The following is a 144,179-nucleotide window of genomic DNA, read 5'->3' as shown; positions in this document are numbered from 1 at the left end:
AACTGTTAAGCTTCACACCTGCTATCTGCATTGCCCTCCAGGAAACCTGGTTCTCGGCAATGCGGACCCCTGCCCTCTGCAGCTATAAGGGATATTATAGGAACCGTAGTGACTATAATCGAGTGTTAGGTGGAGTTTGTGTTCATGTATTAAACTCGGTCTGTAGTGAACATGTGCCCCTTCAAACCCCTCTTGAAGCTGTGACTATCAGAATAAGAACGACACAGGAAATAACTGTCTGCAATGTATATCTCCCTCCAGATGGTGCAGTACTCCTGAATGTATTATGCTGCAGTACCCCTGAATGTATTAGCTGGGCTGATCGACCAGCTCCTTAAACCTTTCCTACTTCTGGGAGATTTTAATGCCCATAACCCTTTTGTGGGTTGGTACCATGCTTACTGGCCAAGGCAGAGATGTTTAAACTTTACTGTGTCAGTTCGACCTCTGCCTCTTAAATACTGGGTCTGCCACACATTTCACTGTGGCCCATGGTAGTTATTTGGTCACTGATTTATCAATTTGAAGACAAGGACCTATCCCATCTATCCACTGGAGAGCACATGACGATCTGTGTGGTAGTGACCACTTCCCCATCTTCCTTCACTGCCCCAGCGTCAGGCCCACGGAAAACAGTATCGAGAAGGTACTGTCTCATATGCCAATTGAAAAAGCAGGCAGTACCACACCTCCAGAAACTCAGAGTTTGTCACCTCCTATCAATGCTGATTTAACTGGTGACCCATTGTTGGTCAGCCCAGTTTGGTTGCAGACTTAAAAAACATCAGTACTGAGTATTAGAAAGACAATACTTTGCCTGCATTCTGTGAATAGTAATAGATTGTCAGTTTACTTGCACATAGGAGGCACAAGAAGTTAAATAATAGTTCTCTTTTTTGTAGAAATAAAGTGTTATATTAATCTTAAAGTGTTTTGTTGATGATTTTGGATTCCTGCAACCTACCTTCGCTGTACTCTGCTCTGTCGCAGCATGGGACTAATATGTCAGGCCCACAGACACCTACCCAGATGGGCTTTAAACAAGGTGGACTGGGAGACTCACCTCTGCTGTCACTGCTGAATCTCCCCCACATGGTAACATCGATGTGATGGTTGAGCAGGTGACTACAACAATTGTTTCTGCGGCAGAATACGCGATCCCCTGCTCTTTAGGGTGCCCAAGGTGTAAGACAGTCCCTTGGTGGTCACCGGAAGTCACTGAAGCAATTAAGGAGTGTCAGCGAGCTCTACAGTGGCATAAGCAGCACCCTTCCCTGGAGCACCTCATAGCCTTTAACCAGTTATGTGCCCATGTTCGTTACCTTATCAAATGATGGAAGAGGGGGTGTTGGGAGAGATACGTCTCAACCATTGGGTGCCATATGTCACCTTCCCAAGTCTGGGCAAAGATCAAACGTCTTTTCGTGTACCCGTCCCAACAAGTGTCCCCAGTGTTACCATAAATGGTGTGTTATCTACCACTGCAAACGCGATTGCCGAGCACTTTGCTGAACTCCTTGCTCGAGGCTCTGTGTCAGAGAATTACCCCCCCCCCCCCCCCCTCCAGCATTTCGCACACTCAAACGACGGCTGGAAGGGAACGTCCTCTCATTCACTATACATCACAGTGAATCCTATAACGCCCCATTTACAGAGTGGGAACTCCTCAGTGCCCTTGCACATTGCTCCGACACAGCTCCTGGACCTGATCGGATCCACATCCAGATGATTAAACATCTCTCATCTGACTACAAGCGACATCTCCTCATCATCTTCAACCAGATCTGGTGCAATGGCGTCTTTCCATCCCAATGGCAGGAGAGCACCATCAACCCGGTGCTCAAACCTGGTAAAAATCCGCTTGATGTGGATAGCTATTGGCCCATCAGCCTCACCAACGTTCTTTGTAAGCTGCTGGAATGTATCGTATGTCAGCAGTTGGGTTGGGTCCTGGATTCACGTGGCCTGCTGGCTCCATGTCAGGGCTGCTTCCGCCAGGGTCGCTCTACCACTGATGATTTTGTGTCCATCGAGTCTGCCATCCAAACAACTTTTTCCAGACAGCAACACCTTGTTGCCGTCTTTTTTCACTTACATAAAGCGTATGACACTATCTGGCGACATCATATCCTTGCCACATTGTATGAGTGGCCTGCTCCCGATTTTTATCCAAAACTTCCTGTCGCTCCATACTTTCCGTGTCCAAGTTGGTGCCTCCCATAGTTCCATCCATATCCAGGACAATACAGTCCCGCAGGGCTCTGTATTAAGTGTCTCTCCATTTTTAGAGGCCATTAACGGTCTAGCAGCAACCGTTGGGCCCTCCGTCTCACCTTCTCTAATGCAGACGACTTCTGCATTTCGTACTGCTGCTCCAGTATTGGTGTTACTGAGCGGCACCTACAGGGAGCAATCCACAAGGCGGAGTCATGGCTCTAGCCCACAGCTTTAAGCTTTTCGGCTGCAAAGTCGTGTGTAATGCACTTTACCTTAATGTCGATCCACTCACTGTAGTGGCGACATATTGTCTCCTAGGACTCGTTTTCGATGCTCGATTGACTTGGGTCCCTCATCTTCGTCAGTTTAAGCAGAAGTGCTGGCAGCACCTCAATGCCCTCCGTTGCCTGAGCAACACCAAGTGGGGTCCAGATCGCTCTACGCTGCTGCAGCTCTACAGAGCCCTTGCCCAATCCCGAATTGACTATGAGAGTGTGGTTTACGGTTCGGCAGCGCATTCAGCATTGCATTTACTCAAGCCTGTGCACCACTGTGGGGTTCAACAAGCGACAGGAGCTTTTAGGACGAGTCCGGTGACCAGCATACTGGTGGAGACTGGTGTCCCTCCATTGCAGATCAGATGTGCACAACTGCTCGCCAGTTACACACCATACATTCGTAGTTCCCCTGAGCATCTGAAGTACTGTCTCCTGTTCCCACCCGCGGCAGTCCATCTGCCACATTGGCGGCCCAGGTCGGGGATAACGACTGCAGTTCGCGTGTGGTCCCTTCTCTCCAAACTGGAGTCCTTCCCTTTACCACCACTACTTGGGGTCCATTCACGTACGCGTCCATGGTGTACGCCTCGGCCACAGCTCCGTCTGGACCTTCACGTGGCCCTATGGATTCCATTAACACTGCAGCTTTCCACTGTCACTTCCTCTCGATTCTTGATGTGTTCTGGGGCTGTGAAGTGGTTTACACCGACAGCTCAATGGCTGATGGTCGCGTTGGCTTTGCCTACATTCACGGCGGCGTATTGAACAGCATTCCTTACCCGACAACTGCAGTGTATTCACTGCAGAGCTGGTGGCCATTTCTTGTGCACTTCAGTATCTCCTTTAACGCCCTGGGGAGTCTTTTCTTTTATGTATGGACTCCTTGAGCAGCCTGAAAACTATCGACCAATGCTACCTTTGTCGTCCTTTGGTAGCGTCTATCGATGCCCTGGAACGATCCAGTCGTTCATTGGTGTTCGTCTGGACCCCTGGTCATGTCGGAATCCCAGGAAATGAACCTGCTGGCAGGCTGGCCAAACAGGCTACATGGAAACCACTTCTGGAGATGGGCATCCCCCCCCCCCCCCCCCCCCCAAATTGACCTGCATTCGTTATTACACTGTAAGGTTTTTCAGCTTTGGGAGATGGAATGGCAAAATCTCAGTACCACAACAAACTGTGAGCCCTTAACAGGACCACAAATGTGTGGAAGTCCTTGATGAGGGCATCTCACAGGGAGTCTGTGGTTCTCTGCAGGCTCCACGTTGACCCATGGCTACCTCCTGCGCCGTGAAGACCCACCTCAGTGTTGGTGCGGTTGACAGTGGCCCATATTCTTCTGCTGTGTCCTTCTTTGGGTGCCCTGCGACTTCATCTTTGGTTGCCAGACTCGTTATCATTTATTTTAGCAGACAACGCCTCATCGGCTGATTTGGTTTTACGTTTCATCCGTGAGGATGCGTTTTATCATTCGATCTGAGTTTTAGCGCCTGTCCTTCGTCCCTCTGTGTCCTCCACCCTAGTGCTTTTAGGGTGAAGGTTTTGATGTGTTGCAGGGTGGCTGGCGTTTCCTTTTTATTTTCGTGGTCGGCTAGCCACTGTAATCTGCTTCCTTGTTTTACTCTCTTTTAACTGTTTCTTGAATCTCTCTGTTGTTCTCTTGCCCTCTTTTGTTCCTTTTAGTATTCGTTGCCTTTCCTTTGTTCTTGTAGTCTTTCCGTTTTATATTGTATATCTCATCTATTTTATTCTCACACTCTTGGCATTGATTTGTTACGAACAAAGGACCAATGACCTCGTAGTTTGGTCCATTTCCCCCCTCTTTTAAAGCAACCAACCAACCAAAATAAGAAAACACACGAATACTGAAGGAATAAAATGATAGCTGTCTGCCTTAATATGCTTCATGAGTTGAAATATTAGGAAGTGTAAGATTCTTCTGATAATTCACACAGATTGCTTTTATTAATCGCAATTTTTTTGGACGTTTAATCTCGTAAGACTTGTCTACTTTCCTGTTACGTAGTTTCTGCTTATTCGACATTTGTATCTGAGGTGCATATTTCTCGGTGTCCATCTGAAGTCGCCTCTAAATTTGTCACACACTGAACATGTGTAAGTTCTGGGGTACGCAAAACTTAAGTTGTTGTTCATCACGATAATCAATCGATATTTACATTTGATGCAAAGTTTAGAGGATTTTTCTCTGAATATAACTTGCAACTTCTGAATGTTAAGTTCTTCTGCTAAACATAACCATTGGCCATCGGGAATGGTACAATGTAATTTGCAATCTCTCACTGGCTGTACATGTTGTCACACCTTAGGTACGGTTTCTCCTCTAAGTTTGTTTGGTCTAGTGCTATGTCTTCCTCTGGTCTCAACATGTGCTTCCCTTGTAGTTGTCAATGCCTTTTTAAGAGTAGTAAGACATGTTCGTGATGGCATGCAATGTCAAGAATGCTTGTTGACATGCCTGAACATCCTGTATTTGTCCATCTCTGTTAATACGCTCGTTATAGACATAGCAAAAATATATAGCTTCATCTGGACTTTCCTTTGGCCTGTTTTGCATCACAGGCTTTACACTCATAAGAGCAATCAGGTGAGATTTGTATATCATAGGAAGTCCAGTGACTGTATTCCTTTATTAATCTACTTCTTTCTGTAAATGGCACATCTCAACCATAAGCACTTACAGTTGTCACCTGTCACATGGCTCAGGGCCTGTTATCTTTTTGAAGAATGAGAAGTATGGTCCAACACTTTTCTTTTCCTTGTACTTGTATTCTACGCGGGACAGGAATGTTCATTCCCTGACATTTCTGCTGCCTTCATTTCACTTAAGAAATAACTTCATGCACAATCTCTGTAACAGATGGGTGTTTCTGCTCAACTTACTGAAGAAAACTACTTTCCAACCTCTTCAGATGCACATTGTGGCGCAATGTTATGTCCACTATTGCTTTATTACTAAACAATGTAACAATTCGAACTTCGTATACAATGTGTGAGTGACTGCAAGTATTGTCGAAAAGCCAGTAACTTGAAGCTACAGCATTATAAGATGAAACGTAAAAGGAGGAGAAAAGATCTCTAAGTAGGAAATGGATCTTAGTCGTTCTTCCTCAGCACTGAGTAGATCTTGGTTGTTTTTCTCAAGTATATGACAACATAAGCGTAGATTTTCGGGCACCTTGATCGCTTTTACCAAAAACAAACCTTACCACATGATGCTTCTTCCATTCCTCTATAAGAAGGCCTTATATTTCAAATTTTGATGGACCTTGATCGTTATTCCGTGTGTTGTTGTGGTCTTCAGTCCTGAGACTGGGCCGGCCGGTGTGGCCGTGCGGTTAAAGGCGCTTCAGTCTGGAACCGCGTGACCGCTACAGTCGCAGGTTCGAATCCTGCCTCAGGCATGGATGTGTGTGATGTCCTTAGGTTAGTTAGGTTTAATTAGTTCTAAGTTGTAGGCGACTGATGACCTCAGAAGTTAAGTTGCATAGTGCTCAGAGCCATTTGAACCTGAGACTGGTTTGATGCAGCTCTCCATGCTACCCTATCCTGTGCAAGCTTCTTCATCTCCCAGTACTTACTGCGACCCACATCCTTCTGAATCTGCTTAGTGTATTCATCTCTTGGTCTCCCTCTATGATTTTTACCCTCCACGCTGCCCTCCAATGATAAATTTGTGATCCCTTGATGCCTCAGAACATGTCCTACTAACCGGTCCCTCCTTTTTGTCAAGTTGTGCCACATACTCCTCTTCTCCCCAATTCTATTCAATACCTCCTCATTAGTTATGTGATCTACCCATCTAATCATCAGCATTCTTCTGTAGCACCACATTTAGAAAGCTTCTATTCTCTTCTTGTCTAAACTATTTATCGTCCATGTTTCACTTTCATACATGGCTACACGCCATACAAAGACTTTCAGAAACGACTTCCTGACACGTAAATCTATACTCGATGTTAACAAATTTCTCTTCTTCAGAAACGCTTTCCTTGCCATTGCCAATCTACATTTTATATCCTCTCTACTTCGACCATCATCAGTTATTTTGCTCCCCAAATAGTAAAACTCCTTTACTACTTTAAGTGTCTCATTTCCTAATCTAATTCCCTCAGCATCACCTGACTTAATTTGACTACATTCCATTATCCTCGTTTTGCTTTTGTTGATGTTCATCTTATACACTCCTTTCAAGACACTGTCCATTCCGTTCAACTGCTCTTCCAAGTCCTTTGCTGTCTCTGACAGAATTACAATGTCATCGGCGAACCTCAAAGTTTTTATTTCTTCTCCATGGATTTTAATACCTACTCCAAACTTTTCTTTTGTTTCCTTTATTGCTTGCTCAATATACAGATTGAATAACATTGGGGAGAGGCTACAACCCTGTCTCACTCTCTTCCCAATGACTGCTTCCCTTTCATACCCTTCGACTCTTATAATTGCCATTTGGTTTCTGTACAAATTGTAAATAGCCTTTCGCTCGCTGTATTTTACCCCTGCCACCTTCAGAATTTGAAAGAGAGTATTCCAATCAGCATTGTCAAAAGCTTTCTCTAAGTCTACAAATGCTAGAAACGTTGGTTTGTCTTTCCTTGATCTTTCTTCTAAGATAAGTCGTAGGGTCAGTATTCCCTCACGTGATCCAACATTTCTACGGAATCCAAACTGATCTTCCCCGAGGTTGGCTTCTATCAGTTTTTCCATTTGTCTGTAGAGAATTCGCGTTAGTATTTTGCAGCTGTGACTTATTAAACTGATAGTTCGGCAATTTTCACACCTGTCAACACCTGCTTTCTTTGGGAAAGCCACCTACGTGTGGCGAAATTCTGGCAAGCTGTATAAAATTAGTTTCTGTAAACTGCAAGTTTTTTCACAACCAGAGTTTGTGGGCATACTACAATGGCGTAGCTACTAGCCTTTTTACAATATTAAGCAGAGATTAATTAAACATATGTTATTGTAGATAGTGTATGGAAAGATGTATACGGATATTCAGGCTTGGTTTAGAACATTTAGTGAGCAACTGACTAATGATAGAAAAGAGTTAACTGCCACACTGAACAAACATACATGACATTCGAGAGGAAATAAAAACTTTAAGCACAACACTCAAGAAGATAAACTCAATACCAGATCAGTGTAACTCAGAGATGTGGACGAAGATTTGAAACAATTAAAAGAATTAACTGAGCAGAAATTTAACATAATACATGATCAAATTTAAGGCATGTAACAAAGCAAAGATTCGGATGTAGCTGCTATCTCACGCTCTACATTTGCTAGTTGGAGGAGCATGTAGTTTGATTTAGTCGATAACAAAGTACAAGAAAAGACTGAGTCGTCGATAGATACACCTCAATGTAAGGCAGACAGAATAGAGAGTGGCCTACAGAAAATTGTGGATGAATCAACTAAGACTAACAAATAACTCTGTGCGAATGTAATAATCTAAGCGTTGATGTCACAGATAGGTAAGTTGAGGTTGCTGCTGCTACTATAACACACCACCCACACCAGATGATTTTAAGTAAAAGACAGTTACAACATAAGGAAACTGGAAGAGTTTGGCAGCATTGTGGAGTGTTTCCAAATTGCTGTCCGAAGGTGATTGACATCCTCTATGTTTAAACTCCTCTGTCACAGTGACGGAATAGCTGATGTCTCTGCGTTCTGTTCCAACTGATTCCACATATTGTAGTGTTTAGGTGCTAGCAGTCCCTGGAAGGTGCTGCCCCTCCAACTAAACTCCTTCTCCATCTCAAACAAGCGATGTCAGTCAATCATTATGTGGTAACCAACACTGTACCTGTGGACTGATGAGACAGAAAAGACGCCGTCAATATACTGTAATAATAATGTGAACAATTTTAGTAATTTTACAGTAATTTCAACACCGACCAATGATGCGACAGCAGGTTTCCCAATTTCGGTATCATCGCTAAATCGCCCCTTCTCTACTTTGCGAGTATCATTGCGAATATAGATAGATGACTGTGCAGTATGTCCATTCATTGTTAGTTCTCGAGCATATACATCATAAGTGTATACCAGACAGCACTCTACATATTTCTAGCATCTCAAACATAGTGCATAATTTACGATCTATCTCTATGAGGATGGGAGTCACAGGGCATTCTCGCAGTCTTAGGATAAAATTAGAGACTGAAAGACCCCTTTGCACTGTCTTTGGCCAACCTGCCCTGCAGCACAGTTACCAATTTAATCTGCAGCTGACACGAAGTAGACCGCCACATTGAGCGTCCCATGAAAGAATGGAGCTTGCCGAGTACTCGCGCATCCAAGTGTACAAGATTTCTCCAGGCATGCCCATGTCGAGGAGGTTAGCACCCCTTATCATTGTATGGTAATAGATTTGAAAGTGTCGTGATGTAATAGTGGACGATTAAGAAGAACAAGAAAAGAGTGGTTTTGTGCAGGATGGAGCTCCAGGTGGATGGAGTTCGAAGCATGTTACATAAATCAACCACGCTATTGTTCTAGTGTCTAGGACCAGTACCAGGAGGGTATTGGTAAGAGAAAACATAAACACACACAATCCGAAGGCTACACAGCTCTGAACTTAAAACAGGCTATAATGTGAGATCGCTTCAGTTTTCAACATATCAGTCATGTGGAATGCAGCGTTGTTAATATTACAATGTAAGAAGTACATTTCCAGCGCATGAAGTACATCCTTCTTGCAGATTTCTCTACGATAAACTGTGGTAACAAACTGTAAAATGAAAAAACTACTTCCCTAAAATATAGATTCTGTGTGATACGTGCACAATACAGCTTTCTAGAGATGTATAGCATCCACTGTTTACATCCGATCATGGTTCAGAAATTGTACTATGCCTGCATCAGTCCTATATAAAATCATCGTTACTAACGGAGTATACCTCTTACAAGGAAACAGTTAAGCGCTTAGCAGCGACGTCCTACATGTGAAATTACACGTCTTTTCGCCACTAACTCTGTAAACAGTGCATCTGTCAAGCAGATGTATACACGGGGATTGCAGTGTCTCACAAACACCTATCGCTAACTTGGAATCATCTGAATTATGAAACGGAAGTCTCGATTTTATACCCAAGATGCGACAAGGGAATGGAGTATAACGCATAAATCTTCGTTCATTTAGAGGAATGTGTCGAAACAGGATGGTCACGTTTCATCACACATGAGATGGAAGTCCTCTGATGACCGGGAGGTTTACTGTTAATGATCACAAGTTGACAGTGCTCTGAGTCACATACAGAGCATGTGGCTGTATATGAGTCGACTGTGTCACACGACTGATGCATCCTGACAGAAGAGCGGTAAAATGGTCAAATGACCTGCAGCAACATCTCCCTCCCTCTCTAAAATGCATACTAGGTCTGCCATTAAATCGTACCTCGTTACAGCTTCATCTCAATCGATCACTCCGTCCGCTCTCTCTTATCCTTTAAGACAGATGCATATAAGTTTAGAGGCAGATGGTTCTCTGTTTTCCTGAAAAGTGTCAAATACAATAGTCAACTAGCTTGTATCACTGTTATCTCAATAGACATACGGTAGAATACTGCCTCGGCGGAAAAAAAGTGACTGCTTCCGTGGCTCCCTTCACTTCCATGTTCACGTTTCCTCGGATTCCTCTCGCTGTCGCATACTTCTTCCCATGTACAAATTATTCTGCGCCAACCAGAAGACACGCAAGTACTTCATCAATTTCCCCACATATCGGTGTATATTCCCTCAATTTATACGTATTTTCCGTCATTTTTGCAATTTTATTGATTTTACATCATTTCTACCCGTGCGATCCTGACATAACCTCTAGTTCCGTGTTCTAAAATTGCTTGTAAATGTAATACAGCTGCCAACACCTAGCGCAAATCCACTAATTTCTGATTGGGAGGCATAGTATAGCACTGTACTTGATTGCATACAGTCGCCTCCACCCACATATTCCACATTTGCAGTGCATTTTCTCTGTTTACAGAGTTAGTGGCGGCATGACATGTAATTTCACGTGCTGGACGTCGCTGCTATGTGTTTATCTGTTTCCTTGTAAGAGGTATTCTCCGTTACTAACGACCATTTTATATAGGACTGATACAGGCATAGTATAATTTCTGAACTGTGATCAGATGTGAATAGTGGACGCTATACATCTCTGGAAAGCTACATTTTAAGGAAGTAGTTTTTTCAGTTTACAGTTTCAAATCTTCTACTATACACCGATAGGGGATGCTAACCTCCTCGACATGGGTGCATGTGGGGAAATCTTATGCACTTGGATGGGTGAGGACTTGGCAAGCTCTATTCATTCACGAGACACAGAATCTAGCGGTCTACTTCTTGTCAGCTGCGGATTTAAATCGGTAACGGTGCTGCAGGGCAGGTTGGTCAAAGAGAATGCGAGGGGGTCTTTCAGTCTCTAATTTTATCCTAAGACTGCGAGAATGCCCTGTGACTCCCATCCACACAGACGTAGATCGTAAATTATGCACTATGCTCGAGGTGCTAGAAATATGTAGAGTGATATCTGGCATATGTACTTGTTCGAGAATTAACAATGAATGGCCGTACTGCATGGTCATGTATATACATTCGCAATGATACTCGCAAAGTATGGAAGGGGCGGTTTAGCGATGATAATGAAATTGGGAAACATGCTGTCGCATCATTGGTCGGTGTTCAAATTACTGTAAAATTGCTAAAATTATTCACACTATCAACTGTGACGCTTATTATTACAGTACATCGATGATATCTCTTCCATCCTATCCATCCTCTGGTACACTGTTGATTGCCACATAATGACTGACTGACCACCCTTGTTTGAGATGGAGGAAGAGTCTTGGTGTAGGGGTAACACATTCTGGGGGGCGGCTAATACCGAAACAGTCATGACGTACATGGCTGCAATACGAGGAATCAATCGAAACGGTACACAGAGTCATCTGCTATCCTGTCACTGTGATAGCTGAGTTTAGATGTAGAGGTCGTCATTCACCTTCAGACAGCTTTTTGGAAATGCTCCACAACACTGCAAAACTCTTCCAGTTTCCTTATGTTGTGACTGTCTTTTCTTAAAAATCATCTAGTGTGTGGTGTGTTATGGCAGCAGCAGCAACAACAACATGATTTACACCGTTTTCTGTGAGTGGCAATGGATAAGAATGTGTTAATGTTCATGATTCAACGCAATAAATACAGTGCTCATACCATCCTCAATGTGCCAATATTATTGAATGGAAAGTAACTCTGTCTTAAATGTTTCCATGACTAAACCACTCAACTGATTTTGAAGAAATTTGTTATGGAGGTGGGTTGAACTGAGGAAGAAAATTGGCTACTTTACAAAATAAAAAATAGCGTCCCCTAAGAGGATGAAATAGGGAATTAAACACCTTTTTCTATGCTGTCACTGATCATCAAATAGCTAATAATATATGAAGAGCAGCTATGGGTACAGCTTGTTAAATTACAAAATTGTACAATAAAATTTTATAAAATTAAATAATAATCCCTAAATGGTGCACTATGGACTTCTACATCCAAAATGGAACGAAAGTGCTATTTTTTCTGATTTGTTATGGTAATGAAACTTCCTAACAGATTCAAGTTGAAGTACTTTGACATTAGGCGATGTTGATGGGAGAAGAGGTGTTCTTCAGAGCAGGTGGGATTGAAGAGAAGAGAGAACAGTTGGGGGCATTAATTGAGGAGATACTTCTGTTTTCTGCCATCGGAGAGTACGTAAGAGTGGTGTGATTTTATTTATGTGGAGACACCTTGAATTGGATATGGCTCTCATGGCAGGCACTAAGAATGCGGATGAAGGAATTTACGTATTGAATGCACGTCACCGCCTGGTCTTAATGGAGAATCTGTCGTCTTTCATGTCATAATAGATAATTCAAGGGCGATTGATGTAATTCAATAATTAACTCAATTTACGTATAAAACTTCCGGTAGGACCGCCATTCAATAGGAGTTTGGACCTCACTGAATAAGCCATCCGTTCTTAAAAGTTAAGTCTGCAGTGTTGCCTATGTTTATTACAAATGTTTCCCCATTTGTTTATGTTTATTAATTAATAATTTGCATAATTTGTGTAATCTCAATCATTCGACTGCAGGATCACGTTCTGGCAAATTATTTTGCTAATACAGCAACAGCCTGTAAAGCCGACGGTGTATGGTTTGTTCCTAAGACTTTCACACGCCAATCTTTATTCACGCACATTTTCCCCTCTGTCACATTTAATGAATAGCAGTGACGCAGCAAGTTTAAGCCAAGGATGGAAAACCATATGATTATGTGTTTGTGGTTTTTTCTGTCTTTTGTATCATTATCACCTTGCATCTTTTTCCAAGCTTCTAGTATAGTTCCTTCCTGTAGACAGAAGGAGGATGAGGATTATTGATTAAAATGGTATTTTCCTCTTGTGGAAGTTTTCTCTTGCTTATGAGTTTTTCCCTGCCATGATTGATTCTTCTGTTTCGTCTTCTATTATATGTTTGCTAAGTTCATCGTCTTCCTGAATGTCAGCTTCTTACATGCTAAGGGATTGTTTTAGATTTTTTACTGTTTCTTGGAGATAACTTTCATTGGAACTAGGACCTTCAGAGTATAAAGAAATCAGAAATGCTTGTGATACCAAGTACTGATCCAATGGGACTCAATGGAAGCAGATTTAAAGTGCCTGCACCCGGAAAGTGCAAAACTGGAAAGAAACAGGAGTAAAACTTACCGGGATCTGGTTTACAACATAGATGATGGGGTGTCGCAGTTTTTCCATGGAGTGAAAGCAGCAGTTGTGACAGCTATCAAAAGTGTTGCGCTTAAAAAGGATTTAAAAAGTAAGAAAGCTCTCTATGTCTATTGATGTACGAAGTCTATTAGAAATAAAATCCAACCTTTTTTGTGAACATCTGGTGGATTTGACTCCAGTGCACTTGCGTGAGCTGTCCTTGAACCTTAATGTGCATGAGTGATTATTTTCCCGCTTGTCGATAGCGTCAGTTGCTGCCACGTGGCAATCCAGTGAGGTTGTGTGTAGTGCTCACGTCGGTTTTTCATTGCAAGGGAAATGACGAAATTGCCAGAAACTGGGCGACAGCCAGGTGCAAACCATTCAGAAGAGTCAGACGGTTTACAGTGATGATTCTATGAGCATCACACAGATTAAGAAGTTGAACAACTGGTTTAAAGATGACTGTACATCAGTGGCGTGTGAGCCACACTCCAGTCGCCCGCCAACGTGCCGAAATATTCAGCTCACTGCCCAAGTGAATGCTGTAGTGGGTAGGATATCAGAGAGCTGCAGAGGAGGTGATCATTAGCACTTTTTCAGCCCACTCCATTGTGACCAAAGATTCGTGCCAAAGCTGCAGGAAGTGTAGTAAAAGCAACTTCGTGTTGAAGTCACACAGGACAAGCTGGACTTCACAAACAGTGACCCTGACTTCGTGAACAAGATAATCACTGTAATCACTGGTGACAAGTCATGGATACATGGGTACAACCTGGAAACCAAATCACAGTCGTCACAAAGGAAGCATCCCTCGTCACCAAGGCCAAAGAAAGCTCGCTAAGTGTGCAGCAACGTCAAAATGAAGCTGACTGCTTTCTTTGCCTCCCACGGTGTGGTACACATCCCAGGGTCAAACAGTCACCAAGAAGTACTACAAGTGCAGCGCAACATACCGGATTTGGGGTCAACAGGAGATCAGCGCCTCCATCAAACAATGCTCCAGCACATTCCTCCCACCTTTACTCAGACTTTTTTGGGAAAGAAACAGGTTCCTGTTCTTCAAAATAATCGTTACTCTCCTGATATTGCCCCCTGCGACTCCTGGCTGTTCCTCAGACTGAAGCGACCATGAAAAGGAATGCAATTTCAGACAAGAGATGACATGACGACAGCAATGACAGCTGAGCTAAACTCGGGTCCGAAAGAGGCTTTTTCGGCACGCTTCCAACAATGGTAGGACCGCTGGGAGAAGTGTGTGGAGTCCCAAGGGACTGTTTGGAACTGACTGCTGTGCTGGAGGGAACTGACTCCATAAATCCTGCAGGGCTGTTATTAAGTCCGTAAGAGTACGAGGGAGTGGAGATCTCTTCTGAACAGTACATTCCAAGACATCCCAGATATGCTCAATAACGTTCATGACTGGGGAGTTCGGTGGCCAGCGGAATTGTTTAAACTCAGAAGACTGTTCCTGGAGCCACTCTGTAGCAATTCTGGATGTGTAGGGTGTCGGATTGTCCTGCTGGAATTGTCCAAGTCCGTCGGAATGCACAAGAGGAATGGATGCAGGTGATCGGACAGGATGCTTATGTGTGTGTCACCTGTCAGAGTGGTATCTAGACGTATCATGGGTCCCATATCACTCCAACTGCTCACACTCCACACCATTACAGAGCTTTGACTAGCTTGAACAGTCCCCTCCTGATATGCAGTGTTCATGGATTCATGGGGTTGTCTCCTGACCTGTACACATCCATCTGGTAGTCATCAAGGGTACAGGAGTGTGTCTTCGGCACCAAAAGCCCCTATCGATGATGTTTCGTTGAATGGTTCGCTTACTGACACTTATTAGTGGCCCAGCACTGAAATCTGCAGCAATTTGCGGAAGGGTTGCACTTCTCTCATGTTGAACGATGCTCTTCGGTCGTCGTTGGTTCCATTTTTGCAGAATCTTTTTCCGGCCGCAGCCTTGTCGGAGATTTGATGTTTTACCGGATTCCTGATATTACGGTACTCTCGTGAAATGGTCGTACGGGAAAATCCCCACCTCATCGCGACCTTGGAGATGCTGTGTCCCATCGCCCGTCCGTCGACTGTAAAACCACGTTCAAACTCACTCACTTGACCACATGCCATTGTAGCAGCAGTAACCGATCTAACAACTGCGTCAGACACTTGTTGTCTTATGTAGCCATTGCCGACGGCAGTGCCATATGCTGCATGTGTACATATCTCTACGTTTGAATACACTTGCCTGTACTAGTTTCTTTAGCACTTCAGTGTATGTGTAGAAGCATTTCGTGTTGAGGTTAGCAGTGTTATTATTATTATAAGAGCGGGGCACATCCTGACAAGTAAACTGATTTTAGCAGTTGTAGCGTGCATCAGCAAACTCCCTCGGCAGCGACGGGCCTCGCATGTCTCGTCATGCAGTGCACGTGACATGGGCTACACATTCAAGTCTCACCTGCACGTGTTCCATGGACCTGTATTGGTAAGGTGAGGATAGAGCGTTCGTGTGCATTGTATCCGATAGTTGTGTTATTGTCTAGATCTTGTGTAAGCTGAGTGTAGTGAGAATGATTACTATTGCAGAGCGAGCGTTTGTAGCGGAAGAGGATTTCTGTATAAGAGGAAACTTTACAGAGCATATGAGGTGGCAATTTAGATTGCGTTTTCCTGCTTCGATGTGTCCACATTATGAAACTGTAAGTGATTTAATTGGTAAACTGCAGACAACAGGTTCAGTTCTTGATGCACCATAAAGTGGTAGGCTTACAATTTGAATAGTTTAGAAGCTTGACGACATTTCGGACTTCATGTTGCGGAGTCCAACAAAATCAGTGAGGAATATCAAGAGGCTGAAGTCTCCTGAACAACAGCACATAAGGCCATAACCAAACAACTAGGGGTGTACCCGTATAAAATTATTGCTGTTCAACAAATACATTGTATGGACCGTACGAAACGAATAGCGTATTGTGAATGGTTTTTGTAATTTGTTAACCGACATGGACTTGGTTTTTTTTAGATCGAACCGTTTTCGCTGGTGAGGCTTAGTTTCACCTATCTAGCTACATTAATTGCCAAAATTTACGAATTTAGTCATCAGAAAATACACATACATTAAGAGAAACCCCATTGAACGCTCAGAAAATCGGTGTGTGGGTTGCCATAACGCGAGTGCGAATTAGAGGGCCGACCTTTTTCGATATCAACTTCACATCCGAGTTCTTTTGCTTCCAGATAATTTTTGCCAAACGTCTCTGGCCCCTGCGCTCACCAGCTCTGCCTCCACCTGACTCTTTCCTCTGGGGTGCAGCCAAATCATTTGTGTATCAAAATAACCCAAAGACAAAAGATGAACTGAAGACAACAATGACTGATTATCTGCATTTGATTACATGTGAAACACTGGTGAAGGTAATCGCAAACAACTATGTTTTCAAGAAAGAGCAAAACATTTTCAGCACTTGTTATGATATTGGTGAGTCCAGAGTATTTAACTGTAATTAATGTAATTAAATAATTTCACGGTTTAAATTGTAATAATGTTGAATCCCAACTCCCACCAAACTACAGCTACTAGTAATGAATCCCAACACCTAGCTTATACAGCGCCATGAATGAGCTGCCAACTTTGGCGCCCCACAAAGCAAGGTAAACGGAGCTCGCCGTTGTGAAGAGACTTTGGGGATGCACTGTATCTTGTTGCTGCCGTTACTTGAAAATCGCACACGCTACAAAACTGTGATTGTGTAATAAGGAAACTGTGTAACAGACCAGGTGGCAAAGGTGACCAAAAGGGGGAGGAAACAAGAGGGAGAATTTGACCCTCCTCCCCCACCTTCCACCATGAATTTGGAGTACAGCTTTTATTCATTACAGAGTTCTCATATAATTGTAGAAGTGATTCTGCTAACGCTCTCGTTTATCCTATTCTAGAATTACATGGCTGGTTACTTAGATGCAGACAGACAATACAATGGATTTAGAAATTGCTGTAGAAAATGGCAGCTTTAGCGTCTTGTCTCCTGCAACCTGAATAGTGGCTGCGGATGCCTACACTAGGTGAAATATGTTTGTCCCATAGTTTTAGCCCAGCCTGAAGAGAACATCTTTGTTGTGAATCTCTTGGGTTTGATGAACAGTTGATACATGGTGTGGCTCGCTACTGAGTCAAGTAATTTTCTTAGTGGTGTATGAGTACTGTTAGGAAAGTATCTGACCTTTGGCCACGAAAAATAATTGGTTTTCCTGCAGCATAGTGACCCTCAAAACAGTCCCTTGGGAGTCCATACACACACTTCTCCCAGCAGTGCCGCCATTGTTGGAAGCATACCGAAAAAAGCCTCTTTCAGAACTGAGTTTAGCTCACAAGGGGAAGGCCTCAGACACGGCCAACCGATTCGACTCAAATTAGGCAGGTCGCTTGTGTACAACGTAAAACGAAGGAATCTAAGATATTTTGGGTCAACACCCCCGCGTTTTTGAGAAAATCACCCCTAAAGGTTATGACGAGCAATCAGCTCAAAATTGGAGGGATCGATAGATAATTGTAAATAGAGCATTTCTCTTCATCAGGTATGGGGTCCGAAAACGCAAACTTGTCCAGAAATCGAGGTAAGAAACTTTTACAACTGCCGCTTCTGTACCCACATGATAAACGCTTTTCGCTGATAGCGCAAAGGCCAAGGTAACTGGTTCGGAATCGGAAAACGCGGGTTTGAATCTCGAAGAAACCTAGCGGATGTTATTCTTGTCTTTTGTATTTTTCCATATCTCTATTGATAGGGGAGGGTTAATAAGGGAAGTAAATCAATAAGTAATGATAATAATAAGGTAGGCAAACTAATTTCCCAAACGCCGTGAGTTAGTAAAGTATTAAACTTTTAACGCTTGTCACATGAAAACAACTCCGAGTAAGAGTGCTGCGAATTCCTCACGAGGGATCACAGATAGCCAACCGCGCGACGCTTGTTGACAGGGAGGCTCGGGACGGAATGCACGCGGGGAGAGTTATGTTATACCGGTTGCCTCTTCGTCATATCATACTTGTGAACCTGGAAGAGTGAAGGTATCCAGCACGAGCCTTATAGAAGTCAATCGGAAAGAGTTGTTTTCCGTGATTAGGCTGCCGCGAACCTCGCCGATACATGTAGTGATTTTTCCATCGTTAATGAGCCGAATGAAATACGTTTTGTGTATGAATACAGTGTTCTTTCGTAAGTAACATATGACCAGTACAGTATGTAGTTTGTAGTAATTAGCTCATCTGTTTATGCCGTAGTAACGAGCTATTGTTTGTTGTGTCATACCTTTCAGGTGCATAATCTGAATAATGGAGGATGTACACCCTTCGACTGGCGCTGTAATATGTAATTGGGAGCCAGTCACAGGCGATGGCAAGCAGGAATTTACCGACGCTGTGTCTTGGTTTGTAAAAGTGTTGCAAGACAGATGCATTATCAATGCACTACCGGAAGCAGGCAGTTCTGATTCTTGGCGTTCCAGATTGATAGGAGCGGCTATCGTCGAGCGATTTTTGGAGCTGACGAACGAAATGACTTTAGTTGATAATGAAGTACTATACCATGAAGACGAAGCAGAAGGTGATTCAGTGAAGACATCCCGACTAGTGAATTGCAAAATGGTCATAACACTTTGGAAATCTCCACGTCACTGGGAATATGTGCTTCATCTTTTCCCGATGAGTATTACGAACCGGTTACTAAACGATTGAACTACGACGCTATACCCCTTGAAGTAAAACTAAAGGCGGTAGCGCTAGCCAGGAATAATCCAAATTGGAACTTAAAAACACTGCAAACGAATGGAGCAACAACAGCGCTGAAAGGGAAGAAGGACTTGAAATTGTGGGAAAGTGATATCGTTAAAGGATGGACAAGATACGACAAATACCAGGCGATAAATAAGTGGACATACGACCGATTTCTCGAATCTCGTCGACGTAACGAGAATGTAACAACGAGAATACCTCAGGAGAGGACTGCAGGTGCAGCGCTTCAATATGCGGCCAACAAGGATTTTACGTTTGCTGCATCATTATCTTGGGCAAGATATTTCAAATCGGAGCATAAAATTCGTCAACGGCACGTCACTAAATACTTGTCTCATAAGGATGTACAAAATATAGAAGATATACAGATAGTGGCGGCTCTTTTCAGCATGCAAACGGCGTCACTTGTGACCAGTTTTAATCGTGATTACGTGATCAACACCGATCAAACAGGATGCGAGTATCGGGTGAACATTCGACGCACGTTATCGCATAAGGGAGAAAAACGAACCCTTGTCGTAGCTGGTAGTAAAAACAAACTAACACATTCGTACATGCCATCACAGCCTCTGGAAAAGTGTTGCCTAAGGTTTTCCTGTGTTTACAAGAAACGAATGTTACATTTGGTCCTCGGGTTATAGAAGAGGTCAATCGTTTAACCGACTCGTTGAAAAATGTGTACATTACCTGCTCCAAATCCGGGAAACTGACGAATGCGATTTACAGAACATTTCTTGAGAATGTTTTAAAACCATACGTTTCTGATAACAAGTTTTGTCGAATATTGAATTCTTGCAGTGGACAAATTAATACTACAACATATGACACAATGTTTATAGATGGCGAGGGTCAGCCGACGTGCACAGTAAAATGGTTCAAATGGCTCTGAGCACTATGGGACTCAACTGTAGAACTACTTAAACCTAACTAACCTAAGAACATCACACACATCCATGCCCGAGGCAGGATTCGAACCTGCGACCGTAGCGGTCGTGCGGTTCCAGACTGTAGCGCCTTTAACCGCTCGGCCACTCCGGCCGGCCCGTGCACAGTAAAATACCGCCAAACTGCACACCTGTGTGCGAGCCGTATGATGTTTATTTCTATCGCCAGGTTAAAAACTTTATTTCCAGGCTTCAGAATTGCAGTGTGCTTCTGGAATCCTAGCGAGAATTGCACAATAGCACGGATGCAATAACTATTCACAGCATAATTCATAACCAAATTTCAGCACCACTTTTCAGACAATGATATCGTATGCGTGGTGCGCACCAAAATTAATTCCCGAAAAAGACATTTTTTAAATGTAAACCAAGTTTGTTTTCCGCCTACTCTTCGGAAGGAGCAGTGTAGCAGTCGAAAGATCGCAATCATTAGATGTTCTTGGTGCCGTGAGTACATTTGTTGCGAATGTTTATATGACAGGTGTCATCCATCTATTTGTTTGAAGAAAAGTGAGGGCATGAAACAGTGACTGGAAGAGCCATTGTAAAGTGGCCTGGAGTAACATTTTAGTTATTTACTATCCCAAGAGGTTTGAGAAATTTATTTGCCCACTTTATTACTATCATTCCTTATTGATGTACTTAGCTTATCAATCCTCCTATCCCTATCAACTGGGATATGGAAAAATACAAAAGAAGAGAAGAACATCCGCTAGGTTTCTTCGAGATTCGAACACGGGTTCCCCGATTCCCAGCCAGTTACCTTAGCCGTTGTGGTATCGGCGAAAAGCGTTTATCATGTGGGTACAGAAGCAGCAGTTGTAAAAGCCTCTTACCTCGATTTCTGGAAAAGTATGTGTTTTCGGATCTCATACCTATGATGAAAAATGCTCTACTTACAATTATCTATCGATCCCGCCAGTTTTGAGTCGATTGCTCGTCATAACCTTTAGGGGTGATTTTCTCAAAAACGCGGGGATGTTGACCCAAAATATCTTAGATTCCTTCGTTTTAGGTCGTACACAAGCGACCTGCCAAACTTGAGCCGAATCGGTTGGCCGTGTCTGAGGCCTTCCCCTTGTCAGCTGTCAGTCTGGGGAACAGACAGAAGTCGCAGGGGGGCATATCAGGAGGGTAACGATTATTTTGAAGAACAGGAACCTGTTTTTTGCCAAAAAAAAGTCTGTGTAAACTGGGAGGAATGTGCTGGAGCATTGTCTGATGGAGGCGCTAACCTCCTATTGACTGCAAGTCTGGTATCTTGCCCTGCACAGCATCACATAGCTGGTGGAAGACATACCAGTAATACTCTTTGGTGATTGTTTGACCCTGTGGTGTGTACTCCTGTACCACACTGTGGGAGGCAAAGAAAGCAGTCAGCTTCATTTTGACGTTGCTGCACACTTAGCGAGCTTTCTATGTCCTTGGTGCCGAGGACTGCTTCCTTTGTGACGACTGTGATTTGGTTCCCAGGTTGTAACCATGTATGCATGACTTGTCGCCAGTGATTACAGTGATTATCTTGTTCACGAAGTCAGCGTCGCTGTTTGTGGAGTCCAGCTTGTCCTGTGTGACTTCAACACGAAGTTGCTTTTACTCCGCTCTCTGCAACTTTGGCACGAATTTCGCCGACACTGTCTTCATGGCCAAATCTTTGGTCACAATGGAGTGGGCTGAAAAAGTACTAATGATCATCTCCTTTGCAACTGTCTGATATCCTACCCACTATAGCATTCACTTTGGCAATAACCTGAATATTTCGGCACGTTGGTGGCCGACTGGAGCGTGGCTCACACGCCACTGATGTACAGTCATCTTTAAACCAGTTCTATCACTTCTTAATCTGTATGATGCTCATAGCATCATTACTGTAACTCGTCTGACTCTTCTGAATGGTTTGCACCTGGCTGTCGCCTCAGTTTCTGGCAATTGCGTCCTGTCCCTTGCGATGAAAAACCGACGCGAGCACTACACACTACCTCACTCAAATGCCACTTGGCAGCAACTGACGCCATCGACAGGCAGGAAGAAAATCACTTATGCACATGAAGGTTCAAGGCCAGCTCACGCAAGTGCGCTGGATTCAGATCTACCAGATGTTCCCAAAAAAAGGTTGGATTTTTTCTAATATACGTCGTACATCAATAGACACAGAGAGCTTTCTTATTTTTTGAATCCTTTTAAAGCGCAACATGTTTGATAGCTGTCACCACTGTGTGTGTGTGTGTGTGTGTGTGTGTGTGTGTGTATGTGTCTGAGTGTGTAGTGAGTGAAGTATTAAGAAACAATGTTCGTATTGTATGTGCAGTGACAGTGAGATACTAGTGAACAGTGTGGCATTACATTATTTAATAAGTTATTTGTAGAAAAAAATATTGTTTACCAGGAGTAAATCTAATGAAGGTCTCTAACTAGAAGTCTGTAAATATATGTGTATACGAATTAGCTTATTAAAATAAGCTAATTGGTCTAAACTTCTAAATACTTTGACATGTCCTATATCCTTGTAAAAAGAGATCTATGGGTGAAAAAAGCTACTACTACTACTACTACTACTACTGCTGCTGCTGCAGCAAATTGGGACAGCCCAGCATCTGTGCTGTAAGCCAGATACCACTTAGTTTTACAACTGTTTCTTTCCAGTTTTTCACTTTCCGGGTGCAGGCACTTTAAATCTGCTTCCTTTGAGTCCCATTGGATCAGTACTCGGTATCGCAAGCACTTCTGTTTTCTTTATAATCTGAAGGCCCTAGTTCCAATGAAAGTTATCTCCAAGAAACAGTACAAAACCTAAAATAATTCCTTAGCATGTAAGAAGCTGACATTCAGGAAGGTGATGAACTTAGCAAACATATAATAGAGGACGAAATAGAAGAATCAATCATGGCAGGGAAAAACTCAGAACCAAGAGAAAACTTCCACATGAGGAAAATACCATCTGAAGTAATAATCCCGATCCTCCTTCTGTCTACAGGAAGGAAGTGTACTAGAAGCTTGGTAAAGATGCAGGGTGATAATGATACAAAAGTCGGAAAAACCCACAAACCCATAATCATATGGTTTTCCATCCTCGGCTTAAACTTGCATCGTCACTGCTCTGCATTAAATGTGACAGAGGGGAAAATGTGCGTGAATAAAGATTGGCTTGTAAAAGTCTTAGGAACAAACCATACACCATCGGCTTTACAGCCTGTTGCTGTATTAGCAAAATAATTTACCAGAACCTGATCCAGCAGTCGAATGATTGAGATTAGACAAATTATGCAAATTACTAATTAATGAACATAAACAAATGGGGAAACATGTGTAATAAACATAGGCAACACTGCAGACTTAACTTTTAAGAACGGATGGCTTATTCAGTGAGGTCCAAACTCCTACTGAATGGTGGTCCTACCAGAAGTTTTATACGTAAATAGAGTTAATTATTGAATTACATCAATCGCCTTTGAATTATCTATTATGACACAAAAGATGACAGAATCTCCATTAAGACCAAGCTGCGATGTGCACTCAACACGTAAATTCCTTCATCTGCATTCTTAGTGCCTGCCATGAGTGCCGATATCCGACCAAGGTGTCTCTACATAAATAAAATCATACCACTCTACTGTACTCTCCGATGGCAGAAAACAGAAGTATCTCCTCGATTGACGTACCCAACTGTTCTCTCTTCTCTTCAATCCCGCCTGCTCTGCAGAGCACTTCTTCTCCCACCAACGTCACCCAATGTCTAAGTACTTCAACTTGAATCTGGTATGAAGTTTCATTACCATAACAAATCAGAAAAAAATAGCAGTTTGGATAAACACAGCTCATAATGTGCATGTGTGTGTGTGTGTGTGTGTGTGTGTGTGTGTGTGTAGAGGGGCGTGGCTAGGAGCGCACATCTATGTATAGTGCGATTGAAATGGCTATACTAGATGGTTTTTGTTCATTGACGTAGAAAAAGATGTTTAATTCCGTATTTCATCCTCTTAGAGGACGATATTTTTTTGTTTTGTAAAGTAGCCAATTTTCTTCCTCAGTTCAAGCTACCTCCACAACAAATTTCTTCAATGTCGGTTGATGGTTTAATCATGGAAACAGACAGAGTTACTTTCCCATTCAATAATATTGGCATGGAAGTATTGATTTAAATGTTGAGTATGGTAAGTGCATTGTACGTACTGCGTTGAATCATGTTATATAGGATGTATCAACCCATATGGTAAAGCTCATCACTTAATGAGGAAACAGATTTTTCAAAGAGTAAATATATTTCCCTAATATCCGTTATATTCCATACATCTGTCACCAAGTAAAAAAAACTGATAGCGCCATTTAACGAACCTCTGGTGTACTATGAAGCTAACAGTGCCATCTATCCGCTGTTTAGTGTACTTAACCATGATGATCATGTCACATGTGTAAACACGTGAACTACTATGCTGAGCAGATGATTTTAGATAAAATTTTAAATTACAATATCTTTTTTTCCATGTTCCGATTTCGATGGAACAAACCCTATATGTTGCCACAAGATACGCTCAGGTTATCTGTAAATGTAACTGTTGCATTTAATGTAGATATTTTGAAAGTTACTGCCTTACTCTAACTTAAAATGAATAATTTTTATGTGTTTTATGAAATACAAACACATAACTCTTGTGTAAATTTCTACCGTACTTGTTTTTTAAGGTTCAAATGGTTCAAATGGCTCTGAGCACCATGGGTCTCAACATCTGAGATCATCAGTCCCCTAGAACTCAGAACTACTTAAACCTAACTAACCTAAGGACATCACACACATCCATGCCCGAGGCGGGATTCGAACCTGCGACCATAGCGGTCGTTTTTTGAGGCTGTAACAATTCCAGCAGGGATTTCTAAGACATCACCTACATCTGCAAATACTGAAAATATTTGCTGGAAATTACTTTCGATTGTGACTGGAATTCATCACTCAAAATAATATAGTTTGCTGTATAAAATGGGTGCCACATTCATTTTTAAGAAATGTCTATTGTTTGGATTTTTACATGTATCACAAAAAATTTCGTATGTTGTACCAGTTTTTGAAAAAGAAGACAAAATATCACCCAATATTATCGCGCAGTCTCAATAGTTTCAGTAATTTCCAAAATATTTGAAACTCTCATATACAACCAACTATGTGATTAAACAGTTTATGAGAACTTCAGCAACTGCTGATATTTTAGCAGCTTGTCATTTTGAAGGCACATATATAACGAAAAAGCATTGTATAAGGAAATTTAAACACTTGGTAGGCAGGGCTACTCCATCCTCTACCATAACACAGCACATGCAGAAAGAAAACACATATACAAATATACACTCAAATGCTATGCACCGTTAGCACCACCAAATAACCTAAAATGATCATTATAATAAGTTATCCATAGTAAATATTAATTACCAATAGTCAAGCAACTGGCATTAGCTCTAACTCTTTGTTATTTGGTCAGGCAGCAGGATTCCAAGCAGAATTTAAGAAAAAACCTCCACATCTATATTTTAAAAGATCAAGTGTAAACTGTATCTCAAGTATTTTCTTAATAAAAACTCAAAAACTAAACTCCACCCAAACAGGCCATGGCGGGGCAACGGTATCGACCAGCTGCTGTGTCATCATCAGCCCACTGGCATCACTGGATGCGGATATGGAGGGGCTTGTGGTCAGCTCACGGCTCTCTTGATCATATATCAGTTTATGAGACTGGAGCCGCTACTTCTCAATCAAGTAGCTCCTCAGTTTGCCTCACAAAGACTGAATGCACCCCACTTGCCAGCAGCACTCAGCAGACTGGATAGTCACCCATCCAAATGCTAGCCCAGCCCGACAGCGTTTAACTTTGGTGATCTGACGAGAACCGGTGTACCTACTGTGGCAAGGCCGTTGGCCATTTTCTCAATAACACTATCACAATAGATGGTAGTGCACACCAAAATCTCTGTCTTATTATGGTGTCTGTTACAAGCTTGTGTGACAATCAGACACTATACACCATTCCTCCATTGTTCTGATGGCCTGTATGGTGTGTATGACATGTTACATAACTACAACCGATATGGTAGACACCCAGATTGCACAACCAAAATCATCCTTTACAGACCCTATTCTTAGATGGCTGTTGGAAAACACACTTCACCCCATGTTTCCACAGAATATGACCAGTCCTGTTGGAAATGTTACCTGTGGAAGGCAAAAAGGCAGTAGACTAAGATCCCACCCTGTTACTTTCATCACTTACATGGTTCACTACTAGCAGCACAATGCATGTGTGATCTGTCTGTCACTATAACCGTTCTCGCGAAAGGTGACTTCGAGGTGGTTTAACTCGCTGATGTTCAAGATCTCATTTGACATGTGTGCTCTGAACCAAGATATGATGTATTCCTTCAAGCTGAGCTGAATGGTGACAACTGTCAGGCTGAAGATACAAATCACTGTCAGTTGGCTACCTATAAACGATATATCCTAAACACCAACCTTTCTCCTCACCAACACATCAAGGAGGGGATGGTGAAATGAATATTTAAGTGGACTGAATTCAAATGTCTAAAAAGCTGATTAAATCAGAGAACTCATCTACCAATTTTAGTGTCTCATTTCATATGGTAATCTAATGCCCTCAGCATCACCCGATGTAATTCGAATATATTCCATTACCCCTATTCTATTTTTATTTATCTTCATCTTATGATCTCTTTTCAATATTCTGTCCATATCGTTCAACTGCTCTTCCCGGTTCTTTGCTGCCCCTGACAGAGTTATTATGTATATTATGTGAAGATAATACCCCACAGCTTGCAAGTATTAAAAAAATCATATTTTCCCAACCAAAAGCTATCCATAAATACATCTTTATTACCACTTGTTTCGATCCTCATATCATCATCATATATCATAAAGGGATTTAAAACAGCTTACATGACAATGTTAAGCCTATGGTATAAAATTCATCGCAATTCCCCATTATCAAACAGCAAAATACGAGGACATGCTGTAAATTATGCCTCCGAATTTTTTATGAGAAAGCTCTTAAGGCTTTTTAAATTAATACAACGTTATTAACATTTACGTCTTTATTATTCATGTCTACATATTTGCTGCCCCCTGGCGCAAGACAACTCCAAATTGTAGCGTGTAACATGGCGGTGTGTAATGTGACTGTGTCGGTGCATGAGGAACAGTGGACTGTAATCGAGTTTCGAATTCGGAGAGTTCGTCCACACATGGAGCACCCTCTCCTTTGCAGGACAATGCCAGACCACACACGAGCGCTGCGACATCTGCAACAGTCCAACGCCTTGGGTTCACTGTCATCGGCCATACTCCACACAGTCCCGACTTGGCCTCTCCCGATTTTCATCTGTTTCCAGACCTTAAAGAGTAGCTTTCAGGACTTCATTTCGATAGCGATGAAGCGGTGCAAGCAGATATGAGGTTGTGGCTCATCAGTAGAGTCAAACATTACTGGATGGTATCAACAAACTGGTTTCTCGTTTGGAGAAATGTGTTTTTCGCCAGGGTGGCTATGCTGAGAACTAAATATGTACACATGGAGAGTAAAAACGCAGAATATTGATAATGTTTGTTTCATTTAAAGACCATTAAGAGTTTTCACATAAAAATCTGCAGTCATTACTTTCCAGCATGTCCTCGTACAATGTTGTTGTGGTTTTCAGTCCGAAGACTGGTTTGATGCAGCTTTCCATGCTAGTCTATCCTGTGCAAGCCTCACACTGGGCCACGACCTTGAGGTCAGTGGTTCTCTGTGTTTTACTGCGACAGCATTGTGCAGTGATGGACGCCTGCACTTAGACGATTCAGGCCCAGCAACACCCACCGCATAGATGAATGAAGACTGCTGTGCATGGTTCATAATCCACTGTCTTCTGGCAGTAGTCGGACGTCGGAGGGGACGGACGGCAGGACAGCGGCGCTGTGGCACTAAGTCTCGCAGTGCTGGCAGTGGCTGGCCCAACCTGGTCTCGAACCCATGGCTGCAACTGGTGGCTCCTAGTCCTCTTGTGTTCCAGCGTGATCCTGGGGTTGTTGTGATGCTGATAGATCCCAATAAATGTGCCTCAAAATCCGCTACTATCTACACAGCTCTGAGGTTCATTTGTTACACTAAAACCCTGTACACAGTCACGTAGCTCATAACAAGTATTTCCCTGGTGTGGTGACATCATTCTGCCCACTATAGCTATTACTGCTGTGCAGTGCACTTTTCCACTGAGTATGGCTAGCCCATGTCATGGTCGTTTTATGTACATCTTATTCTTACCCATGTGTCGCCAAACAGCACTTGATGACCAGTGGTAGCTTGATGCAGCAGCTCCTTACAAATTATTTCAAGTTCTACTAAAACTAGGTAGTGACACTACACTTCTTTTAGTGAATTTCTGCCACAAACTTCTTTTCTCGACAGTTCTATTCAATATTTCCTCATTAGTTACATGATGTATCCATCCAATCTTCAGCATTCTTCTGTTGCACCCCATTTCAGAAGCTTCTCTTCTCTTCTTGTCTGAACTGTTTTTCGTCCATGTTTCACTTCCATAGAAGGCTACATTCTATGCAGATACCTTCAGAAAAGATTCCGTGATGCTTAAATCTATATTCGATGTTAACAAATTTCTCTTCTGCAGAAACTCTTTTCTTATCAATGCCAGCCTGCATATTGCCTCCTCTCTAGTTAGGACATCATCAGTTATTTTACTGCCCAAATAGGAAAACTCATCTACTACTCTTAGGGTATCGTTTCCTTAACTAGTACATTCTTGTTTTGCTTTTGTTGATGTTCACCTTATATCCTCCATCAAGACACTGTCCATTACGTTCAACTGCTCTGCTAAGTTCTTCGCTCTCTCTGACAGAATCACAAAGTCATAGGGAAATCTCAAAGCTTTTATTTCTTCTTCCTGAACTTTAATTCCTTCTCTAGTTTTCCTTTTGTTTTCTTTACTGTTTCCTCAATATACAGATTAAATAACATTGGGGATAGACTACAAATCTTTCCCACTCACATCCCAAACACTGTTTCCCTTTCATGCCCCTCGACTCCTATAACCACTACTTGGTTTCTGTACAAGTTGTAAGTAGCCTTTTGTTCCCTGTATTTTACCCCTGCTGCCTTCATAATTTCAAAGAGTGTATTCCAGCCAACGCTGTCAAAAGTTTTTTCTATGTCTACAGACGCTATGAACGTAGGTTTGCTTCTCCTTAACCTACCTTCTAATAGAAGCCATAGAGTCGGTAATGCCTCATGAGTTCCTACATTTCTCCAGAATCCAAACTGATATTCCCCAAGATTGGCATCGACCAGTTTTTGCATTCTTTTGTAAGTTAGTTATGTTAGCATTTTGCAACAATAACATATGAAACTGATAGTTTGGTAATATTCACACCTGCTAGCTCCTGCTTTCTTTGAAATTGGAATTATTAGATTCTTCTTCATGTTCGAGGGTATTTCGCATGTCTCATGCACCCTGGACACTAGTTCGAATAGTTTTGTTATGGCTGGCTCTCCCAAGGACATCACTAGTTCTGACGCAATGTTGTCTATTCCAAAGGCCTTGTTTCGACTGAGATCTTTCAGTGCTGTGTCAAATTCTTCTCCCAGTATCAAATCTTCCATCTCAGATTTATCTACATCCTCGTCCCTTTCTATAAAATTGGCTTCAAGTCATTTCCGTTGTATAGTCCCTCTATATGCTCCTCCCTCCTTTTAGCTTTTCGTTCTTTCAAAAGTGCTGGATTTTCATCTGAACCCCCGATAGTCATCTCTTTTCTCCAAAGGTCTATTTAATTGTCCTATAGGTTGCGTCTATCTTTCTCCTATAGTGGCCGGCACGAAAGTAGAGTCCTCAAGGTCGAGGCCGCTGCCTGCTGCCAGCAAGGCCTGCGGGCTGTGATTCGCCCGCCTCTCGGCTTTGTTGCCATGTAGATACCGTTAATGATGCGGTAGGTCAGAGCAGCTGACACCTCAGTGTTACTGTCCTATATCGAGTGTTCATGTCTGATCTCAGTCTAAAGACAGTAAGGTGCTTTGACGTGTGTTCGATGGTGAACAACAATGCAGGAGCAACGACCAACTTGTAGTACTCCTGGGGGAGGTGTGCGTAAAGGGCGGAAAGACATTCGTAAACGACCGACAATTATCATATCGAATGTACTCAAGTTTTTTACTCATCTGGTCGACAATCAAGTAGCGAGGAATAACTTGAATTTTGCGCAAATTATAAATTTACTGCTAAAGCATGTGGTGTCTCCAAGTTAACTGTAGGCCGTATTAGCAAATCTGTGGCATTAGCAGAAACTCCAGACATGAATGAGTGTTTCGATTCACGAAGAAAGGGATACGAACGTGAACGGAAATCAACCGACTTTGACGATTTTAACAAAGAGCTCGTGCGTAGAACTGTACATGGATATTACGACAGAGGAGACTATCCAACGGCTAAAAAAGTACAGGCTGACCTCCGTGCAAAAATTAATTACTCTGGCTCAGAGACCTCCGCTCTTCGTCTTCTCCGCTCCCTTGGTTCCGATTCAAGAAGTGTAATGACGGACGGAAATTCTTAATGGAACGCTGAGACATTGCAGCAGCAAGAGCGAAGTTTTTGCGTACAATGCACTTCTTGCGTGCTGAAGACACCAGGTCTGTACTGGTAGAGGTGGCCGATTGATCATTGCCCACGTTTGTTCTTTAACCACAGGCTTCATACCAGAGGCCAAACTTGTTTTTGGAAAAGTTCTTGCCAATCCGATTACCATTCAGAAATGAATGGAGAAGTTTTTAAGAATTGGCTTGTTCGACTGTTGTCTGCGCTGGAAGAAGGGTCAATTATCGTGATGGGTAACGCCAGCTACCACTCCATTCAGATAGAAAAGCTGCCATTCTCAAATTGGTGCAAGTCAGATATTATGGAGTGGTTAAAGATAAAGAATGTTTCATTTTCAGTCGATGAAACGAATTCTGAACTCCTGTCTAAGGAAGAAATCGTAGGTACCAAAAAGACTTACGAATTAGATCAACTGGCAAACGAAATGGGACACCAAGTGGTACGTCTACCACCGTGTCACTGCCAGTATAATCCCATTGAATTGATATTGGCCAAGTAAAGCGAGAAGTAGCGAAAAGAAATACTACGTTCAAACTTGCTGATTGTAGAGAAGCTAACACACGAAACTCTTGACAATGTTACTCAATAAGAGTGGGAGAAGTGCGTAAAACACGCAGAAGCATTGCAAAAAACTGATTTCTTGAACCATGGTTTAAGACACACCATAGTGGAGTCTGTGATGATACACCTGGCTGAAACAAGCGACAGTGAATCTGAAGACACGGAGCCAGAAGATCCTTCAGTGTAGGTAAGTGTTATCTATGTAAAAAGCTGACTTGATTTAAATGTTTGTCTATGCATTTCAGTTTGTAGAGGATATACTGCGAATGTTTTTCCCTTACAGTAGACGTCTGATAAAGTTATCACAAGTGGTGGCGATTAGTTTACTCGACAGTTAACTGCCAGTTAAAATAAGATTGTCAATTCTGCGTTGATTAACAACAGTTTTTACTAAAAACCTGTATCGAATGTCTTTGCATTCGGATATAATCATACTGCATTCGGTTTATTTGTACATTCGAAATCTAACTCCTTTTTTTCATAGAAGGATTTACTGGCTCTTTCGTAGTAAGGGTAATGCAGTTCATAAAATGACAAAACGTTGTGGTACTTGTGTATCGACTGTATATATAACAGTGCAGTAACAACAGAACAGTCCCAGAATCTATTCTTATTCTCCGAGAAGAGCATAGAAATCTATGATATTTGACGACTTTGACAAAAAGCTAAAACGTAGAATTGTATTACTTTAGTATGACAGAGGATAGTATGCGATAGCTGGAGCAATACAGGGTAATGCCCGTGATAAAACTGATTATTCTGGTCAGTCACTTTAATGCACTATCTTCTCCGCCCACTTGGTTTTTAATTCAGATACTGTAATGATGGACGAAATTTGTAACACAGGACGGGGACATTGCAGAAGTAAGAACTAGGTTTTTGTGTACCAATAACTTCAGTAAAAATATTGGCTTCAAAATAACTACAATTACTTTTGTGTAGCGTACATTGGCGTTTTGGGTTATGGATGCATTGAGAAGGGCATGTATTAGCAGCCAGTAAAATATTTTCGGGAAGTAGCGAATATTCTCGGTCATATTAAAGCGAGCACTCTGAACAAAACTCTTGGCGACTGCCTACAACGACACGCGCGCTGCTGCGCACGGAATATTGCGGAAGTAATTTGCCTCTGTACGTGATACGAAGCATAATGATCTCTGAAATGTTACTAAAAATAATTTTGTAGTTTTCTTAACAACTTCCTCGCGGGAAGTTTCTTCGCAGCTTTACAGAACGAAAATTGTCTCATTTTCGTTACGCACTCGGCACAGTTTCACACCTCTTATAATATTTTATTTTTTGTCTCGGAATTCTTTTATGTTTCCGAAATGAAAGACGCACCTGTAAACTTTGAGGATGTTCATTTTTTTCAGTCCAATTATATTAGTGATTCTGTTACTACCACAGGTTGAAGTAAAAAATTATTTTCCTCCAAAATTTCTTGTAACATTAGTTTTCTTTTTTTCCCATAGCAGCTAGTGAGAATCTTCTTGCAGAAGGTACTCCATCATATTCTCGATTAAAAACAGAGTTGCCCAATATTTTTTTTTATTTTTGCAAACATTTGAAATTATCATTATATAAAAAACTGGCAATGCTGTAAGACGGTGAGATGACCTTGAAGCCCTATTTTCGTGCAGTCTCTGTATCCTTACATTTTCCTGTAGCCTTTACTGCTTAGTATTTATGTACTTCCTGTCAGTCTCATGTTGGAGACATTTGTATTCGCTTCCATCCACTTAATTTGCTGCATTTTTATACTTTCTCCTTTCATGAATTGCAATATTTAATGATTTCTACTAGGTATTGTACTTTTACTTATTTCATCCGCTGCTGCCTTCACTATTTCTATAGTAAAATTTGTTATGTTCGCAGTGATAAAATGTACCAAACACTGTTAAATTATGTTCTGTTTCTTCAGTCTAGTACCTAGTCTAATTTCACGGAGCCCTACTATACACAGCTCTGAAAAGGTGCGACGAGTAAGGCTTGTACACCACATGGCATAACGTACACAGCATTTAAGCCTACTGAATTACTTTTATCACTCACAGCGCCAAATACATGTTTTTTTGACAACATAAGAAAATTAGACACAAAGAATAACTTCAAAGATAAAAGGTTGTACCAAAGGTAGCATAAACTACACCAGACTACTAGATCGAGTATTCCCCTGCAGCACAACCCTACCACTTGCCCATAGAGCAGAACACCTGAAATGTAAGGGACTCCGACTTTGTTTTCTAGGCATTTGAACTGCTGGCTGAGGCACCGATGGAGTTCTTGGTGGCATGGACGTTGTGGCTACTGGCTCATGGAGGGAGGTGGTAACAACATGTGAGGTCTGCACAGATGGCTCCTGGCGTGGTGTGGCCTGTGACGTCAGTATAGATATGGTAATGATGAAGGTAGAACCCACGCTGGCTTGACTCACTCAGTAGAAGCCTTTGTCGTTTTACCATTTTGCAAGCTCTCCATGATGTGATCTCCTCATCGTAAAAATAAGAAAGGAGCTGGTGCATGGTGGTTGGAACAGCAGTCTGATATCTGATGAGATCTGTATGGAGGATGATGTAAGCACAGTCGTCCAGAGCTATATAGACGAAAATGGTGTGTTCATCATGGAGCAAAGCAGGAGGTCGTCAGATCTTGGCTATGTGGTCTCAGAGCTGTTGCACCAACTGTGGCAGGTTCACTTGGGGATGACAGTGATGCAGGTGTGAGAAAGTACACCGGAATCCTTAATGGCTGTGCATACTCCATGTCTGCTAATGATGTTCTGATGTCCAGCTCTTACGCCACGTGAAAGCCTAAAATGACCAAGGGAAGGGTCTACATTGAATTCTCAAGGTGGCACATGTGAGCTGCTTCAGAGTCTGATCCCACTTTTCTACTGTATCATTGTTGCCCTGAGGTGGAAGAGGACCAATGAGATCGATGTACATGTGGTCAAATCTCATTGGAGGACCTCAAAGGTGCCCATTGTTGGTGTACACATGTCATCTCACTTTACATTGCTGGCTTTTGTTTGTGTTGGTAGCTCTGGGGAAATTCTGCAGACACATTGTGAAACAGGCTGGTCAAGTGTGCTCTGGTTATAATGATGTACGGTGTTGTGTTTAATGCTGCTGTTCTGTGCTGGTATTCATGAATGAGTCAGCGAACTTCTTGATACTCAAATGATTTTTGGGGATGAGCGATTTCTTTTCTTTTTCAATTGTTCTATTGCTACCTTAGTTGCTTCCAACTCCCTTTGCCTTGAAAACAATTTTAATTTTAAATCTAGGTTCACATAATTATTTTTTCTTTTTTGTCATTTTCACACTTCTTCTTTGTGATGTTTATAGGAGATTGCAAAGTGCAGCAATAGATCTCGAAACCTCCTACTGGCAGGTGAACGTAACAGAGAACTCACGCAACTACACAACGTATATATTCGAGGGAAGGCCATACCAATTTAAAGTATTGCCCATTGGGTTGAATGTGAGCACTGGTTCTTTGTAACGGTACTCGATTATTGTTATTAGACAAGTCAATAGTATATGAAGATGACCTGCTAATATCAGCTGTGACTTGGAAAAAAAATATTCAATTATCAGAACAAGTGTTAATGGAATTATTGAGTAGTGAAGTCAAATTTGGAGAAATCTAATTTGCAAAGGATAAGGTTAAGTTCCTGGCATACATCATCTTGCCAATGAGAATTGCACCGGATCCTGAAAACATCAAAGCAATTGAAAATTTCTCTCCTCCCTGCAAGAAAAAACATTTGAAGGCATTTCTAGGAGTTGCTTCCTTTTTTAGGAGGTTCATTTTTAACTAGTTATTGAACAACACTGAATTGTTAAACTTCTTGTGTAAGAATGCTGTTTGGTTCTGGTCTGAAAGATGTTGAGAAGAATTTAACAAGATAAAACGAGCTTCAGTCACTTCAAAAGTTTTACACCCCCCCCCCCCCCCCCAACATGCTGAAAGGTATCAACACTGCCTCTGATGCATCTTGCCCTTGATTGAGGGCCCACCTATTTCAAATAATAGACCAGGATGCAGGAGCTGAAGTAAGAATCATTAGTTTCGCTAGCAAGGATCTCACAGAATGTGAGTCAGCCACTGTAGCCGAGTGGTTATAGGCGCTTCAGTTCGGAACCGCACTGCTGCTAAAGTCGCAGGTTCGAATCCTGCCTCAGACATAGATGTGTGTGATGTCCTTAGGTTAGTTAGGTTTAAGTAGTTTTAAGTCTATGGGACAGATGACCTCAAATGTTAAGTCCCTTAGTGCTTAGAGCCACTTGTACCATTTGAACAGAATGTGAAACATCGTATTCTGCAACAGAATCAGTGGCCTTGGCCGTGGTTTACTGGTTTAAAACGTTCAATTTCTACATACAAGGCAAGTATATTAGTGAATATTGTGATCATCAAGCTCTAAGTTTCTTTCTAACATTTAAATTGTTTCATTCAATACTTACCCAGTGGTCACCATTTCCACAAGAATATGACTACGAGATCGTTCACATCCAAGTCAAAAATAATGTGATTTCCTCATGGATTACCTGAGAAGTTGGATTTGAATGAGCAGATGTCCTATTTTAAAGACTGAAAGATACTTTATACTGACAGTATTACCTGGAGGTATGCAGGGATATGGGCATTTTGCAAGATGCATATCCAAGATGGGATAGAGTTAAAGGATTAATAGCACAAAACCTGCAATACAAAATAACTCAATATTACAGCATACAGAACAACGTTCCCTTCTATCGATAAAACCCTTGTTGAAATGTTTAGTGTGTATGTGTTACATATATTATAAGAATATGACTACAAGATCGTTCACATCCCAGCAAAGATAATGTGATCACAGATGCTTTGTTTGGACTTCTGCAAGGATTACCTGAGTATTCGAGTTTGAATGAGAGAACATCTGGAATTAAAATACTAGTAATGAAAGATACTTTACATTGTTGGTATTACTTGGAGATGTATAGTGATATTGGAATTTTGCAAGATGCAGATCGAAGATGGTCCAAAGTTAAACAACTAACAGCACAAAACCGACGACAATGCTCTCTTCCATCAGCAAAAACCCAATTCAAATTGCTGTTCCTTATATGGAACTCATGCCTGACATGGGGGCACTTCAGAGTAGAAAATTATAAGAGGAAGATTGCACTGGATTATTACTTTCTGTAGCTGCATCGATGGGTGCACCAGTTGATTCACTCCAATAGATGTTTCTAACAAAATACCTGTGCTAAAGAAGGGGAAATCGTGCCCCTTGACATCGCAGGACCTCTACCCAGGATTGTAGGAATGTCAAAGGCCTAGTGGCTGTAACTGATTTGTTCTCTAAATGTCTCAAATTGTATGTTACTAACACTGCTATAATCAAAAAGATCAGGGAAGACTAAATTTGAGGAACAACAGGCACTAGGATTGTGGTTATTTTCAAAAATATCGGGAATCTGATAGATCGATGTTATAGTATGTATATCATTATCGGCCACTGAAATATCGAAAAATGTATTGGTGTATCAATGGCAAAAATACCAACATACCGACCCATAGAGATATCGGCTGCGCATTGTAAATATACTGCTGGTTTTAGAACTTTATATTTAAGTACTGATTTATTATTAGCTATTTTGTTCATCAACAAGTTAGTGCCTGCTTAAATCCCTTATAGCAAGAATTGAAAGGGAAACGGTACACGTTCGCTCTGGACGGTAACCACTTTGCTAACAGTGGTTCCTGCATGTAAGTGGTACAATAAAAACTGTCCGATGCGACTGCATTTCGATTTCATCAAAAACTGGATTTGCCCAGAACACTTCACGTCGGCTTTCCTGGTTTTTCATTTTTGCAAACGCCAACGACATAGCAGTTGCAGTGTCAAAATTAGATGGTGAAGTTAAACGTTGCTGTTCCTATTGGTAGCGCTGAAGGCCGATATGTCAGCATTTCCCTTTACATGTCTCTTCCCACCACAAATACCAATATTTTCATCTATATTTTTGTTAATCATTTTAAGAAATTGTTTTTGAAGAGTGCCGATGTGAAGAAATAGCACACCAAATACGTAAAAAATTGTTTTTGGTTGTGCTATTTCTTCACAGCGGAAATCTTGTTATTCTATTCACACCGCCACATGTCCCCCCTGCTGCCCCCTCCCCTGCCTGCAGTGCAATCGTCCTTCTCCTTTGTGCCACCTGTGGTTGCTTCTCACAGTCAAAGAGAAAGGCTGAACGTGATGAAAGCTAAAAAAATAGTAAGATTCCTTCACACAGTGAAAGTAAAATTAAATATATAACGAAAATAGCGAAAAAAATATAAAATAAAACAAAAATATTGGCTCTTGATATTGCCATTTCAATATCGATATATCCATATAGCAGAGAAAAAACATCGGCAATTTATGTAGATACTTTTATGAAAAAGTATAGATGTATTGATATGCTATCAGCAGCCCTACTGACAACACCACGAATTTTATCTGCATGGCATGTAAAACCTTCCTGCAAGAGCAACAAACTAGGCAAATTTTGATCTCATCTTTTACCCCAAATCCAATCCTACAGGAAGGATTTTAAGAGAGTTCAACTGTTTGATAAGGACGTAAATTCCACACCAATAAATTATACGGGTTGAGTCTGTGACCCCATTTGAGCAAGCAGTTGACAATTTATCCCATGCATCCACATCTACGTATGTCAAGGGGGTCATGCTCGAAGCCAAAGGGAATGAGTGGGTAAACCCTTTCCCACAAATACCATGGTGTGACATATCAAGAGAAGAAAGAACAAGCCAGTTCCTCATTTCCCTAACAGACTCTGTGCGATTGAAGAAGGCAACTTATGACAAACAAAGAGAGATGAGTTCAGAATTTCCAGATTGATGAGAAAATACTGTTTAGAACACATCCCAAGCCCTCACTTCTGGCAAACAAGAACAAGAATTGGCAGTTGGTACACAGTGATCTGTAGAATGTTATCAGAATACAGCATGAGGAATCCTGTCTCATTGCCTATCAGGATTCCAACAAGGTTAAAGCATTATACCAACACAGAGATCTAAAGGAATATGTACAACAGAGTTTCTTACATAATACAAGAGCTCTTATTCGTAAATGTTTGTCTTTTTACTATTATTTTATTTGTGCATCTTATTATCTATGTGTATTTAGTACAATAAATATTGTCTGTTGTCTGAAAATGTTGAACACTGCTCGCTGCAAGGTATGAAGCACTAAATGTTAATTAAAATTGCTACACCAAGAAGAAATGCAGGTGATAAACGGGTATTCATTGGACAAATATATTATACTAGAACTGACATGTGATTACATTTTCACGCAATTTGGGTGCATGGATCCTGAAAAATCAGTCCCCAGAATAACCACTGCTGGCCGTAATAACGGCCTTGATGCACCTGGGCATTGAGTCAAACAGAGCTTGGATGGCGTGTACAGGTACAGCTGCCCATGCAGCTTCAACACAATACCACAGTTCATCAAGAGTAATGACTGGCTTATTGCGACGAGCCAGTTGCTCGACCACCATTGACCAGACGTTTTCAATTGATGAGAGATCTGGAGAATGTGCTGGCCAGGGCAGCAGTCGAACATTTTCTCTATTCAGAAAGGCCCGTACAGGACCTGCAACATGCAGTCGTGCATTATCCTGCTGTTCAAAGTGCCATCAATGTGAACAGGAGGTGACCGAGACATGTAACCAACGGCACCCCATACCATCATGCCGGGTGATACGCCAGTATGGCGATGATGAATACATTCTTCCAATGTGCGTTCACCGCGATGTCGCCAAACACAGATGCGACAGAACCTGGATTCATCCGGAAAAATGACATTTTGCCATTCGTGCACCCAGGTTCGTCGTTGAGTACACCATCGTAGGCACTCCTGTCTGTCGCAGCGTCAAGGGTAATCACAACCATGGTCTCGAACTGATAGTCAACGCTGCTGCTCAGGTCGTCGAACAGTTCGTGCAGATGGTTGTGGTCTTGCAAAGGTCCCCATCTGTTGACTCAGGGCTCGAGAGGTGGCTGCACGATCCGTTGCAGCCATGCGGATAAGATGCCTGTCATCTCGACTGCCAGTGATACGAGGCCGTTGGGATCCAGCAAGGCGTTCCGTATTACTCTCCTGAACCCACCAATTCCATATTCTGCTGACAGTCATTGGATCTCGACCAAAGCGAGTAGTAATGTCGCGATACGATAAGCCGCAATCGCGGTAGGCTACAATCCGACATTTATCAAATTCGGAAACGTGATGGTACGCATTTCTCCTCCTTACACGAGGCATTACAACAACGTTTCACCAGGCAACGCCGCTCAACTGCTGTTTGTGTATGAGAAATCGGTTGGAAACTTTCCTTGTGTCAGCACGTGGTAGGTGTAGTACCGGCGCCAACCTTGTGTGAATTCTCTGAGAAGCTAATCATTTGCATATCACAGCATCTTCTTCCTGTCGGTTAAGTTTCGCGTCTGTAGCACATCATCTTCGTGGTGTAGCAATTTTAATGGCTAGTAGTGTACATATCTATGGGTACTACTAGTACATTAAGAATAAAGTTAAGCAGAATGCAGATAATCCATAACTAGTTAGAGGGAACTTGGTTTACTTGGTGGTTATGGAGTCATGGACACTTGACCAAGTAACAGACAGTTCATTTCAAGTGAACGGATGGTTTGTAAATATTCTGTTTAAGTACTAAATGGGAAACAGCATTTGTTTTTAAACTTCTGTGGAAAATGTTTTTCATGAACTATGTTAGTGGGAACAGCAAATGTTAAATTTGTATGTTAAAGTGAAGTGATCAGTAATGACTATGTCAGAAGCAAAATACTGCTTCAGTGGTACATTAAGAGTTTATGTATAGTACAGGTAATAAATCTTTGTGTTGTGTCTAGACAAGACAGCCTAGACACAATGAGAGGAAGCCGCAAGGCATGCGCTAAGCTAAAGCTGGATGGCGTGAGGTCTGAAATAGGATACGTAATAAATGCTATAAAGAAAAGTACGTAGCTGCTGGAATACTTAACTTTAATCCATCCTTTTTGGTACATCTGGAGATTGTGGCGATACAAGTGAGACTCTTTAGATACATGCAATGTTACTAATGGCGCCTTGCTAGATCGTAGCCATTGACTTAGCTGAAGGCTATTCTAACTATCTGCTCTGCAAATGAGCAATGCTTCGTCCATGTAGTCGCTAGCAAAGTCGTCCGTACAACTGGGGCGAGTGCTATCCCATATCTCGAGACCTGCCTTGTGGTGGCGCTCGGTCTGCGATCACACAGTGGCGACACGCGGGTCCGACATGTACTAATGGACCGCGGCCGATTTAAAACTTCCACCTAGCAAGTGTGGTGTCTGGCGGTGACACCACACTTTGTATGCTGATTGGACTGTGGACCTAAAATGTACAGAATGCTTCTCATCAATACAATATGTAATATTGAGAGAATAAGAAATCAATCACATTAGTTTTAAACCATGCAAAACTTGAAAGAAATATTTTAACATGTTGTTAAATAAGAATCGTGTCTTGCAGTCTTGTCCTTGAGCAAAATAAGCAGTTGATTTTTTTTAGTTTTTTCACAGTAGGTATTCAGTTTGATGGTACATTGAGATGACAAACAGTTACAGGATAGCGATATGCATATAAACAGATGGCGGTAGCCACGTACACAAGGCATAAAAGGGCAGTGCATTATAGGAGGTTTCTCACGTCATTATGGGCGCATAACTGGAATTAACAGAATGTAGTATTGTAGTTGGACCTTGACGCATGGGACTTCCATTTCGGAAATCGTTAGGGAATTCAATACTCCGCGATCCACAATGTCAAAAGTGTGCCAAGAATACCACATTTTAGTCATTACCTCTCACAACTCAGCCGGCCGATGTGGCCGTGCGGTTCTAAGCGCCTCAGTTTGGAACCACGTGACCACTACGGTCGCCGGTTCGAATCCTGCCTCGGGCATGGATGTGTGTGATGTCCTTAGGTTAGTTAGGTTTAAGTAGTTATAAGTTCTAGGGGACTGATGACCACAGAAGTTAAGTCCCATAGTGCTCAGAGCCATTTGAACCAATCTCACAACTCACAACACAGTGACCGATGGCCTCCACTTGACGGTCCAGAGCAGTGGAGTTTGCGTAGAGTTGGCTGTTCTAACAGACAAGCAACACTGCGTGAAAAAACCGCAGAAATCAATGTGGGACGCACGACGTACGTATCTGTTGGGACGAATCCCTTTGAACGTTTATGGGACATAATCCAGGGGTCAGTTCGAGCATGAAGTCCTGCACCAGCATTATTTTCGTAGTTACGGACAGCTAAAGAGGCAGTGTGGCCCAGTTTTTCTGGAGGGGACTTCCAATGACTTGTGAGTCCATGCCACATCAAGATGCTACACGTTGTCAGGCAAAAGATGGTCCCATGACTATTGCCACCTCAGTGTAGTAATACATGCTATTAATTGTTCAGTGGGTGTTTCAGCATAATACTGAATTCTTGTTTGTGATGACGGTGGATGTATTATTTTGGTTTGTTTGTCTTATCCGATTCATGCTTAGGCATCCGACTATTCACCATGTGTGAGAATAAACCAATGGTACCCAAAGCACTGAAGTTCATATTTCTACTGCTTTACTTGTATCGCGCCACTGAATTCCATGTGGGGACTACGGCCATAAAAATTAAACAAAAATATTGTAAAGAAGGAAAAAGGAATACTTTGTTGTGTTCGATGCAGATAACTATTGTAAATATCTCTTGACCTAGGCACTATTAAGAAAATGCAGAGCCAATAATTAAAGAGACTTTGAATAAGTTCCTTCACAGGGTCGTTGTCGGACTCGTGTGTGTGAACATTGTGTTCTTTCAATCAAATTTTAACTTATAAAATTATATTGTGGACGATGATGTGAGGGAGGGGAGGTGCTACATGATACACACAAGCAGACATCTGACAACCTTTTGAAAACGCACAGTGCCTGTGTACTCACCTCTAATCGTCTGGAAGAGACATGAAATAGAGTGATGATTCCAGAGACACTTCTCGTCTTCTGTATGTCCAGAAGTTGCCAATGAACACTCGCACTCACAAAAACACCTGATACCGGTGCAAACTGGGGTTTCAAACAGACGCCCCGCTCAGTGGTGGGTGTCAATAATGTCACTGCAGAGACTATTGTCAGTGCATATTCACAGGGTGACCATATATTTCCAACTGGAAAAGAGTACATATCAATTGAACTGTCCAAAGATGTAATATTTATTTAGTCATTTAAAATACATACATTTAACATTGCCTTCGCAGATTACAAATTAAGGTTGTTGTACGCTGCAGCTTAGTCCCTCCATAATATATTTTTCTGAGGTTCCCACTTCTTTGAGAAGCAAGGCCTCTTTTCTTGTGACATCCCAAAACTGTTGGCAGTCATAGTCAGAGTTAGTTTTTATTTTCATCACACTTTCCATTGTCTCTGCTGAAAGCCTACTTTTTTCAGATGACCAGTAGTTTGAGATAACACTGAACGCTCATTCACAGACTGCATTGGTTCCTGGAACAGTAAAAATGAACTTCATGAACCTTTAAATTCTTCATTTAAATCACAAGCTGCCTTCATACCGCATTGTAGGCAAATCTCCCATTTTTCTGAAGACACATGTTATTGGTTCTCCAGGACTGGCAAGTATTCTTCTGTTGCTCGCTTTATGGCGCAGTACACATCAAAATAATGTTTTCGTCGCCATAGTATTGAGTAATATTTTCATATAGTTCAAAGCATGATTTAAATTCTTAATATCTTATAACAGAATTTGAGAATAACTTCCTTAGCTCAAGCACATCTTTAATAAATCGTTTAAACCAATTTTTTAAGTGCAGGATACACTCATAGTAAAATCTCCTGGCAGTTTCCTGAAACTGAATTTTGCATAGCACGGCATTATCTGCTAATATGCTCTGCAATGTCATTAATGTAAGTGGAGTAAATGTATTCACTTGCCTGTCTTCTAACTTCTGAAGCAGATTGTCATATTCTGCTTCCACTTCAATTGCAGTAACATCTTCCCTACAAATTCTTGTAAGAAAATTACTGAACAAATTAAGGTGTGCCAGAATAAACATAAACCATAGTTCACTATCTTGCTGTCCAAAAAACTTCTTTAAAGTTATTGGGGAATCTGTATTACTTAAAAAATAGCTCTTCAGTGGTTCAAACAATTATACGAGCGCTCCACCACTGGAAAGACAGAGAGGCTCGCCGAGTCTTCCCATGCTGCAGCACTTGCCGATACTGGATTCCAATGATGTCACAGAATTCTTTCAGCTTATTGACCCATTCTGTGTCAATGTCAAAGTGATGATGTATCTTGTAACAGAGATTGTTTGTGTCATCAGGTATCGTCTTTGCCATTGCAGATTCCAGTGCATTATGAATAATATGTGCAGCATACCTTATTGTCAGTATCTTCTTCTTAAATATCTCTTCCAGTAAAGAGTGTACATTGTTACATTGACCTGTATTTGGCAGAGAGCCAAAATTGGCAGGCACGTTATCTGCAACATAACCAATAATTCTTTCTTCCAGCATTTAACACCTTAACACAATTTGAACATGTTCTACAACAGTCTCAGCAGTCTTGTTTGAAAGAATGCAAACTCGCAGAAGCCTCACTTTTACATTTATATTTATGTTGTCAGGAACGCTGGAAAATTTGGAGAATCTAATCAGAACAGGAAGCATCTTATTGTCTTTCTTATTTGATGCATCACTTGCCACTATGACGAAATTTGTTGACTTACCGTAATCTCTTCTTTTAATCTTTCTTCAAACTAGTTATATAGAACATTCGTAACAATAGCTTCTGATTTAGTTCTTGCAACAAAAATTCGCTGATCACATGACTTTTTGATAAGAGTGCTTGTACAGCCCATACTTCTAAACGACTGATTATGTGCAACATTATGATATGACCACACGAGTTCCCTGTGATGCAGTTTCAGTTCCTCTGAACACAGTTGCTTTGCTCCAAAGAACATTTCTAATCTAGTTTTGGAAATCGAATTTTATTTTTACTTTTAAGTTGTGCAGAGCATATTTAAATACTGTTCAATATCAAACATTTGTTTTGAATTTACAAAATTACATTGCAGGTGACACATTTTGCCTTGCAGTCGTCTTTAAGGGGAGCCGGAACAATCCATCTCCTCCATGTTAATTTTAGAAAATAGAAGGAACATTTTTTCTAAAACCATTAAACATATTGATCTGAAATTTGGACTGCATGTTCAGTGAATATTTCTCTACGAAGTTATAATGTCATGTTAAGAAATATTTATTGGTTTTTGTTTTACAATTTTTTTAAACAGATGCTTATTTTTTCTCTAAAATTTTGCACTTTTTCTTCTATAACTCTTGAATTATACAGTATTTTTTTTACAATTTGTCATAAAAATGAACGAAAAGAAGTACGCATTATTGTGTATAAATTTCATTTGTACTGTTAGCAGTTTTTGAGAAAATGTTCCTCAATGATGAAAATTTTAAAGTGATGGGAAATAGCTTCCAAAGTTTTTTAATACATTCCTGCCCCACATGATGGATTATCAGCATCCTCTTTCCAGTTTTAATTTCCTTTTCACTGGTCTTTTCTTCCCTTTGGCTGCATGTTGTAGGCTTTTGTCTCTTCTTCCTGCACCTCTTAGTCTTTCTTCATCAATTAGGCGCACTGTGAATATGCAAAATTTTTATCTGTACAAACATTTTTTTGGGATCCTAAGCCAAATTAAATTATTTACACTTTCATTTGGATTTTGTGTTTTCCCATGTAAACACTTTTCCAATAAACTTGGCTGTGATAAATCTCTGAATATTGGCTTAATTACATCAATTACAGCATTTGGTAAACTGGTTTTATGAGCATATTCCTTCCCTGATTGGTACTTACACTGTGAGTCAAAACCTGTGGGGCACCGTGCATGTTGAGGGTGCTCATTTGTCGATGTAGTATGAAAAAATAATGCCCATACTGCTCTCCTCATATGCTCAATGCTTCTTGTATTTTGCCTAATTGCACACCCATAATACCTCTGCAATCTAGCAATTGCTTCATCTGTCAATCTTCCTCTTCCTCCAAGGGTCTTACCATCACTAAGCTTCTGGGATCCTAATGTCTGCTTTAGTTTGTGCAAGTGAGCCCCCATGCACTTCTGCACATGTCCAATGCACTCCTGTTTTCTAATGTGAATTTCATTGCCATAAGGTTTGAGTTCCTCTACAGCTTTATATCCCTTAGAATCATCATCTCCTAGATAGTTAGTGTATCGTACATTATACCACTCCTGTGATCTGGAAAAAACTGCTTTCACTCCCTCTACTTCCATCGCTCCACTCGTGCTGTGAAAATTTGCTTCACAACTTTCACTATGTTCATCCTTGGTATTGCCCTTACATCTACAATGTTTTTAGAGAATAGCAACATCAATTACTTTGCAACTGTCTCCACTAGTAGCCGTCACAACTCCATTTAGAGATTTATGACCTCTACATTGCCATGATCCATCTATAGCAACAGTTAAACTTCTACAATTCCCATTATCTGTCACAGCTTCTTCAACTGCTTTCTTCATTGTTGCTTGAGCAATATCTTCAGCAGAATATCCCACCAATTGATTATAAAATCCAAACTTGGTTGGTGGTTTTGGCAAGTTGATAATTCCACATAACATTGTCCCTGCAACACTGCCCTTTCCAGTGCAACGCAAGCCATACACTAGCTTAACATTTATATGATACACCTGCTTTCCACTATTACCACAACGAGGAATACTATTAGAAATGGAAAACGAAACTTCTGCAGCACATTTGTCACACTTCAATAACATTTTACATGCCAAACCAATGTGTGAAGTTATTTTCAATTCCAGTCCTCTTTCTTTGCAAACTTGGCATAATACACTATGTTTCAAAGTATTAGAGAGCAAGGAAATGTTAATTATTTCATTCACATCATTACTGTCACTTTCATAGTTCATAATTTTTCTTTGCTGTCACAAAGTTTCTTGCTGGAAGTAGTTCTATCACATTCATTTGGAGTAGTCGGTGAAGCAGTCTGAGCACCATCTCCCTTCGAAATAACAAAAGATTTCTTCTTCCACTCATTGTGCCTTTTCTTAAACACTCAATTGCTGAAACGGGGCATTTATTTATTTATTTTTATTTTATTTAGCGTATGGCTATACATGCAACATTAATACATCAAGTGTTAGACATTAAAATCTTATAACAATCATGAATATAATTTATGTTTATATTGGTCAGTTAAAAGGTTATATTGAGGTTTGAGATCCATTCTAGCGCCGATGGGGATGCCTCCAGGAAGTCGGACCAGTTCCCTGCATATGCTCACAAGGAGCATTCACCATGGATGTGTTGGATCGTCTGTCTAGGGGCACCGCAGTCGCATTCTGGTGACATCGCTCTTCCCCATTTGTGTAGTGAATCCGCACACCTTCCATGTCCTGTACGTATTCGATTTAATGCGGACCATGTTTTCCGTGTTAGTTCCATTCCAGAGATGTTGCAGTTATAGCTCTCAAACCAGGTCTGTAGTTGGTCATTTGTCTTTTGGTTCCAATCTAGTCTCCATTGTTCCATGTAGTCATAGTTATTATTTTGAAGGTGCTCAGCTGTGCGTATGGGTGGCTTTCTTGATTTCAATCGAGTGTGTCGCAGTTGTGAGAATTCTTCTTTAATTGGTAGTTCTGGTTTTGTCTCAATCTTTCTGAGTTCGTGCAGTAGGGCCGCTTTTTACGCAGGTCTGGGGGCAGGATATTACCTAGCACCGGTAACCAGTACGTGGGCGTTGATTTAACAGTCCCAGAAATCAACCTCATTGTGTTATTTAATTGCCTGTCAATAAGTTTGGTGTGACAGCTATTAATCCAGACTGGAGCGCAGTACTCAGCCACAGAGAACACTAAGGCGATAGATGAGGTGCGTAATGTTTTTGCATTAGCTCCCCAAGTAGTACCGCTAAGTTTTTGAATGATGTTATTCCGTGTTCCAATTTTTGCAGTGGTGTTCTCCAGATGTTTTCGGTAAGAAAGAATGCGATCCAATGTTATACCTAAGTACTTTGGAAACTTATTATGTTTGAGCTTGGTGTTTCCGAGTTTTATGTTAATAATTTCATTTGCCATTTTGTTATTAAGATGGAATGTAGATACTTCAGTTTTGTTAGGGTTTGGCTTGAGTCTCCATTTCTTGAAATAATTGTATAGTATTTCAACGTCATTATTAAGGACTTCCTCTGTATTGAAGAGATACTTGTCTCTGGTAGCCAGTGCTATGTCATCCGCATAGCAAAATTTTCTTGATTTTGTGTTTGGGAGATCTTCTATATAGAGGTTAAACAGAAGAGGGGCCAATACGGAGCCTTGCGGAAGCCCGTTGTTAATAAGTTTTGTTTTGCTTGTGTTTCCGTTTAGGGTGACCTGGAAGGTTCTGTTACTCAGCATATTATGTATTAAGAATGTTAAAATCTGGCAAGGAATCACTCTTAAGAGTTTGTAAATTATTCCATCTCTCCAAACAGTATCATATGCAGATGTTAAGTCTAGAAATACAGCACTTGTTTTCAATTTATGTTGAAAGCCAGCCTCTATGTAGGATGTTAATGCCAGAACTTGGTCACAGCAACTACGGCCAGGTCTGAAGCCTGCCTGTTCTATAGGTAAGTTCTCCATAATAATGCCGCTAATTCGATTATGGACAAGTCGTTCGAGAAGTTTGTATGTACAGCTAAGAAGTGCTACTGGTCTGTAGCTTAGCGGTTGGTCTGCTGGTTTCCCTGGTTTCAGCAAAGCTATTATTCTTGCCTTTTTGAATTCTCTAGGGAGATGGTTTGTAGTCAAAATGTTCGAAAAGAAATTTGCCAGCCATTTGACTACGTTCTTTCCAGTGTAGGTTAGAAATTCTGGATGTATGTTGTCAAAACCTGGGGCTTTGCCCGGTTTCATATCCTTGAGGGCAGTAACGACATCATCCTCAGTGAATGGTCTGGAAAGCTCTGATATATTTGGAGTATTCTTTTTTAGTGTTCTGAGTTCGCGCTTAATCATCCTGGTATGTGGTTTGTCTGTCAGAGCTCTTGACATTTCGACAATGTTATTTGCAATTTTCTCTGGTGTTATGGTTGGATTTTTCTGGGCTGGTCTTGTCGTACCTCTGAGTTTACGTAACAAACTCCATGCCTTCCTACTTGATTGAGTGAAATTCATTCTTTCAGTTGCTTCAGTCCATCGTTGTCTTCTTGCGGAATCTAGATTGTGGAGGAGGTCATCAGCTATTTCTTGGTCACCACTACTAGTAAAATCCTCATATAGCTGATGGCATTTTGCATCCCATCCTGGGATGTATTCTTTTCGAAACCCCCTAGGGATGTGTTTTTTAGCTGTGGTAATTATAGCTTTCCTGAAACGATCGTAGCATTTAGGTAGTGACGGTACAAACCGGATGCATTTATCAAGGTCCGCTGAATACTTCTCCCAGTCAGCTTTTTGGAAATTCTATCTAGGTCGAGGGAAGGACCGTATCAGGGGTATAGTGACACCGATGTCTAAAATAACAGGCCTATGCTGGCTGTGTGGGAAATCTGTGGCAACCCTTCTATGTATAGGCACTGGTTTTCCCTCGTTATCGGTGGGCATATTGATATCCATAAACCAAATACGTACAAGCAAAATTCGTCAAATACGCAAAATTGAACAGCTAAACAACCCAAAGCAAACTCCACAAGTCAACACACACGGTATAGCGTTTATGTTTACCGATATGAACAGTCGCTTGTCACAAAGATAAAGCCATACAACGTTGGAAAACAGAACACTGTCTAATTTCCCAAAGATACCTTGCTTGCAGCCAGCGAGTGGCGCCATCAGAGGTGACACACCAAGTTGCTACAACCTTTTACGCGGCGCGTCAACTTTGCAGCAATAAAAAACGCACTTAGAATTCACTTAGAAGGGTGAAACTAGATTTTTTTCAGAAAACTCCAAATAATTTTATAATGAAAAAAAACAACAAAAAATATTAATTTTGTCATTTTCATCGTTCTGGCTCCCCTTAATTCGATTTATGCCAGAATGGTCACTCTCCATACGATCTTGAAATTTATATTTCCAACGTGCCGTTTCAGTTTTTCCTCTGTTCTTGTTCAGCTGTTCACTAGTTGATCATACCCCATTCATAGTGAGATAGCAAATGCAAACTAATTCAACAAAGACACTACGTTCACTTGCGCATGTACAACAATGTGCACTAATAATTCTGCAGATACGTGCGCCGTCGGCTAGACAGTGGTGGGGGCTTCGTTGCAAGTTGGCATCTGCTCAATAAAGCCATCACCATTCTAACACAGACAAATTTTCCCTGCAATTAACAGATGGTATGACCCTGGGTACATGAAGAGAACTGCTTTACCGCACATCTGCCACACTGCACCGCAATACGTCGTAAACCACATCAGTGCTACCAACTTTGAACTCAAAGCAGTTTAGATTATACGAAACTGCGAAGTTCAAAAAGAGTACAGCATGTGTAAATAAAGGGAAAGTGTAGAGCATACAGAGAAGAAGATGGAAAAGAGTACTTGTACTCTATTTAACCTGGTTAGTCTGAGTGTCTGGCACTCTTAAGTTGAGGGTAAATGCATTGAATGTTCATCACATGCCGTTACACTACAGTGATATTTGCTAACTGCCAGTGATAAACATTCAAATGATTACTATAGTCGAGTCAAAATTATTTGACAGTTGACATTTCACGTGTTGGAGTTGGTTTCCTTCAATCAAACGCTCAATGTAAGGCCGAGCCATTTGATGTTTGCCTATCTGCTTTAACACTTGGTCAGTTCACATCCAATTCCTCGTCTGGCTTTCTTTCTTGATATGTTTGAATCCTGAGTCATGGATCTTGAACTTTTATTTCGTATTTCATCACACATGATAAACACGCCAAAAACAATACACACACACACACACACACACACACACACACACACACACACACACACACACACACACAATGATGCTAATGAAATCCCCACGTTTCATATACAGCACGAACCAAACACTACTGGATACTCCTCCACAACATTGCGTAAACCCATATTTTTGAAGGCTTCAATTCATGGTTGCGACTGATCACTGCAGTTACAACTTATTACTTTAGTGTTATTGTATAGCGTAATGGTTAGTGTGTAAAGCTGATGTGCATAATGTCATACGTTTGAATCTTGTCAAGTGTTGCGATTTTTTGTCTTTCTAAATCTAATCAAAAGAGCTTGAGTATTATTTTTATTCAGTAATTGGTTTAAATGTAATTTTTTATTTCCAGTATTCTGTTAGGTCATTCTGATTACCATATTGCATTTTTTGTTTGTTTTTATTTTTGTTCCTATCATTCTTTTTTCATTCGAAATCTGCCTGTGTCGCTTGTAATCTACAACCAAGCGCCAACGGGGACTCCTCATCAGATTTTAACGTTTCATCTTATGTAGCCAGTGTTAGGTTTCAGGTAACAAATAATAGCGAGAAATTACAATTTTCTTTTAGTACGGAAGCTGAATTCTTTCTGTCTTGAGATTGCTCGTGGAGATCAGCTTGAATCGCCATGAACAAAGCGACCCTGATTTTAGTTCTGCTGCAAATTCCTGACCTCTGTTTACTCGAATACGTTGCACATCACGAGATTCTGGTTAGCTTAGGAGATGAGTTTAAATTCAGAGCTACAAGGCGCGTCGTCTGCCGCATTTTAGTCATTGTTTACTTAAAATCAGCTGTCGACCGAGCATCTCAGATTTCCAATGTACCTTGCGGCTGCCATTTTCGTGTTACACATTAACAGTATTTGTGAAGTGACCTTCCATGTTTATGTGTCACCTATAACCGAGAGGTAGCCAGCAGCCGATGTGGCAACACTGTAGCAGCAACTGACCAACGACAAACATCAAGCAATTTGATTTAGACAATTGGTTCTAATAAGTACAGTCTGTGGTATGAGTTGACGAGGACATTTAAGTGTGTAAATACACTCCTGGAAATTGAAATAAGAACACCGTGAATTCATTGTCCCAGGAAGGGGAAACTTTATTGACACATTCCTGGGGTCAGATACATCACATGATCACACTGACAGAACCACAGGCACATAGACACAGGCAACAGAGCATGCACAATGTCGGCACTAGTACAGTGTATATCCACCTTTCGCAGCAATGCAGGCTGCTATTCTCCCATGGAGACGATCGTAGAGATGCTGGATGTAGTCCTGTGGAACCGCTTGCCATGCCATTTCCACCTGGCGCCTCAGTTGGACCAGCGTTCGTGCTGGACGTGCAGACCGCGTGAGACGACGCTTCATCCAGTCCCAAACATGCTCAATGGGGGACAGATCCGGAGATCTTGCTGGCCAGGGTAGTTGACTTACACCTTCTAGAGCACGTTGGGTGGCACGGGATACATGCGGACGTGCATTGTCCTGTTGGAACAGCAAGTTCCCTTGCCGGTCTAGGAATGGTAGAATGATGGGTTCGATGACGGTTTGGATGTACCGTGCACTATTCAGTGTCCCCTCGACGATCACCAGTGGTGTACGGCCAGTGTAGGAGATCGCTCTCCACACCATGATGCCAGGTGTTGGCCCTGTGTGCCTCGGTCGTATGCAGTCCTGATTGTGGCGCTCACCTGCACGGCGCCAAACACGCATACGACCATCATTGGCACCAAGGCAGAAGCGACTCTCATCGCTGAAGACGACACGTCTCCATTCGTCCCTCCATTCACGCCTGTCGCGACACCACTGGAGGCGGGCTGCACGATGTTGGGGCATGAGCGGAAGACGGCCTAACGGTGTGCGGGACCGTAGCCCAGCTTCATGGAGACGGTTGCGAATGGACCTCGCCGATACCCCAGGAGCAACAGTGTCCCTAATTTGCTGGGAAGTGGCGGTGCGGTCCCCTACGGCACTGCGTAGGATCCTACGGTCTTGGCGTGCATCCGTGCGTCGCTGCGGTCCGGTCCCAGGTCGACGGGCACGTGCACCTTCCGCCGACCACTGGCGACAACATCGATGTACTGTGGAGACCTCACGCCCCACGTGTTGAGCAATTCGGCGGTACGTCCACCTGGCCTCCCGCATGCCCACTATACGCCCTCGCTCAAAGTCCGTCAACTGCACATACGGTTCACGTCCACGCTGTCGCGGCATGCTACCAGTGTTAGAGACTGCGATGGAGCTCCGTATGCCACGGCAAACTGGCTGACACTGACGGCGGCGGTGCACAAATGCTGCGCAGCTAGCGCCATTCGACGGCCAACACCGCGGTTCCTGGTGTGTCCGCTGTGCCGTGCGTGTGATCATTGCTTGTAAAGCCCTCTCGCAGTGTCCGGAGCAAGTATGGTGGGTCTGACACACCGGTGTCAATGTGTTCTTTTTTCCATTTCCAGGAGTGTATGTTATGCATTTAAGTCAGCAAACATGGTTATCAACTTATAACTGGTAAAAGACACAAGTACCCACAGATCCAGGTTGTACAAGTGTACATACATGTAAATTAAAACTTGTGTATGAAATAATTGTACTCCACCAATTTTATGACAGGGTAGCAAAGCATATCATGCCTTAATGTAACACTGATACTGCCCACTTGAGCGTTTAATGAATTCCTTGACGAACTGGTTGAAGCACATCACTCCGTCCAACCTGAGAGGCGTTCATCATCTGTCTGTCCCTCGATGTGGCGGTTCCTGATTTTGTATCTTCACCTCAGTTGTCAACAGAGTCACTGACCTGTCGCCACGTGACAACCTTGGACGCCCACTTCAGTCACATGCCACCATAGAACAGTGTTGCAGCCTTCATTAAAAAAAAAAGAATGTCATTTCATTACTCTGTACAAAACTTTTCTCAGTAACTAGGCTTCCAAACGAAAACTGTATAACACAGACCAAAAAATGTAGTGACCTCATCAATCAATTTTTGTTTACAAGAGAAGACAAATTTTGGATACTTCATGTACAGACAAATCATTTATTTAAATAGTTGAACGTGTTCAAAATCTGTAAATTTAGATGAAACTTGTGGCGGTCATTTTTAAGTCGAATAAAAGACGCGCTCTCTGACCGCTAGATAGGGATACCATCTGTCATAACTATGAAAGATAGCGAGACCAGAGAGGATTATTAATGAGCAATGCAGTGTGCACTAATTAATTAGTAACTGTCTGTCTATCCATGTTGGGATTGGAAAGAGACTCGATGCAAGTGTGCGCCTTCCAACTATCAGTAACATTGTGAAAGTTTCACATAAAGGTTGTGTGTGCAAATATATTCCGGACAGTTATAAAAAAATTGTTTGAATATTTATTTATCAGTCCTCCAAAACCCACCGTAACAATTTTGGACGATCGTGAGGGCCGGCAAGGATACCAATAGTAATGGAGGGAAACTCCAACATGTTACTGTAACGTTGAAGATGTATAAAAGAAAAATTATTTCAAAAAGTGGCATAACAACATTTATTCTTAACGAAATGTTCAACCTTTTCTTAATTAACTATGGTGACTGACTGTTTGGATAGTTGAAACCCTTTCCTTATTGGAAAACGTATTCTAGAATAATCTTAAAAAATCATTTACCGCTTTTAAATGATATGTCCCTGGTTCTATCCAAATCCTTTTTCCACACATAATACCCTACAAATGGCGACTGAACAATGACAGAAATCTCCAAAAATTTTATGTCTATGAACAACAAAAATTAGAATACATTATTGGAGATCAAATAGTACTTATAATATTTGTTGGAATGTTTATAGTATTTGAGTGAGAATGACAATAATACTGGGAACAAGAAACAATTAAACCATCCAAATATCATGGAAATTACAAAATTCCGAATTGCAAGGAATCGTGAGTAACATAACTTTCAAGGTAGGGGCAAGAGTACTGCTGAATTTTATGCTTGTAAGTGCAATCCCATCACGACCCTATACTTTGTTCAGTTTCCCCACCTTTGTAATGTGTATTCTTGCGACGTAATAGTACACAACTACGCAAAAAGTAATTTCTAAAGATACAAACGAAGAGTTTTCTGTAATAATTTAACATTCCTTGTATACTGTATTTACTTGAATCTAGCGTGTACTTTTTTCTACCATACGAAATACTCAAAATTGGGGTGCGTATAAGATTCGACGGCGCATTAGATTCGAGTACAAACTTGAATCGTTCACCGATGTTTCTTACCCTATGTGATCAGAAGTAGCAAAACATTTATTAAACTCTAGCAAGAGAATATAGGTACGGTATCTGTGAATTAAAGAAAGGAAGACATAAATCGAGTAAGAGGTTATCGAGTTAAAAGAGCTGGTATATATTTACAGTTCTGAATTCTGTTCGCAGGTGTCAGCATTACTGCCAAGAGAGCAAATTTTCTTTAGAAGTTGGTTCAAATAGAATATGTCTTTTTTTTTATTTGAATTGTAGGTAATGTCCCGTACATTACAATGCATTGCTGTACTTCTCACCCGCCTTTCATTGTTGTTGGCCTACTACAGTACTTTGCGTTGTATTTGCATTAGGTAGGCATGAAATGGAAGGAAAGCAGAGAAGAATATAGTATGAAGCTACATTCAAGCGTAAAGTAATTCTTTATACTGAAGTATATGGTAACAGAAGGGCAGGAAGATAGTTTAATGTAACTGAGAGTAACGCTCGCTTATGGAAGAAACAAAGATTGAGATTATTTGTAACTACCGCTACTAGAAAGAAATTCACTGGCCTAACAAAGAAAGACATCCTGACATTGAAATAAATGTTTTGGAATTCGTCCAAGAAAGAGGAAAAATGGGCAACCTGTGACCAGTGACACCATCATAACAAAAGAAAAACAGGTGGCTGCAGCTCTTAATATTCCAAAGCAAGAGTTTAAGGCTAGCTGGGGATGGGTTGATTGCTTTATGAAACGAGCAGGCTTATCTCTGCCACGCCGTACAACAATATGCCAAAAGCATCCACAGGATTTTGAGAAGAAACTTCAGAAATTTCAGCGATATGTTATCACATTTCGGATAGAATAATTTTTCGATGGGCCAAACAGGCAGCGCTGATGAGTCTCCAATTTGGTTTCATGTGGCATGTAATTACGTCACTAACGAGAAGGGTACAAAATAAGTTATGATCAAAACATCTGGGTGTGAAAAACAGCGAGTAAGACTAATACTGGCAATCACAGCAGATAGGAACAAACTTCCCCTTTTTCAATCTTCAAACGAAAAACAAGTCCCTGCACTTCAAAGAATGAAAAGCTATTTCCTGATGATGTCATTGTTTGGAATCAGGAGATGGGATGGATGACTGAAACTTTGATGCTTGACTGGCTCCGAAACGTGTAGGAACTCTGTCCTGGTGGGCTTTCCAAGCAGCCATCAATGACCTGTCTTGATGCATTTCGTGAGTAGTAGGACAGCCTATGTATCACCCCACTCTGCGTTGTTGCCAAATTTATTCAAGATGTCGGATCCAAGATGGCAGAGATAGATGTGGCAACATTGCAATGACATTGTGGGAAGTTCAAATTTTGGGAGAAAAAATGTCAATTGGGCTTCCTCCACTAACCTGAGAAAATGGCAGGGAAAAAAGGTTACTTGGGCTACTTCCACTAACCTAAGTCATCCAAACGCCACCTCTTCCTTGGAATTGGCACGAAAAGGACTCAGCCTGTGCTGGGCTGCTGGATAGGATAGACGTAAGTCTTTATTTAAACAGTTTGAGGCAGTAGCTCCATCCAGTGTGTTCACCATAAGGTCAAGAGCCCAACTGATCTAGTACACAGCACTGCCACCAGAGGGCACTGTCGTCTCTCCCATGATTTAATTCAAGATGGCGGTCTGGGGAAAAATGGTGGGAACCAATAAGAACGCTCAATCCAGTCACATGTTAGACTTCAGCCAGTAGGATGGCAGTATCTGGTAACGTCATTGGAGGGGGTATAGGGTGGGCTCAGCAGCTCTGGGACCTCAGTCTTGCTCAGTCAGCCAGCAGCAGCAGCAGCAGCAACAGCATAAGAAGAAGAAGAATCATGAAGTGTCAACAGCACTCGCAATCCAGCACTGCCCTGCAGAACGGGAAGAAGCGGAAAAGTAAGTATCCTATATCACATCTTTGTCTGTGATTAGCATTATTATTATTATTCGTTATTTTCGTGTCTTGGTCCATAGCCCTCGACACGTCCAAGCCTGCAGGGTCGAGTGCCACTATACTGACCTCTGCTGCTTCTGGACCTGTAGCAACCTCAGCTGCCATCTTGTTGAGACCTACACTGACCTCTGGACCTGCAGCAGCAACAACCTACAGCATGTCTTAACCTGTAGCAACCACGTGGGATCCTGTAGCGCACATAGCCCACTTGCTGGAGCAGGATAAGGAGCTGTTATTGTCCATCACACATGTCGATTTGTGTGATGAGGACATGCGGTCTGCTCCCAACACATTGGATGCTACTGGTGGTCCTAAACAACAGCAAGATGGAGGACAGTACTTGTCACCAAAATACGACCCATCCCAGCAGAACATCCCTGTGCTAGTGCAGGCACAGGGTGCAGATGCCGTGGATAAGAAGTCATCAAGTGTACACATGCTTTTCAGTTCTACATACAATTTAACTCCCAGTGGAACGGAACGTGTAAATGTTTGTATAGAAGCACATCATGTCTGGGGCTTGCATGCGATAATAGAAATTGAAAATGCATCCAAGGGTGTTAAAATGCCAATTTCTGAGTTCGACTGGGACGAAATATGTCGTGCAGAGCGCTACATTAATCAGCAGATGACTATAGACTATTATCCAACTCGTTGTCCCCCAGACATTCGCCTTTATGGTGTGACATTACCTATTACAACAGTGTATGATTACTGTGCACTATGTGTGAAATCGGGTGACGAGTGTGTTTAACTAAGGCACGCCTCAATTACCATGATCTGGATACTGTGCCAAGTCTTTCATTGGAGACATTGAATCGTTGGTTGCTGAGAATAGACTCTGCAAACAATGATGTTGTAAACTTCCTACGTGTGCATAGTGTACATGGTGATGATTTGGAGCAGTACATTTGTTTGCACATGAAGACTGAACCAAAAGAGAAACAGCTTAAATGTGCATGTATTGTGAGGTATCCATTGGCTTGAGGGAGATACTTGTTGAATTTATTGCACATCAAAAGCTTTGTTTGGGAAATACTGCACAGATGCGAAGAAGAAGATAAAGAGAGAGTCTGATGACTTTTTAAAAAATATTGCATCCTGTGTATGATATTTAAATAAATACGAATTTATGTATATATAATCTCAAACTAAGCAAAGAAGGGAAAGCAGAAAGGTGGAAGGAGTATATAGAGGGTCTATACAAGGGCGATGTACTTGAGGACAATATTATGGAAATGGAAGAGGATGTAGATGAAGATGAAATGGGAGATATGATACTGCGTGAAGAGTTTGACAGAGCACTGAAAGACCTGAGTCGAAAGAAGGCCCCCGGAGTAGACAATATTCCATTGGAACTACTGACGGCCTTGGGAGAGCCAGTCCTGACAAAACTCTACCATCTGGTGAGCAAGATGTATGAAACAGGCGAAATACCCTCAGACTTCAAGAAGAATATAATAATTCCAATCCCAAAGAAAGCAGGTGTTGACAGATGTGAAAATTACCGAACTATCAGCTTAATAAGTCACAGCTGCAAAATACTAACACGAATTCTTTACAGACGAATGGAAAAACTAGTAGAAGCCAACCTCGGGGAAGATCAGTTTGGATTCCGTAGAAACACTGGAACACGTGAGGCAATACTGACCTTACGACTTATCTTAGAAGAAAGATTAAGGAAAGGCAAACCTACGTTTCTAGCATTTGTAGACTTAGAGAAAGCTTTTGACAATGTTGACTGGAATACTCTCTTTCAAATTCTAAAGGTGGCAGGGGTAAATTACAGGGAGCGAAAGGCTATTTACAATTTGTACAGAAACCAGATAGCAGTTATAAGAGTCGAGGGACATGAAAGGGAAGCAGTGGTTGGGAAGGGAGTAAGACAGGGTTGTAGCCTCTCCCCGATGTTGTTCAATCTGTATATTGAGCAAGCAGTAAAGGAAACAAAAGAAAAATTCGGAGTAGGTATTAAAATTCATGGAGAAGAAATAAAAACTTTGAGGTTCGCCGATGACATTGTAATTCTGTCAGAGACAGCAAAGGACTTGGAAGAGCAGTTGAATGGAATGGACAGTGTCTTGAAAGGAGGATATAAGATGAACATCAACAAAAGCAAAACAAGGATAATGGAATGTAGTCTAATTAAGTCGGGTGATGCTGAGGGAATTAGATTAGGAAATGAGGCACTTAAAGTAGTAAAGGAGTTTTGCTATTTGGGGAGCAAAATAACTGATGATGGTCGAAGTAGAGAGGATATAAAATGTAGGCTGGCAATGGCAAGGAAAGCGTTTCTGAAGAAGAGAAATTTGTTAACATCCAGTATTGATTTAAGTGTCAGGAAGTCATTTGTGAAAGTATTCGTATGGAGTGTAGCCATGTATGGAAGTGAAACATGGACGATAAATAGTTTGGACAAGAAGAGAATAGAAGCTTTCGAAATGTGGTGCTACAGAAGAATGCTGAAGATTAGATGGGTAGATCACATAACTAATGAGGAAGTATTGAATAGGATTGGGGAGAAGAGAAGTTTGTGGCACAACTTGACCAGAAGAAGGGATCGGTTGGTAGGACATGTTCTGAGGCATCAAGGGATCACCAATTTAGTATTGGAGGGCAGCGTGGAGGGTAAAAATCGTAGAGGGAGACCAAGAGATGAATACACTAAGCAGATTCAGAAGGATGTAGGTTGCAGTAGGTACTGGGAGATGAAAAAGCTTGCACAGGATAGAGTAGCATGGAGAGCTGCAACAGGCCAGTCTCAGGACTGAAGACCACAACAACAACAACAATCTCAAACTGTGTTTGTGTTTTATTTCATACCTCTCTCATTATAGTCAAAGTATTACACTTATTAATATCATTATTTTCAGTGCTACAGCTATAATGATGCAGCAGCAGACAATTATCCCAAACATCGCCTCACCAGTCATTGACAAAATGAATGATAAAGTTATTCTTCATTGGTAATTTCTCTGTGTAGCCAATATAGCTCAGTCGGTTAAGCGATGGAGCTATAGTGGCTTCACATAATATTACTGTCCCTTCAAGTGTATCTTTCTATATATGCCAACTACTTGTCAGTACCTGGCGTAGTTAGTATCATGGCAAGATGGGTGAAATCTCCTCATCACAAGGACTTTGTTACCGGTGACTGGTTCTGTGAAGACGCAAAAGTACACCTAAGAAAGAAGAAGAACGGAATTCTCCTTCCTGATAACATACGAGCAATTATCCATCCAATTGTGGCAAGACTAATGTCCTCATGAAACTGCTAACACATGTAGATGGAGTCCGATTTGAACATGTTTGTCTATTCTCAAAAACACTGTTTCAGCCCAAGTATCAGCTATTACAAGACATATTGGTCGGTGTAGATGGTGTTACATACACGAAATTCAGTGAACGTGGTAATGTGTCCCCCCTCCCCTCCACCCCCCGCCTGCAAAAGCAAAGGCAAACACTGTTTTCATATTTGACGATGTTGCTGTGGAAACCCAAGTCCAAATACTTCTGTTTCGGTCGTCATGTGGGTGGTGATGTGTTTTATCGAAGCCAAATATATTCCAGAATCCCGAAACAATTGGCTAGGGACAATGCAAACCTCATTATAGCCTTTAAACAAGACAAACAACAGAAGGGGTGGATATTACACTGGGAGAGAGGGGAAAAGCCATTGTGGGGGGAGTGATCATGCGATGTGAGGGACGAATGACATTGAGCTGCCTGGCCAGAGAGAAAAGAGTATAGTGGCAGTTACTGAAGACCTTAAACGATGTTGGGCGAAGCAAAATCATTCAAGAAAGATGAACATCATTTCACTTTTCTAACTTAAAGCTGCGTATACACTGCCACTAGGAAAATGTGTCTGTTGGAAACATAGTTTCCTGCAGAGTTTCGCAGTTACTTCCGACTTTATTTTTTGTCTCTGTTACAGTATTATCCACACTGGCAGCAAACATTTCTTCTAGTGTACTCACATTGTCTGCAACGCTATTTGTCATTTTTCGTACTGTCTGCTGCTTTTTTTTTTAATTTATTGGCCTTTGGCATCAAACTTTTAGCCAGAGAAGTGAGTATCTACAGATTTAGTATACAATATGATATACACAGCATAGGCATTAGAAATTATATTAACTTCAGGGTACACTTTGTACATTCACACACAGAATACAGTAAATATATCACAACTTCTTACGCTGGAACCTGTGTGTCTGACTTAAAACTGGATTGCATCACTGCTGCCCTCACCGGTCAAAATATTCACTGACAGCTCCAAAGAAAAGAGGGGACCGTCTTTGCTTGCTTCTGCACAGATTCACCACCTTGAGCTACACTGCTGACCATTAAAGTTGCTACACCAAACCGGGCAATACTGACATAGTCCGTTGCGGTCAGCTGTCGAAGCAGGTATGCCACAGATATAGGTTTGGGAATTACTGCTCTGGTCAAGGCCTTAAGGAACTTGCAGCTTTGTCTGTCTTAGCATGAACACCCTAGTATCACATTGTTGATGTCTGCAATCTCACATGGGTGGACTTCGCAGTGTGGAGATGGCTGAACTTTCATCCTGTAAAGATGTGAGGGATAACAGCCATGACCTAGTTGGATGAGCGTTATAGCAGTGGTACGATGTCTGGTTATGCTGATTTCGGAAAACCAGGTTTCTGCTGGATACTCGGCTGTACAGTGACATAATGTTTTCCTTTGGACTGTTATGAACTCTCCCACGCCTGTGACCATTCTTGACGGACCTTTTTCTTTACGCCAACGACAAAATCTGTATGTGGAAGGCAAGTGTAATAAGGCTGGCTATCAATCACTTTGTTCGGTCAGGTGCTCTGCCATCTCGTTACGTGAGATTAGAGTGTCCCTTGATCCATAATAACCGTACAAGTTTATGTTGACTTTCACACTGATAAATTAACTTAATTATATCTAATACATGACAGTTAGTGTTGGAACCCCACCCCTGATTTTTCCAGGTTTTCCAGTGCACTCCTCGAACACGAGACAATAAGGATGTCATTGAACTGATTTGATGCATATTATAGGCCTTTCTTGATTGCACGAACTTTGGTAGTGAAGATGTTGGCTTCTGTCGGTAGCTTGAACATACGCTACTGGCCATTAAAATTGCTACACCACGAAGATGACGTGCTACAGATGCGAAATTTAACCGACAGGAAGAAGATGCTGTGATATGCAAAACAATAGCTTTTCAGAGCATTCACACAAGGTTGGCGCCAGTGGCGACACCCACAACGTGCTGACATGAGGAAAGTTTCCAACCGATTTCTCATACACAAACAGCTGTTGACCGGCGTTGCCTGGTGAAACGTTGTTGTGATGCCTCGTGTAAGGAGGAGAAATACTTACCATCACGTTTCCGACTTTGCTAAAGGTCGCATTGTAGCCTATTGTGATTGCGGCTTATCGTATCGCGACATTACTACTCGCGTTGGTCGAGATGCAATGACTCTTAGCAGAATATGGAATCGGTGTGTTCAGGAGGGTAATACGGAACACCGTGCTGGATCCCAACGGCCTTGTATCACTAGCAGTCGAGATGACAGGCATCTTATCCGCATGGCTATAACGGATCGTGCAGCCACCTCTCGATCCCAGAGTCAACAGATGGGGACGTTTGCAAGACAACAACCATCTGCACGAACAGTTCGACGACGTTTGCAGCAGCATGGACTATCAGCTCGGAGACCATGGCTACGGTTACCCTTGACGCTGCATCACAGACAGGAGCGCCTGCGCATGGTGTATCACCCAGCGTGATGGTATGGGGTGCCATTGGTTACACGTCTCGGTCACCTCTTGTTCGCATTGACGGCACTTTGGCACTTTGAACAGTGGACGTTACATTTCAGATGTGTTACGACCCGTGGCTCTACCCTTCATTCGATCCCTGCGAAAACCTACATTTCAGCAGGATAATGCACGACCGCATGTTGCAGGTCCTTTCTGGATACAGAAAATGTTCGACTGCAGCCCTGGCTAGCACATTCTCCAGATCTCTCACCAATTGAAAACGTCTGGTCAATGTTGGCCGAGCAACTGGCTCGTCACAATACGCCAGTCACTACTCTTGATGAACTGTGGTATCGTGTTGAAGCTGCATGTGCAGCTGTACCTGTACACGCCATCCAAGCTCTGTTTGATTCAATGCCCAAGCGTATCAAGGCCGTTATTACGGCCAGATGTGGTTGTTCTGGGTACTGATTTCTCAGGATCTATGCACCCAAATTGCGTGAAAATGTAATCACATGTCAGTTCTAGTATAATATATTTGCCTAATGAATACCCGTTTATCATCTGCATTTCTTCTTGGTGTAGCAACTTTAATGGTCAGTAGTGTAGCTCAAGTCGGTGAATCTCTGCAGAAGCAAGCAAAGACGGTCCCCTCTTTTCTTTGGAGCTGTCAGTGAATATTTTGACTGGCGAGGGCAGCGGTGATGCAGTCAGGTGCGAAACGTCAGTAGAAATAGTGAAAGTTCGATCCAACCCTGTAATTTTACTGCCTGGACTAGGAGAGTCCTATCGATATACCCATTGTCCTGAAGGGAGCAGTTAACATTTTGGAGAAGAGGATTAACTATTTGGGCTGCTCTGCTAAGAACGAAATTCTGAATCAAGTATAATCCAGTATAGATTGGATCATGCTAGAGTTAAGATTGAGTAGGACTGTAACATCAGCTCCCCACTATTCATGAGACACTGACTGTAGAATATTGAGTGATCGATCTGTCGTGGAAATCAAATATACTACATCGTTTTCCCACATCAAACAACTGTCGACAAAAAGTTTAAGCTATTTGACTGAGCTCCTTACTGGAATGGTAAAAGAACCTAATCGTTTCTCAGGCTTTATTATCATCCATCTCTGTCATGTGAAGACAAGCCCTGAAGATTTGGTATCTGCCAGATTCAGTCTAGTTCTGCGCATCCAAGAGTACAGCATGTATGCTGCTCAATCCAACGACCTTAGCGTCATCCTCAAACTGAGAGGAAACATGTATATGCAGATGTCATTGGCGTAACTCATTATTTTTACTGAAGGACCAAAGATTGTGCCAAGGTCTGACGAGTACAGCACGTAAAGAATAGGAGTTTAGATGGAGCCTTGCAGCAGTCCTCTGTAGACCAGACGATGTCCATGCGATGAATTGTGCTGTTGTCTGACATAGATAATTTTTAGCTATAGGAGAGAGGACTGGTTGTGGGTAATGACGTCTGGTACACCCATTGACTGGAGCTTCTTTATCAGGATGTTCACATCCACACTGTCATACATGCCGGAAACACTGAAAAACAGTACTGTCAATTAGCCAGTTGTAGTTAAGAGATTTAGGCTGTCTATGGTGCCTCTTCCTTTTCAAAACCTGTATGGAGAGCGGGCAGAATGGAGTTCTTTCCAAACCATTATTCCAAACAGAATTTTATGATCCTTTCTAAAGTTTTAAAAACACAAGAAGAACGAGCGATGGGACGGTATGAACTGCCCAAATCTAGGTCTTTGCCAGGCTTGATATGTGAACAATTATATAAATGCACTAGTCGTCTGGGAAGTTGCTAGTTCCCATAAATGGATGCATATGTCGAGTAATATATAAAAGGCTTCGACCGACAAATTGGCCAGTATTTTGCAGTGGATGTCGTCACATCCTGGAGCAGTATCGGTATCTTTTAAGATGTTCCTCAGTTCTGACAATTGAAGCAGAGTCAGTAAGGATTGTGTCGATCTCAGGGGTGAAGAACAAGCAGTACCTGAGGTTTGCAGTGATTCAGGGATGACTGACGGGGGAGCGATGGTTTGTGCGAAGTCTTCCAACCAGCCTTGTAAACCTTTACTCAGTGGGGACTTGTCTCTGAATCTGTGTATCGTGGACCCAACATATGACAACGAAGTTTCTCTGGTAAGCATCTCACGAAACTGTTTCCAAGACTGGTTCTTCTGGAGCCTCAAAAAAAGTTTGATGGCGTCGGCCACTTTTTTGTATTTGAGAAAATTCGCCCAAGTGCGTTCTCTTTTATAGATACTGTCTGTTAGCTTTCGTTTAGCAACTTGTCTTCACCACTCTTCATTCGACCATGAAACTGAAAGATCTTTCGGCCTCTGGATCGGTTTGACTTGGCATTTGGAAAATATGGCCACCTCATTCATTACGGAAATGAACAGATTATAACGTTTGTCTGTGAGCCCTTGCAATAAACCTGCATAACGGTGTTCCTTGATAAATATTTTTTAGGCCTACCATTCTGCTTTTGGCATGTTCCATTTCGCATGTATGGACCTAGATCACTCTCATTTATCGTAGTTATTCGAATTGCAAAACGATCAGACTCCAGCTGGTAGCGCCAGACCTCTCACTAAAATTCTTGGGAGCTAATTGAAGATCAAAAAGTGATGTAGGTTGCAAACGAGCGTCTTCCATGCACTGGGATAGGAGTTAGGCAACCATTGTTCAGAATAAATAAAATGAATTCATCTGTGGTGTCCAAAACAGCTGCTGCATATCTGCCATCCATCTCACATCCCCAGGTCATATGGTTTTCGTTGAAGTGTCCAAAAGACAGGAAAGAGGGGAGGGTTTGAGCTGTTTAACCAATGTATACCATTCATCAATTTCGATTTTGATTCTTGGAGGGCACTATAACGCCGAGATCTAAAGCCCGAAGCCCCTTATGTGTGTGTGTGGTCGATGTATCTAGTAGGTGCAGGAACTGAGGATCCAACGAATAGTGCAACTCCATCTTTCCCATCGTGTCTGTCTTTCTGAAAAATCTGGAAGCCTGGGAGCAAGAATAAAGAATGTGATTTAAACTAAGTTTCTGAGATAGCAGCATGACCGACCTGGCGTTCCATTGTGGAATTTTAATCGCCATTTTGCTGAATCACAGGTTTTAGTAACATCTGGTATGTCACTGTGAAACTGACTGGTCCCAGTGTCGCCATTTGGATTCCGTAAATGACCTGCATGTCTTGCAGTGTGAGTGACCCCAGAGCAGACGGTCTTCTTGTTTCCATTTCTGGGGTGGAACTTCCATTAAAAGAGTGTTCAATGACAAGGATGTGTGGCGTTGCATTGGGTATGGGTTGTGGCAGATCAGTCCCATTGGTAAGGTGGTAGGGTGCAGAGGTCGAGGTGGCGTTCATTGGAGTGTGGGCGCCAGGCAGGAAGCCTTGCGTCACAGCTTTGTGACTGTATATCTGTGCACTGAGCTGGGAAGGCTCGTTCATAAAGCAGGGGTGGAGGTGACAGCATTGCTTCAGCATATAGCCTATGAGAGATAGCCTTATGGACTTCCACGAAGTGATGCCTTGTCTAAAAGTGATTTCCTTAACGCACATCTGACGTGCTTACTCGGGGCACTACCAGTTTAGTGCCTTGTGCACTTGGTTGTAATGTACACACTGCACCTGAGAGGAGGAACAGTTGGCTCGAACATCATTTTCACCACAACTGGCGCATCTTAGGGCAAAGTGGCACTGGCTCCTTACATAACTGACCCCGAACCAGTTAAAACTTTGCTGCACAGAATATATATATATATGCACTGGGCAATGCATCCCATAAATTGCAACAAAATCTGGTAGTACTTGCAAGGCAAACTGAACCGCACCATGGCAAATGATGTGGTAATGGTAATTGCATTCTTCATCACCGTGTTTGACATGAGCCTAACATGCAAGATGGTATAGGGTGAAACTATTGCTTGCAAGAGTACTTCCTCATTTAAGCTGCTGTCAGCATTTCCCATTATACCCTGGGACATAATGATGTGACGTGGTATATAGGCGTCCACTAGGTGAGCAGTAAATAATGGGGACTCTACCAGTAAGTTAGCTGTTATGAGAGAGTGAAGTTCACTTTTGATTCTGTTCCATCCTATTGACAGGATATTTGTAATTTCTTGCCTGTACTGTGAATTCACTGGGTACACAAGCTTTCTAATCGCTGTCAGATGCAGCCTACCAACGTTACCTACATATACTTCCACATACACACATCAAAAAAAGTTTTGCATCACCTCGGTTCCGAGAGTATCAGAACCTGTACAGAAAATTGGAATAGAGGTCAACATAAACTTCATTTCCATTCTTTTTATTGCTTATAAAAACTACACATTGAATTTGTAGCACTATACAGCGACACCTTCAGAGGTGGTGATTCACATCGCTGTATCCACCGGTACCTCTAATATCCAGTAGCACGTCCTGTCGCTTTATTGCATACCTCTATTAGTTGTGGCATACTATGCACAAGGCACTGTTGATCCGGATTGTCCCACTCCTCAATGGCGATTCGGTGTAGATCCCTCAGAGTAGCTGGTGGGTCACGTGGTTCATAAACAGCCCTTTTCAGTCTATCCCAGGCATGTTCGATAGCGTTCATGTCTGGAGAACATGTTGGCCACTCTAGTTGAGCGATGTTGCTATCCTGAAGGAAGTCATTCACAAGATGTACACCATGGGGGCAGCGCGAATTGTTGTCCATGAAGACGAATGCCTCGCCAATATGCTGCCGATATGGTTGCACTATCGGTCGGAAGATGACATTCATGTATCATACGGTCGTTATGGCGCCTTCCATGAACACCAGCGGCGTACGTCGTCCACACTTTATGCCACCCCAAAACAGCAGGGAACCTCAACCTTGCTGCACTCGTTGGACAATGTGTCTAAAGCATTCAGCCTGACCGCATTGCCTTCAAATACATCTCCGACGATTGTCTGGTTGAAGGCATATGTGACACTCATTGGTGAAGAGAACGTGATACCAATCCTGAGCAGTCCATTCGCCATGTTGTTGTGCCCATCTCTACCGCGCTGCATGGTGTTGTGGTTGCAAAGATGGACCTTGTCATGGACGTCAGGAGTGAAGCTGCGCATCACGCAGCCTATTGCGCACAGTTTGAGTCGTCACACGAAGTCCTGCGGCTGCACGAAAAGCATTATTCAACATGTTGGTGTTGCTGTCAGGGTTCCTCTGAAATATAATGCATAGGTAGCGGTCATCCACTGCAGTAGTACCCTTGGGCGGCCTGAGCGAGGCATGTCATCGACAGTTCCTGTCTCTCTGTGTCTCCTCCATGTCTGAACAACATCGCTTTGGTTCACTACGAGGTGCCTGGGCACTTCCCTTGTTGAGAGCCCTTCCTGGCACAAAGTAACAATGCGGACGCGATCGAACCGCGGTATTGACCGTCTAGGCGTGGTTGAACTACAGATCGCATGAGCTGTGTACCTCCTTCCTGGCGGAATGACTTGAACTGATCAGCTGTCGGACCCCCTCCATCTAATAGGTGCTGCTCATGCATGGTTGTTTACATCTTTGGGCGGGTTTAGTGACATCTCTGAACAGTCAAAGGGACTGTGTCTGTGATACAACATCCACAGTCAATGTCTGTCTTCAGGAGTTCTGGGAGCTGGGATGATGCAAAACTTTTTTTGATGAGTGTATACACAGAAAGGGCCAATGTCACTGTCTTGATAACAGTTATTTTTATTCACTGCATAAGGTGACCAATTGGAGGAAACATCATTGTTTGTATCACAAGTTGGAGCAAGAATAGAAGAGCTTGGCAAGCGTAAATTCAGGGTTAGCTCTCCAAGTGAAGGGCTCTCTAATGGCAAAGCCTTATGTACACGTTGCTGTGATAAGCTGGCTACTGCCTTTGTTGGGTTGTCTTACTGCTCCAAGGAGAGTGCTGCTAATTTGTCGCTCTTCTGCTCCAAGGTCTGTATGTGCACGGTACTCAAACCAGTGGTGCCAGATGAGGTGATGGTATCATAGCTGGGATGATGATTGAGAACTTCATTGGCCTCTACAACCACTGAGTGTGCTGGTCTGCTGTAGAACGAGTTATGGCTGCCAGCAAAAGGGCGTGGTAGCAGGTTTAGAATAACTTTACGTGGTTCTTGTGCTAACTATTGCAACCTATCGGCAAGCTGCAACAAGAAGAATTTAGGTCTTTCTTACACATATAGCAGAAACACAAGTGACATAATGAGACTAAATGCAGAAATCCAAGTGAACAACAGAGGAGGTACACAGCTAGTGTTGCCTGCAGTTCAACCATGCTTAGACGGTCAATACAGCGGTTCGATCGCGTCCGCATCGTTACTTTGTGCCAGGAAGGGCTCTCAACAAGGGAAGTGCCCAGGCGCCTCGGAGTGAACCAAAGCGATGTTGTTCAGACATGGAGGAGATACAGAGAGACAGGAACAGTCGATGAAATGCCTCGCTCAGGCAGCCCAAGGGTACTACTGCAGTGGATGACCACTACCTATGCATTATGTCTCACAGAAACCTTGATAGCAACACCAACATATTGAATAATGCTTTTTGTGCAGCCATATGAGGTCGTGTTACGACTCAAACTGTGCGCAATAGGCTGCATGATGCGCAGCTTCACTCCTGACGTCCATGACAAGGTCCATCTTTGCAACCACAACACCATGCAGTGCGGTAGAGATGGGCCCAACAACATGGCGAATGGACTGCTCAGGATTGGTATCACGTTCTCTTCACCAATGAGTGTCACATATGCCTTCAACCAGACAATCGTCGAAGACGTGTTTGGAGGCAATGCAGTCAGGCTGAATGCCTTAGACACATTGTCCAACGAGTGCAGCAAGGTGGAGGTTCCTTGATGCTTTGGGGTGGCATAATGTTGGGATGACGTACGCCGCTGGTGGTCATGGAAGGCGCCATAACGGCTGTACGATACATGAATGCCAACCTCCGACCGATAGTGCAACCATATCAGCAGCATATTGGCAAGGCATTCGCCTTCGTGGACGACGATTGGCGCAGGCCTCATCGTGCACATCTTGTGAATAACTTCCTTCAGGATAGCGACATCGCTCGACTAGAGTGGCCAACATGTTCTCCAGACATGAACCCTATCGAACATGCCTGGGATAGACTGAAAACGGCTGTTTGTGGACAATGTGACCCACCAGCCACTCTGAGGGACCTACGCCGAATCGCCATTGAGGAGTGGGACAATCTGGACCAACAGTGCCTTGATGAACTTGTGCATAGCATGCCACAACGAATAGAGGCATGCAATAATGCGACAGGACGTGCTTTTGGATATTAGAGGTACCGGTGGGTACAGCGATGTGAATCACCACCTCTGAAAGTGTCACTGTATGATGCTACAACATTCAATGTGTGGTTTTCATAAGCAATAAAAAGGGCGGAAACGATGTTTATGTTGATCTCTATTTCAATTTTCTGTACAGGTTCTGGAACTCTCGGAACCGAGGTGATGTAAAACTTTTATTGATGTGTGTGCAAGGAAAATAATGCCTTGCAATCTCAGCACAGAAATGTCTTCTGCGTTATGTTGGTCATTGAGAAAATTATACTAATATGTGGTGCTATTCTATTAATGCAGTAATGTTCGCATAAACAGTATAAAAGGATGTTGTCGTCCTTGGTGGGCGAAAACATGATAGAAAAGAACTGGTGGCAGTAACTTGCTACAGAATCTGAATATGGAAAACGACTGTGGTTTCCATTATTTTACTCAGCTATCATCTGCTGATTTGGAATTTCTGGCAAATATGATAGCACCATTTATTTCAAACAGAGGCAAAAGTTTCAGGAAAGCAGTTGTTACAATGAATCAAAGACTTGCTGTTACTCTTCGTTTGTTTGGCAACAGGAGATTCACTACAGAACAATGTGTACTTATTTGATGTTTTAAAGCAAGTTATATCCCAAATAGCGCCTGAAGTTTGTGGAGCAGTGCTAGAAGTACTGTAGGATTACCTAAAGCTAAGTAAATGAATATCATTGTTAAATATGCATAATAACAAACTTTTATTTGTTTTGTGTGATATGACTGAAATCATCAAAAAACACTTCTTCTACAGTGTCATCACTGTCACTGATGAATGTGACACAGGAACAACACTACTTGTTGATGCCCCCGAAACATCCACACCCGCTGACAACTCCAAACTCTCAAAATAGTCTATTGTCCTTTTTAGCACAATATCTCTGGGCTTTGTCATAGCTTTTGTTCTATATGTCTATGGCGGGTTTTGGCGTATATGCAACATATTGACCATAGGTGTTGCTTTCATCATTAAAATCTTCTCCCTCTCTTTCTAGAAGTTTATTTAATGACATGCAAGGAACCAACATTCTAGGCCCCGCTATCATGCTTCCCATCCACTCGTCTTAATTTTGTCGGTGGACGAGTCGATGTAAAAGGGCTGGCAGCATCCGCTTCTTCATGGTTTACTCCCTCAGGCAAATCTTCCAAAACCTTAAATCAAATTTGTTTCTTTAGTTGTCTGGGATTGAAAAGTGCTAACGGGAAATAGCATGTGTGTTGTCACAAATAATTCAGTTCTCCCAATGTGGTGAAGGAATACATGGGAGGCAAATAATCCCACAGTTTCCTGTTGCTAGTGGGAGCGAATTTTATAATTACAAAGGGTCATTTAGCACTGTGCTCCTTGTTGTAGCTGACGTCAACTGCAACATTTTGTTCGCAGGTCTGGCTATATAGAAGGAATTTTAGATGCTAATGTATTCAAGAATGCCACAAATGAACGGATTCACGAAAATAAACGGAACTTGCCACGAGCTGAATGGTTACTTGGAGGGATGAAAGCCCTACTATATGTTTTAGTGGTAGAAGACGCTTTTCCATTATGAGAAAACATTGCGAAACCTTACCCACGAAGGCATGTTCAAGATTCAAAAGAAATAATTTTTAATTTGCCTTGGGCTATAGGGGTTTCTGGAGAACACATTCGGCATTACAGCTTTGATATTTCGCGTCTTTTGAAAACCTATGTTGCAGCAACCAGAGAAGGCCCCATTACAGTCATGTGAGTCCACAGTTTTTAAGGCAAAATTGTGAAGCAAGGAACGTACATGCCCTACAAGGAACCTTTGATTCCTATGACGAACAGGCAGGTGAGATGATACCAGGCACAGGGAGACGAGATGACACTGTATTAATTTTTACTGTACCTCAGAATATACCATGGAAACGTTCTAACACAAACAAACAAATTCGAGACGAGTTTGCATTTTTTTAAGCCCACAATGAAGTGTAACGTGCCAAAATAACTATGGCAGAATGTTACTATACAGTATAAAACACAAATAAAGACATGCAAACATAATTTTTGTACCTATTTATTCACAGTGTCTGTAGTTTCTTGTGGCCTATGAACATCATCAAGAAACTTCGGGAATGGAAATCCAAACCATGTAGGTTAATATACTATGCCTGGACCACTACCTGATAATTTGCTTGACACTATCCTTCTCTTTTTCCTGTCGATACACGACGACAAGAAACCGTATTTCTTCCCTCATCTTTTTTGTTTGTGCCAAATGTAGCAGCAATTCTCTGGAAAGTATCAAGTCCCTTATTAATGTTCTTGAACTGACTGCTTCATATATTCCATAAGCAGTCTTCAGCCTAGTACAGTGCTAGCAATTCGATAGCCTGCTGCCTCATCCAATCCACTTTTTTTCAGAAAAATCAATCTTAAACACAGCAGAAAACAATACTATACAACTGTATGTAACAAATGGCACTATGCGACATATAAACAAACACTAGCGTGGTGCAGCTGGTCTTAAACATTATTTTTGTTGCGTACATAGTTCCGCGTAGTCAGCGTGTACACAACTTTCCCACTAGAGCGCGGCCCGCTAAGCACAACAGCGCAGGTGCAGCGCTCATCCGTCTCCGCACTACGAGATGGCGCTGCCATAGAGATGGACAAAATTCTGCTTCCGCCAATCCGTGTATTAACATGTAACGCAGCCAATGAGATTGCTGCTAATGTAGAACCTTTTCTCCTCGTGGATCACACTCGCGCAGTGATACATGAAGGCGCGAGGTGTTATAATGAGTGTACAGACCTCCGATTAGTGAGTCTGCATTTGTCTGCACCAGTCTGTACCAGTCTGCATTAGTCTGTGCCAGTCTGTACGAGTTCTACATTTGACTGTACCAGTCTACAGTCAAGTTTCAGTTTGCGCCTAATAAGATTACCATATTCCTGTACATAGCCATGGAGATAAGTGTATAGACACTTTTGTCAAGTATCAGAGATATATATGAGAATAAGATTAACGTACCAATACCAAAGGAACTTCAGATTATCAATTATAAATAGCATCCAGAACCAAGTTAAGTAATTTTTATGCTTGTTATTATTTTAATAAATGTGTGTGAAAATTAATCAAGTTCTGTTTAAAGTTGGTCACCATCAATCTGCTACTCTAAGCGTGCAAGTGGCATTTATATCGTCTGACCTAACAGCAGAAGATAAACACCCCACGATAAGACCACGAGACATATTGCAGACACTCGCCTACTTCGTTAGGGCGACAAGTCAAATAATCTGATGGTGTGTGTACTGAAGGTCTTACAGTACACACATCACAATTTTCTTTGATCTGTATCAACACTGCTACAGACAGATGCTTCAGGTTCCAAAACATATTTCCAGATAGTGTCCACGTCAACCAGTCAGAAATGTTGCAAAAACATGTTTCAAGCTCAGTGAGTATGCAGTTTAAGCCGCATGCACATTGGCACTGGAGACATGCCTCTGTTGGAAATATGTTTCCTGCAGTGTTTCACACCATGTTTCCAACTTTGTTTGTTGTGTTTGTTGTCTCTGTCTCTGCCCACACTGGCCACAAACATTTCCTGTAATGTATTCGCATCACCTGCTACTCTATTTGTCATAATGTTTTCAAATGTTCAAATGTGTGTGAAATCCTAAGGGACCAAACTGCTGAGATCATCAGTCCCTAGACTTTCACACTACCTAAATTAACTTATGCTAAGAACAACACACACACCCATGCCCGAGGGAGGACTCGAACTTCCGGCGGGAGGGGGCCGCGCAATCCGTGACATGGTGCCTCAAACCACGCGGCCATAATGTTTTCGCATCATCTGCTACATTATGTCTAGATCCAAGAAAACTGTAATGATATGTGGTGCTGTATTATTAACATTGGGTTCAAGCAAACAAATATAAGTCATCGTCGTCGTTGTTGGACGAAAACATACTAGAGAAGAACTAGTGGGAATAACTTGCAGTGGGAGCTGAATATGGAAGATGGCCCCGGTTTCTGTAACTTCGTTCGGCTATTATCCATCAATTTAGGGTTTCTGGCAATATGATAGCACCATTTGTTTTTTAAAAAAAGACACAAATTTCAGGAAAGCAATTATAGTCAACCAAAGACTTGTTGTTAATCTCCTCCTTTGGCAACAGGAGATTCATTTCGGAGCCTTACAAATTTATTTCACAATTTGAAGAAGGATATATTTCAAATAGTACCTGAAGTTTGTGGAGCATTGGTGGAAGTCCTGAAGGATTATGTAAAGGTAAGTAAATGAAAAACATAGTTAAATATGCATATTATTGATTTTTTATTCATTTGGTATGATTACACACAAATCATCGAAAATTACTTCCTTAATACTTTTTCTGGTTGCTTATGAATGTAATAGAAGAATCAATACTGTTTATTGATGCCCCTGACACATTCACTATCACTGACAACTCCAAACTCTCAGAATGGTTGAGTTCTTCTTGGATTAAAACATTGCCATTACTCTTGTTCTTCATACAATGGCAGTTTTCGTAGTGCATATGCCACACACTGGCCATTGGTTCAAATGGCTCTGAGCACTATGGGACTTAACTTCTGAGGTCATTGTCCCCTAGAGCTTAGAACTACTTAAACCTAACTAACCTAAGGACGACACACATATCCATGCCCGAGGCAGGATTCGAACCTGCGACTGTAGCGGTCGCGCGTATCCAGACTGTAGCACCTAGAACCGCTCGGCCACCCCGGCCGGCCACTGGGCATTAACGGCATATTCTTTTGAATACTGCCAATCCTGTTTTTTCGAGAAGAGTTTGCAAATAATTCTTCCAAGAGCACATGGAAGAGTACTGTGGCAAACTATGTATGGCTGTTCCTGTACAGTAAAAAATACAAATAAAGACAGGCAAGCATAATTTTTGTACCTCTTTGCCCACATTCTTTCTAGTTCCCTTCAACTCGTTAACACCATCAAGGAATTGTAGGAGCTAATAGCTGAATCATGTTGGTTTGTAGATTGCGTCCGCACAATTGCCTGATGTTTTGGGTTTCACCGTTTTCCTCTTTCCACCACAGTAAGCGTCGACAAGTGACCTACTTTTTTCTATAAATGCTTTGTCTGTATCTAATGTAGCACCAGTTCTCTGGAGATTGTCTTATTTTTTATTGATGTTCTTCTGCTGCTTGCTTTGTGTAATCACAACCAGTCTTCAGCTTGTAACAGCAAGCTCGATACTCTGCTGCCTCGTCTATTCCATGTTTTTTTTCGGAAACACCCTAGTTGCACACTGCCACGGCAAATTATGCATAAAGCCGAGTACACGCTGAACCTAAAATAATTTTTACTAGTGAACGCCGTTTAGAAACATGTTTCGAAACACGGAAACAGCTATTCGTAGCAGTGTCTGCAGTAATCGAAGGGAACAGTCTTTCACGCCAGCTACCACATGTCACTACTGCAGGGTACCGGAGTAGCTATATATGTTTCTAAACGGTCTCCACAAGTGAAACACATGTCAAGCTCAGTGCGTACGCGGTTTTACGCGTAAGTTGGCATAACAGTGTGCATGTACGGTATGTCCCGTGCAAATTGACTTATGCAAGTGGTGGTAGGGGAATGCACGTGTAAGTAATTCATGCCTGTGGAGATCACTATTCACAATTCAGACTTCTCTCTGTGTGTTGTCTACAATGTTATCGTTGGTTTCCTAGAGCGGAATGACTGCAACGTCTGAGATCTTTGCCTTGCCCAAGCCATAGGTTTGTGTTTATGACACTGTTGTGCAATGTAAACAAATGAGGAGTTGATCGTGTACAGCACTTAAAGACAATTTTTTACAGCATTATTATGGTGCAGGTAATTGCCAACCGCCCTAGAGATTGCTTAGCCTGCCGTATTGTAAGTGGCAGTGGACTACTTGGAATTTCACTGTATGTGACATATCAAGCAAGGGCAATGAAGAAAAACAAATCTAGCATGTTTTTTGTTGCCAGTGGTAAGCTTCCATTTTGATGACTTAACTGTTGTAATTACGCGGAAGCATACTGATAGTATGAAGAAATATTATACCCTTGTGTTACCTCTTGGTAACCGGTATTTTCTAATAGCGTTGTTCAGAGTGAAAGTAAATTTTTTGGGTCGACAGAAGCGTCCGATCCAACGCGTCGGCTTTGACCCGTGACGTAAGGGTGTTGTGTGTGACGTCATGACGGCGCGGAGTTTGGTTTGGTTTGAGTGTGGCTGTCTCCAGTTCCGTTTTATCTTATTTTATTTACTTTTCTGATCTGTTCGTTCTATCTCTTAAGATTTTTTTAAATTTAAAAACACTTATTATTTATTTTAATTATCTGTTTACTCGAGTTTCTGTTTTAGTTTATTATATTTATCTTTGATCTGTTCGTTCTATCCCGTGAGATTTTTTTTTTTTTTTTAAAGACAAAAAACACTAATCAGCTACTGAAGCTTCTATGGGTTGCAGGGGTTACGACCCCTGGGGAGGTGGGTCGGTATTCATGCATGGATGTCTTCACTTACACGTTGTAGGTACGCAAGGCGTCTAAATTTGTTTATATTTAGTTTGCCCCCCACCCAAAACACCCCATTTCCCGCGCTTATCCCGTTAGTGTCATTAGGCTTCTTGTGGAAAGTGTGTGTGTTTGTTTTTGTTTCCGCCATATTTGTGACGTCATGGGTCAAAGCAGACGGGTGGGATCGGACGCTTCCGTATTTCCAATTTTTTCATCTGTTGACAACACCACGATAGTATTTCATAGCTATTAGTTGTTGAAGTGCCCATTCTCCATACATTTGGTTTGCACACTTAAAAGAACATCATGCCTTTTTAAATGAAAAGTGGTTATTATTAGGGATGATAAACATTTCTGATCATTTTGGCTTCTCAGAGAACCATGCAAGCCTTACTTTAAAGAAGCTCCAAGAAATTTTTGGTCAGGATATTTTATTATAAGCCTTGAGATTTCATCTTCGCACATTAAGGAAAATAGGAAAGATTCAGTAGATGGTTTCTTACCTTTTCCACTTTTTTTTTTTTTTTTTGCAACTACGGAGGTGTAATGAAAGGAAAAATGATTTTCACAGTTTGTTGTGATGGAGTAAGAAAGCAGAGATGTCATCAGTGAACTTGGCATAGGGAATATATTTGGTGTTACAGGAAGGGCGAATGAAAGTAGACTTTGCTGTTATAGCATAACTTACAAAGCTAGTGATATCTGAGGATGGGCACTTTTCGACTTTTTAAATTTTTGAACTTCTCCTTAATTTGATTCCGTGTCATTCCTGTCTTTGAGATACTGACTGAAGATCTTATTATTAATTTATCAGCAAGATCATTGCAGATTTTCTGTAACTCATGAGCACAGCTCAGCATGTGAAATTCCCATTTCAGAGAACAGTAGAAGTAGTCTTTCTGTTTCCATATAATAACCATGTTTCTTTTGTACCTAGAGAGCTTGTAATATTATTTCATGTGCTTGTTTTTCTCAAGAGGTAGACAGGAAAAGGTTGAGCTCATGTTAACCTTCCAATGGTTTGTGTTACTGTCTGGAGTTGCAGTGGCTGCTTCCCGTAGTTCTAAGGTGATTGTCTGAAATGTGATTCATGCAGTCATGAACCAGCTGAAGAATTTCTTGCCTCAATAAGCACTTTTTAAAAAAAAAAAAACAAAAAAAAAAACGCAGATTAACAGATAGGCAACATGATAGAAGATGGGCTTTAGGACTTTTGTGAGCGGTAAATTTTCTCTTTTCAATACAACATAACTGTCCCTTAAACATACATTCTGCCCTAGATGTCTGATAATTTTTTATGTTACTGTGAATCAGCAGTTTCCCAAATTTGTCCAAAATTTGATTTTCAAAATAATGTAATTAACACACACAAATACCAGGAACTGCCATGAAACAAGCAAGTTTACAGATTAGCTTCACAGTTTGTAAATCAAGTATCACAAAATAACACTCCAACATCAGTGCTTTTTCTTTACAGTTGCAATACAGTTAAATAAATATTTGTGCACTATATAGACAGAACAATTTCGTGAACTATATAATTGTAGTTGTGGCTAAAGTCTTCCTGTGAGTCAGTTAAGCAGTGAAACAAAATGTGATACTGCTGACTGTATATTACTGTATTTCTGAGTAGTATTTCATGATCAATTCCCTGTGACACCTTCAGATTTTTCTGTGGTGGATAAGTGTCCAATGAAAATGCAGGCTTTCTCAGCAAATTTAATCCAGGAAATCTCGTAGGACTGTGTGCTGAGTCATGGTATTGTGGTGTAGCAACATTTCAGTGATCACCTGAGGATTACAAGTGCAAAACTTATTGAAATGTGGCTACAACACATCACAACTCGGATATTAACCGCAGAAGATATCACCAGTGCCTGGTTGAGTCCCCTGAGCGTTGTGAGGCCAAATGAGAAGCTGTGTAATGAAAAAAAGTAGTGTAACTGATATGCTAACTGATGGCATTGTTTCATAGAAAAAGGGTTGAACCCCTCCCCCCCTTCCTTTCCACCTTAAGCTGTATTTTACTGTCATCTAAACATCTACTACAATGTTTCCAGAAGATTACCCCAAGCCTTCAATACTTTGCCCACCACAACCTACCTAGGCTACAGTTCAGATCAGTATATCATCACAACTAAGATTTTGTATTCACATTGTAGGCACGTGTATGGTGTCATATGCTGTATCGTCACTACACAGCATGATACTGACATCTGGTGTTCATAGATTCAGTGACTTTCCAGAGCTATTTAGTCTGTGCACTTTTGCCTTGTCTTTACAGCACCATTTAGAAAAATGTTGCAGAGTGATCCCTGACCCACTAGCTAATTGCTGGGACGTACATTGTTGGTGATGTTGACTCTGTACAAGTTTCTAAGAGGAAGCTTCCCAGAATGTTGAATCTCGGTGAACTTTCAGAAAAGCTAGATACTGTTGTTAATGATTTTTCAGCCAATTACTTATTGGCCATATTAATGTGGAATGGAGGCTAAAATGGACTTATATTCTGTTTTATCTGATATTAATGTGTCAGTGACTGATGATTATCTGCAGTGAGATGTCTTTTATACTGAGGCAAAGCCAATTAATTTTTCCACTGCTTTAAGTGTGACACTTTGTAGTCTGTTGGATTTTCATAACACAAAGGTTTCAGTGAGTTCACACAACTGTAATAAAGCGTGAAATATGGCCATCGTGATTGATGAGATTTAGCAACAAATATATAGGATGAGATTTAGCAACAAATATATAGCCAGTGTTTCACATTTTAGTGTTCCAGAGGCTACGATGCAGTGGTTATTTAACACATACACTCTTGAGACATTAAAAGAAAAGACACACCACAAAGGAATTATCCAAATGTAGGCGAAATCAATAGATGTGACATAAACCTATGGGCAAAAAAATTATTACAATTCCAGAAAAATTGGATGATTCATTCAAGAGGAAGATCTTCACAAATTGAGCAAGTCAGTACTTTATTGGTTCATCTGTGCCCCTTATGCATGTTATTGTGCTTGGCATTGATTAATATAGTTATTGTATGTCCTCCTGAGGGATATTGTGCCAAATTATTTCCAGTTGGTGCCTCAGATCATCAAAATCCCAAGATGGTTGGAGGGCTCTGCCCATAATGCTCTAAACATTCTAAATTGGCCAAGGTAGGGTTTTGCAAGCACGAAGACAATCAGTAGAAACTTTTGCGGAGACAACGACCATGGACTTCCGTGCACCTAATATCCAGTACGGTAGCCAGTCTGTTGTGGGGTTGCCATGTACCCTGTTGATTGTAGCCCCCTGACAACACAGGGATCGCTCTGCTGATGCCTGCGCCGTTAACTCTCCACGTATGCCAAGGAGTAGATGCCTATCTCCCTGGGGCATCGTGACTCCTGGCAATGGCCATCCTGCCAGGTGGCCCTTGCTGAGGCTGGGTGCTGCCCTTGGGGAGGGCCCTTGGTCGGAGTGGTTGGCATCAGGGCAGATGACTCGCAATGAACCTTGGTACATGATCTCTTGCTGGTGGCCAGCCACCAGCAGTCTCTAAGCATTCTCGGGCTCAATTCAACGCTCAGAAATATGATCCCAAATTATTCCCCTCCCTGGCCACACTGTGGGAGGAGCGTAAGGCTCAGGATGGCAGTGACACTTATTCGCCCCGGTTCCTAGTTTGTACGAGAGCTGATGGGGAATCTTTCATGTCAACAAATCCTCAATTCTTCGTAGAACATTTAGAGGACAAGTTTGGGGAGGTGGAGGGCTTGTCCAAAATGCGCTCTGGGTCAGTATTGATAAAAACGGCACCCTCTGCTCGGTCACAAAGGTTACTTGCTTGTGACAAGTTGGGGGATGTATCACACCCAACTACAGTGTAAATACGGTCCAGGGTATTATTTTTCCATAGGGACCTTCTTTTGCAGTCTGATGACAAGCTGCACGCCAATTTAGAGTGTTGAGGTGTTCATTTCGTCCGGTGCATTCATCGGGGTCCGAAGTATAATCATATTGCTACCGGTGCCTTCATCTTGGCCTTCGAGGGTGGTACATTACTGGAGAAGGTCAAGGTGATGGTCTACCGCTGCGATGTCAAGCCCTATATCCCTCCCCTGATGCAGTGCTTTAAGTGCTGGAAATTACTCCATATGGAAGTTCATCCATGTTGAGATTGCATCTGAGGGCAAGGTAGAGATTCTGGCATCCGCTGAGGACCTAGATCTTGCCGGACTCTCAGACACAATTGATGTACTTGCACAGGTACTCAGTCGGTGGCAGCAGGTGACCCAGCGGCGTAATCTGCCTCCTCAGTCCGTTCATGCCTTTCTTGGCCATGGACAATGTCATCCTCCAGTGGAACTGCAGCGGTTTTTTCCACCGTCTTTGTGAGCTCCGACAACTTCTCAGCCTTCACCCTTTCCTCTGCATTGCTCTTCAGGAAGCTTGTTTTCTGGTGATGTGAACCCCCCCACTCTGTGGCTATCGGGGTTATTATAGGAACCGGGCAGCTTATGAGAGGGTCTGTGGTGGCGTCTGTATCTATGTCCTTCACTCCCTTTACAGCAAGTCTGTCCCTCTACAAACACCTTTAGAGGCTGTTGCTGTTCGGGTGTGGATGCCTCAGGCTTTTACTGTCTGCAGTCTCTATTTTCCACCAGATGGTGATGTCCCGCAGCAGGCCCTGGCTGCGCTGATAGCCCAATTGCCGCCACCTTTTCTGTTACTGGGCAGACTTTTCGATCTGCAGCCCTAGCCTATTATCATCTGTCCAATGGAGTGTGCATGACGACTTGTGCAGTAATGACCACTTTCTGTCACTGCCACTTCTGGGCACCCCTGCAGATGAGCTATGAATAAGGCTGACTGTGACTTGTTCACCTCCATTGCCACTATTGAGCCTCTTTCCAATGACGCCACTGATGCAGTGGTTCACTCGGTCACCACAGGCATTGTTACTGCCGCAGAATCTGCCATTCCCTATTCTTCTGGTTCCCCTCAGTGGAGGACTGCGCCTTGGTGGTTGCCTGAGATCGCTGAGGTGATTAAAGAAAGGCGGGCACTCGAGCATCACAAGTGGCATCCCTCATTGGAACACCTAGTCGCCTTTAAACGGCTCCGTATGCGAGCTCGCCGCCTCATTCGCCAATGCGGGAGTGCTGGGAAAGGTATATCTCCACCATCGGCCTCCGTACCTCTCCATTGCAGGTTTGGGCTAAGATTAGGCGACTCTGTAGCTATCAGACCCCTGTCAGCGTACCTGCGCGCTTTCACTGAATGGAGCAGTCTGTACTGACTCCAACAAAATTGCAAACCACTTAGCGGAGCATTTTGCTCAGAGTTCCGCTTCTGCAAATTACCCACTGGCCTTCTGCTCCCTGGAAGAACGGTTAGAACGTTGGGGCCTTTCATTTCACATTCGCCATCCTGAATCGTACAATGCTCTGTTCAAGGGTGGGAATTGCAAAGTGCCCTAGCCTCTTGCCCTAATACAGCTCCTGGGCCAGCACATCCACTGTCAGTTGCTCAAACACCTCTCGGTGGACTGCCAGCGACGCCTCGTAGACCTTTTCAACTATATCTGGGTTGAGGGTGAGTACCCGTCATAATCCCCGTGTTGAAACCTGGCAAGAATCCACTGGAGGTGGACAGCTACTGCCCCGCCTCACCAACATTCTTTACAAGTTGCTCGAACGCAAGGTGAGCCAGAGGTTGAGTTGGCTGCTTGAGTCTAGGGGCCTTCTGGCTCTTGTCTCAGGGTAGGTTCCGTAAGGGCCGCTCTGCCGCCGATAATCTGGTGTGCCTGGACTCTGCCATCCGTATGGCCTTTGCCCACTGTCAGCATCTGGTCGCCGTCTTTTTTGACATGCGGAAGGCATACAATGTGACATGGCGACATCACATCCTCCCTACGTTTCATGGTTGGGGTCTTCGGGGTCCGCTCCTGATTTTCATACAATATTTTCTCTCTCTTCATTCCTTCCTTGTGCAAGTTGCGGCCTCCCATAGTTCCTCCCGAGTTCAGGAGAATGGGGCACACAAGGGTCTGTCTTAAGTGTCTGCCTGTTTTTGATTGCAATTAATGGGCTCGCTGTGGCGGTGGGAACGTCTGTCTCATCTTCATTGTATGCTGACAACTTCTGCCGGTACTATAGCTCCACTGGCATTGCAGCTGCTGAATGACAGCTGCAGGGTGCTATCTGAAAGGCATAGTCTTGGGCTGTAGCGCATGGCTTCCACTTTTCGGCGGCCAAGACCTGCGTTATGTATTTCTGGCGGCGATGCACTGTTCACCCTGAGCCACGGCCTTATCTTGACGGTGAACCTCTTGCTGTGGTGGAGACCCATCGGTTTTTGTGTCAGGAGGTGGTGTCCCTTTGGCATTGTCTCCCACCGGGAAGAGATTATTTTAACTCGGCTGTGTATTGGGCACTGCGTTTGTAGCCGTCATCATTTGCTCAGTGGCGCAACCCCACCACTTTGACCACATTGCACACAAATTTTAACTGTCCACCACTTCCTGCTGGAATGCCCTTTTTTTTAACGATTTACGTTCCAGCTTGGGTTTGCTGCCTCATTTATCAGCCATTTTAGTGAATGATGCATGGCCTGTTGGCAGCATTTTACTTTTTATTCACTGCAGCAATATGGCAAAGGCCATTTAATTTTTAGTTTTGGACCTCCATTAATGTATGGATTTTTTTTTGCCCTTTTTACCACTTGCCTGTTTTTAGCTGTCTCTTATTCTTTTTTTTGTGCCCTAAAGCAAAACAAACACTTGATTTTGGATGGGTTGCATAAATGATTTGTAAGCAATCTCTTTTGTAGACTGATGGCACTTCCACAGTATTCTAGCAATAAATTGAAGTCTGATTGACTCACAATGGAACCTATGTGATCATTTCACTTCACATTCCTACAAAGTGTTACACCCAGAGTTGGCAGCTTCCAACAGTGACTCATTTATATTATAGTCTAGGATACTACATTTTTTCATTTTGTGAATTGCAAAATTTTACATTTCTGAACATTTAGAGCAAGTTGCCAATCTCAGCACCACGTTGAAATCTTGTCGAGATCTGACTGAATATTTATGGAGCTTTTCTAGGGTAGTACTGCATTATAGATAATCGTATCATCTGCAAAAAGCCTGATTTTATTATTTATATTGTCTGCAAGGTCATTTATATACAACATGAACAGCAAGGGTCCCCACACACTTCACTGGCACACACCCGAAGTTACTTTTACATGTGACTATGATTCTCTGTCCAAAATAACATGCTGTGTCCTCCCTACCAAAAAGTCCTTGATCCAGTCACAAATTTCTCTTGATACCTTATATGATTGTACTTTTGACTATAAGCATAGGTGCGGTACTGAGTATAATGCTTTTCCAAAATCAAGAAATTCTGCATCTATCTGGTTACCTTGATCCAAAGCTTTCTGTGAGAAAAGTGCGGGTTGTGTTTCACATGATCGATGTTTTCGAAATCCACATTGGTTGGCATTGAGGAGGTCATTCTGTTCAAGGTACCTCATTATGTTTGAGCTCAGAATATGTTCTAAGATTCTACATCAAATGTTAGGCAAGTGTGATCTGTGCCTTTTTCCAAGAACTGGGCAAGGTTTTTTGTCTGAGGAATCTATGATGGATTATAGTTAGAAGAGGGGCTAACTCAGCTGCAAATTCAGTATAGAATCTGACAGGGATTCCATTGGAGCCTGAAGCTTTGTTAAATTTTAACGATTTCAGCTGTTTCTCAACACCACTGACGCTAATACTTATTTCATTCACCTTTTCAGTAGTGCAAGGATTAAATTGGGACAGCTCTGTTGGGTTTTCCTTTGCAAGGAATATTTGAAAATGGAGTTAAGTATTTCAGCTTTTGCTTTGCTACCCTCAATTTCAGTTCCTGGTCTCATTCACTAGGGACTGGCACTAACTTTGGTACCATTAACAGCCTTTACATCTGACCAGAATTCCTTTGGATTTTATGAAATGTCATTTGACAGGATTCTGCTACAGAAGTCATTGAAGGCATCATGCATTCCTCTCTTGACAGCTAAATGTTTTTCATTCGCCATAAGTTTTGTCCATAGCCCTATGTTTTGTTTTACATGTATTGTGCAGTAATCTCTTGTTTCTTTACATTGATTGTATGCTATGGAGGTTCCCTCCCATTATGAACTGTTATACTTCTAAAATATAAAACATACGAACACACACACACACACACACACACACACACACACACACACACACAACCACTGTATCTGGCCTCAGGGGCCAGACACATAGTCTGAATATTCAGAATTTACTTTTAGTCTCCATGTGGTATCATCTGTTCTTTAGAATATAATATGAACAATAACAAATTATTTTTGGTGTGTGTGTTCTTAATTTTGTAATTTATAAGGCACAAAGTCTGATTATTTTAACTATGTTAATATGCAAATTTTTGAGTGTTGTAGATGACGTTAACATGAAACACCCCAAGCACAACAAAAAGAAGAAATATTTTGTGTATTTTGGTCCTGGCGCTTCACATTGGAAAATTAAATGTGGTGCGATTTCATCTTGCATAGCTTACACTTGGGAGTTTCTTTCTCTGTACCCATTGTGTGCTGGTATTTCCTGTGGCCGCCCATTAGACCTACCATGACTTTAATCTGTCTCCCATTCAAGCCCAGAAGTGTACAACTTCTCTCAAGAGATGGTTTATCTGTCATTAGCTTCCCATGTTTTTGTTACAACTACCATTGCAACAATCAATCAGAGAATGAACTTAGTCACACTTTCCACTCCGTTCTCAATAGTAATATCGCTCTGCTATCTCAGGTGCCAGTTGGCACAGTCAGTTGCAGATCATGCTTGCAGCAAGTAACTTACCTATCATGATTTGTTTTTGTTGTTTGTATTGTTGTTCTGTGTGGCTTGTTTATTTCACACACCAAATGTTCTAAACTGGTTATGAAAGTGCATATAAAAGTGATAGGGCTATTACACCCAACTAAGCTAACTCAATACTGCATATGGGAATCTGGATGAAAAATGCTCAGTTGTTGGTGGTGTAGCCATATTGTATGTGCAAACGTAAACTGACATCATCTCCCCCGCCCATGATCTACTGTCAGTCAACTCTGTTATTCTGATTGAGGTGTAAGGCAAGGATCCAGACAGCGCTCATATTACCTTCAGTTTTGCTTTGATAATCTGACCGTATTGGGGGCAGCTATAAATATTTTCTTTGACTTTGAGAAAGCCAGTGGTACTACTTAGAGTCGTCATATTTTGTGGCAGCTGCACCACACGTGGACCTTCATGGAATATCTTCCTGTTATTTTACAATCCATCTCCTCCCCACATCCTGAGTCAGAGAAATCCTACCAGATCATCCAATACTACAGAATGATGTCCCTCAAGGTAGTGTTTTAAGTGTAATGATGTTTGCAGTTCCTATTTAAAATGTGTGTGTCCACAGAACGGACCTGTTCAGAGCTGTATATTTATGTGTGAATTCTTGCTAGTTGTAAGTCTTCGAGATAAAAATCTGCTTTTCTACAGTTCCCAGGGTTGCCACAAGTTCTGGAAATCAGGGAGTTTCAGACGTGTTAGGGGGGGGGGGGGCCTGGAAAAATCTCATTTTTTGTCTGATTTGTTTACTGAGATGTCATGCATTGTCGCTGACTGGGTGCAGCTGAGTACGTGCACTGCTTCCCTACTCCCTCATTCTTACTGTGTCTCCCCTTCCTACCATTCCCCTCAGCTTGCAATCAGTGCTGCCACCACTTCTTGTCGTTAGCCTAGCAGTGCCAATGAAAGGCAGGGAATCATGAGGAATGGTTTGTTTGGATCTGATTCTCAGAGACTGTTGACAGAGCGGCCGGAGACGGCAGTCATGTATGCGTGGGTTGTGTCTTGGGTGATTATTTGAAAGTGTGTGCGCTCCTGTTTTCTGACAAAGGCTACGGCGGAAAATTTAGTTGTGAGAGGGTGTTGCAACTCAGTGAACATCTTCATGTTGAATTGTTACCTATCCTCGTTAGTATTGATCCTCAGAGTATTTGTGCAAGTCACCCTAGTCTCATTTCATCAATAAGGTGTCTGTGACTCATGAACAGCTGGCCACACAAGTTGACTTCCATGGCGGGCTGAAACTGCAGACCATTTCTGCGTGTATCTTGTAATGGATCAGGCCTGTCAATTTGAAGCCTATCATTTTCCACTAATGTGCACGCCGTGCCTGTTGGATCTAGTCTCACTGACCTGCCCCGCAGGCCACGCCTGTTTCTGTGTGGCATTCTGCAGCGGATTTTCATGGTGTACCCATGGACCCAGGACTGCGGTGCTCCTTGGCAGGCCACAGGCTACGGGCGATGGATTTCAGGAATTGCGATTGCCTCACCGCAATTACTTTGTACAATGCCGCATTTTATTTATTCTATTACATTTTGGCACTTTGAAAGTAATTAATATATTAGAAAGTGTGGACAATAAGAAGTAGTAAATTGTGGCAGTCACTGGAGGCTTGTATGCTGTGCACTCATATATTTCTCGAACAAAAAATCACACAATACCTGTAAAATGAAATGATCATGCGGCATTGATGGCTGGGAAGCCCCATCCAGGGAAGTTCGGTCGCCGGTTTGTAAGTCCTCATACAGGTGACACCATATTGGGCAACTTGCATGTCGGTGATCATGAAATGATGATGAGGACAACGCAACATCCAGTCCACAGGCGGAGAAAATCTCCAACCTATCTGGGAATCGAACCCATGTCTGCTGCATGGCAGGCAAACACATTACCACTCAACTAAGCAGGTGAACACACAATATCTCTAAAATAATAGACATAAAACAGTGAATAATAACAGACAATAACATAGTAAAACCAACATTTTATTGGTGGTCATCTATAGTGCTGGTTTACACAACTCTTCCCCACCTTGTACACTTCTTTCAAGAGGCCTACTTTTTTCTGAGGTTATTTCTGAAACCAGTGAAAGTATTTTAAGTTTGTCTTGCGACTCCAAGAAAACGCGTATTTTTGTCACCAAATGTCTTCTGTTTTATTGAAATAAAATAACATCAGTGGTCTTAATGAAACGCATATACCATCTGGCTTGCTTTCCCCTTCTAAAAACAGTTTGTTATTAAAGATATTGGTACTTAAGATTTTTGCTCACAAATTTAGAAATAAGGAAGTCCCTACATTTATTTTTGTCAACTTATGTCATTACTCACCCTTGAGATCTCAAAATTTGTCAGAGAAAGATGCTAAAACTTGTCTGGAAATCAGGGAATTTCACTTGGGGAAAATTGTGGCAACCCTGAGTTCCTGTCATGTTTTAACCTTCCAGAACATACAGTGACAACCACAACCCAAAAATTTTGAAGATTCACTTTGCAGCCACAATCTTATGTGGTTACTGAACTGTAAGTACCCTTAAAACTGAATCTCTCAAAGCATTTGATATATTGAACTACATTGTGCATTAGGGTGACGATTAGCTGCAGCTGAATTTCCAAAAGGTGTAATCATGTGACTCCCACCCCAACCCTTTTCCAGTCAACAACAGCATAGTCCATCCAAAATTTATGCTCAATCAGGCAACTACTAAGTGATCCCCAAAAGTCTTGAAGTTGGAAAGTAGTACACACGTTCATTAATAACATTCAAGAGTGGTATACTCTTCCTCATCTCCACCAAACCCTTTTTTTAATTGAAAAAGACCATTATTGGGCTTATCAAGGCCACCACAGCACTTGTAATGAAACATTCTGAACCAAATTTTCATGAAAACTGTAAAAAATTTAAAAAGATTGTATTTTCGTTAATAATGCACACGATTATCAGAGAAACTGCTAAGTATTTACAACTTACATTGAACCAAAGACATGATGTGAGTTAACAGATGTGCATTATTTTCTTTTTTGTTAGAAAGCATCTGGGAACAGTTGTTTCAACATTAGACTGATCCATGAGAGACAGAATTGAAGTTTCGGATTTGTGCAGTGACTTACGTGTGACTAGAATTTTGTAGGATTATATGAAAATTTTCCTCCAGGATCTGACAGTAGAGGTGACTGTAGTCTCACAAATAGTCCCTATTGCATGCATAAGTTGTCATTGTTTCCTCTACAAGTTTCCCTGTAGTATCTATTGTTGTGAAAGTGTAGTACTCTACTTTTGCAACAATCTCGAAAAGGTACCGCTAACCAAGGTGGCTCTTTGCTGTCTTTTATTACTTTACCATGTATGTACTTACTTAGACTGTGGGGTATAGTGTGTTTGTGCTTTAACCACAATTGTTGTGTTCTTGTGGATTTGAACTGTTTATTCCCAGTTTACTTTTTAAGCCGGTTGTTACTGACGCAAAAATACTTGCTTTGCTATTTTGATGATCATTTTGCCCTTTGTGACAATAAATTATGTAAGCATCATTACTAAATCCCCTCTTTGCTAACAAAAAAGACTGGGTTTATTTGTAGCCAGGAGGTCTAAAATATTTCTTTTGCATGCCCCCACATGCTTGCATATTATCGACTGTTCAGCAATAATTACAATTATTGTTTGTGAGAAGCAAGGTCTGTCTTCATGGAAACAGCTCCCCTTTCAGAAATGGGTGTGCTGGGCATTAATGTGAGTTCATTCAGAACATCTATAATGAAGGCATGCCCAATGCAGGGAACTGAAACTTTTATAAGTGTTAGTTAGCAATTTTGTGAAGAGTGCTAGTTTTTTTCAACTACTGTATATGTAAACATATCAGTCCTAGTTGCCAAATCCACTCAAATAAAGTAAGCTTCAAGAACAGTGTTACTGCCAGAAAGTGTACAACTGTCATACATATTCTCTTGGAAGAACAAACAATATATTACTATTTGCATGAACCATGTTACTTTTTACACATGGGTGGAAAAGTTTTAAAGCGATAGAAAAAATGTAACTGACGAACACTGCTTCGGGCATCTGATAACAATATTGACCTAGGTGTTGCAAGCTCATACTGAATTATTTATCTAAGAAGAGCAGCAACTTTCAGTTGAACAAATTGCTCAAAGATATTGAGTGACTAGCCTTTTCCACACAGCTTCACTCCCTCTCTTTGTCCGTTTCCTCCATACTCGCTCTCTGACCATATCTTCCGCCTCCTCCCTCTATACACAACCTCCTCCCCTCATTCCATCTGCAACTCCTTCTCTTCCATTTCCAACTGCCCACTACTTGTGTATATATTCCACCTGACTGATGCATCTCCCACTCTTCCCCTTCTCTGTCCTTCTCAACCTTTCTGCAACCAAGCTCATCAGCATGTGTAGCCCCCTGTTCAACAATCCGATACTATGCCCACAACAAACCTGTTACGCAGGGCAGGCTACACATATATACATGCCACCGTGCAAAGCAGATCAGTAAAGCAGACTGATACTACTCCAACACAAAACACCTGTTATACAAGGTCACCTACATTTCTTGATCTGGAAAACTGTTTCCTGCCCCTGACATGTAGGCTGCTTACAAATTAGATTGATTTGGCAGCTCCTTCATCGTAAAATTCGGCCGCCTGCGCCTTCAACCACGTGGTTACCTCTTTTGGGACAGCAAAGGTGTGATTTTTGTGTATTTCCTGGAAAGAGGCACTACAATAAACTCTCAAAGGTATTGCCAAACTCTGCACAACCTCAAAAGAGCAATACAAAACAAGCGCAGGGGAAAGTTGGGCTCAAAGATCTTGCTGATTCACGACAACGCCCGGGCCCACACGGCAAATGCCACTCGTGAAGTTCTCGAATCTTTTAAGTGGGAGTTGTTTCCTTATCCGCCATACAGGCCCGACCTGGCACTGAGCGACTTCCACTTATTCCCAGCAATGAAGTGGTTGGCTATGCAGAGTTTTGATGATGACCCACAGCTTCAAGAAGAAGTAATCACGTGGTTGAAGGCGCAGGCGGCCGAATTTTACGACGAAGGAATTTCCAAGCTCGTCCATCGCTACGATAAGTGCCTTAATTTAAATGGCAACTATATAGAAAAGTAGTATTTAAGTGTGGCTTTCATCTGTATATAATAAAAAAAATTCCAATACTTTATTTATTTTTAATTCGAAAACGTAATGTACTTTGTGGATAGCCCCCGTATTACATAAGTTCTCACATTGGAGAAAATGTAGTAAAGGATCTCTGGCATATCAACCAAAGCAAAATACATTTACTCATTTGTGACAGCCACGGTAACATGATAAAAGGTGTTCGAGTGGCTGAATATGATTCATTCATTCTAGAGGAATTTAACTAATATCCAGCCAGAAGTAGCTCAAATGATTGCATTGTAACACACTTCCAGCATTTGAGCTTAGATCAAGAACTGTTGCCACTTCCAAAGGAGTTAAACTTACAAGGTCATCAGTTGGTGCAATACATCAACACATTGTGGGACTCTACCTGCTGGAACATAAACAAGCTCTGCCATTGTATGTGTGGCTGATAATGACACGCTTAGTAATTTGAAGGATCATCACTGGTGTTTGATGGAGCAGCACATTAAGCTTTGGGTCTTTTAAAAATACGTTCTGGTCTCTCCTGCTTATCGGAATTAATACCATACACAAGTTGTGGCATTAAATAAGTATTTATGGAAGTATGAGACAGCACAAAGTACCCCCAGTTGCCACACACAAAAGCTAGATTATTCGTTCCAGCTCCTTAAATAAAGATCCAAATTATTTTATTGCAATCTGTATTGACCCAAGATCTGGGGGGAGGGGCAGTTATTGAAGCTGAAAAAGCTTGACAAAAAATCCTGTTAGAATTTTGAGTAGAATTTTCTACTGGCAGCAGTTCATCTCCAGTGCCTGTTAAAGAAGTACAGGAGACAAAACTAAATCACCTGTGACTCGTCAAGCTCATGACCCACTTTGGTGTGACGGTCAACTAACATACTTGACTGCAAGTTAGATTATTTATTATTTGAAGAAAGTTCAAATCGATCACAACCATGACCCTTGTATTTGGCCATCAGCTAATGCAGTAAAGTACCTACCTGAAATTGACAATGTGCAGCTGTGAGTTGCTGAAAGATATAGTGCTACTTTTCTTTGAAGCTGGTCTTGTTTTCTCTTAATGCAGAGAAATTAGTGTCCATTCACCATAATTTCCTTGTCGTTCAGTATGAGTAGGTACTAATTTATTTTTTTTTTTCGTAAAAGAAATAATAAATAGTGTTTCAATTCTAAGACGAGGTTGTTTTACTTGTGTTAGAGTATCTTACATGTGAGTTAAATAAAGTAAATTTTATGAAATTTTCATCATTTATAGGAAATCCGGTAGCAGCCGGATATTGACCTACTAACTGGTATTGTATTCGCCTACTTTGTTATGGTACAAGCTTGTGTACAGATTATTCCTTCCAATAATACATCTGTTCCGATAATATTTCAGTTTCCTCCTTGGATTAAGTGATTATTGATTGATAGAAGATGAATAGATCTTCCATCATTTCTGATGGGGCAAGTTAAGCATATAATTAATGTATGCAATAAAGAAGACATCCATTTCAGTTAGTGGTATTTATGTGGCTATACAAGCACAGAAAAGAATTATATAACTGTTCATCACAGCTGATTGCCTTATCATTAGTTATTTTAATGTGTGCACATTTCCCACATCTCTGAAATTGGTGTACTGAGGAACCACAGTTTTACTACTACTACTACCACTAATAATAATAATAATAATAATAATAATAATAATAATAATAATAATAATTATTATTATTATTATTATAATAAGTTCATAGAAGTAAATCAGCTGTTGTCAGTTTTAGATGTGAGTTATCAAGCCAAGCACCTTCCCAATTTTGGGATGTTCCAAAGTAATGATTTACCCCAACCAGATACGGTCCTAGTGTTACTACTTGTAACAACAGTTCATAGCATGAGGAGATAACACAGTTCTTTTGTCATGTGTCAACTGTACTTACATTTTGTATAAAAAAAATTAGCTTTTAGGAACTAAGAAAGTAGCATTCAATTGTGAAGTACATTAGTGTTTTCTTATAAGAGTGTGGATTTGTTGTTTGAGATGCCTTACACTTCACAAACAATTCTTATTTATATCACTACTGTAAGAATTAGTGTGAAATGTTCTGCGTAAATTAATTCAACTCAAGTATACTATTTTTTAATCTTTAAGTAACTTTTCATGCTCACTGTTCAGAAGCGAGTCATTGACCATCATCTGAAATATCTGCCAATGTAGAATGCAAAGTTATAACCACTAATGGTTTCCATTTCATGCTTGGTGCATGTTACAGCAACCAGTAAGGAATTTCTTGACATAAGACAGTCTTGGTCGAAAATTGTTTTGTCTATTTATTGACAATGACATGTTTCGTCCTTGTGGGGGCTTCTTCAGATTAACAAAAGAAGTAATGTGGTGAGTCTACATTTGTCCTTTAATGCCAGCATATGGCATTAAGATAAAAATTATAAGAAATAATCATCCTATTGTCATTAGGCAAATAAAAAGTAGAAGGGACATAATACTCAGTTGGCTCCATATTATTTGCCTAATGATGTTAAGATGAAAATTATAAGAAAACATTGTCATAACGCCATATGCTGGCATTGAAGGACAGATGTCACTCACAACATTACTTCTTACATTAACCTGAAGATGACCCACAAGAATGAAACTAATCATTAGCCAATAAATAGATAAAACATTTTGCAACCAAAATGTCTTATTTCAAGGAATAACCACAATTGTAACTAAAATACATCACTTAGAGTAAATTTTACAAAAGATGTTAGATAAAATACGGGAGTAGATGTATCAAAAATAAAACAAGATCTTTACTCAGAATATGGTGACATATACCACCCATCAGTATCGGAGCATAACTGATAGCACGACAACATTACAAAATTTAATTGATACCACTTGCCGCCAAGTGGCATGTATGTATAGGACAGTGACGCTGTATTGTGCCCATTTCTTCTTCTATCATTATTTATATTTTTTAAGATAAGTACAATCCTTAAAAGTAATAAGACAAGAGTATATCCAACTGTGCATATGGTATTCAGGATAAAATAAGCAGCTTTGCCATAAAACAGCTGACAGAAGCTGCCATGAGACTGAGTCGAAAAATTATGTAATTTGTACAAGATTAGTAGTAAATAGTAAAATACAAACTATTTGTATGCGCATATGAAGGCTGTTTGGAAAGTAAGGAATGATAGGTCGCATAAAGGAAACCACATTGAAAATCAAAACTGTTTTATTTGCAACAGTTAGCTACAGCTTCCTGCTACTTATCTCTATAGTCGCCGATCCAACTTAGACATTTGTCGTAGTGTTGTACCAACTTTCCCATACCCTCGTTATAGAAGGCAGCCGCCAGTGCTTTCCGCCAATTCACTACATTGGCCTACAGCTCGTTGTCTGTGCCAAAATGTTGTCTTCATAGCCAGCAGTTCATGTGAGCAGAGATGAAACTCGGAGGGAGACAATTATGGGCTGTATTGTGGGTAATCAAACTTTTCCAATTGAAATTGATGCAGGAACAGCATCTTCATTGCCCCTGCAGAATGCGGCTGAGAATTGTCTTGAAGAAGAAAACACATGACAGTTATGTAATGATGGCTGCATAGCTTCAGGCGAAATTTCTCACCAGGCCCTTGTACTTGGTGGGAGACACTATTGTTTTAGATAGCTTTATGTGCTCCCTGTGTGCTCAGAACTAAAAAGAATGACATAACAATATTGACGGGCATACTAGAGAGACACTTCCCAACACATCTGTGCAAATCTTCATTGGATTTTCACTGTGGTTTGACCGATCATTCTTTACTTTCTGAATAACCCTCGTACATACAAAAATGAAAATATATGGTAAAATAGTAAACCTGAGAGACATTGCATATAACCACAAAGCATGGCAGCAAATAGGCACGTTTAGGATGGGGAGAGGTGTCTTTATTGAGTGGGAGGTGCCCCTTCAATTAAATATTAAGCAGATGAGCAGTTTCGTAGTAATCATTGGCTCAGAAATGTGTGTGCATTTTTATAATTGTTGTGATCTATCATTGCCATGACAAAAAAGTTGACCAAGGGCTATTATCATTAAAACATTCTTAAGGAAAACCAGGAGCTAATAACATAAAAATAGGAAAGAATGCACAAAATACAGTGTTATGCCCCATGTTGTGGTATTAGGATCTGCAGGCACAGTTGACGTGTGACAACAAAGTTTTCTTGTATAGCAGCTTATTTTATCCTGTATAGTGTACACACTGTTGTGTGTACTCTTATATTTTTAGCTTTATACTTATATTAACGATATAAATAATAAAGGAAAAAATCTAAGGTTGTTCAACTATTTCTCTGGGTACAAAAGGGCGCCACTGATCTACACATGCATACCACCTGTGGCAAGTGGTATCAATTAAGCTTTGTAACACCGTGCTGTTATCAGTTAGTACAGATTCTGAAGGGTGACTCACTTAATTCCATATTCTTTACAAAGAATTTTTTTTTTGTGTCTTCTACCATATTTTATGTAGAGACTTTTGCAAAATTTACTCTAAGTGATATATTGTTAATTACATTTGTGGTTATGACTTTGCATTCTTGCTTGACAGATATTCTGATGATGGGCAGAGCCCAAAATTGGTCCAATAAATCACAGCAGAGTAAAAAATTATTTTAGCGACCTCTTCAGCAGTGAATAGGTATTAAAGTTTACTTTATGGTCGTACGCTTTCTCCCCGACTTCATGTTGCACCGTAAGTAGAAAAATACCATATTTTTCATTCAGAAGGTGCAGTTTCTGCCAGAATGTGGAATATTAGCAATCTGTTTCTTCAGTATCTGTAATTATTTTTCAAGATGGTGATTGTATACATTGTTCATATCACAAGTCTAGCCAGTAATCAATAGTCCAGTTTGCATTGTAGAGACCAGTAAACACAATTGTAAATGAATTTCTTCTAACCTCACTTCATATATTATGTTCTTCCATACAAGTTCTTGTTGTGCTCCTCACAGTGGAACTACCTAATAAAGATATATGCATTAAATAAGTGCATTTTCAGGAACCATTATGATGATGTTACTGTGTGACTATTTCTGTAGGAAGTTCTGGTAGAATATAATTTTTAATTAAAGAGACTACTCATCAAAATGCACAAATGTTGATTTATTGATACACACACAAAAGAAAGAACCTGCCACCCCTTCGACCTGCATTCCTAGCCAGCAAACCCTCTCCCTGCCTCTCATCTGAGCCTATCCCCAACACCACATCATCCACCTGGCATCTTGTAAGTGCATTAGTGTGTGAGCTTTATATATATTTGCAAAGAGCTTATTCATGAATCAAACCAGCAACCCATTTTCGAGCTGCTTTAGTAACATTGGAAATTTATTTTCTGCTGCTTGAAATAATTTTATCATCAACACCACTTACAAATTAAAAAGTGTGTGTATTTTTCAGTGGCTGCAGTGCTGGGTACAGCAAGACTTTTTAATTTACCGCCCTTCAACAAATCATCAACAGAATAAATGTGCAGTCTTCATGGGACACTTGAAAACTGCACAAGTCTCGTTTATCACGCATAAAAAGAAGTGCTTCTGTGACAATGTGAAGAACAACAAACATGCGGAACTATGCTGTAACATTTATTTTATCTAATATCAAAGAATAAACACATTAATGTAAACAAAAGAATTTAATTACATTATTTTCCAACTTTTCCAAGCTTGGTGTCAGTCTTTGGATTAGCAGTAATACTCTGTACAGCAACAATACATTCATTAATTTTGGTCTGAAGATCTCTTACATCATGTATATATAGTAATCTCAAAATTTTTGCAGCCTGGTTCAGTACGTAATCTCCCAAGTCAAAACCAAGATCAGCTTCTTGAAATGGGAATGGCTTTCCCTGCGGGAAACAATAGTTGCTTTCAGTCAGTACTTACAATGAAAGAGAATGTACATAATTCATGGAACTGTGTGTAAAACTAACCTTTACTATTACACTCTGTGGATTTTCCAATGCATCTGCAGACAGTCGCTGACAAACAACTTTACTGATAGCTTTTAGTGTTATAAGGTGGTCCGGATGAGCAGTAACATTCAGCAATTGGGCTAAGGCATTCACACCCTTTTTAAAGTCCGGACTTTCAACTGTGAACCAAATTAGTGCAGTAAAATATAAATTTCAATTACAGTAAGTGGCTACATAAAAGTTATTTCACATACTCACAATCCAAGTTATCCAGGGGATTTGAAGATATGACTTTTGGAGCACTGAGTTCTGGCTTTTTAACCTTTTCTGCAGTTTGATTCTTGTACTTGTCAACTGAAATATTAAAATTAAATATGTAACAAATTGTAGAGGCAGGTCTGCAAAACTAAAATATAAGAATCGACAGTTACACATATTACTGACACCAAGAAGTGTTAAAATGATCAACTTGCATCTTGTCTGAGGGAGCGTCACTTCAATTAATATATTTGCTGTGATGTTTCTGAAGGCCTGACTGATATTTCTCTAGGATGTTAACATGTTATGGCAGTCTGTCAGTTGATCATGAACATAGTACACCAAGGTTTTGATACTGAAGCTAATGTGCTGATTAGCTAGTGCGCCTAGTGCCTGGGCATTTATAAGTTGGAGCAAATGTGCAGTATAAACGCCTGGGCATTTATGCATTTTAAAGATTAACTGATAAATGGCACTTATAAATTGGACAGAAAACATAAGTATAGATTTTTAATGAGGTCAGTTATTGTGGTAACATATAATAAAAAAGAAAACAAAAATCAGGTTTAAAAGTAATTCTTGAAATAGTTTATATTAAGTAATCTGTAGGTTGTATTTTTTACTTATGCTATACTACTGCAAAATTATTAGAGCAAAAAAAGTTTATCCATAATGATTTTAATTAGGGATGAGTAATGTGCCGATTATGATTCCAGAGGACCAAGTATCGCTAATTCTCTAGTAATTGACTAGCATTGGAATTAAACGATTCCAGTCGGCATCAATTCTTTGTTATTAAATCTTCTTTACATTAGTGTTCTCATTTTACCTTCATGGCAGTGCAGCCATATGAAAGTAGATAAAGAAAGGAGCACCGCAGAAAACTATAGTCCATTTCAAATGTTACTACATCTGACAATAAAGCATTTTTTCATTGAAAACAGTTTAATATTTGAGAATACATTTATTATCAAGAAACACATTCCATTCAGTAATAATTTTGCTATCAATAATCATTCATCAGTAGTATTCAGGAATTTGATACAGATTATAGGGTGTTTACAAAGCGACGATGTAAAGACAATGTTTTTTATACTGGCTTATCACTACACAACCATTCAACACTGTGTGTGTGTGTGTGTGTGTGTGTGTGTGTGTGTGTGTGTGTGTGTTTTTTGAGGACGAGGAGGGGGGGGGGGGGGGAGGCACATGCATGGGGGAGAGGGAGAGAAGAGAACTGGTAAAAATAAAAAGGACATTGTAAATGACAAGTAGCTGTCAAAAACACACACCATTCCTTGGTACAGCAAGTTGGAAAGCTAGGAAGAAAAAATGATTCTCTCTTCTTTCCCTTTGTTCTTAGTAGTAAAGGCAATGAATGACATACTTACGAGTGTTGAAACTTTAACAGTGGCAACTACTTTTTCACAACTGATACAAAAGAGTTACACGTTTGCACCTGTAACTGTCCTTCAAAGTACTTACGAGCGTTGTGTAGAACCCGTTGCCAGCGATGTGGAAGACGTAGTATACAGTTAGCAGAGCCTGATCTGTTGATGGTGTGAATGGAGCAGTCTAATGCCTGTCGAATCTCGAACAGTTCTGAAGCGAATGCCACTAAGTGGTTCCTTCATCTTCGAAATCAAATCAAAGTCATAAGGACTTAAGTCGTATTACTGTTCGTTTTTGGAGCATCACCTGTGACCAGCTTTGTGAAAGAAGCGGCGACACTTTCTGCACAATCCAGCCATCATTTTGCACGACAATGCGTGGGCATGTACAGCACAATCTGTGGCTGCTCTGTTCGGTCGATGGGACTGAGAAGTACTGTACCATCCACAATACTCCTCGGACTTAAGCCTTGACTGATTTGATTCCGAAGATGAAGGAACCACTTCGTGGCATTCGCTTCAGAACTGTTCCAGAGATTCAACAGGCAGTAGACTGCTCCATTCACGCGATCCACAGAACAGGCTCTGCTAATGGTATTCTACGCCTTCCACATCGCTGGTAACAGGTTCTACGCAAAGCTGGTGACTACTTTGACGGACATTAACAGGCGCAAACATGTAACTCTTTTGTATCGGTTGTGAATAAACAGTTGCCATTATTAAAGTTCCAACCCTCATATGTTTAAATGTTAACATTTACTAACTTCTTATATTAGGAGTATCATCCCATCCCTTATTTTAATTGGTAAATTATCCATTTATCCATTCTAGCAGTAAAAACTATAAAAAGTACCTTTTTACATAAATGCCCCAATTTTGGGTATTTAAAACTGTTGTTGTTGTTGTTGTTGTTGTTGTTGTGGTCTTCAGTCCTACAAAACTACTTTGGGCAAATTCCCATTTATAAATGTCCTGCCCACTGGGCATTTGCCCAGCCCAAATCACTAGGTACATCACATGGTAGTTTTCAGTTATCATTAATCTTTGGTAGAGACTGAATTTTGTACATACTGAAAAAAAGATGAGCCTTGAAAAACAAGTTTTCCTCAATACATTGCATTTCGTATGAGGTAACTGCCTCACTAAGTCTGTTTTTCTACAATCAAAAATTTTGTTTCATTCAATGGGTTGCTTAAGATAACAATAACAGTGCAGGATTCAGAGAGTAAAGTGACAGTAATTCTGCAATGACCACAAGGGATTCTTTGCTTTTTCGATCCACATCCCATTGTCTACATACAGAGCCAAGATGATCAGATCATTTCCATAATTCCCAATGAAAATACGCATATCTGCATCACTCTTTTTGAAATCTTCAAGAATTTACGAAATGTTTGATTCCAACAATGAGAAGTCTGCTTAAAACTGTACATTGTTTTTTTTAAGCTCACATATATATTCATTCTCATCCAGCATCACATATTGTGGCACCTACATATAAATTTCCTCGGTTAGTTTCCTATATAGTAATGTTGTTGTTGTTGTTGTTGTGGTCTTCAGTCATGAGACTGGTTTGATGCAGCTCTCCATGCTACTCTATCCTGTGCAAGCTCCTTCATCTCCCAGTACCTACTGCAACCTACATCCTTCTGAATCTGCTTAGTGTATTCATCTCTTGGTCTCCCTCTACAATTCTTACCCTCCACGCTGCCCTCCAATGCTAAATTTGTGATCCCTTGATGCCTCAGGACATGTCCTACCAACCGATCCCTTCTTCTAGCCAAGTTGTGCCACAAACTTCTCTTCTCCCCAATCCTATTCAATACCTCCTCATTAGTTACGGGATCTACCCACCTAATCTTCAACATTCTTCTGTAGCACCACATTTCAAAAGCTTCTATTCTCTTCTTGTCCAAACTATTTATCGTCCATGTTTCACTTCCATACATGGCTACACTCCATACATGTACTTTCAGAAACGACTTCCTGACACTTAAATCCATACTCGATGTTAACAAATTTCTCTTCTTCAGAAACACTTTCCTTGCCATTGCCAGTCTACATTTTATATCCTCTCTACTTCGACCATCATCAGTTATTTTGCTCCCCAAATAGCAAAACTCTTTTACTACTTTAAGTCTCATTTCCTAATCTAATTCCCTCAGCATCACCTGACTTAATTCGACTACATTCCATTATCCTCGTTTTGCTTTTGTTGATGTTCATCTTATACACTCCTTTCCGTTCAACTGCTCTTCCAAGTCCTTTGCTGTCTCTGACAGAATTACAATGTCATCGGCGAACCTCAAAGTTTTTATTTCTTCTCCCTGGATTTTAATACCTACTCCAAATTTTTCTTTTTATGCCTTTACTGCTTGCTCAATATACAGACTGAATAACATTGGGGAGAGGCTACAACCCTGTATCACTCCCTTCCCAACCACTGCTTCCCTTTTGTGCCCCTCGACTCTTATAACTGCCATCTGGTTTCTGTACAAATTGTAAACAGCCTTTCGCTCCCTGTATTTTACCCCAGCCACCTTTAGAATTTGAAAGAGAGTATTCCAGTCAACATTGTCAAAAGCTTTCTCTAAGTCTACAAATGCTGGAAACGTAGGTTTGCCTTTCCTTAATCTTTCTTCTAAGATAAGTCGTAGGGTCAGTATTGCCTCACTTGTTCCAGCATTTCTACGGAATCCAAACTGATCTTCCCCGAGGTTGGCTTCTCCCAGTTTTTCCATTCGTCTGTAAATAATTCGCATTAATATTTTGCAGCTGTGACTTATTAAACTGACAGTTCGGTAATTTTCACATCTGTCAACACCTGCTTTCTTTGGGATTGGAATTATTATATTCTTCTTGAAGTCTAAGGGTATTTCGCCTGTCTCGTACATCTTGCTCACCAGATGGTAGAGTTTTGTCAGGACTGGCTCTCCCAGTATCGTATCTCCCATTTCATATTCATCTACATCCTCTTCCATTTCCATAATATTGTCCTCAAGTACATCGCCCTTGTATAGACCCTCTATATACTCCTTCCAACTTTCTGCTTTCCCTTCTTTGCTTAGAACTGGGTTTCCATCTGAGCTCTTGATATTCATACAAGTGGCTCTCTTTTCTGCAAAGGTCTCTCTAATTTTCCTGTAGGCGGTATCTATCTTACCCCTAGTGAGATAAGCCTCTACATCCTTACATTTGTCCTCTAGCCATGCCTGCTTAGCCATTTTGCACTTCCTGGCGATCTAATTTTTGAGACGTTTGTATTTCTTTTTGCCTGCTTCATTTACTGCATTTTTATATTTTCTCCTTTCATCAATTAAATTCAATATTTCTTCTGTCACCCAAGGATTTCTACTAGCCCTCATCTTTTTATCTACTTGATCCTCTGCTGCCTTCACTACTTCATCCCTTAGAGCTACCCATTCTTCTTCTACTGTATTTCTTTCCCCCATTCCTGTCAATTGCTCCCTTATGCTCTCCCTGAAACTCTGTACAACCTCTGATTTAGTCAGTTTGTCCAGGTCCCATCTCCTTAAATTCCCACCTTTTTGCAATTACTTCAGTTTTAATCTAAAGTTCATAACCAATAGATTGTGGTCAGAGTCCACATCTGCCCCTGGAAATGTCTTACAATTTAAAACCTGGTTCCTAAATCTCTGTCTTGCCATTATATAACCTATCTGATACCTTTCAGTATCTCCAGGATTCTTCCACGTATACAACCTTCTTTTATGATTCTTGAACCAACTGTTAGCTATGATTGAGTTATGCTCTGTGCAAAATTCTACCAGACGGCTTCCTCTTTCATTTCTTACCCCAAATCCATATTCACCTACTATGTTTCCTTCCATCCCTTTTCCTACTCTCGAATTCCAGTCACCCATGACTATTAAATTTTCGTCTCCCTTCACTACCTGAATAATTTCTTTTATCTCATCATACATTTCTTCAATTTCTTCGTCATCTGCAGAGCTAGTTGGCATATAAACTTGTACTACTGTAGTAGGCATGGGCTTCGTATCTATCTTGGCCACTATAATACGTTCACTATGCTGTTTGTAGTAGCTTACCCGCACTCCTATTTTTTTATTCATTATTAAACCTACTCCTGCATTACCCCTATTTGATTTTGTATTTATAACCCTGTATTCACCTGACCAGAAGTCCTGTTCCTCCTGCCATCGAACTTCACTAATTCCCGCTATATCTAACTTTAACCTATCCATTTCCCTTTTTAAATTTTCTAACCTACCTGCCCGATTAAGGGATCTGACATTCCACGCTCCAATCCGTAGAACGTCATTTTTCTTTCTCCTGATAACGACGTCCTCTTGAGTAGTCCCCGCCCGGAGATCCGAATGGGGGACTATTTTACCTCCGGAATATTTTACCCAAGAGGACGCCATCATCATTTAACCTTACAGTAAAGCTACATGCCCTCGGGAAAAATTACGGCTGTAGTTTCCCCTTGCTTTCAGCCGTTCGCAGTACCAGCACAGCAAGGCCGTTTTGGTTAGTGTTACAAGGCCAGATCAGTCAATCATCCAGACTTGCCCCTGCAACTACTGAAAAGGCTGCTGCCCCTCTTCAGGAACCACACGTTTGTCTGGCCTCTTAACAGATTTTCTCCTTTCATCAATTAAATTCAATATTTCTTCTGTCACCCAAGGATTTCTACTAGCCCTCATCTTTTTATCTACTTGATCCTCTGCTGCCTTCACTACTTCATCCCTTAGAGCTACCCATTCTTCTTCTACTGTATTTCTTTCCCCCATTCCTTTCAATTGCTCCCTTATGCTCTCCCTGAAACTCTGTACAACCTCTGATTTAGTCAGTTTGTCCAGGTCCCATCTCCTTAAATTCCCACCTTTTTGCAATTACTTCAGTTTTAATCTAAAGTTCATAACCAATAGATTGTGGTCAGAGTCCACATCTGCCCCTGGAAATGTCTTACAATTTAAAACCTGGTTCCTAAATCTCTGTCTTGCCATTATATAACCTATCTGATACCTTTCAGTATCTCCAGGATTCTTCCACGTATACAACCTTCTTTTATGATTCTTGAACCAACTGTTAGCTATGATTGAGTTATGCTCTGTGCAAAATTCTACCAGACGGCTTCCTCTTTCATTTCTTACCCCAAATCCATATTCACCTACTATGTTTCCTTCCATCCCTTTTCCTACTCTCGAATTCCAGTCACCCATGACTATTAAATTTTCGTCTCCCTTCACTACCTGAATAATTTCTTTTATCTCATCATACATTTCTTCAATTTCTTCGTCATCTGCAGAGCTAGTTGGCATATAAACTTGTACTACTGTAGTAGGCATGGGCTTCGTATCTATCTTGGCCACTATAATACGTTCACTATGCTGTTTGTAGTAGCTTACCCGCACTCCTATTTTTTTATTCATTATTAAACCTACTCCTGCATTACCCCTATTTGATTTTGTATTTATAACCCTGTATTCACCTGACCAGAAGTCCTGTTCCTCCTGCCATCGAACTTCACTAATTCCCGCTATATCTAACTTTAACCTATCCATTTCCCTTTTTAAATTTTCTAACCTACCTGCCCGATTAAGGGATCTGACATTCCACGCTCCAATCCGTAGAACGTCATTTTTCTTTCTCCTGATAACGACGTCCTCTTGAGTAGTCCCCGCCCGGAGATCCGAATGGGGGACTATTTTACCTCCGGAATATTTTACCCAAGAGGACGCCATCATCATTTAACCTTACAGTAAAGCTACATGCCCTCGGGAAAAATTACGGCTGTAGTTTCCCCTTGCTTTCAGCCGTTCGCAGTACCAGCACAGCAAGGCCGTTTTGGTTAGTGTTACAAGGCCAGATCAGTCAATCATCCAGACTTGCCCCTGCAACTACTGAAAAGGCTGCTGCCCCTCTTCAGGAACCACACGTTTGTCTGGCCTCTTAACAGATACCCTTTCGTTGTGGTTGCACCTACGGTACGGCTATCTGTACCGTTGAGGCACGCAAGCCTCCCCACCAACGGCAAGGTCCATGGTTCATGGAGGGGCTATAGTATAGTAACGTGGTCTATAAATCAAATTACAAAATCTTCTGCAGTTGAAATCATGAGCAAAGTGCATAGTGAGTCATATGTCACTACTGGCGATAAAGTTTTGTTATAGTCTAGTCCAGAGCATTGAGTAAAGCCTCAAGCAAGGAGTTGAGATATATATCAGGAGCCATTTTCGGTTTTTCATGCTTGAATTTTGAAAATCTACTTTGGATTCATCATCTGTGGGTATGTTTTGACACAGTGAGCCAAGTGTCATTCATTTGAAGCACTTCAACTTGCCCTTCAATTGCACATTTCCATTTTTCTTTGTCTGAATCCAAGACTGGCTCTTTAAAAGCATTTGGCTCAAGACAATTTACAGAGTTTGCACTTCAGCTCTGGCTCCTACCACATAGTCCATAAGACTGTTGCTGATCTTCAAGAGGGTGTCCAGAATCTCGATCCTACTCTCCTCCTACTTTTCTGTCATCTTCAGCTTGTGGCTCAACATCATGTTCTCCATCTTCGTCATCAGTTTTCTCAGTGTTGGGGTTCAAAATTGAGAACAAATGATGCTTTGAAATGGGTTTACGGATGGTCAGGATTCCTTCAGTGAATTCATGCCACGAGATGCAATGATGTTCTTTTTTTGTGCACCAAAAAGTCCTTAAATGCAAGATTCTCCAGATACGTTGTCCATCAGCATTACAAAATACTTTGCACCAACAAGTTATTCAAACTGTATTGGTCCGCATACATCGCTGTGTATAAAAATGCCTATTTCTGAATTTCTTGCTTTGATTTTCTTGTTAAAAGATAAATGGTGAGACCTTCCATATTGACGCACTTCACAAAGAATGACGTCACATCAGACATGCCTATTCCCTTGATAAGACTTGTTTTTATCAAATTTGCTATCAATGTGACATTTTTATGACCCAATCTTTCATGCTACATTTGAGGTTATTTGTGGTCGAAAATTCACATCACACATTGTGTGTTTGGTACAAAAAATGTTTTACACGTCCCGTTTTCTTTTTTGGACAACAACACTTCCACTACGATAAATGTTTACAAGCTTATCTACAAAGCTCATTTTAAAACCTTTTGCCACACAAATATCAACAGAAAACAAATTTTTCCTATTTCTGTGTCATACCGCACATCATCAATTTGTCCATATTCCCAATGCCCATGTATAACTTTTTATTTTTATTTTAATTGATCCGATTCTCTTCTGTCACATTTACTGTAATCTCCAAGTGAAATTTCAATGTTTTGACATTTGTGAATTTCACTAAAACATTGACACCGAAAAGTGCTGTGCTGCAATGTCCAGTGTTGGTAAACCACACATAGCTTGTATCAGCATTCTCTCGAAAATCACTTTATCATGTGGAACTTTTTCACGTGATCCTCCGTCAGTAACAAAGAATGCAATACATTACCTCTATTTTTGTTCACTATTTTTCTTCTTCTCAGAATGGAACTTTCTCAACTGATGGTCATTCTTCCCACAAGCCCAGGAAGTAAACGTTACACTTGAATTCGAATTCACCCGATTCGGGTTCTTCTTCTTCTTCTTCTTCTTCGTGCCAGTATGAACTTCTTCCCGGCCTTGAGACAAAGCCACTGCCAGTATGGTGAATACCCCCTCCATGTCATTCAATTGCTTTCCTTTGGAGATGAGTCACTCAGGCAGTTTCAGAATAATTTGCTGATCCCTGGACACACTGTCCCACGTCATGACTCAGAACATTTCCGAGGATCTTGGCCATGATTGCTATGTCTGATACGGGTACACCCATGTCCTTGAGGTTGACAGTCAATGTTCACGATTTGTGTGATATGCCGCGACACTAGAATACTAGCCTTCATTCGGTACGAATGAAAGTTTTACATGAGAGACAGTTTGTTCGCTTTGAATGGTTTTCAGTGAATCATGAACAATTTCTCCCACATTTCATGAGTGGTAGTGCATGTTATAAAAAATTCAAGTTGCAAATACTCCACCATGGTTGAAATTCACTCTCTTTTAGCCACAGTATTCCAAGTAGACATTTTCAAAATCTTCAGATTTTGCTATCTGGCCATCCACCACATCTCAAATGATGTAGTTGTCGAACAAAGCCAGAATTTTAAATTTCCATAGTTGCAAATTTGATCCTTCGGATTTCACTATCCTTCGAGATACCTTCATCCAACATGGCACAATAAACTATGCACGAGGTGGCTCAAACATGTATAAAAAAAAGTCATCATAAATTTCTGTCTGAAATTCTGCAATTAAACTGGGCCCACAACCTATTAAGGTTTACAGTATTAAAATTCGGATACAGGAATACAAATTAGGAGTTTTTATTAAGTCTTAATGCAAAGCAAAGTGCCCTGAATGGCAGACAAACAATGAATAAACAAATGGGGGCTACATCAAAAGAAATGCTGTAGTGTCATCAATATCTTAGACAGGGAGATTTTAAAAGCAAAAATAACATTTCAATTTCTACACATACATCCTCCACAAGACACATTATGGTGGTGTTGGAGGGTACCTGTACTACTACTAGCATTTCCTTTCCTGTTCCACTCACAAATAGAATGAAAGAAAAATGAATATCTATATTCCTCAACATCAGCCCGAATTTCTCTTAAGGCTCCTTACATTAAATGTATGCTGGTGGCAGTAGAATTTTTCTGTAGTCAGCTTCTACATTTTCTCAACAGTGTTCCTTAGAAAGAATGTCGCCTTTCCTCCGGGATTCACATTTGATTTCCTGATGCATCTCTGTAATACTTGCAGCCCTCCACTGAATTGCTTCGGTATCTTCTTTCAATATGATCTGGTGTGGATCCCTAACACTGAGCAGTACTCAAGAATGGGTTGCACTGGTGTCCTATATGCGGTCTCCTTTACAGATGAACCACACTTCCCTAAAATTCTCCCAATAAACCAAAGTAGACCATTCACCTTCACATCCCTACATGCTCGTTCCATGCCAAGTTTGTTTTGTTTGCAGATGATACAAACATTGCAATAAACAGCAAGTCAAGTACAGATTTGGAAACTGCTGCTAATCAAATTTTCACCAACATTAATAAGTGGTTTTAAGCTAATTCACTGTCATTAAACTTCGAAAAGACCCACTATATGCAGTTCACATCCTGTAAGAGATTTCCTTCCAGCATGTCTGTAACTTATGAAGACATGCAGATCGAAGAGGTTGACAGTGTTACATGGTATTACAACTTGAAAATAAATTCCACTGGGAAGGGCATACCACAGAATTGTTGAAGCACCTAACAATTCTGTATTTACAGTGCGAATGATGTCAGATATAGGATATATAAAAATTAAAACTTGCATACTTTGCTTACTTGCTTACTTTGCTTACTTGCTCATATTATTGCTTACTTCCATTTTATTATTCATATTCTGGAATAACTCATCAAACCGAGCAAAAGTTTTTAGAATGCAGAAAAATGAAATAAGACTCATTTGCGGTGTAAGTTCAAGATCATCATGTAGAAACCTCTTCATGGAACTGGGTATTCTAGCTGCTTCCTTTCAGTATATTTATTCCTTAATGAAATTGTTGTCAGTAATCTGTATCTATATCCAACCAATAGCTCAATACATAGTATCAATACTACAAATAATAATAATAATAATAATAATAATAATCTGTATAAAGACCTAAAATCACTTACCTTGGTCCAAAAAGGGTTCCCATATTCAGGAACACACATTTTCAATAAATTGCCAGCAACTGGTATAAACTTAAGTTTCAGATAAAGCACAGTTTAAACATAGTTTGAAAGACTTTTAGATTGGCAACTTCTCTTCTGTAGACGCATATCTTAACAGGTAATGTTACGCTTAAGAAAAATGTATGACAGATTTCAGTTTTGACAGTATTTCGTCACACCAGTCAAGAGTAGGTATTCTGTGTATGATAAATTTATTAAAAGTGCGTAACTATGTTTCATTCTGACAGTGTATTAATTCTGTAAATAGCAATTCCAGAATAGTGTAATATATTCACATATTTTGACTGTCTCCTGACAGGTGACCAGGGGAGTGAGTATTATATTCAAATATTTTATGTTATACTTTCTGACTTTTTCCACACCCACAAGAACCATCTCATTTTTTCAGTCTACAGAAGTCTCATTTGTTTCGTACAGCTTTGCAATGTTACACCAAGATATTTAATCAATCGATTGTGTCAACCAGTACACTACTAATTCCTGTTATTCGAATTCCTATTTTCGCATATTCTGTTTTGAAGTGAGAGTACAACAGCCTTTGCTTCCACAGCATTTTCTTAATTTCACATTAAACCATGATGAGTCTTTTCCATCATTAATCCACTTACTCAGAACATACTTCTCCAGAACATGATTTACAGTCTGTTCAAACTTTGCCCCTGTCATAATGGGACTAAATGATGTTAATTCATTGTCTAAGTTTGGCAATAACAACCACTTATCTTCTCTTTTTAGCAGAAATATTCACCCAGTCTTCTTGATTGATTTATTAACTTTAATACCCACTGACGCTGTGATGACATCATGGTCACTAATCCCTGTCTCTATACCAGGGTGTATACATGGAGGGGGGAAAAAAAGAAGAAGAAAGAAAGAAACTGGATTTCCCAGTTGAAAATACACTTTTTCTGTGTTAAGTGACAGTATACTTTTCCTCAGCATTGTAAAACTTATCAATCCTTTGAATGTTTATGGTTTTATACACCAACGTAGAATTTCCTGGCACTTTAGAAAACGAAACTTAGGAAAAATAAAAACATGTTTTGGAAACATCTTTGATGTCCAGTAACATGTACGCTGCATATTTTCGTGTTACGGAGTTATTAATTCGAATTCCACCAAACACCGCATGTTACTTTCTGAAGCATTGAAATTGAGATTGCGACATGCTTTTGTAAGCCAGTCATAGCTCACGTCGCGTGATCTCGCCAGTTAATGACAGCACAGGACAAGTGATGTAGTCAGCCAATAGCAAGATCACTCTTAAGTAGCACGAACACACAAATAAGAAAAGTTAATGGTTTAAATTACAAGAAAAGCAAAGCTTTCAAATATAATATTGGTCTCAAAGATTAAAAAGCTGCGAGAGAAGCTAAACTTCCACATATAATGTTGATCTTTTTTGCGCATGTTACACTTTAAGCGACATCACACAAATTTGTCAGTAAAATTTGTAATAACAATGAAATGTCTGATCTGAGCTCAAAATTCCTCTAGATGGTCGTCCTCAAAGAGTTTATTTTAAATGAGAGTCAAATGTTTTAAGAGATTCATCACACATTCTCGCACATAGTTCATCTTGTGTGAAAGGAAATTTACTTCGAAAGTAATGCTTTTCAAACCACTATTTGCAATATTTTCCCGTGACCTGTTAGAAATAGGTTCGTTTCAGCATTTGCCAGAGAGCGCCAAATAACAGGCGTCACTGCGCTTGCGCAGCTACGATGATGCAGGAAGCCGGTATTTTCATTCGTGTAAAACATTAAAAGATCTTGCATTATGTCATATAAGAAACAAGACATCAGAGGACACTTCAAGAGCATTGGAATTTTGTGCAGATGTAAATTTTCTTGGAGTAACAGTACTGTACTATCTCATGTTTGGTTCTTTATTATGGCATAATGCCATATGAGATAGAAGATGGAAAACGTGCACTTGAAATGCTGCGAACAGTTGAAACCAGCCAACAGTGTCAAATTAAACACTTCATTCAAAATAAATTGACTGGCTCAGCAGAAAAGATTAATAAAAGCCAAATCTCTTTAGCAAACCGACAAAAATAACTTTGTTCTTCTGCATGGCAATTAATGATTGACTGTTTCAGTCTTCCGTAATTATGCAAATGTATTTTGATTCACTTGATAGCTCCTGGCCACAGAAATCCATTTTGTTTTCATTTAATGTGAGAGCAATAAATGAAGAGGAAACAGCAAAATCACTAAACGTAAACACAGGTCACATGGAGACTACCCACCTCCCCACTACAACACAGACTGCTCTGGGCATCAGCCCCAGAACTACGTTATATCTAAACCAGGGCCCAGCCACACATCTGTAGCCAGAAGTGGGAGAAGGTACTACTCATACGTGACTCAACTGTGCATGCACAAGAGCCCACCTGCAATTGCTCAAACGAATCTAATGTCAACAGTTGTCACATCATGCTCATCAGAGGCAGTTTGTTGTTAGGAAGCATTAGTCTTCCTAAAGCCTTTGACACACTTTGCTGTTGGCAGACACTTGTATGAGCACTGTGTTTTGTTGTTGTATATGGCACATTTCCTTTTCAACTTAAGTTTTATTTTTGTTTTTGTTTTTTCTTTCGTTCATGATTTTTTGCTGCAGTATTATTCTGCAGAAGTGGGATACAGTAATATCTTTGTTAGAGTATTAGTTCTTACCAGTCAAAATCACAAAAATTTAACTGAAAACAAAAACAATGAAAAATTCCCGGAATTCTAAAAACCCCAGGGTTGTTCCTGGTTTTCTCTCGGATGAAAGAATTCCCAGGTTTTTCCTAGATCTCCCAGTTGTCCCAGGCCATATACACCCCACTATACTGACTCTGTAAATAATGTCAGGCCTGTTTGTAGTATAAGGTCTGAAGTGTTTCCGTTGTGTCTGAGCTGTCTGACTGTCTATTTAATTCTATAAATTATTTAATTTTTAGAAAACCTGTTCAAAAGTACTTCGCAAGACTATCTGCCTGTACCCTCCACAACGAATCCATACACATCCTAGTCTATAATTGATTGGTTAAAGTTTCCTCCAACTAATATTGCTTGATCTCAGTATTTTTGCACTGCTGACCTAGACTTTCTTTGAATGACTCTAAACCTGCCACAGCAGAATTGAGTGACTGATAAAAACTCCTGACAATTAACCTACACCTGTTATATGTGACCAGATAACTTCATTGTTCCTAATTAAATTTGACCACAATAGGGTCAATAGTTCTGTCAACTGAAATGAATTTGTCTTTTTGATACATGTTCCATGAATCACTCAATACCTCAGAGCTTTCTACTTTGGCTCTCAGTCCTGAGAATAATTTGAATGTGAGAAATTTCATGGAGGTCAGTAAATCTGGGAACTCTGTTATGAATACTTCGACAATTTACTGATAAAACTCTTGACCTGTGTACCTCAAACTACCACTTCGCCTAAAAAAGACCCATGTGCACTCCACAAATACTCTGCTACATGAGTAGCTGCTTCCTTTGTGTAGTGCACTCCTGACCTATCAAGGGGAGTCCTGTAATTCCCCACCCAATAATGCAGGACTAGAAATCTGCAGCCAAGATGTCAGAGTTGGCAAGACTTCAGTTGAGATGTTCCATTTGACTCCAAACCAAAGGACCACATAGGACCCTGACCACCTCTGGGAAAAATACTGCACACTGCAAGCTTTGCTTGCACTCCGCCGTGTGAGTCCAGCACCTGTCACCACTTTCATGAGCTTCTTGAATTAACTGAGGATGGCTCATCGGTGTCAATGATGTGAGCCACAACTTGCAGACGACTGCTCCCTACACGCTTGATAGTTGCAGGCAAGGCCTGCTCTGCATCTCAGATGAGCCCTGTGGCAAACATACCAAGGCTTCCTTCCTAGTCCTGAAGGAACTGTCACTCGTCCACTCACGGAGCGAATAGATGAGGCCGGATGGTCAGTCTCCAAATTGGCCTCAAGTGACGTGAGTGCGTTGTTACCCACCACTACATGCAGGCTAGTATGGCAAACACCCAAGAGCGGTTATTTGTCAAATACATACTTCCTACCATTAATTGTGTAGTTGGCTCTGTAATGGTAATAGCCGAGGTTTTATAATACTGTATTGCACTGGCCCTCTTGTTACTCTCCAAGAACAATTTATGATCCAATGGAGCCTTATGTGGTGAAATTAATTCCACAGTAGAAATACTGATCCCAACAATAACACCATGTTTTAAATTTCAACAGTCAATTCACACTTCTTACCCTGCTCAAGTGGCTTTCCTTTTACAATCAGCTGAAGTTCAACATTTGTTCAATTTAAAAAATAATAGGCTTCTGTGAGTCATAACTGAATGTGAATCAAATGTTGCGCTGCATGGTATAAAATGCCTCAGGTAACAACCTTGAAGTTATATCCATCCTTCCGGGAATGAACAGCTCCTGAATGAAAAGCTGTACTGGCCACTATAGTTATTGTTGGTTTGAGGAATAGGACCAAGACTGTCTCCCACCATGGGTCACAAAATGATTACTTAGCCATGCTGTACACTGAAGTTCCTAAAGAATTTTCTTGGTTTTCACCTTCAAATGGCTTGCACCATCCAGTAACCAAACATTGACAGAATGAAACATGTTTCTAAAGAGGCTTATAGTCTAGCCAATAACATAAAAACAAGTCAATAAAATAGCTACAAAACACTGACACATATCTTTTCACATACCAATAACTTAGCCATCCCATACAGGCTACTCTGAAACACATTTGCGTGTATACAAACAAAACTATTTAACATTTTTTCTTGGTAAAATGAGAAACAATCTACTGTGGCACATGTTAATATCTCTCTCTTATTTCAGATAAGAATCTTGAAAAATTTACTTATTGAGGTGGAATCATTTTCCTCAAAGGCACTTTTAGGAGGACAGAAGGGAAACAAATTGTGTTCCCAACTACCTCCTTACGAATCTATCAGGTGCATTTCTCATACTGCTTTAAGGGAAGGAGATACTAAGGGAAATGAAAAAATGAGAATTTGGTTGACACAATGCCTTATTTGCTCAACAGTTCAAACAACAAGTGAATACATTTGGCATATCAAACTTCAGAGTTTTCTTAAAGAAAGCTGAAAATCAAACAATGTAGTTAAAATAATTTAATTGTATAGATAAAAAATCTACTCAGTAAGTGGTAGCAGAACACACACATAAAAGAAGATTATAATTAGGCAAGCTTTCGGAACCAGTGGCTCCTTCATGCAGTAGGACTGAAGGGGGAGGAAGAGGACTGAAGGAAAAGGATTGGAGAGGTCTAGGAAAAGGGGTAGATTTTGGAAAAGTCACCCAGAACCGTGGGCCACGGGAAACTTATCGGACAAGACGAGAAGGAAAGACTGACTGTTGGGGACTGCACTGGATGAGATTTGAAAACGTGAGGGCTTAAAGGTGGAAGACAGGGTAATATGCAAGACAAAGATTATTGCTTAAACGTCGTGCATGAGTTACTAAGAGTGAAAAGCTAAGTGCATTGTACATAACACAGGTGGGAAGAGGACCATGAAAAATAGACAGGTAAGACAATGAAAGGCGTAGAAAACTAAAACAGAGTGAAGAGATGAGTAGTTATTGTGAATAAATGTTGAGATGGAACAAATTAACATAAATTAAGGCCATGTGGGTGGCGAAAACTCACAGGATATTGCATGCTGTCTGTGTACACCCTCTGCCTATGCCTAACTGATAATGTGGTGGTAGTCATGTTGATGTAAAAGGCCGAACATTGTTTACGTAACAGTTGGTATACAACATGTGTCATTTCACAGGTAGCTCTCCCTTTGATAGTATATGTTTGGCCACTTACTGGGCTGGTATAGGTGGTGATAGCAGGGTGCATAGGGCAAGTATTGCAGTGCGGATGGTCACAGGAGTAGGAGCCTTAGGGTAGGGAGATGGTGCAGAAGGAACACTGGGTTTGACAAGAATATTGTGGAGACTGGAAGGGCGACGAAAAGCTACTCTAGGTGTGGTGGGTAAAATCTCAGACAGAATGGATCTCATTCCAGAGCATGATTTTAAGAAGTCATGGCCTTGTTGAAGTAGATGACTAATACATTCCAGACCACGATAATACTGAGTGGTGTGCTCTGAAGTTGTTTTTTGGAGGGATCAGCAGTACCAGTATTGGATCTGATGGCCCAGGAAATCTGCTTTTGAACTAGGCTGGTCGGATAATTACATCCAGTGAAGGCTGCGGTGAGAATGATGTGTATTGCTGTAAAGAGTTTGCATCTGAACAAATATGTTTGCTTCAAATGCCAAGGCTGTACGGGAGAGAATGTGGAAAGGACAGCAATGGTCAAAATGTAAGTACTGTTGTTTGTTGGTAGGTTTAATGTGGACAAAAGTGTTTGAGCTAGCCTTAGGTGAGAACGAGATCAACATCAAGGAAAGTGCCATGGGATTCGAAACAGGAGCATCTGAAATTTAACTGGGAGAAGGTATTCAGAGATTCCATGAATTTTAACATGTCAGTCTTACCACGAGTCCATATGGTAAAGATGTCATCAATGTATTTACACCAAACTAGAGGCTGAAGACTTATGGATCCCAGGAAAGGACCCTCCAAGCAACACAACAAAAGGTTGACACAGGATCGAGCCATCCTGGTTACCATGGCCGTACCGCTGATCTGTTTGTATGCCTGTACCTTAAAGGTGAAGTAGTTGTTGGTACGTATAAAACTGATTAAAGTGAGTAGAAGGGATGTCATAGGTCTGGAATCAGGTGGGCACTGACTGAGGAAGTGTTCAGCAGCAGACAGACCATATACGTGGGGGGTGTTGGTATAGAGGCAGGTGGCATCAATGGTGACATGCAAGGTGTGTGGTGGGAGTGGGATGGGCACGGATTTCAGATGATGTACAAAATGGTTGGTATCTTTGATACAAGAGGTAAGCCTTTGTACTATGAGTTGCAGGTGCTGATCAACTAAGGCAGGTATATGTTCGGTGGGTGTTTAGGAGCCAGCAACAATAGGAAGGCCAGGACGATTGAGTTCGTGGATATTAGGAAGAAGGTAAAAAGATGGAGTGAGAACTTTTATGGATTGAGGTGTTAGTCCTTGTCAAGGGCTTGAGGTTTTAAGGAGGGACTGCATGTCAGTTTGAACCACAGGGATGGGATCTTGATGGCAAACACTATATGTAGAGGTGTGAGACACCTGGCGTAGACCTTCACTAACATAGTCCTTCCAGCCAAGTACCACAGTGATAGATCCTTTGTCTGTTGGAAGGATAATGATGGGGTCATCAGCTAGTAGAGAATGTAGAGGCTGGAGTTCTGCCTAGGACATGTTAGGGTCATATTGTAGGGACCTGAGGAAGGATTGGAAGCAATGCTCGATGTGAGGAATTCTTGGAAGGCTTGAAAGGGATGATGGTGGATCAAGTTGGGGTAGTAGTCAGAATTGTTCAAAGGCAGGGTTCAGTGTCAGGTTTTCAAATCTCGTCAGATGCAGTCCCCGACAATCAGTCATTCCTTCTCATCCCGTCCAGTAAGTTTCCCCTGACCCGCAGTTCTGGATGACTTTCCCAAAATTTACCACTTTTCCTGCACCTCGCCAGTCTTTTTCCCTCACTCCTCTTCCTTCCCCTTCCATCCTTCTGCTTGTAGAAGGAGCCAGTGGTTCCGAAAGCTTGCCTAATTAAAATCTTTTATATCTGTGTTCTGCCACTGCTTGGTGAGTAGATTTTTTTTTTTGTCTATCCAATAAATTATTTTGTCAAAAATTGACTGTTTTCGTTGTTATAAACAATGTAGTTAATACCTTAAGAGCCACCAAAATGCAGTTAAAATCACAATACTAATTTCAAGGATATAAAGATCAGGCAAGAATATACGATTTCCTCAGTGTTTTATTTGAAGCAATTTGCAATTCTCACATGTCTAGAGCAATATTTTTTCACTTTATTTTTGCCAAGTGTTGCCCTTCTCTAGAATAATTTGATAGCTTTTGGCCACATTCCTAAGTAGGAGTTTGTAATGACATGAGCTACTCACTGCACTGGAGAATAATATGGATGAGTACTGTAGTCGAGTTGGTGTATGGAACTCCCTGTCGCCTTGGTGTGACAGCTTCGTGTGCCTCACTCAACCAATCACATAATGCAATTTTGTACATTTGGAATTGTCAATGCCTCAGTGCTGTCACAGTTACACAGACAACTACTTTTCCCTGCAGTCATTAACTCTACATAGCTGAAACCTGGCAGCAACACTGCTAGCTGTGAGGAATCTTCTCATGCTGACTCAACTATAGTAAAATTCCCACATAATTTTGAATAGCTTACTTTGGGGCTATGGGCAAACCTTATCTCGTAAGCAGTCAGGCCCCACTGATCCGCAAAATTTCAACTTGACGTTCAAGCAGAAACTGGACATTTAGGTCACCGAATTGCAGCAGATGTCCAATGTGGTATAGCCATAGGCAGTGTGATGACATCTAAACAATACAGGATTCAGTACCCATATACAGAGCTCCCACACCATCGGTGGAAATACCTGTTAATCTCTCTCCTACTGCAAATGCAATTTAAATACAATTTTCGCTTCACAACAGGATGAGGTGACAGCATTTAGATGCAGTGGGGTGAATAAATTTCAGAAAAAATACATTCACTTCCGATCATTATCTTGGTGTTCAAGCAAAGACAATTAACAGTACAGCAATTAATCTGTTGCACTGTCTATCAACCAACCATTTCCTTTCGGGAACTTTTTGTACGAGCACAACTGCCTGCTTTCCACTTTATTTCTGATGTACCAACCTAACATTCTGCACAATAGTGACTAAACAGATAATACACATATATATGTGAAAACCATTGGCAACTATAAACATTATAAATTGACAAAATGCAAAACAGTCTTTTAAAATATCATGCAAATAATTAGCACTGTATATGTATTCAATGAAAGGTATTAAGTTCAATTTCATTAAAGCAGTATTTTATGTGCTTGGAAGACATGATAATACAAGAAAGAGCAATAGATAGGTGTGGCAACATTTCTACATAAAAGAGAAGAAAAACCCGGCAGACAGTGTGCAAATATGGACTTAACCTGTAAAGCTATTAATACATACCATTGTCAGCATATTCAACTCTAACAGAGAAGCTCAGCAGCCATTCAAGTTGTTCTGTCATTTTTTCACTCTGAACTGGACATGCTAAATCATGCAAGTATTGACAGAAGGAATTGTTCCACTCTGGAGAGTCCACATCTCTCAGTCCCTTTCTATCTTCTATTTTGTAATGTCTTATTTTCTGATCCTCCAGCCACAGGATCAGGCTCCGACACTCTTTTTCATCTTAAAAGAGAAACAAAGAGTTAAGGGTCTTTGCAACAAATATTTAAAATGGATCACACATTAAAAAAGACACACTAGTGCTTCTATATTGGGTCACAAAATACAACACTAAACTGTGAAATGGATTCCAGTCTCAACCATCCCATTCCTCTCCAAGATTTCTTACTGTGCCATCAGAAGGATATGAAGAGTCCTTTAGAAGAAGAAAATCTGTCTATATAAAGCAGTAGGGCTTTCATACAATGTTCTTTACACCACATATATTCTTACACCACATATTCCTAAAATTTGTAGTAAAGCTTTTTATAACTAGATTTTGTTTTCTTGTATTATTTGGCTCCCTTTCTACTACTTATGTCTACTAATCATTCGCCAAAATGGATGCACGTAGAAAAATCATATTAACTGAAGCATTTGAAACTGCTTCACCAATTCACCACACACCTGTCACCTTCCAACCTAATTTAGAACAACACTGATGCAAAAAGAACATTGTCAGTGTTCTGTTTTCTTTCTTTTTGCACTTTTAGGGTGCAACACGCCATACCATCAATATGGTAGGGGACGAAGACAACACCCAGTACCGCTGGGTTTGATCTGAAGTCTAACACAATCAAACATGTGCTACCTAAATAACTACACAAATAATCATGAAGTTGACAATTTTAAAATACATAACAAATAATGCTGTGCAATCTATAGAAAAGTAATAAAACAAGCAAACTATTATAGATTGTATGAGAGTGGATTTTACGATGGTGTGAAGAAAAATAATGGCTTTCAATTTTTTATATGAAAACTATTACAGCTTTTTAAATAAAACAAATATTATTAATGTTTTAAATCTTTGTTCTTCATATCTACATACTTATTTCTCACCACAGTCACCCTCGAAATGTACACATTTCTCCCAATGAAAGACCAGTTTGTTGATATCATCACTGCAGAATTTTTTACTCTGTTGGCAGAGCCACAACCTAACCTTCTGCTTGCACTGCTTCATCACTAACAAAGAGAAGTCCTCAAAGGTGTTCTTTATGTTTTGGAAACAGATGGAAATTGAATGAGGCAAAGTTGGGAATGTACGTACGATGATAAGGACAGTGAAATCCAGACGATGGATTGTTTCAGATATATTGCAGCACTTGTGTGTGGACTGGCATTGTCATCTCAGTGAAGAGGGTGCTCATTGTGTGGACGAACTTTTTGAATTCGAAACTCAGTTACAGCACGCCGTTTCTGTTGCACACATATAATTATGTTACACAATGCCATGTTATGTGCTACATCCGGAGCCCACTAGCTACAGAGGGCTGCAAATTCATAAACATGAAGAATAAAGATTTAGAATATTAATAATGTTGTTTTATTTAAAAAACGTTAAGAGTTTTCACATACAAAATTCAGACACATTACTTTTCAGCGCATCCTAATACATAATAATTAATTAATGGAGGAATCTAATAATTATGAGAAAGGCATTTTGAACTTAATTGATAACAAGCAATATACTGCATACAAAACTTTATACATAAATGAAGTGACATTACATCCAGAAAACATACTAAATCCTACAATGGCTTTTTCACTAAAATAACTGAGGACCTAATAAAACAACAAGAGCAATAGAGCTAGAAGTTCTTATCAGTATTATATGAAAGTAATAAAAGCATCAATATTTCTCCATGAAGCTTTACGCATTAAAGTGCCTACAGTCATAAAATGAAATAAATAAATAAATACTCCAGACTTTATTTTAATGAAATTGTGGGAAATACATTACAGAATCATTAACTCGTACGCGCTCTATCATTCATAAATATAGAGAATAACTATGGGAATATACATCTCAACACAAGCTTAAAATCATTAATGAAGTAATGGGTAGGTTACCTTTATTTTATTTTTCTTGTTTATATTTTGTGCCCATCACAACTTCACAGTCAGGCAATAAAATTCTTGTCGAGGTCTATTTGTTCCTTCTCAATTAGTCCAGACTGCTTTGATTTTTAAATTATTATAAACTGTTTTTACACAGTACAAAACGGATAGGGACTGTGCTTGCTGTGTACAGACATTAGGAGAATTGGTCCCTGCCTGTAAATAGCTGGAAGCTGCATTGGCTGGGGTCAACAGACTTCACGCTATTGCTTTGCACAAATACATGGAGGAAGCCATAATCCTTTAGTGATGTTGGTATCCTCTGGAATCCCCGTTGTCACAACATTTTCCAGTGCACATCTAACCATGGTGTCTTCACTGAAAGGTGCATGGTGGACTGTGGTGGATTCGTGTATCTCTGGGTGGAGTGTGGATGTGAGAACTGGCCACACAGCTGCCCCTCTACTAGTCAGCAATAGGTACAAAGCACTACCCAGTGTTGATAACACATCTGGCCCATCACAACTGTTGGGCCAGTGGCTGATTTTCCTGGTAAGTTTGGACAAATGCAGAACCAAATATGCCAGTCAATGGAACTCCTACATAGGTGGGTAATAAAGCCCCTCAGAGAAATAGCAGGCAGACCAGGAAAGAAGGCCAGCATGGACTTGATAAGTACGCTGTGAGGTCCCGTTCGGGATGGGGAGGATGCCCAGCTAGTGGCTATTGAATGTGATCCTCTGGTTTGAAGCCGAGTCAAAGGTCTAAACCGGATGATCTGTCAATTCTACAACAATATAGGAAGCGCTACTAGGGGAAAAGTTTAGTACGATATAAGTATTCTGCAGGTGCACCCACGGTAAAGTATTGAAAGTAACAATGCCAAGATAGTCCTAGGAAGAGAGTTGATTGAACCCAGAAGTTAACAGCAACTAACTCCTAAATTCAAATTGAAATATACGTCACAAGGACAGGTTACACACCAATGGTGACGGCGTATTTACTGAAGTAAGGAATTAATTTTCTACCACTTGGTGGGGTTGTTATGGAGTCTTAATGTAAAATAATCTGGGTGAAGTTAAACATCAAAGCTGGAAGCTGGGCCAAATATGTTAATGGGAAGCTTTTAAACATCACCTGCATCAGAAGCTGTAGTTGCAGAGGGCTTCAGAGAGAACTTGCAGAGTATTGTGAATAAGCTTCCTGATTACCTTATTCTAATGGGAGATAGGGACTTCAATTTCCTGGCTGTTTATTGGAAAGAGACATAATCAAAACTGGTACTGTAAACAGGGATTTGTGTGATGTTACTGTGAATGTCTTTTCTGGGAATTACTTCAAGAAACACATCTGAACTTCTGAAATCAATTAACACACAGGAGGGCATCAGTGATCATAATTTGTGATAGGATGAGTGAGTGATAGTGGTACTATTAGGAATGTAGTAAAGATAGGAAAATATTTTTGCTTAGCAAGAGAAACAGAATACAAATTACAGAGTGTCTGTGTAGTCGACATCCAGTATTTGAAATGTAGGAGACGAGGTACTGGCGGAATTAAAGTTGTGAGGATGGGGTGCGAGTCGTGCTTGGGTAGCTCAGTTGGTAGAGCACTTGCCCGCGAAAGGCAAAGGTCCCGAGTTCGAGTCTCGGTCCGGCACACAGTTTTAATCTACCAGGAAGTTTCATATCAGCGCACACTCTGCTGCAGAGTGAAAATTTCATTCTGGATCCAGTATTCAGTTTATTTTAATTCGTATGGATAAAGATGTGGAGCAAAAATGGGTAAAAATAAAAAGCACCTAAGATAAGTATGTGACAGGCAATGTTTTTACAAATGGGAAGGACACACAGTGGTTTAATAGCTGTGTTAGACAGTTTATACAAAACCAATGAGAGCATCTCAAATTTAAGTGAAAAAAATCTAGCTGGCAAATAAAAGCTGAACAAAGTAAAAATGAGTGTAAGGAAACAAATGAGAGTAATGTTGAATGAATTAGAAAATAACAACCCTACAAAGGTTTAATGTTATGTAAAGTCAGCACGCAATACAAAGGTTTAATGTTATGTAAAGTCAGCACGCAGATTGAAATCTATGTTGAACTGTTTAGTGACCATACTGGCAGAGATGGAAGATTAAAGAGACAAGGATGAAATATGGAATTCAGTCTTTCAAAGCCATTTCACTGCAGGAGGTCGCAATTTGGTTTCTCCTTTAATTCAACGCACAAATGCCAAAATAGCAGATACTGAGATAATCATGGAATAGGGGGAAAAAAAACTGCAACTGCTTCATAGTGAAAGTAATCTCGAATGGTTGAGATAGGTGTAAGATTCTACGGAGACTACTGGTCTGGGAAAGAACTTGCTCCCCCTCTAACAGCAGTTAACTGAATGTCGCTGGAGCAACAACAGGTACCTAGAGAACGAAAAAAGTGCAGGTCATCCCAGTTTCCCAGGGGGACAGTATATCAGATGCATATATAGGCATATCACTAATGTCAATCTGCTGTAGAATTATGAAACTTGCTTTATGCTCATATATTATAGTGTCTTTGTAGAATGAAAATTTCCTCTATAAAAACCACCATAAATTCTGCAAACACAAGCTTTTCAAAACTCAGCTTGCTCCATTCATCCATGAAGTCCAGACCACTGTAGAAATCAGCAACCTGGTTGACAAAGTGTGCCTTGACTTCAGGAAGACATTTAATACACTCTGCACTCTCTCTTGCTGGGAAATAAAGAAGACATGAGACTGAAATCAGGATTTCCTTGCAGATAGAAGTCGACAACATGATATTCTTAATGGAACGAAATTGACAGATGTGAAGATAATTTAAAGAGTAACCCAAAGCAATGTGACAGGACTGGTACCATTTACAATATATATAATGGCCTAGTGAATAATGTCATAGGATCCATGACACTGTTCACAAATAATGCAATTGCCTATAAGAAGTTAGTAATGGCTTAAGTCTGTGACAAACTACAGGAAGACCTGCAAGGGACTGACGACAGCTGCAAGAATTGGCTGATGACCCTGAATGTAAATAAATATAACATGTTGCATATAAATAGATGAAGAAGTCTGCTGCTGTACAATTACACTATTGGTGTTAAATCACTGAGAGCAGTAAATACCATAACATGCCTACAAGAGACCATTCTACAACAGTGGTTCCCAACTGACACCATTATTCCTGAGTGTAATCAGACGTTAGTTTATAACCCCTTTCCTCCAACATCAACATTAGCAACAAAGTAAACTTTGGGAGAGGAGGACGAGGAACCCTCGACCAGGTACATTTTTAAAATGATGGACGAGACACAAAATTTTGTTTATGTAGATGCTGTATTAAATCTAAAACTAATGAGTCAATTAGACAATTGGTACTGCTTAGATATAATGACTTGCTTTATAGAATTATGAATTCTCCATCCACTATGAGTGCTATCTGCAACTCCTTCACAGAAAAGAATGGTAATTATCCACATTGATGGTTGATACTTGTTACAAAGCTTGCTTCCCCTGCAGCACTCCTATCTCTCATGACATTTGCTTTAGACATATCCTGCATCCCTATTTAAAATCAGTTAAGTAAAACTATGTGACAGTACTTAAGTCTACTACTTGTAAATCACTTGGCTGCAGTCTTCTTACCTCTGAACTGACAGAAATTGGAAGACTTTGGGCTGCCAATGCATTGCGTTTCATTACTGCCACTAATAATAATAATTATACAATGTTGGCCATCAGCAGTGTGGTCACAATTACATAGTTGCTGTCGTGTTGTGGTGTCAATTAGTTCATTTATTGATGTAAAGTTAATAATGAAACAATTTCCAGTCTATTGTGGGAACTTGGAAAAGGCATTTTCATGAAATATTTAAGCATATAACACCCCGATTTTACTGCCATGAACATGTACTACATGTGAGTAAGGGTGGACGATGTGAGGAAGATGTTTGCACATTTGTTTCATAAAATGTAATTCCCACCACACTGTGTAACATGTTAATGCTAGTTATTTCTGGTAATTTTTATAATCAGTATTAAAGTCTCACGAAATAGTGATAATAGTAACAATCTTTTTTTTTTTTTTTTTTTTTAAAAAAAAAAATAGTTTCTTGCAAGAAATTCAATTCAACTTCTCATTGTTACCCCTCAGGGGGTAATTGCCCTCGGGTTGGAAAACAATGATCTAGAGCGGCATGAAGTGGAATGACCTAGCCATAAAATAAATAGTATGAAAAGGATGCCAGGCTCAGATTCATAAGAAGCACCTTTAAAAAATTTAATTCATCTATGGAAGTGGTTTCCAAAAGACTTGTTCAATGGATCCTTTCCACATTTAAGTTATGTTACTTTTGAAATTTCATGAGAGTAAATTCTGGGAAGAGTTAGGCAAGGTATTATTACCTCCTCCCATATACGTGTTTCAAAATGATCACAATGAGAAAATTCGAGTTATTACAGAGATATAGGAGCAATCATTATCTCCATGGCCCATTTGTGAATGGAATACAGAACGAGGGGAATAATAGATAGCGGTACCAGAAGTACACAACACCACACACCGTCGCGTAGCTTGCGAAGTATAGCTGCAGATATAATGTGAGGAAACATAAGCAGGACATCATTTAAGGAGGCTTGGCATACACATACAACTCATACTATTATATTCATTGTACTGATAATTCTTAAACAAATAGTGCTCATTAAAATTAAATGGTCTCTTATGCTACCATGAAAACAGGCAGCATTCTAACCTACTTTCGATTAAATGAAGAACCTTTTATAATCACAAATATGTTCTGTGTTTTGATGTACGGGTTGGGTTGGGTTGTTTGAGGAAGGAGACCAGACAGCGAGGTCATCGGTCTCATTGGATTAGGGAAGGACTGGAAGGAAGTGCCCTTTCAAAGGAACCATTCCGTCATTTACCTGGGGCGATTTACGGAAATCCCGGAAAACCTAAATCAGGATGGCCGGACGCGGGATTGAACCGTCGTCCTCCCGAATGTTTGGTGTACGCACTCCATTTAATTAACAATGGAAATTAACGAAAGGAAATATCAACTTACACAGTAAATTGGAAAAAAGTTATTACTGAAGTAAAATTTGTACACACTAAGTAAGAACTTTTTTATGTTGTTATCGCAAATCATAAAACACAGGCTTATGAAAAGCTGTTTCGTGTAAAATTCTTAACAATGTCGACTAAAGTTGATGCTTGAAATACGTTCGCGCAACTTTCCATGGCTGCGGCTATTGCAAATTACGAGATGTCAGGATATTGAACCATAATTGAAACATGACTGATGATGACACTTTGCAAAAGAGCAAAAATGCATTACAGCACTACTTACTAACCGTTGACGTTAAAATCCTTGACTGGATACTCAAGAGCTGCAAGCTTTCTCTTAAACATCATGCCGAAGGTGATCTCCTAAGGCTAAGGCTGTCAATAAACAGTTTATAATAACACACTTCAAAATTCAACATTCACACAGCACTCGCCGTCAATGCAACATTTACAATCCTGTGCAAAGATCATAGCAATGACAATGAACACCAATCACCAAAGATCATTGGCAAATTCGTACAACCAGTGACCACCACATTTAACATAACAGTAGCAACACTTCGCCTCGATTTTGTTGCCTCTTGCGCCAGCAGCGTGCCAAGGGGCCAGTAAGTAAAACCACAGTCTAACGTAACAGTCGCGACACTTTACCTCGACGTCGCTGCCTACTGCGCCAGTAACGCGCCAACCGGCCAGTAAGTTAAACTGATAGGTTCGGGGCGATCGTGAAAGCGAAAGCGAACATTGCGGTTGTTTATTTTGGTTTGCACAATGCTTTTTACAAACGGGAATAAAATGCAGCAACAACAGGAAGAAGATACCACATCTGTCTTTTTTTAGGTTTCCTAAGGATTCTCAGAGGTATATACCATCATGTTACTAAACTTCAGCGTTAAGATTCGCTTGCAAATTACATTTGTATTGATGATAACTGTTTCGTTTTAGGAGTAGAAAATGGCTAGTGAATAGCAGAGGAGATCTTATGAAAAAAGACCCTGTTAACCTTTATAGTAATGTTAAGTTTTATCCACTACATGTCGAACAAAACCAGTTCATGGCTACAGACAAAAATAAACTGGTGTGGAATGCAGTTCACCGCACTGCCTGACATTCCAAATACGCCACCTCAACTGACAATGAAGAGGAGACCGCCAGAAAGGTTCGACAATCCGTTAAAAGCTGTAAAATACTTCTTTGGCACAAAAGTTCCTCTTTCCATATATCAGTGCCAGATTCATCTGAATCGTCAGCACAGACCTGCTTTGACGATGCACTGGTAAGATTAAGTGCAGTTATTCGTGTTTAGAAAAAGCGTGTAGAGTATCAGAATGTGCAAATCGCTAGGTTTCGCGGAAAACAGTTGTGGGACAAGTAAAGTGCCTGTCATTTTAAGTACAGGTAGAAACAGAAACTGTATAAGAAGGATCAAGTGAAGAAGGACAAACAAATTTTGAAGACTATAGGATCCCAATATTTAAAAAATGATGCCCTTGGCTTGTTGTTAAACCATATTAGCATGCCATCTGCAAGATGGAGAGGCAAAAGTAAGCTGTTTGCTCTAAATTTATTATATTACAGCACTCAGGCGTAAAGATTTTGTCAGAATGTTTTATGCTTCCATCAGTGTGTACATTACAAAGGATGTGGAAGACATACAAATAAAATGTGGGATAAGTGACTATATGTTCCACCTTTTAAATCAAAAGGTACAGAACTTCTCTGATATTGCTAAATGGTGGATATTTCATTGGATGAAAAGTCTCTAATGGCAAATATACGTATGACAGCACTTCTGACAGTGTTATTGGGTTTGAGGACTTGGGGTTTACACTCATAGTATATTTCTCCCGCTGTTTGACAGTTGTCTGTCCCACTTAGAATAATATAAAGATGAAGGTCTTACTTATGGCACCAAGCGACAATGACTAAAACGAACTAGGCCCATGGAACGACAAATGGATCGTCGATCTCTTTTGCATGTAGTAGTACATGTCTATGCTTCATATGTGTGAATCTATGTGTTTGTATTCGGTAGATATCAACATGGTAAGCTGCAGTTCTGTCCAATGTCACAAGTGTTCCTTAACCAATGTGTTGTAACTTGCCACTAGATTCATGAGTTTTATCCCAACTTGCGCTTATTTTAGATTCATTTTAGAAACATCTCTCTTGGAGGAAAAAAAAAAAACAAATATTTCGTAAATCACGCAGGAGAGGGATGCGAAACAAACACTATGCTTGCGATGCATCTGACATGCGCTTGGAGCGCTAGTGTTGCTCCAGCTGTCAATTGTAACAACTTTTACGGCAGCGAGTGTCCCGACTGTTACGTTAGACTGTGGTAAAGCTGTTGAGTTCGGCGCGATCGTGAAAGCGAAAGCGAATAGTAGTTCTTTATTTTGGTTTGTACAATGGTTTTTACAGACGGGAGCGTCTGTAACGCAATAAACTGCAGCAATAACAAGAAGAAGAAACACATCTGTCTCTTTTCTATGTTTCCTAAGGACCCTGACAGGTATTGACCATAATGTTACTAAACTGTATCATCAGGATTCGCTTACAAACTACATGTGTATTAATGATTAATATTTCATTTTAGGAGCAGAATACGGGTAGTGAATACCAGACAAGAGGATCTTATGAAAAAAGACCCTTTTTCCCTTTATAATAATGTTAAGTTTTGTTCGCTATATTTCGAACAAAAACAGTTCATAAATGCAGACAACAACAAACTCGTTTGGAATGCAGTGCCCACACTGTTTGACATCCCAGATAAGCCACCTCAACTGAAGATGAAGAAAAAAACTGCCACAAAGGTTCGAAAATTCGTCTAAAGCTGTAATACAGTTCCATGGCACAGAAGCAGCCATTTCAACTCTCCATATTTCAGCGCCAGATTCATCTGAATCGTCAACACAGGCCTGCTTTGACGATGAAGTGGTTAGAATTAAGTGCAGGTATTCACGTCCTGCAAAAGCGTGTGAAGTGTAGAAATGTGCAGATCGCTAGACTTCGTACAAACCATTACGGGACAAGGAAAATGCCTATCACTTTAAATAGAAACAGCAACAGAAACTGTATCAGATGGGTCAAGTGAAGAAGGACAAACAAATTTTGAAGACTAGAGGATACCGAAATTTAAAGAAAAAGGTGCCCTTCACTTGTTGTTAAGCCAGATTAGCATGCCATTGAAGGAGAAACCTGATGCAAGATGAAAAGACAAAAATAAGCTGTTTGGTCTAAATTTATTACATTATAGCACTCAGGAACACAGGTTATGTCAGAATGGTTCATGCTTCCATCAGTGCAGACATTACAGTGGTATGTGGAAGCATACAAATAAAATGTGGGGTAAGTGACTGTATACTTCGCCATTTAAAGCAGCTTTTCTCCGATACTGATAAGCTAGTGAATATGTTATTGGATGAAATGTCTCTAATACCAAATGTAACATATGACAGCACTTCTGACAGAGTTATTGGCTTTGAGGACTTGGAAGTTACATGCACAGCGTACTTCTTCCACTATTTAGCAGTAGTTCGTGCCACTTAGAACGATATAAAGATGAAGGTCGTACCTGTGGCAACAGGTGACAATGACTAAAACACAGTAGGCTTATGGAAGAAAAATGGGGTATCGATGCCTTTTCCATATAGAGATGTGTGTCTGTGCTTCCTAAATGTGAATCTGTGTTTTTATGTTCTTTTGATATCAAGTGGTAAGCTGCAGTTCTATGCAACGTCATAAGTGTTTCTTCACGAATGTGTTGTAACTTGCAACTGGATTCATGATTTTTATCCCTACTTGAGCTTATTTTAGTTCATTTGTAGAAACTATGTCGTCTGATATTACACAAAATCTTGGAAGGAAAAAAAGTAATTCAGATATTTCGTAAATCACGTAAGAAAGGGATGTAAAACAAACATTATGCTTACAACGCATCTGACATTCTCATTTCCCGCCGCTTGGAGGGCTAGTGTCACTCCAGCTGTCAAATGGTAGCAACTTTTACATCAGTGAGTGTCGCAGCTATTATGTTAGACGGTGGTGATCACCACCAGCGTCTCACCACAGACTGGCTTTGCGATACTGACTGACATGAAGGCCTGACTGAGATGAATCTCTGCATACGTCACATCTGCCCAAACAGATCATTGCACACATGTGATGTATGCAAGGATTTTCGCAGACAAATCGTTGCCTATGTACATGAAATCTGACCACATATGAGATGTACACAAACCTAGAAGTTGTAGTTGGAGTTCTGAGTATAACTGTTCAAATCTATGGGAACCAACCACATCTGCTGAGACAAACCATAGAATGTGAACAGAATATCACTGTAAATATGGTGTGTGAAATAGTTTTCGGTCAGCTGTTTGATCACACTAGTGGTTCTTGTCTGTGTGTGCACAGTGAACTTTAAAATGGTAGATACGCGTGCTCCAGAGAGTTCATTGCTGAACTTACTGAAACGTGTATGAGTCACACGTTAGTGAAAAATTAAGAGCAAGAAATACAGCAATCGAGATAAGAAGGTAGCGGGTTATAATCCTGTAACAGAGAAGTAGAGAAGTTGCTAACAGTTATCTCCATCGCAAATAGAGAAATGGTAATAAAATAAAGAAAATTCGCTATAGACTGTTTACTGTAAAGAGCTAAACGAAGTAACAAAATCTATTTGATAAGGCCAAGAGGATTACAAAAGATATAGCTCTCGCTTATGGTCTTGTATTGACAGTTTGCTCCTCATCCCTGCTGTACTCGTTGGATCTAGATTTGGAAGTGGCAGATTATTTGCACACTCCTTTATAACAATGACTATTACCACTCTTTTACAACTATATTCACTTATCTATATGACAAAAAAGCATACAGGTAACAACTGAGGAAAATTACTGCAGCTATTAACACAGAGTTTCATACAATTACTCTTTTACATGCTGCTGACGGAAATAATTTCATCAAACTAAGGTGGCGCTTTCATGTGGATAACTGTTCCATTTGCTTTGCGCTTGGAAAGCTCTCTCATTATGTCGACCTGCAAAAGGGATTGCTAGCATCTTTCACTCAGTACTGTCCTATGCCACATTATTATGTGACAGTATAGCAAAAAAGAAGGTCCAACTTATTCTAAAGAAAATCGTCAGAAAATTGTTTTAAGTTGATAATGAAAGCTATTGCAGCAGTGCCTTCAGGAACATAGGGGTTCTTACACTTGTTTTACTTTCTAAAACAATATATGTTTCATAACAACAGTGAATTAGAGGTGAACTGTAGAATTTACTGCCACAATAATAGACTTAAAACTTGAATCCCTGTCTAGAGTTCAGAATGTAGTTTTATATTCTGGTGCAAAAGTCTATAACAGTCTGTTAGTAGACTTCTGACAGCGAATTGAAAATCTCGACTCAGGAACAACTTAAACTATAGCTCATTGGCAGCACCTATAAATTCCAAGAATATACCAAGTTTCAAAAACATCTTGAAGAGTAAAAATATTGTAAAATGTAAACTTTTATGGACGGAATTGTCACAATTAATAAAATCTTCCGGGCTATTATGCCGCGGTCTAAGAAATTTTACTTCAAAACCCAAATTTCGTCCCCATCTGCTGAGGACAATTTCAAGGAGGATAGTAGCGTCGTTGAATGTCTGATTCACACTCTGGCTTGATACTGACTACAGCAAAATTCCACTTCTGCGAGCTTCCGCGCAGTGGAGTGACATCACATGTTTTGAATACGCGAGCGCAACTGGCCGTTGTCGACTGCCGTCGTCGGCTGTTACTATCATTCCACGGTGGAAGACTTGTACACGTCTTCTTCAGCACCGGAATCCAAATTTCATTCAATCTCACGTCCTCCTCCTTCCTATTAAAATTTCTGGGGTGCTTCACAATCTCTACAGCCTCTCTGTATAGACTTTTGTGGTATCCGTTTGTGGCTGCCAGTACTCGAGTCTGGTCAAAATGAATGTGGTGGTCTCCTGGCTCTAAAGCATGTTCCGCAACAGCTGATCTGTCAATCTCTCTCTTCTGCAGTTACCCTTGTGCTCTTCGAGTCATATTTTGACAGTTCTTTTTGTAGTATCCACGTACACCTCCCCACAACTACACGGAATCCTATAAATTCCAGCTTTTTCCAGCGGTTGGCGAGCATCCTTGGATGATTTTAGATGATCTTGTATCTTCCGTGTGGGTGTGTAAATTACCGCGATGTACCGCTTTGTAACCTCCCCACAAAAATTTAAATATGACAATATTTAATTATGAATGCTAATGGACATTGCGCTAAGTGTAACCTCTCCACTGAAATTTTAAAGACAGAAATAATAAATGAATGGGAGCCAAACGTAACCTCCCTAGCAATTAAATTTAATGACAATAAAAATGAGAATCGCAATCTGACTCAAATATAAGTTCTTCACAAAAAAATTAAAGTCCATTCAGTGATAAGAAAATCTCAGTGATAATGATAATTCAATTAAACCGAAATATCGATCTTTGGCCCTGTGCAAAAAAAAATCAGAATTAATTTCTTACCTCATTGAAACTGCTTGTCAAATTTCTGCTCTTATTGTTGCGCACGGCTTGGAGGAACTGCATTGCAAATAATATTTTTTTTTTATTTTTAAATTTAACTGAAACTTTTCTTTAAGGGAAGTGGAACGAAATCGTTAGTTCAATTAAATAAATTTTTTTTGTAAAAATTGCTTTGAAATCAAAATTATTATTGGGCATTTGTTGGAAATTAATTACAATAAATAAACTTTACATTATCTGATGATTACCTTAATTAACAATATACCTCATTCAGCATCTTGACCAGAATGCCATGTCGACGCTCGCCGAGTGCGTCCCGCTCGCGACCGTGACAGGACTAGACCACTACTGCCGACAGGCTACATCACACAACCGCACTGGGCTGCTACTACTGACCGAGTGCATTGGCCTACTGCTACTCGCGTACTGCTGGACGCAACTGAACTGAGATACTGCTATCGACAGACTGCACTGGCCTACTGCTACTCGCGTACTCCACGACGACTACTACTGTACTGCTCGCAACACTCGCGCGGTCAAGCGCAGACTAACCACGATAATAGGCTCTCTGGTCAAAGATTTTAACGTGCCTCACCATCGCTGCTACGTTACATACGTGTTTCAGCTTTCTTAAGATTTTTCCTATGCAGTCAGTCACGTCCTTAATGAATAGCAGGAAAACTTTCGGTTTCGCCGAAATCATAGTGATGCTTAAGCGCTGGTGAAATCGAACGTTTTCCTGTCATTCATAAATAACGTGACGAAAAATTAATGTCGTGTGACTAGGGCCTCCCATCGGGTAAACCGTTCGCCGAATGCAAGTCTTTCGATTTGACGCCACTGGGGCGACTTGCGCGTCGATGGGGTTGAAATGATGGTAATTAGAACAACATAACACCCAGTCCCTGAGTGGCGAAAATGTCTGACCCAGCTGGGAACCGAACCCAGGCCCTTAGGATTAACATTCTGTCATGATGACCACATTTTTTTTTTTTCATTTTGTTCGTTATTGATCGCTGTGTTTGGTCGTTGCGGACGTCGAAAGACATCCTGTTCAAGTTCGGTGGTTGATCCTTCCACTCAGTTTTTTATTACAGAGGCCAACCGGCTCTCTGACCGAACACGCTGAGCTACTGTGCTGGCGACCACCCACCTACGGGGGCGGACAAGAACGTGATTGACAGCACACAGTCCTCAGTTGTTTGCTTACAGGAGACACACTTATTAAACTCCTCTCTGTCCTACATCAACATCTCTTCCATTGAACTCAAGTCCTGCCACAAGTAAAGATAGTACCTTCCACTCCAGCCTTTTTCCAACCAGCTTGCAGGTGAAGGTATCATCCTTTGGAGAGTTTGAGTGTGTCTGCTACTAGTTTCGAGTGGTATTGTGATTTTTTTTTTCCCCCAGCAGGATAACACCAGTTGTATGACATCGTCAATTTTTGAGCTGTGTTACGATTTTAGGCGCTCCTTGTGTAGCGCTTTGCATATAGCTGCGCATTTAGGCACAATCTTTATGATTAATAACGCAATAAGGACCGATCTTTACTTCAGTTTTCCATCCAGAATAAATAAAATACAGTAACATAACCTTCCTCTCCTGCACCTGGACAGTTTGCCTGTGTTGAGGTGTGTTCTTCGGCTTTCCGCCCAGAAGGACCAGGATTCGAGTCCTGAAAAGGGCACCCACCATTTTGAATTTCCCGCCAATTCCCGGGTAGGGTGGGACATCAGCACAGCCCTGGGACAAAAAAAAAAAAAAATTCCCTTCATTTTTGAAATTCCCATGATTTTTTGAATTGCACACCAAAATTCAAAATTCTCGCCAATAGCATACGTTGGGGAGGGACAAGAGGAGGGGTGGGGAAGGGAGGGGAGGGGAAGTGGGAGAGGACGTCCATGCTGGGTGGGAAAGCCCATGATGTTCTGGGATTGTGGGTAATCAATTGATCAATTTAATTAATTTGCATATCAATTTTATGTCAAAAGTGACCTCAGAGCCCCATTACCCTACTGCTTTGTCTTCAGTTAAGCAATCAAGTTGAACTACAATCTTCTGATTTGGGAACTGTAGTTTAGTATTGACAAGCAACATGAAACACAATATCTGAAATGTCGTCCATCCAAGGGCACGTAAATTTCTTAGATCTGCCCTATTTCACAGAACTTTGTCATAATATGAGGGTTGCCCAGAAAGTAATGCACCACATCTTCTTTTCTCAGCCGAAAACAATGCTACGAATGCAAAACGTTTGTATTATTTGAAGTCTCCTGAGTGAGCACGCCAAATTTCTGTCACTTCCTACAAATAGCATTGCTGCAGGACAGTCGCGAAATGCCTGCTGTAGGTGATGTACGTTACAAGCAACATACCGTCATTGACTTTCACACTGCAGAGAGGAATATTCACAAACGCTTGTGTAAAGTCTATGGAGCATCTGCTGTCGACAGAAATACAATTAGTTGCTGGGCACAGAGGCTGAGGTCATCAGAAGGCGGTTCAGTGGAGTTCCACGATTTGCAGCTGTCGGAGAGACCATGCATGGCTGTCAAACCCGATGTTGTCATTCGCTATTAAAGGATGCCATTCGTGGAAAACATTTCGAGGACGATGAGGAGGTGATTCACACAGTGAAGCACTGGCTCCGCCACCAGGACGAGGATTGGTGCCGACAGGGCATACACGCCCTTGTTTCGCACTGGAGGAAAGCCATAGAACAGAATGGACATTATGGGGGAAAATAGGGTGTGTAGATAAAACAACATTCTTTCGTGTGTGTAATTCTCATTACATTCAACAGAGAATTACTTTCCGGGCAACGCTCGTATCATATAATCTCGGAACCGCGCGACTGCTACGGTCGCAGGTTCGAATCCTGCCTCGGGCATGGATGTGTGTGATGTCCTTAGGTTAGTTAGGTTTAAGTAGTTCTAACTTCTAGGCGACTGATGACCACAGATGTGAAGTCCCATAGTGCTCAGAGCCATTTGAACCATTTTTCATATAATCTCTGATTTGTTGTAAGCATCCTAGCATTCTTTTGGCTACAGAACTGTTGATTCCATGTCATGGCTGCACTGTTCTGCTGAGTTTTCTTCCAAGTAAACTTTAATATTTTATCCAGGGAACTGTCTGATTTCGAACAGGGAGTGTATTGAGTAACAGTAAAGAAGCACAGAGGGCTCAGAACTTTCTTGTATCCTTGCGTGGTATAATGAAATTACAAATGGCAGCAGTCTGTCAAAGTCTGAGTGTGATCTGTCCACATAATAAGACAAAATTTTAACAATTATTTTATAAACGCATTCAATCCCGCCGTTACTCTGCGGATAAAATGTCGATGTTCACAAGTATCTTACTTTAAGTTGTCAACATACCTGTACAATAAGATTAGGCACAAAGTTTACGCCTTGGGCTGCTACAACAGCCTGTGACCTCCCATATGGCAGTACTAAATGAGTGACGAATGCTTTCACAACTTTCTCAGTGCTCATGTCTTCAATATGCATCATAATAAGATAGCGAGAGAAATGGTCAATGATAGATAAAACATATCGATTACTTTGGGCTGCTATGGGAAATGGTCCGATGATATTGAGGGCTAAATTGTCAAAATGATCTACTGCTGCAGGCAAAGTTTGAAGAGGTACACTCATGTTCAGAAAAAAACAAAAAATCTTGAACGACTATAGGAGGACGTTCATACTCGAAGGACATGTACATAAGTATGTTCTGCAGTAATATTTACCATTTGAACCATGTCGGCCCGTGGGTTCAAGGTCAACATCCTATCGCAGCGCAACACCACCTATGTATAAAATGTGCCTGCGTCTCTCGTTGTCGCTATAAGTTGAAGGTAATGGATCAGTGTGACTTGAGCAGACGTGCAGGATGCCTCTAACCATCAGATAAGTGAGTTTGAAAAAGGCGCATTATTGGCATGAGGGAATGTGACGCATCCATCCGGGAAATTGCTGCTTGTGTGGGACGAAGTGTTTCGGCAGTGCAATGGGTGTGTGCTGAATGGCTCATGGAAGGCTGTAGAATACGACGAGATGGGTCAGGTCGCATAATCCAGACCCCACATCCGAGAAGATCGACATCTAATCCGTATGGCATTGCAGGACAGATCTGTGTCCGCCTCAGCCCTGGCGCAACAGTGGAACAATGTAACACATCGTACACTATCACCGTTTATTACGGCATGCGTTATGTACATGTCCTCCACTTCTCCCCCTACCTTCGACGAATGTGCAGAAACACACCAGACGGCAATGGTGTGTGGAACGACGTCACTGGAGACAGGAGTGGCATCAGATAGTGTTTTTGAACTAATCCGGATTCTGTTTGTTTGAAAATGATGGCCGCATATTGTCGCCACATTCAGGAGGAGCGGCATCACAGTGACTGCATTCGCACAAGAAATATATCGCCAACGCAAGGCCTTATGGTGTTGGGAGCTATTGGGTACAACCACAAATCACAATTAGTTCAGTACAGGGTACTGTGACTAGTCTGACCTACGTGAATGACATCCTGCGACCTGTAGCCACACCCGTTCTGCACAACACTCCAGACGACATTTTTCAGCAAGACAATGCACAACCACCGTTGCTGCATGAACACATGCCTTCTTGCTGTCACAGGATGTCAGCCTTTTGCCCTGGCTTGCCAGATCACCAAACCTGTCGCCAATCGAAAACTTGTGAGATAAAGTGAAATGGTGAGTGCAGTGCTGTGACCCAGTGTCAACCACCACAGATGAACTTTGGGACCAGGTGAATGCAGCATGAATGGCTATACCACACGACGCCATTCGCGACTTATACACGTCGATGCCATCACGCGTGGAACAAGTTATTTGGGTGACCATGTCGAAACCGAGCAAGATGTCACAGTCCATGGATCTGTAGCTTCCTGACGCATTGTAGTAAATCCTCTGAGTTGCGAATGTGATGGGCACACTTCCCCACATATAACAAGAGCATCTCCTTAATGTGTTGAGGAGTACGGTAGGTGGTGCGCCATTGTTGCTGACTATTGGACTAGAGGAACCCCTTCCTTGCGCACCTTAGGTGGCCATAAAGTCTGGGTACTTTTGCCATTAGCTGCTTAAGGATCTTTTCTAGAAGGCCGATTTCTTTTGGAAATGCCCTGGTCTTCTTATCCACCTTGTTTGTGGGGTCCCTTTCTACTGCTCTGTATGCCAGGTCATCCAGAAGTTGTCGCACCTTTTTGTCATAATCTGCCTTCTATAGGACGACAGTAGCATTCCCCTTATCTGCTGGTAACAATGCAATGTTGTCATCTTCCTAGACCTGTTTGAGGGCTAACCTCTCATCACTCTCGTCACCAGAGATGTCTGATGGGGCAGCTTGGCTTTGGTGAGCGCCATACATGTCTCTCATCTGACTGGCAGGAAGTTTCAGAACCACCTGCTCCACTGCACTGCAGAAGGCCACAACAGAAACATTTCTGAGGGTAAGTGCGAAATTAAGACCCTTGTTCAGTAATTTCAAGGTAGTTGCGTCGAATTCCTTCTCGCTAAGGTTGAAGATCGTGCGGCGTCCTCGTTCCGCTGTGCCTTGTTTTTAAGACGTTCAAATTTGGCCAGTTGACTGGACGCTGATTTCTTCCTCGTGCTCTCCGCCAGCAACCAGGAGGTGCCATCAACTCGGTCCCAGTCTTATCTGGTTAGAGAGTTTTCTATAAAAAGGTGCAGTAGCAGGAACTCTCTGGACGTCGCGCTAAGTTGGTGGCGCATATCATGTAGTCTCTCTCTGACTGATGTTAATCTCGCTCGGTGTTTAATTCTGTTGGCTGCTCTGGAATTGACGTGATGTTTAATTCTTGAAAATGCTGGAACCACATCGTCTTCTTGGGATCTCAGCAGGAAATAAAGATAACTGAGCATTCTCCCCTTCCATTGTCGAAGCGAACCCACCTTTCTGATATTTAGAGACATTTCCTTCCCATGGCGTCTTCTAATGTAATTCTTCTGGCTTTCCCAGCGAAGCGTTGTCGTGATGGACAATCTGGTTTCTGGCAGTTATTCGCGCCTTTCTTACAAGATATTTCAATTGCGTGACCAGCAGTCTGCTTCAGGTGCTGCCTGATGCAACACTGCTTTGGCACCATGCTCTTTCCACAATACCACACATAATGGAGATGAGCATAGCGTTTGCTACTATAGGGACAAAGTTTCCAGCCTATGCCAAAATTCCAGGCGAGGATTTAAATCTCTTTGCTGAGAGAATAAGAGCAGTGTCGTGTCGTATGTATGTACATCATTGTGAGGTAAGAATTTTTCAGTTTATTCATGATAATTTCACTGGGCCATGACGCATCGCTGCTGACGTCAAAACTTATTAATCTCGATATGCAGTCAGTTTTTAATGGAAGGTCACATTAAAACTTGAAATTTTATTATTGGAAAGAAATTTTTTACTGGGAACTTAAACGAGATTTTTTCTGTTGGGAGGTTACAATGTGTTTTCCCAGCTGCACGCGCACCCCAGCCTCCTCATCACCCTCCCCCCCCCCCCTTGCCACCAACCTACCCTATTGGTGGATACATTGAATTTTGGCGGGAATATCTTTGTCCCAGGGCTGTACTAACATCCTTCTCCACTTTTCATCTGGGAATTACTCCGCCAGCAGCCTTGCAGCACCTCGAGTCGATGGTCCTTCACCAACACAAAAGCAGGTATAGTTAACTAAACAATAGGAAATAAAAGAATGGTTGTCCCGAATGCAACTTGTTCGTTTAAAGTATAGTGACACAGCCACTCCTAATGGCTAGGGGGTGCACCTGCGGCGACGACCTTACGCAGACTAGGCAGGTCTCCAACATCTCCAATAGGCCTCTCGTTCAGCGATGGAAAACTATTTTATTTAACGTCAACAACTCTTTCTTGCAATCTGTTAAAAGTATTTCTCAGAAAGACCAGAACCCTTTGGAGCAACAACGAAATTCCGGAGAACAGTCCAGCGGGCTGCCCGCACTCAGCTTTCCACCATCTGCCCGCCACCTTTAGGCGACGCCCCTACGCCTGGACAAAAGCGTGTATAGTCACCTAAATAATAGGAGATAGAGGGACGGCCGCCTCCCCACATCAGGTACCAGTCCCTTGCGGGCTTTGGAGGCAGTACACTGCCAACCGCTCTCTGACCAGCTGCGGGCCTTCCGACATAAAAGGCGCCGCACCAAGCGAGCTAACGCAAGTGTCGTTAGGCGACCTAACAACACAACTGCGACACATGCGCTGCTTGGCCGCGTGTCCGACGGTTTCTACTGATGACCACGTGTCTGTCTCCATCAGAGGGGGGGGGGGGGGGGCAGACGGCAGCTGGCATCTGTATACAATTCTGCTCTCGAGGCGCGCTTTGTTGGTCATTACCAATTTCGAAGGTCAGCGTCTGCCGCCACAGCTCTGTCATAAGGAAAATATTTTTCGAGGACTGTAGCTGGCACTGGGTGTGTCAGATTGTCCATCTGTCTCAGACTGAACAAAGAATGTTTTTCTAAAGCTCCATCCAATTTTTCATCCATTTGGCGGTAAACACAGGATGGGTGTGTCAGACTATCCATCTGTGTGAGAATGAAGAAAGAGTGTTTCCCTAACAGCTGCACCCAATATTCCATCCACCTGCAGGTGAACACAGGATGTTTGTCTCAGATCTTCCTTTCCTCCCCCCTCCTCTCCTCCAGTAGACGTGATTTTTTTCTTTTTGGTCATCAGTCTACTGACTAGTTTGATGCGACCCGCCACGAATTCCTTTCCTGTGCTAACCTCTTCATCTCAGAGTAGCACTTGCAACCCACGTCCTCAATTATTTTCTTGACGTATTCCAATCCCTGTCTTCCTCTACAGTTTTTGCCCTCTACAGCTCCCTCTAGTACCATGGAAGTCATTCCCTCATGTCTTAGCAGATGTCCTATCATCCTGTCCCATCTCCTTATCAGTGTTTTCCACATATTCCTTTCCTCTCCGATTCTGTGTAGAACCTCCTCATTCCTTACCTTATCAGCCCATCTAATTTTCAACATTCGTCTATAGCACCACATCTCAAATGCTTCGATTCTCTTCTGTTCCGGTTTTCCCACAGTCCATGTTTCACTACCATACAATGCTGTACTCCAGACGTACATCCTCAGAAATTTATTCCTCAAATTAAGGCCGGTATTTGATATTAGTAGACTTCTCTTGGCCAGAAATGCCTTTTTTGCCATAGCGAGTCTGCTTTTGATGTCCTCCTTGCTCCGTCCGTCATTGGTTATTTTACTGCCTAGGTAGCAGAATTCCTTAACTTCATTGACTCCGTGACCATCAATCCTGATGTTAAGTTTCTCGCTGTTCTCATTTCTACTACTTCTCATTACCTTCGTCTTTCTCCGATTTACTCTCAAACCATACTGTGTACTCATTAGACTGTTCATTCCGTTCAGCAGATCATTTAATTCTTCTTCACTTTCACTCAGGATAGCAATGTCATCAGCGAATCGTATCATTGATATCATTTCACCTTGTATTTTAATTCCGCTCTTGAACCTTTCTTTTATTTCCATCATTGCTTCCTCGATGTACAGATTGAAGAGTAGGGGTGAGAGGCTACAGCCTTGTCTTACACCCTTCTTAATACGAGCACTTCGTTCTTGATCGTCCACTCTTATTATTCCCTCTTGGTTGTTGTACATATTGTATATGACCCGTCTCTCCCTATAGCTTAGCCCTACTTTTTTCAGAATCTCGAACAGCTTGCACCATTTTATATTGTCGAACGCTTTTTCCAGGTCGACAAATCCTATGAAAGTGTCTTGATTTTTCTTTAGACTTGCTTCCATTATTAGCCGTAACGTCAGAATTGCCTCTCTCGTCCCTTTACTTTTCCTAAAGCCAAACTGATCGTCACCTAGCGCATTCTCAATTTTCTTTTCCATTCTTCTGTGTATTATTCTTGTAAGCAGCTTCGATGCATGAGCTGTTAAGCTGATAGTGCGATAGTTCTCGCACTTGTCAGCTCTTGCTGTCTTCGGAATTGTGTGGATGATGCTTTTCCGAAAGTCAGATGGTATGTCGCCATACTCATATATTCTACACACCAACGTGAATAGTCGTTTTGTTGCCACTTCCCCCAATGATTTTAGAAATTCTGATGGAATGTTATCTATCCCTTCTGCCTTATTTGACCGTAAGTCCTCCAAAGCTCTTTTAAATTCCGATTCTAATACTGGATCCCCTATCTCTTCTAAATCGACTCCTGTTTCTTCTTCTATCACATCAGACAAATCTTCACCCTCAATGTATTCTATCCACCTATCTGCTCTTTCCTCTGCATTTAACAGTGGAATTCCCGTTGCACTCTTAATGTTACCACCGTTGCTTTTAATGTCACCAAAAGATGTTTTGACTTTCCTGTATGCTGAGTCTGTCCTTCCGACAATCATATCTTTTTCGATGTCTTCACATTTTTCCTGCAGCCATTTCGTCTTAGCTTCCCTGCATTTCCTATTTATTTCATTCCTCAGCGACTTGTATTTCTGTATTCCTGATTTTCCCAGAACATGTTTGTACTTCCTCCTTTCATCAATCAACTGAAGTATTTCTTCTGTTACCCATGGTTTCTTCGCAGCTACCTTCTTTGTACCCATGTTTTCCTTCCCAACTTCTGTGATGGCCCTTTTTAGAGATGTCCATTCCTCTTCAACTGTACTGCCTACTGCGCTATTCCTTATTGCTGTATCTATAGCGTTAGAGAACTTGAAACGTATCTCGTCATTCCTTAGTACTTCCGTATCCCACTTCTTTGCGTATTGATTCTTCCTGACTAATGTCTTGAACTTCAGCCTACTCTTCATCACCACTATATTGTGATCTGAGTCTATATCTGCTCCTGGGTACGCCTTACAATCCAGTATCTGATTTCGGAACCTCTGTCTACCATGATGTAATCTAACTGAAATCTTCCCGTATCTTCCGGCCTTTTCCAAGTATACCTCCTCCTCTTGTGATTCTTGAACAGGGTATTCGCTATTACTAGCTGAAACTTGTTACAGAACTCAATTAGTCTTTCTCCTCTTTCATTCCTCGTCCCAAGCCCATATTCTCCTGTAACCCTTTCTTCTACTCCTTCCCCTACAACTGCATTCCAGTCGCCCATGACTATTAGATTTTCGTCCCCCTTTACATACTGCATTACCCTTTCAATATCCTCATACACTTTCTCTATCTGTTCATCTTCAGCTTGCGACGTCGGCATGTATACCTGAACTATCGTTGTCGGTGTTGGTCTGCTGTCGATTCTGATTAGAACAACCCGGTCACTGAACTGTTCACAGTAACACACCCTCTGCCCTACCTTCCTATTCATAACGAATCCTACACCTGTTATACCATTTTCTGCTGCTGTTGATATTACCCGATACTCATCTGACCAGAAATCCTTGTCTTCCTTCCACTTCACTTCACTGACCCCTACTATATCTAGATTGAGCCTTTGCATTTCCCTTTTCAGATTTTCTAGCTTCCCTACCACGTTCAAGCTTCTGACATTCCACGCCCCGACTCGTAGAACGTTATACTTTCGTAGATTATTCAATCTTTTTCTCATGGTATATCCCCCCCCCCCCCCTTGGCAGTCCCCACCCGGAGATCCGAATGGGGGACTATTCCGGAATCTTTTGCCAATGGAGAGATCATCATGAAACTTCTTCAATTACAGGCCACATGTCCTGTGGATACACGTTACGTGTCTTTAATGCAGTGGCTTCCATTGCCTTCTGCATCCTCATGTCGTTGATCATTGCTGATTCTTCCGCCTTTAAGGGCAATTTCCCACCCCTAGGACAAGAGAGTGCCCTGAACCTCCATCCGCTCCTCCGCCCTCTGTAGATGTGATACTTTCCTCAAACAGCTGCACCAAAATAGAGGGTGGGATCTGAAGCTACGAGGGTCGGTCAAAAAGTAATGCCTCCCATTTTTTTTCTACTTAAAGAAATTAAGTTAAGTGAAAAATTTGAATTTGGCGCCATTCCTCAAACCTTCTTCTGCAATCCACTGCAGTAGTAACTTTCTGTGTCAACAGGTGGCAGCACAGCAGAAGTTTGTAAGATGGCCGACATCGATGTTCGTTTGAGACAGCGTTGTGTGATTGAATTCTTGAATGCAGAAGGTGAAACGCCCATACGCATTCATGAAAGACTGAAGAAGGTGTATGGTGTTGTGACAGTGGATGTCAGCACTGTTAGACGATGGGTTCGTCGTTGTAAGGAAGCTGAAGGGCAAACACCGTTGACTGACGAAAAGCGGAGCGGCAGGCCGGTGAGTGCAGTGACTCCACACAACATTCAGCAAGTTGATGACATCATTCGTGGTGACCGTCGGGTGACTGCAGATGAAGTGTGTCGCATTATTTCTCTTAGTAAAGGCAGTGTGATCACGATTATTAAACAATTGGGGTACTCAAAAGTTTGTGCACGGTGGGTTCCAAGAATGTTAACCGATCAGAATAAAGAGGCAAGGAAAACAATAGCCTCCCAACACTTGCAGCGCTTCCGTTTGGAGGGAGATGAGTTTCTGAAAAAAATTGTGACCGGGGACGAAACATGGGTGCATTTTTTTGAACCCGAATCAAAGAGGCAGTCAATGGAGTGGCGTCACACAAGCTCGCCGAGGAAGAAATAATTCAAAACTGTGCGATCGGCAGGGAAAGTTATGGCAACAGTTTTCTGGGATACAGAGGGTGTGATTCTGGTTGATTTTTTGGAGCAGGGATGCACAATAAATTCTGTTCAATATGTCACAACCCTCAACAAACTTAAAGCACGTCTTCAGCGAGTTCGCCCAACAAAATCAATGGCAGATGTTCTTCTTTTGCATGACAATGCAAGACCACACACCAGTCGTCACACCTCTGACGAGATTGTCAAAATTGGATGGGAAGTTTTGCCTCATCCCCCATACAGCCCTGACCTGGCACCATCAGACTTGCATCTGTTCGGGCCACTAAAAGAAGCTCATCGTGGGATTCATTTTGAAGATGAGGAGGCCGTCAAAACATCCGTGCGTCAATGGCTTAGGAAGCAGAGCTGTGATTTTTACCGTGCTGGGATACATGCCCTTGTTCAAAGATGGACCAAAACTGTAGAGATGGGCGGAGATTACATTGAAAAATGACAAAATGATCCTCAATGTTGTGGTTTTCAACCTATGTAATTGCATTTAAATTTCCTGACAATTAAACGTAGAAAAAAAAATAGGAGGCATTACTTTTTGACTGACCCTCGTATATAAAGCCCAAATACCACTACAATCATATCAGTCTTTGACACTGTATAGTGTGATTCCTACACCATGAAGCGCTCAGCCAGCAGTGATGCCAATGGCAGTGGGGGTGGGGAGCGACCAAAATTGAGTCAATTGCCATGTAGGTGTTTATTTAAAAAAATTATGAGTTCAAATTGTGGCAGTTAGAAATTTCATAGCCAAAGTATTCAAAAATTTTCGAGATTGCGGTACATTTTCGTAACAAGTGATTATAAAAGTTCTTTTTTTCTTACTGTTACATCATTCATTCCCGAAATGCTGTTGAAATTAGAACGCCAGATGGAAGGGGAAAGTCTCCAGCAAGCGGAAGCGGGTGTGCTAGCTTCATGTAACTACTTCTCACAATTCTGTGTGTGATAGTTATATGTTCAGAAAGCGTCTCTTAAAGTGTGCAAATCGTAACAAGGGCTTATAACATTTCTATTGTTTTTCTAGCATCAGGAAAGTGAAAGTCCCCATGAAGTGGAAGAACTTGTGCTAGCATCATGGAAGTACATCTCCAAATTCTGTGTGGTAGTTTACATGTTCAGAAAACAGCTCTTGATGTATTCAGATCCTAACAAGCATTTGTAAGACTTTTGATCTCGCTGTTGCAGCAATAGAGCAGCAGCTGATGGACGTTGAGCTGCTGCTGCTGCCGGAGTCTGAACTGCAGCAAGAAAGTAAGTACAGTTGTAATATACTGCCATTAGCCTTTTTATTGTGTGAGGTATATATAAATTCATTGTTGTAGATGTTTCTACTACTCAGGAGGAAAATGCGATTCCTGTAGGGTATGCGTGGAGTCATCACTTGCATCTGGTATGAACTTTTTACTTATTTACTTAATTGTTTCGTAGTTATAATCAGTATCTCGATGTAGTAAAATACAGTACAAATTTTTATGCTGTTGTTTCTAATAATCAACATCTTGTTGCAGGTGACTTCCGCAAGATGGGTCGATGGCTCCACAACAACAACAATTCTGGCGAGGGGTTAGATGCTTGAGTGGGAACATGAGATGGTGGCTGCAGAAAGACAGTGCGATCCCTCCCTTCTGGAGCAGGGGATGGATATATTTTACTGTGCCAGAAAGATCGACTGAACTGCTAGGACCCAGGATGTAAAAGGTGATTATAATGTGACCGTCATCGTTTAAGCATATAATTATTCAGGAAAGGTGATTTACTTAATGGTCATTGATTGATTACAGCATTTATCTTAAAAAAATCTTGAGCATTGTGCTTAATTTTCACGTTATTCGTATGTTACAGAGGTGGAACCAACACCACCACGAAAGGAGATGGCTGTGACACGTGCACCTAGAGCAGTGGTTGTGGGGGCAGGTGTCAAACACACACCCGAGGGGCGTGC

The 144,179-nt window shown here is 41.1% G+C and overlaps 1 protein-coding gene and 1 long non-coding RNA gene across 2 annotated transcripts; one reads left to right on the top strand and one right to left on the bottom strand.

Annotated features, from left to right (window-relative positions):
* The first annotated feature begins 75,358 nt into the window (after nucleotides 1-75,358).
* LOC126471108 (uncharacterized) lies at nucleotides 75,359-95,929 on the top strand. The gene is made up of 2 exons (XR_007586292.1): nucleotides 75,359-75,493; nucleotides 95,666-95,929. It is a non-coding gene; the product is annotated as an uncharacterized LOC126471108 (long non-coding RNA).
* On the bottom strand, nucleotides 95,837-124,432 carry LOC126471100 (RNA transcription, translation and transport factor protein). Its single transcript, XM_050099177.1, has 5 exons — nucleotides 124,241-124,432; nucleotides 116,759-116,983; nucleotides 96,438-96,533; nucleotides 96,198-96,358; nucleotides 95,837-96,113 (listed from the first exon to the last, which is right to left on the bottom strand). Exons 1-5 carry the CDS (start codon nucleotides 124,299-124,301, stop codon nucleotides 95,910-95,912), a joined length of 747 nt encoding a protein of 248 aa, XP_049955134.1. The 5' UTR covers nucleotides 124,302-124,432; the 3' UTR covers nucleotides 95,837-95,909.
* Nucleotides 124,433-144,179: the final 19,747 nt, after the last annotated feature.

Source organism: Schistocerca serialis, chromosome 1, assembly GCF_023864345.2.
Source record: "Schistocerca serialis cubense isolate TAMUIC-IGC-003099 chromosome 1, iqSchSeri2.2, whole genome shotgun sequence".
Lineage (NCBI taxonomy): Eukaryota > Metazoa > Arthropoda > Insecta > Orthoptera > Acrididae > Schistocerca > Schistocerca serialis.
This window is presented reverse-complemented; position numbering and strand designations above follow the sequence as displayed.

What these genes read in the sequence shown, in the direction of transcription:
- LOC126471100 (XM_050099177.1), bottom strand. Translation starts at nt 124,301, where the DNA reads ATGATGTTTAAGAGAAAGCTTGCAGCTCTTGAGTATCCAGTCAAGGAT. An exon ending in CAAGGATTTTAACGTCAACG is followed by an intron (nt 116,984 to 124,240) that starts GTTAGTAAGTAG and finishes TTCTCTTTTAAG; the next exon opens with ATGAAAAAGAGTGTCGGAGC. An exon ending in CACAGAGTGTAATAGTAAAG is followed by an intron (nt 96,114 to 96,197) that starts GTTAGTTTTACA and finishes TGTTTCCCGCAG; the next exon opens with GGAAAGCCATTCCCATTTCA.